Source organism: Biomphalaria glabrata, chromosome 10, assembly GCF_947242115.1.
Source record: "Biomphalaria glabrata chromosome 10, xgBioGlab47.1, whole genome shotgun sequence".
Lineage (NCBI taxonomy): Eukaryota > Metazoa > Mollusca > Gastropoda > Planorbidae > Biomphalaria > Biomphalaria glabrata.
This window is the reverse complement of record NC_074720.1, coordinates 40,830,026-40,957,447: the sequence shown is the minus strand read 5'-3', so window position 1 is coordinate 40,957,447 and position 127,422 is coordinate 40,830,026. Positions and strand designations below refer to the sequence as shown.

Below are 127,422 nucleotides of genomic sequence, written 5' to 3'. Positions count from 1 at the left end.
TTTATGAAAATAGAAGATTTAATAGTTATCTTTTGTTTGTTTCAGACGTACGTTTACACGTAAACCTATACAGTTGACTAATTCAGCTGATACCACCACCTCCGTCTCCTGGAGCATGTCGTCAGTCGGACAAACAATACAATAGTATTGGCAGCACTTTCGAAACTTACATGTCTCTTCTTTTTGTATTGGCGGAGATTGTGTTCTGGTTGTTGATAGTTTGCAGTTCATAGTTTCTGATATTCTTGCTGAAAATATTAAAACCCGCCCTTTTACCTGCCTGAGTGGATCACTCCAGAGGCCGATTTTGAGTTTGTGCTTCCACACAAACTGTCTTTGTAACCTTGTTAACGTTGCCATTGCTTTTTTTTTTTTTTTAAACTGTATTCAGCAATAGAAGAATATTATCCCGTAATATACACAAAATAAAAAAATAAAATTCCCGTTTTCATTACAAAATTGATGTATAAAATGTTTTCACGCGTCTCTTGCAGAGTTATCCTCATTAAGGAATCGCCTTTGATAATTGAGTCCAATCCAAATAAACACGATCTTTCTGTACTAGACCCACGCCCTATAAACTAGTCCCTTGAGGGGAGATAAACTGTTTGTGATGATTCTTAAGGGGAAATAAGTCAAGAAGAACTGTATGTATATAGGTCTGGAATGGAGGGGCTAAGTAGAACTAGTTTTAATGATCTTTTCTTTTTGGTGTGGGAAGGCAACGGATAACAAGAGAGAGTGGGGGAGAGAGAAGGAATGAAATAGAAAAAGATTGAGAGAGAGATAGAAACCAATAGAGAAAAAGGGAGAGAGAGAGAAAGAAAGAGAGAAAGAAAGAGAGACAGAAATAAAGAGAGAGAAATAAAGAGAGAGCGAAATAAAGAGAGAGAGAGAGAAAGAGAGAGAAGAAGAAAGAGAGAAAGAAAGAGAGAAATAAAGAAAGAGAGAAATAAAGAGAGAGAAATAAAGAGAGAGAGAAATAAAGAGAGAGAGAAAGAGAGAGAAGAAGAAAGAGAGAGAGAAAGAACGAGAGAAAAAAAGAGAGAGAGAAATAAAGAGAGAGAGAGAGAAAGAGAGAGAGAGAAAGAACGAGAGAAAGAAAGAGAGAGAGAAATAAAGAGAGAGAGAAATAAAGAGAGAGAGAGAAAGAGAGAGAAGAAGAAAGAGAGAGAGAAAGAATGAGAGAAAGAAAGAGAGAGAGAAAGAGAGAGAAGAAGAAAGAGAGAGAGAAAGAATGAGAGAAAGAAAGAGAGAGAGAAAGAGAGAGAAGAAGAAAGAGAGAGAGAGAAAGAGAGAGAAGAAGAAAGAGAGAGAGAGAAAGAGAGAGAAGAAGAAAGAAAGAGAGAGAGAAAGAGAGAGAAGAAGAAAGAGAGAGAGAGAAAGAATGAGAGAAAGAAAGAGAGAAAGACGGGGGAAGAGAGAGATAGAAAAAAAGAAGAAAAAATATTTTTTAAAAGTGAAAAAAGAGATGAAAAGGAATACAAAAAAAACAAAAGAGAGACAGGGGAGAGAGAGAGAAAGAAAGAGTGAGTAAACGAAGGAGCGTGCAGGAAGACAGGAGCGTGTTAGGTGGGAGATAATTTCGTGAACATGTCAGCACCTCTGAGAGACAAAGGTGATGTTTTGTTGGAGTGAAAAGGGAGGGGGGGGGTGTAGGGTGTACATTACAAGAGATTCAACCCGTTTTCAGAGGGGGGGGGGTTGTACTTGTAGAGGGTTGAATCTAAACGGGGGGTGCTGTAGAGATGGAGCTCTGTAGTTGAGAGTTTTATCAGAGCAAACATTAAAAAAAAAACAACCCACACATTAAAGGAAAAAAGATTTAAAAACAAAGTTCTAAGAAAGCAGATAAGGAGAAATCTAAAGGTGGGAGGGGGGTGGTGGGTCATGTCTGGGAGTCAGAGGATGAGAGCAGAGAACAGAATGGAAAGAAAGTTCACAGCATTGTTGCCCATCTCGCGCTCAAACTTTGACTCGTTTTAGTTTCAACTTGCTCCCCGCTTCATGCCCCCCCCCCCACCAGCCTTCCGATCTCGCCCACTGTGTCTCTGGAATTATATCTCTCCTTCAGGCCCCCACTGATTTACAGTCGCTCTTTAAAGATTCATCTTCTTCTAGAGAAGGTAAAAATATATATATATATGTTCTGTTGTTATCTGCCCGTGATTGTGAATAAAGGGCAGCAACTTTATCTTATTCAGGTCTCACTTTGTCCTGAATCGGATGATTTTGACTGGGCGAGTTTAGTATATAATATATTACATTTATTTAACTATTTTCAATCCCTTTAAGTACAAGAAGAACAAACCAACATTAAGACCACTAGTTCACACATTTATAATGCACGTCAGAGCATTCAGGTCCAGTGGTGGAACTGTAGGCCCTACATCTGTTACTGTCGTTACGATAGTCGCATGTTCCATCCCAGCCTTCCTTCCCACCCACCCCCTATTTGCTGGATTGTGTCTTATCTTATCTTATATGATACAGACGTTGCTTCAAAAAAGAAGATGATTACGTCCTACGCGTCATGCATTTAGTCATGCATGTTAACCAATGACTTAAATTCTGCCAAGTTTTCCTGGCTGGCTCAGGCAACCCATTCCCTGCTCTAATAGCGCTAGGGAAGAAAGAGCACGTGTACAAATTTGTCCTAGCATATTGAGCTAGAAAGAAAGGCTCTTCAGTTTTGAAGTAACGTGGCTACATGAAGTAACGTAGCTACATAAAGTAACGAAGCTACATAAAGTAACGTAGCTACATGAAGTAACGTAGCTACATAAAGTAACGTAGCTACATAAAGTAACGTAGCTACATAAAGTAACGTAGCTACATGAAGTAACGTAGCTACATAAAGTAACATAGCTACATAAAGTAACGTAGCTACAATTTCTGAAAGTGATTCGCGAACAACAGGGACCTTTGAACTTAGAGACACTGTTCCTTTGGGCTTACGAATGTTCACAGGTCAAAGAATTAAAATGGTTAATTGTAATATAGTCTAACGTTGTTGTTTTTGTTACAATGTCTGAAACAAAGGATATGTGGCTGAGGGGATGTAAACCACTATAAAATGGGGCTTAAGATCGAAACCCGACTCAAGCTGAGTTGTGTTTGTTGAGCGCCTAAAGACAGTACGGAAACCTTCTCCGAGATACACCCCCCCACCCCCCCCACCCCGCCCAAAAAAAAGTATAAGCTGTATAAAAGTAAATAATTGGCTGAAATGTTATTATTGATATAGAAATCTTGATTTTGTTAATATCAAATGAATCTTATAAATCAGTACCTCGAATATATATTTATAGTTTATCAGCTATAATAATAATAATAATCTTTATTATCCATAAGGAAATTTGTCTTACAATTTGTGCATTATACCAAACAAAACATTATAGCTATAGAAAACCAAAATGTAAATTCACACCACACTCACTCATAATTTACATGCGAAAAGTTCAAATCAGTTTCTATTTAATGATTTGATAGTCAGGTGGATGGAACTCTCTAATAAATTGAAACAAAAAAAAAACAAACAAGAAAAGTAAACGATTAAAGATAAATATTCTATTAGATGGCTGAATGGTTGTATATTTGTAATATCAGTCTGTATTTACTTTTGATCAGAAACAATGAGCTGGTCTGTAGATATCGAGGATACGCAAGACACGCAAGACATTAAAAAAAAAGGGCGGGTGCAGATAAATTAGCACCCCCTTGAGACTATCCGCTTCTGCCAAGCATCTGTCTATCTCCAGGCCAGAGAGTAATTACACTGGGCTAAACAGTAGGAGTTCCCCCCCCCCCCCCCAGCAATATGTTTACAATATCTAGACCCGTGTTGTAGATAAACACAACACAAATTGCTCCCAGCCCCAATACAAGGAAGAGCATCCACTTTGTCTTCTCTGCCTCTTGAACAGCACTGTATATATCAGTTTTAGTGTGTGCTCCAGGGGTTCTCAACCTACTACTTGTTACGCCCTCCTTCTGACAGAAAAAAAAATCGTTTGTCTGTCAGTGTGTATTCCAGTGGTTCTCAAGCTACCACTTGTTACGCCCTCCTTCTGACAGAAAAAAAAAATCGTTTGTCTGTCAGTGTGTATTCCAGGGGTTCTGAACCTACTACTTGTTACGCCCTCCTTCTGACAGAAAAAAAAATCGTTTGTCTGTCAGTGTGTATTCCAGGGGTTCTCAAGCTACTACTTGTTACGCCCTCCTTCTGACAGAAAAAAAAAATCGTTTGTCTGTCAGTGTGTATTCCAGGGGTTCTCAACCTACTACTTGTTACGCCCTCCTTCTGACAGAAAAAAAATATCGTTTGTCTGTCAGTGTGTATTCCAGTGGTTCTCAAGCTACTACTTGTTACGCCCTCCTTCTGACAGAAAAAAAAATCGTTTGTCTGTCAGTGTGTATTCCAGGGGTTCTCAAGCTACTACTTGTTACGCCCTCCTTCTGACAGAAAAAAAATATCGTTTGTCTGTCAGTGTGTATTCCAGTGGTTCTCAACCTACTACTTGTTACGCCCTCCTTCTGACAGAAAAAAAAATCGTTTGTCTGTCAGTGTGTATTCCAGTGGTTCTCAAGCTACTACTTGTTACGCCCTCCTTCTGACAGAAAAAAAAAATCGTTTGTCTGTCACGTTAGCCAACTAGGGAGTCTATAGTTCATCCAACGTGGTTCGATGATGACCACTTTTGTCACCCAGGGGCACTAGCGGATCCAGAACTTTGGAGTGGGGGGGGGGGCGATTTTTTTTCAAACCCTAACCCTAACACCCAGTAAACCCTAACCCTATGCATAAACGTGTGTACAGAACACACACACACACACACACACACACACACACACACATATATATATATATATAAAAGCAGCATTTCTCAACCTTCGGCGAAAAAGTGGGGCAACGCTATAAGGTTCCCTAGTGGGGTTTGGGGCAAAGCCCCGACGACAAAAGCATATTCTTGTATTCTACACTGCAGAAACGCATTCTCCTGACATCTAAAGCTTATTATTCATCAATGAATTTCGGTGCGAAGCCCCGACGACAAAAGCATTTTCTTCTATTCTTCACTACAGAAACGCATTTTCCTGACATCTACAGCTTATTATCCATCAATGAAGTTCGGGGCGAAGCCCCGACGCTAAAAGCATTTTCTTGTATTCTTTACTGCAGAAACGCATTCTCCTGACATCTACAGCTCATCATTCATCAATGGAGTTCGGAGCGAAGCCCCGACGACAAAAGAGTTTTCTTGCATTCTTCACTGCAGAAATGCATTCTCCTGACCTAAAGCTCATTATTCATAATATTTAAAAAAAAGGACCTTTTGAATAATATTGTACTTGAAAGATATTCTAATATGAATTTATAGGCCCTTAAAACATTGCAAATAAAACCGATTTGTTCCTTGAAAAGATAAGATACCCCACATATTTAGATTTTGTCTTTGAGGATCGCCGCCGAAAAAAAAATTATTCGATAAATAATATTCAATAACATTGTAGTATAAGTTGTGAGTTATAGTCCCAAATTTATTTAGCTAGAAAAATATCCGATTGAGTAAAGGTTAGGAAAAGGCGACTATAAATGTATTTTTTTCGGTTTAGAACTCATCTCAATCATGATTCTTATACTGAAAAATAAATTTCGTTTGAATTCTAACTTTTCCAATGCAAAGTCTTTCTTAAAATAATTATGATAAATTCATGTGAAATTACATAAACTCTGGAAATGGGAGGGGCGGTAGAATGAAAACGATTAATCCTCGCTCCTTTAATAATTTCTGCTAAAGATTGCATTTGGCATTAAAGAATAAAAAAAAAAAAAAGTAGGGCGACTCGATATAAGAATTTAATTTATAGTATATATAAATTATATTAGTGGCAGATTTTTTACATTTTGAAATTTCCAAACTATAATACTAAAAGAAAAAGTATTGGTTTGTCCGATGGGGGAAATGCAATTGCATATATTGCCCTTCCCACCTATTGCAACCTTTTTTCATTTAAATTTACTAATGATAAAATTTGAGATTAGAGTATGGTACGACATAATATACAATGGGTTCACATATCAATACGTAGTTTATATTATATAGATATTCAACTAATTTTGTTCACAAACTATGATTCTCCATAAAAATAGGACCGCCCCCCCCCCACTCAGAGGGCTAGAGTGGGAATGGCAGTACTTGCAATCGCCCTCCCCCCAACACCACCGAATCGACCAAGATACCAGAAAGGGAGCGACATAATATAAAATTTATAGATTAATTCAACTAATTTTGTTCTCAAACTATGATTTCTCCATAAAATTAGGACCGCCCCCCCCACTCAAATGGTTTAGGTGGGAAGGGCAGTAGAGGTATTCGCCCCCCCCCCCCAAATGGTAAACAGGGAACGACATAATATAAAGATCGGTTAAAATATCAATAACAAGTTTTAATCATATAGATATTTAATTGATTCTGTTAGCAAGCTGTGATTTCTACAAATAAATTGGACCGCTCCCCCCCACTCGAAAGTGTATGGGGGGGGGGCGGGATTGATACCATTGCCCCCTCCCGACCCCACCAAATCGGTCAACATACTAGAGGAGCGGGCGAAATAATAAAAAAAATAGGTTGAAATATAAATAATTAGTATATATTATTAACATAAGTAATAAATTTGTATACCAATTGTGTGAATTCTATACTAAAATTCGTCCGCCCCCCCCTTCGGGGGGGGGGGTCGGCCGAGTGGGGGGGGGGCGATCGCCCCTACCGCCCCCCCCCCTGGATCCGCCAGTGCCCAGGGGGGCTGAGGGCCTTGCACTGGAACTTTTTGCCGCGTCATGTGGCTGGTGAGACATATGTGAGCTCGGAATGTTCGGCTGCACACTGGGGCAAGTTATTCCAGCTGGAGCTAGTGTCATTGGCCTTGCTTTTCTTATGCCAGCTCTGTTCTCTTTTCTCAGGAAATTATCCATGTTACGCTTATCAACTTTCAGTTTGCCAAAAAAATGTTGCCTTTGGCGCACGTTCGTCCCCATACGGGATATACACCCTTCCTAGCGTAACTGTCGAACTATCGGCATCTTCCTACACTGACAACGAGAGAATGCAAACTTGAAGCTTTTCTAAGCATATCTTATGAACGTCTGTCTTAAACTGGGTTCAAAATTTAAGATAAAGCAAATTATTGTCAAGTCTACATAATTGTTTCACCTGCTAACCAAATATGTTGAAATGGCATATATAGAGAAACATGGAAGTACGAAGCGCCTGTCATGCTGTTGTTGAAAGTATATATTCTTATAATTGTTCAGTCATTTCATTCAGTTCTGCATTGAAGGGATTTATTTACAACTAGTCGACCCACGGCGTAGCATACGCCGCTATTTTGCAGGGCCGCTCTAAGGCCACAGCAACCTATGCTACCGCAATGGGAACCGCACTTTCATAGGACCCGCACTAATTCTATGTGTAAATGATTAAATTAACTCTTTTTCTCCGTAATTATTTACCACATTCTGATGGAATCAACGTTGGTATCGTTAGTTATGAGAAAAAGAGTTAAACCATTTTATAACTTATAACAGATTCTCCGTGGCCGCGTGATTTACCAGGAGCTCCTGGAAATCTCCTGAAATTGCAAAATCTCCGAAATTATTAAAATCTTTTGAAAACTCATACAAATATGCTGTATTTCAATATGTACTATGTGTCCTCCTTTTTTTTTTAGGACGTGTACTACCTGTCCTCTTTTCAGGTCATGTACTACGTGTCTTCCTTTTTAGGTTGTGTACTACGTGTCCTCCTTTTTTAAAGGTTATGTACTACGTGTCCTCCTTTTTTAAAGGTTATGTACTACGTGTCCTCCTTTTTTAAAGGTTATGTACTACGTGTCCTCCTTTTTTAAAGGTTATGTACTACGTGTCCTCCTTTTTTTTTAAAGGTTATGTACTACGTGTCCTCCTTTTTTAAAGGTTATGTACTACGTGTCCTCCTTTTTTAAAGGTTATGTACTACGTGTCCTCCTTTTTTAAAGGTTATGTACTACGTGTCCTCCTTTTTTTAAAGGTTATGTACTACGTGTCATCCTTTTTTAAAGGTTATGTACTACGTGTCCTCCTTTTTAAAAGGTTATGTACTACGTGTCCTCCTTTTTTAAAGGTTATGTACTACGTGTCCTCCTTTTTAAAGGTTATGTACTACGTGTCCTCCTTTTTTTAAAGGTTATGTACTACGTGCCCTCCTTTTTTAAAGGTTATGTACTACGTGTCCTCCTTTTTAGGTCATGTACTATGTGCCCTCCTTTTTTAAAGGTTATGTACTCGTACGTGTCCTCCTTTTTTAAAGGTTATGTACTACGTGTCCTCCTTTTTAGGTCATGTACTATGTGCCCTCCTTTTTGAGCTCGTGTACTACGTGTCCTCCCTTTTTTAAAAGGCTTTGTACTACGTGTCCTCCTTTTTTGAGGTCGTGTACTACGTCCGGCAAGCATTGATTGGCCTAAAGGTTGAAAATGTCCAATATTCTGTGTGCTTACTGCAACGGCATATTATCTGACAATCGAGTTAAGTATTTTATACATTTTGGTTTAAACGCTCAATACAATATCTAAATACAATACCTATAGGGATGGGGGTATTGATGCATATAATGTTAATTTGTTTCACCTCAACTGCAACTTGAATAGAAAGAATATAGATTTTTGACATCTCCATAAAGCCTCTAGCAGAGTAAATATTGATTGTGTCTTCAAGACAGTTCAAATGAAACCTGTTTCTCAAAGATGATCAAGCCATACAGTATAGTTTGCCTTTTATGACTGTGAAGCAGGTCATTGTGATACTGTTCCTCATTTGCTATGCCGTCTTTTTAGGTGATAACTGGTATTTTTTTTTATCTATAGCAATTGCTAGAATACTCCTCTTCTGTGGCGTCACTGGGGGGGGGGGGGGGTCCGCACCTGGTGACACCCGTTAGGGGGGATGGGGACACCCAAGTGAAAAAAAAAAAAGTGCACTTTTGGAATAACTGACAATTTTTTTAAAATATTAAGTGTCATTGGCTAAGTATTGGAACATGTTATTCACATATGATAAATAGATCTATAAATATAATTTTAAAAAATATTTCGGCTAAACATATTTAATTTTTTTAAATAAAATTTTTCAAATAGTCTATAACGTTACATCATACTTTATATCAAAGCAGACGTGAAACCTTTACTTTCAGCTGTATGTTAGCTGCGTGTATATAAACAATGGCTTTGATTGTGTAGCAACGTTTTTATCGAATCTATTGAACTAGTAGCTTGCAGACTTAGCAGAGTAATATCAGGATGCCAACCAGATAGTCATTGTTCAACTAATGACGACATTCTTCAGGCCTATGTCAATTTGGTAGAATCAGAAAGTAAATAAGCGACAATTGAGATTTCTGATGATGATGTAATTTCAGATATTGAATGTAAAAGAAACTCTAGCCTAGAGGGAGGAAATGTTACAATGAATCAGTTGAATGATATAGATTTCAATAGTTTAGGGGATAGTTTCTTTTTGTCGTCTGCCCATTTCCCGCACTTTTCCGCAGAAAATTATCCCGAGCAAAAGAAAAGTACACCAGTTGTTAAAATAATGGTACTAATGCGTCCTGTTGAGGATGATTTAGTCACTTAATAGTAAGAAATTGTATGGTTTTTGTTGTCAACTATTTTCAACTAATTCTCTAGAAATGAAATACAAATTAGTTACTTCATAAGTGGTGGGTATAAAGTCCGAAATTGGAATATCAAAAGACATAAAGAATAGTCATCAGGATTGGAAAATTGTAAAACAAGAGCATCCGGCATTCCGGCTACAAATACATTTGACAAGGAAGTCGTTGCTATGATTGATGTAAAGAAGAAAAACAATGGAAGGATAAATTGCACAGACTGTTTCTATAAAAGCAAAATATTTGACATTTGGTAACCATATTAACAACAAGTTTTTATTGAATATAGAATTTCCATAAGATGATGTAACTGTTATGCAGACAATACCATAACTGAAAGTGTATCTATAACGTTTAAAATTGTTTTAATTTTTTAGAAAACCACGTAAAAGATATACTTATGAGAGTCAGAATTGTATTTTGTATTGTGTTTGAGAGTATACCAGACATAGTACACTGATCAGATTCATAAGTTATATGATTTTAAGGGAGGAAAAAACTGATATACTTGATATAGATATACTTGCTATAGATATACTTGCTATAGATATACTTGCTATAGATATACTTGATATAGATATACTTGCTATAGATATACTTGCTATAGATATACTTGCTATAGATATACTTGCTATAGATATACTTGCTATAGATATACTTGATATAGATATACTTGATATAGATATACTTGCTATAGATATACTTGCTATAGATATACTTGATATAGATATACTTGATATAGATATACTTGCTATAGATATACTTGCTATAGATATACTTGCTATAGATATACTTGATATAGATATACTTGATATAGATATACTTGATATAGATATACTTGATATAGATATACTTGATATAGATATACTTGATATAGATATACTTGATATAGATATACTTGATATAGATATACTTGATATAGATATACTTGATATCTTAAAATGTCTAGAAAGAAGTTTGCTTAAATGTATGACATGTCGAGATCAGTAATATAAACAAAGCAGCTTCGGTGTATGGAGCCATAAAGGAGTACAGGAAATTTTAATTAATACATATGTATAAAAGTTCCTCTTTCAGACCGTGTGGTCTATAGGGCAGACCAGCACAACGACCAAGCGCCTTTACTTTTCTCCAACTAATGTCAGGTACCCATTAAAGCTGGGTGGACTCAGAGGTGCCCAAAGATCCCGAAATTAAAAACCCCAGTCTTCACCAGGATTCGAACCTGGGACCCACGGTTCGGAAGCCAAGCGCTTTACCGCTCAGCCACCGTGCTTACATTAGATGTGTATAACATTCACTTAATCTATGTGGTCAACATTCTTTTTCAGAAAATGCTTCTTGCCTTAAATTTTCGGTACTTTTTTCGTTCTGAAATTAGAGCCTTTAGAGGTGCAGCATAAGATCTATTGCCAGATGTCTTTTATTTTACCTATCTTTGCTTCATTTTTTTTTAGGGAAAGATATACTAGAAGGTCAAAGATACATAATAGTAGATCTACCTTTAAAATATTGACAAAGTGGGGGCTAATTAAACTTTTTCTGTATATGTTCAACTAAGGAGCAGACGACACCTTCATAACGGAGCAGACGACACCTTCATAACGGAGCAGACGACGCCTTCATAACGGAGCAGACGACACCTTCATAACCGGCAAATTTATTAAAAATAAAATCTTTAAAGAAATTGATTTTTAATGATTGATACGTTTTCAAGTTTGAAATCCAGAAAAAAAAAACATTGTAATTTACTTAAGGTTGGATTGTTGCACAATTGAACTATAGATAAATTGAGCAAATTGAATTTTAAAATTTAATTCACACTCATTTTATAGTTGTTTAACAATCAATTCATGTAGTTAATATTAAAGTATATGTATTATGGCTCAACAAACAAAACAATCAAAAAACACGAAATTTTTCCCTGGGGGGGGGGGGGGAGCGGGGGGGGGGGTTTGACACCCACCCTAGTGACGCCACTGCTCCTCTTCTTAAAAAAAAAACCCCAGCCCCTCAGCAAGTCTATGTTTATTACGGAAATGAAACTATTTAACTTTAACATCTCTCTCTCACACACACAAAGAGGGTCAGTAAGTAAAGCGAAAGAGAATTGAAATTAAGGTTCGTAATGTACAGAGTTGCATCTGAGTTCAATGAATGCACAAGTAGGCCTGTAGTAAAGGGAGTGTTTGTTGTAATGAGAATAATCTAGCAAGACTGCGACTGCTTTATTGATGTTTACGGAAATACGCTGTGATTACAAGGACTCTTTTCTCAATAAAAACAACAAAACAGAAACATCCACATAAATAGAACATGACACAACTTGAAGAGTTCATTGACTGACTACACACAGACATCTTGATCCTTTTCATGTTTCCTATATATGCAAATAGTCCCGTTAGTATTGTATATGGAATGTTTATTGTAAAAACATACTATCCAAAACAAGTAATAGAGTCAAGGATGTTTACATTTTATTTAGAAACTAGCACACATGAAAACAATGAGTTCCATGTAAGGCCTGGGGCGATGTACCATGAAACACATCAGACAAAGCTGGCTTTTCTAATTAATTACAAACATAACTTTTTATTTGGTCACTAGTTGAAAGCAGTCGAATGTCTTAATGTACTTAAATATAAAGGATGATGTTTGGTACTAGGATATAAACATTTACACAAGTTTGAGCTTGGCCTCATTAGGTTACGTACTCATCACAATTCTGCTAAGTAGTACTTTACAAGTGGATGTTCCACTAAAACTACTTCAATACTAAAGAGTACTTCAATACTAAAGAGTACTTCAATACTAAAGAGTACTTCAATACTAAAGAGTACTTCAATACTAAAGAGTACTTCCCATTACTTCATACTCCATTGACAATTATTCAACAACTGGCAGTTATCTCACAGAATTATCACATTTTAATTTTTAAAAAATATTAAAACGTAGGACATTTCACAAAGTGAAACAAAAAACCAAGACATTCACATTGAAAAAAACACAAGGAAACATGCAGTCTAGTCTTGCAGTTAATGCAATGTTCTGAGCATGCTGTAACATTTTTACTAAATAGTCCGTAAAATTTATTTAGCTCTAGAATTCAAAACAGATCAAAATAGTTCAATAAAGTGTCAAAGCATAGTTCTGCTGCAGAAGCGATAAAAAAAGAAAGAGCATAAAGGGAGACAATGAACATTTCTTGAATCAAAAATTTCACCTAACAAACTATAATTCTAGATTTATATTTTATAACAATTAAAAAAAAATTGCTAGTCATCAAAGGTTACCAGTGCCTAGAAATCAGAAATAAAATTGGCCTATACTTACAATTTGAAAAGTTAGATTTGAATGGCTGTTACAATAATAATAAGGCTTATCTTCGAGTCCGAAGATTTAATGAGGATTGCAATACCCAGACCCAGCCCAAACCTACATATTTTGCCACCAGGTAAAACCATTGTCCACCGGTGGTCATTCTATATTTTCTTTTCGCCATCTACATCTGTCCTAAGCAGCGGATTTTCTTTTGGTCTAAAATGTGTATCCTGCGGCTTTTATAAGTGATCTCCATCTCTCTTTTTCTGAAGCCTCCTGCAATCAGGTGCTCTCTTTTATGTTAGTTAAAGCAAACTGGCGCCTAAGCTGGTCTTTAAAGCATTTCCGTAGGGGATCTCTGTTACATTGACCACTTTTCAGCTCACCAAAAAAAGACTGCTTTTGGCAAATATTTGTCTTCCCATGTGACAATTAGCGGAATGTAATAACTATCCATGAGCAGGTTCTAGATCACATGATTCAAGAGACTCCAATAGTAATTAATTTACATTGTCAGACACTTAGCTGTAAAGTATTTGCACAGTAAAGATAAGAATGATTACTTGCAGCCAAGATTCAGGCATTTATAAATACAATATTGCCTAACTTCACAGTCCCTTAGAGACTGAACTATATACTAAAAATAAAAAACAATAAGTTCTGTTTCTGTGGCTCACAGTTAACAAGGATGTCATGTGGCCAGCACAATGGCCAAACACCTTTATTTCCCCCAACTAATGTCAGGTACTCATTCGAGCTCGGTGGACTTGGAGGAACCCTAAAGATCCAGGATTCAAACCCAGAAGCAAGATAGATGTCCCTCAGCCAAAGCACCTCCTTAAACTATATACTATCAGAATGATAATTTTTTAAAAAGGTGAAGGGAGATTTGCATAACTAAAATAAGAAAGAAAAATATGTTTTTGAAGATGGCACTTGTGCTCCAGACACAGACGAATGTATTATAGAAGTTGATAGTGAGGAAAATGATTCAGAATTGAAGCAGACTATTAAAAAAAACAAAAAAAACAAGCAAACAAAAAGCATTCATTACTTCACAACTAATAACACAGCCGCATGAAATCAATACTTTAAACATCAGAGCATTTAAAAAAACAATTATGAGCATATTAGATGAACTAGTGGTCAATATGATGGCAGCAATGTTTTCTTATAACTTCTGTCCTCTCTTTTTGCCACCTCCCCAGCCGACACTCTTGTCCACGGGGCTGTCCCTAAATGAGATTCTGTCCTGCTTGTGAATGGGCGGGAGAAGTGGACTGCGGTCAACTGTGGAAAGGAGAAAAAAACAACATACAATTGAACAGATTTAGGACAAGAAATTTGAAAAGAAATTAATCCTCACTGAATTACTTATATTACATTATATTATATATCTTCACTTCCTTTGCTGTTAGGTTTCAAGTCTTGAATGAAGGTATAACATAAAAGTGTATGAGTGTCTAGAAATATGATTTATGGAACTGGTAACACTTTAGCCAACACCTCTAGCTGAACCAGATTGCTGAATAAGCATCAGTTGGGTTTTGAGCACTTAAATAGGTTTTTACAAGAAAATGAAAGCCCAAAAGGAAAATTGAATAAAGTTTAGGATTATTCTTTGAAACAAATATTTTAATATTCTAAGTGAACATCTCGAAAGATGAACAGTAGTAGTCATTTCTTTTCATCAACAAATGAACTTTAATCAAACCTCGTCTCTCTAATGTATAGCACATAAGTAATGTCAGGTCACTGAGTTTCCTGCCACATTGGCTTGACTTATAGTATCAACAGAATTAAATGTCAGGAACAATAGTAAAGAAGACAGTGCCAGATTTAAGGGAGGCAATTGAAACAAATATGAAACAAATACAAAATATGAAGTAACCCCCGGGAACTACACCAGAAGGAGGCCTACACAGAAGAGAAAAATATATCCAAATTTTTACAGGTCAGAAATGTAATTTTTTTTTCTAACATTTTTTCATATTATAACAGCTGGCAAAAATGTTGTGATTAATAAGTGTATGCTTGTATGCATGCTCAAAATAAGTGTACGCTTGTACGCATGCTCAAAATAAGTGTACGCTTGTACGCATACTCAAAATATGTAAATACAGCTCCGGATTTACAGCAGTTTGTCTACCAAGGGCCTTACCCTCCACATATTATTAAATATTTTTTTTAAAGGAAAGAGAGATTAAATTTACAAGAAATCTATTTATTTCTTCTAAAAATAGCATGCTTTTAGATATAAGTATTTTTATTCATAAGGGGCTCTTTATTTAAACTTTTGAAAGCTGATAAAGGCCAGCACGTACTTAAATCACTGAAATAAGGTACAAAATGTTTCTGATTTATGACATAGTTTTCTCCCTTTTGATTATTCTGCCTGTAGTGAAAATAATTAATACAAAGAATACTTACTATTCTCATCTCCAAAAGAAAATCTCCGCCCAACTTTTTCACTTCCTCTACCAACAGATGGCGCCTTATGATCAGACATTGGACTAGTCTAAACAAAAAAATTATAAATATAATATATATATATAAATGAAAAATTTAATTCTACACGCCAAATGTTATTGTAGTAATTATGATAAATAATACATTTTCTGATCTAAAAACAAATGTGCTGATTTAAAAGTATTCTGACCATAATGTTGCCTTATCTGTACTAGAACAATCCCACCAAGGGGCTGCACTAACATGACCAACAAAGAAATTATCAAGTTGTGTCCCTTGTTTAATCTTTTAAACAGTCTCACATTTTTACAGTGAATATCTATTTAGAATGTAACGTAAAAAAAGTATAAAGTTCCCCTTTCAGACCTTGCGATCTATGGAGCAGATAATGTAAAGGTCATCTGTTTTTGTGGCCCACGGTTAACGAGGGTGTCATGTTACCAGCACAATGACCAACCGCCTTTACTTTTCCTCAACTAATGTCAGGTACCCATCAGAGCTGAGTGGACTCAGAGGCGCTCAAAGATCCCAAAATTAAAAATCCCAGTCTTCACCATGATTCAAACCTGAGACTTCTGGTTCAGAAGCCAAGCGCTTTCCCGTGCTTTTTACCCAGCACTTTTGTGATGTCACCTGATATTATGTACAGATGACCTTTTACTGGTCAGTTGACTACTCTGTCAAGTGTGAGATTATACACACTTATAATCAGCCTGATCCCTCTCCCTTATTTTACACACTGGAGTGTTAGACTAACACACTAAATAGGCTGTTCTATATAGCTTATACAAATTAGACCTGTTAATCTTTGTTGCAGTTGCTGCTTACCTTTCTATAATCAAATTTGTCTATTTTATCTTGTACAATTTCATTATTGGCATGGCTATGGTTCCATGATGGGAATAGAAGTAAAATAAATTGAAATTAATATAATTATACCAAAAAGGTTAAAAATTTTAATATAACATTTCCATATTTTAAACATTTAAAAAAAAAAGAATCTTAAATATTTGTCTTTTGAGGTACTATGCAATAATCACAGTTCTAAAGTAAACGTGGGAAAATATAGACATAGTTTTAAAAATAATTTGATAACGAGTCCTAAAAATGTTTATAGACAAGATCATCCATCATGTGTAAACAGTGAATTTATCATCCAAACAATTGTTTTTTAAATAGAAAGAAAAACTTAACTATACAAACTACTTTTAATGTAATCTACCCTTACTAAATGCAGCTCCCAAACACAGAGACGTAAAAATACAACAACAAAAACTAACATGCGACTAATAAAGAAACAGAAAATAAAAAAAATATTTCTTTCAACCTTTCTCTAAACATGAGTGAAAATGTAAACAGTACAGTTAACAAAGACTTGCCTTCAAAATACCTTCCAAACATAAAATTATTAACAAATATGCTACAAAGAATGCACTTTATTTCTATTTGAGGCAGTTTTCAGCCAAAGTTTTTCTTCTAATTATGTTTTCATTCAAAATTGTTTTTATGCTACCAATCAGAAAGGGGGTAGAAAAAAGAAAAAACCCAAACTTCAGCTCTGCTTTAAACTTCTATTTATCCAGAAGTGACGTAAAATACACTTAGCTCATCTTAATTTATATTGTAATGAATGCATGAGTTTAAAAGTCTTTAAAAACATTAACGAAAAAAACCCAAACTTCAGCTCTGCTTTAAACTTCTATTTATCCAGAAGTGACGTAAAATACACTTAGCTCATCTTAATTTATATTGTAATGAATGCATGAGTTTAAAAGTCTTTAAAAACATTAACATCAGGACTTGACACAATTTTATAGAAAATTTGGATGTAATGTGTTTAATCAACTAATTTTACATTTTTCAGACATTTCCATTTTTGCTCTATCAACTTATGGATCTGCACAAGACTTCTTTCTTTAAAAGATAAGCCTGTAACTTGTGAGTAATTTCTGTCAGCAACTAACCCTGGATTGATGCGTGAACTTGAGATTGGATAGTCACCCACTTGTGTATGTATCCACTCATATGTTCGGTTGATACGAGAGTTATCCTCTCTTTGACGAAGAAGTTCTTGCTGGATTACTTCCTCTTCCCTTGCTAAATTCAATGGAGAAAAAAAAAAGTTAGATGAATATAAGGGTGTCCCAAAAAAATAATTTACTGAAAATAGAATGACTGCAATATAGCATATAGTTACATCTATAGTAGTTGAGGACCAAGGCCATTGATTTAAAATTGACATCTTCATATGAGCTACAAAAAGAAAATATGGGAAAAAAATAAATGGATGGAAAGTCCTGTCAATGAAAACGAAGCTAATCCTGGCAAAAAAAAAAGGAATGGAAAAAGACAGTCAACAGAGTAACTTGTGGTGTCCCAAATGATTTAACTCTTTCTCTCCGTAATTATTTACACATTCCGATGGAATCAACATTTGTATCATCGGTTAGGAGAGAAAGAGTTAACAGACAAAGGAAAAAGGGTAAGTAGAGATTAGTTACTATCATATTGTTTTTTTTTAATGTAACATTGTTTGAACAATAGCAAGAGACTACATTTCAAGAAAAGATCACTCTGTTTCTCTAGACAACCAAAACTCACCTTGAAAGTATTCCTTTCTTGGTAAAGTTTTAACATTGGGAGGTCGCACTGAAGTAATTTTCCCAGACTCTTCTAGCTTTCTGAACAGCAACAGTCTTTGTTTTGGATCTGAGAGTACAACACAAGGAATTGAACTTTAAACTGTGGACTAAGGCCATTTTCTATTTATGTATGTATTACAAAGAGCAGGGTGCCAGGACATCCGCTCTGTTATCAGCAGCAGACGCCTTGGCTGGCTTGGCCACATTCGTAGAATGCCAGTAGGTCGACTTCCACAGGACATCCTGTATGGCGATCTAATAGAAGGCAGGAGAGCCGCTGGTCGCCCACTTTTACGTTATACGGATGAATGCAAACGCGACATGAAGCTCTTTAAAATCGACACTGGCAACTGGGAAGAGGTGGCACTGGACAGATCCACATGGAGAGAGAGCCTAAAGGAAGGGTCACAGATTGCAGATGTCATACACAACAGAAGCAGAAACAAGGGTGAAAATGCAACGGCGCCTGGTGATTATATATGCCTAACCTGATATCGCAGCTATGTATCAAGGATTGGCCTCTTTAGTCACACAAGAAGTTGCAAAGGGAAAAGATTGTCTCTCGAGATGTAAAATGCCACAGAGATATATTGCTTTAATACATAACTCACACTTGTAAAAATAAATATTAAAGTACTAATCATTATAAAACTAGAAATGTGTTTTCTGGTACATATTGATGTAAAACAAAATTCTCAAAATAAATTCTTTTTTAAATTATAATGTAAATAAGTAGAAGTCACATTATTATCTTCTTCCATCACCATATATACAATTAATTAATACTAAACTAGATTTTACTTGATGACCAAGACTTTGAAATATTGCACCAACCAAAGAAATCAGTTACATCTCAAGCATGTACATTGTTAGCATGAAGTTTGTCCAGACAGAAACAGCCGTCAGCAAGGATATGTTTTGTTTTGTTTAAGATGTTTTGGATGTTCAGAAAGATTATTATACCCATCCCAAACCTCCCACAGGACGAGATGGGATAGCAGTGAACAGAGTTTAGTTCGGAACCATCCAGATGAAAGTCCAGAGTGCCATATTACCAGGTTAATAACCGAATAGTCCCTAATGTAGTGGTCCACTCCCAGCAACAAGTGTTCAACCTTCCTCGACTGGAAACAAAGACCCCACTGACTAACACACTCTCACTCACAAACAAGGAAGACTAAAACATTCAGTTCACATCAGGTGCAGACTGTTCACATTCAAATTTTGGGAGTACAGAAACCAAGGGATAAAACTCTTTCATACCAAAGTTACAACAAATAAACAATACATTCAATCCCTCCATGCATGCCCCTGACAGTGTGCATTGATATTGTAAAATTAGTATATTTTCCATAGTAAATGGTGTATTTAAAATGTGTAGTACAATTGCATTATGTATCTTAAAATAAAAATATTTCTATTTCTGAACACCAAAAATTATGAATATGAAATTCAACCAGTGAATGTCATCTTCTGAATTAAATTAGTAAAACCTAAAAATTGTAGAGAAGTTTTTATAAATGTTTTACGTAGTCATTTAAATGTGTAAAACAATTAAGCGGAAAAAAAAGAGAGAAAGAGACATAGGTTGAAGACTTAAGAACAATGAACAGATCTATATGATCCTGTTTTTTTTAAAGCCAGGTAAGAAATGTTTTTTTTTCAGTACAGAAATAGAGAAAAGTGAAATCTATAAAAAAAAACTAACCAAGTTTGCTCAGTTTGCGTTTCCTCTCGGCATTGTATTTCATCTTTTTGGCTCTGGCCATCATTAGCTCCGCAGTGTGAGAATCTTTAAAACCCCTGAAAACCAACATTTATTGTTTCATTAACAGAATAATAATAAAATTCTGGGGGTGCAACAAAGCATTCATCACTAAGACAGAATCCTAGAGCATTTCAAAATGTGTTATATATATATGTATATGAGTTATAACAATGGTTATGCTTTTCCTGTATGTTGTAAAATATGTAGTTCACAGCTGGGCTGCCTAGCCAGGGGAAATACTGCATTCCTCATTAATCTCAGACTCGAAGACAAGCCTTTTATTATCTTTAGTTAGTTGGCCTCTTAAGTCATAGAATGCCTAAGGTTCATGTGACTGTAGAGCCCCAGACATTTCCTCCACATACATTATATAATATTGCCCATGATATTGGGCAATCTTTACTTACCATGTTACAGAGCTATTCGTAGTTCATTTTGTTATCAATACATATCATCAAAGGATAGAGTTTTCTTATTTTTTTAGTGGTAAAGCGCTTGGGTTCCAAACCGGGTGTCCTAGGTTTGAATCCTGGAGAAGACTGGGATTTCTAATTTTGGGATCTTTGGGCGCCTCTGAGTCCACCCAGCTCTAATAAGTAGCTGACATTAGTTGGGGAAAAGTAAAGTCTGTTGGTCGTTGTGCCGACCACATGATACCCTTGTTAATCATAGGTCACAGAAACAGATGACCTTTACATCATCAGCCCTATAGACCACAAGGTCTAAAAGGGGAACTTTACCAACTTGATATGTCATATTGGATAATATTTTTAATGAACACTTGACTTTCCTTAGAAATTATAATGAATTTCCAGGAATATAGCCAAACTTTTTAAAATTTATACTTAGACTTGACACTTTTTACTACCCCATTTACTATGGAAAATATACTAATTGACAGAATATCAATGAACACTGTGAGGGGCATGCATGGAGGGATTGAATGTATTGTTTATTTGTTGTAACTTTGGTATGAAAGAGTTATATCCCTTGGTTTCTGTACTCCCGGGTAATGAATGTGAACAGTCTGCACGTGATGTGAACTGAATGTTTTAGTCCTCCTTGTATGTGAGAGAGAGTGTGTTAGTCAGTGGGGTCTTTGTTTCTAGTCCAGGAAAGTTGGACACTTGTTGCTGGGACTTGACCCGTACACCAGAGACTAATCGGTTATTAACTAAGTTATTCTGACAGTTACTTTTAGAGTTTAGTAATGAGATGTAAATGAGATTGTACTTTGAGACTAAAAGTGTCTTACATGGATATATTCAGGGATAACTATTTGTATGGCCAGCTACATTTGGCTGGATAGTATTATTATTCTTAATTCTTTATGTTCATTAAACTACATGTCTGCTCATATCGGGCTTTGTTGGTGTGTCGTAATCTACACCTAGATGGACCCACGCTAATGTCAACCAGTGAGACACTGCATTATTACAAGCAAAAGGACGTTACATTATAGTATCTACAAGAGTCGACCAAGTTATAGTTTTCCTAAGTACCCCTTGAGCCAAGTAAAAAAAGAACCTCAAAAAACCCTTAAGCCCATCTCTTTAAATAAAAAAACAAACAAATATAGTTAAAACATTTTACCAGTCTTGTAAAATTTCATCCATTTTGGATCTGGCTCGACTGCTTTCAACAGTTTCTGCAGCACTCGCTACTGTCGAAGGCACAGGGGATGGGTGAGACAAAGGGGGAATGACTTCATGACTATTTAGTTGCTGTGAATTCCTTCCCTTGCTTTCTGTTATTAAATTACTCTCTCTCCAGGCCTGCACTGGTTCACTGGGAGGAAATGGCTTGATAACCCTAGACATGTCATTGTTTGATTGAATCTTGCGCAGCACTGGGTATGAACTGAAATATCAAGCAGATATTTATGATACAAGCATTCAAGATGTTTAATCAAAAGGTTAATCAAAAGGTTGTATTTAGAACGAAATTGATTGAAAGGCTATTTTCATTATTTTGCAAGAATAGAGCTGATGTGGTGGGTGAGTGGGGTCCTGGGTTTGAATCTCGGTGAAGACCAGGATTTTAAATTCCAGGATTTTTAGTGTGCCCTGGAGTCAACCCAACTCTAATGGGTACCTGACTTAAGTTGTGGAAAGTAAAGGCAGTTGGTCATTGTGCTGGCCACATTACATCCTGCTCGTTAACCATTGGCGTAAGAAACAGATGACCTTAACATCATCTGCAATATAGATAGCAAGGTCTGAAAGGGGAACTTTTTTTTTTTGTACTAGCAAGAATAGGCCTAGATGAAAGTTCCCCTCATGCCCCTATTTGATGTACTATTACACAAAAAAGGCTAGTCAATAAGTTCTGCAACAAAGTCAATTTATCCATTAGATCACATTCAGGTCATTAATATTACTCTATGCATATTATTGTGTTAAACCAACTTCAAGATAAATCATCCTCATTTAACAACTGAATGTTTTTTTGTGTAAATAATTTTCAAATTGGCTGTAGCTGTATCATTGTTTGTATGAATAGAATTTTTTATACTTGGATTTTATCTACAGCACAATGTGCCAATGCTTTCAATGGACTTATCATTAAAGTCTACATAATAAAAAATAAAAACCAACTAACTCTACCTGTGTGGTACTTGCGGTTCATCTGTTGGTCTCCAGCCTAAATCTAGGAACTAAACAAAAACAACATTGCAATAATTAAATTGAATAATTAATTAAATAGTTTCTCATAATTAAATTGTCTAAACTTTTATAAACCATCAAAAAGATCAAAGTTAGAATTTTCTTTCTTAAAATGAGCTGCAACTAACTCTCAAATTGTTATATTTACGAAACAGATCAAAATGTTATTGTATTGAGGCCTGTGGTTTGCGGCATAAGCTGTCAAACTCAGAGCCTCATGTATAAATTCCAAAAAAGCTAAAAAATTTTTTCTTTTTAAATCTTGAGCATCTAAAAACTTTCATCAAAATGTCGTGATACCACCTTCCTTAATCGATGTACATAAATCTCAGAAAATGTAAGAATTATTGATTTCTTTTACAACAAATTAAAACACAAAAAAATACTAAAAAATAAATCTGAATTCTTCACAGTTTTATTTTTCCTTGGCCTCAACCTTCTTTGAATATTATTATTTTTAAATTCAGTATTTCCATGCACGTTATTTGTCTAGGACAAATGTGCATTCTTTATTTGATTAAACTATTCCAAAGTAAAGCCACTAGGATGTAGCAGTTGGACATACATTTTTTGTTTGTACTTAAAACTAATTTAACTAGCATGTCTCCTCATTCAGATTTGTTCCATTCTTTTATGTCAGGCAGAATCAATATTTAAAAAAAAAAGTATTAATTCAACTTAAAATATCTTTCTTCTTCATCAGATAAGTGCTATCCTATCATAGTGATTTAAATTGTACAAAATGTCTTCATTATGGTACACTAGAGGCAATGTACAAACAAAACTTTATTATTAATCATTATTACTTCATCCAGCTCAAAGTCCATTTCCAGATATTTGTCAATATCAAAGGAAGTTCCCTCCATGTCGACAAGCTGATCTAAATCAATCTCATTCAACCTGTGGAGATGCATATAATTATTATTGTTATTGTTAATGTCAATAAACAATTAGTAAATAAACTCGGACATTGTAACAACATGAAATCAGAGAGGGCAGATTCTAATAATTTCTCATTAGCATTAAAAGTTTAAAAAACTTGACACAAAATAAATAGGTTTGCTTAATATAATTAAAAAATACACAGCCAGGTACTGAATTCAATTATCTAACTTAACTCCAAAGATCATGGCCAGGAACAGAATTCAATTATCTAACTAAACTCCAAAGATCAAGGCCAGGAACAGAATTAAATTATCTAACTAAGCTCAATATGTCATGTCCAGGTAAAAAAAAAATTAAGTAACTAAGCTTCATAAGTTGCAGCCACGAAAAAATTAAATTGTCTGACTAAGCTCCATAGGTCAAATATTTTAATAATGCATGTTAAACTAAATCTCAAATGTTCTCAAAATGTTGTGTCAATTAAAGCTATCGGAAGATTACTTCTACCACAATAAGACAAAAACTAGAAGTTTAACATACATGAAGATGGTAATAATTACCAGTTACTCTTTTCTGCCTGTTTGATGTTCTCCCTTACAGCATTTGATTTCAATCCAGGAAGTTGATTGTTGTTATCAGAAGCATTCTGGACACTGCCTTTAGATACAGCATCAAACCTTTCCTCTTTTAAACTATGTGCCCCACCATTAGCCAAGTTCTGTTTCTCTAGAGCCATTTCAAACAGGTTTTTCTTGCTAACAAAGTTGGTGGACGATGTGTTTGGCTGAAGACCAGATGATGCTGAAGTCAGTGATGGGATGCTTACAGCTTCATTTTCAGAATAGCTATTGTTTACATTTTGCACATGTGCATTGCCTTGAGTGTGATGAACCACTTTTCCTGCTAGTGCTAAATTAAACTTATCTTTCTCATTGATGTAAGCCGTGATTGATGGCGGGGGTAGCTGGGAAAACCCAACAGACCCTGCAGGGACATCAAAATTTTCATCACAACTGTCACTATCTGAAAAAATAGAACTGTTATTATTGGGCTGGGAATCTAATTTTTTCCCTGATCTCAAATGACTTTTTGTTCCACTTGCAAATTTCTTTAGAGCCTGATTTTGTTTTTTCCCAATGTTGTCAGACATGACAGCATTGGATTCAGAAAAAGTTTTCTTATAGGAACCATTAGTAACTGTGGCAGTAGAATGTTTGTTTAGGGATGTGTCAGAATCTCTGTTACTCAAAAATGTCACATCAGCTCCATGGGCATCTGTGTTGTTGGACTTGCTTGCGGGGACAAATGTATCTGTGCAACCATATTCATGGGCACTGCGATGCTCAGTAGCCATTCTGAATGATGTTTCACAGTAAGAAAAATGTATCTGGCAAACCAGTTCACTGCTGACTTTTGATGCTGCCAGGTAAGCTCTGCAAACAGAAGAAAACAAATTGAGGTCTCATTATTGAGGTCACTGTGTTCTATAGGAATACTAAACAAGGAAAGTTTCCATAGTATTTTTAAAAATATAGTCTTATAAACATTAATTAACATACATGTAATTTTATGGGTTTGTAAAAAGTCTGACCTATTGGTTAAATGTATGTTACCCAAATTAGTCCATCCACTCTTTGACTAAATAGGAATAGAAATCTTAATATTAAGTTTAACTTATTTAAAAAAATATATAATTTTTTCAGCAAAGTATGATCAACCACAAAATTCCTGTGGAAGGGCAGGGAGCTTGTGCTAAAATAGTTTCAAATTGAAGATTTTCAAGATGACAACTCCAAGTGCATATCTTAAAGACAATTTTTGCTTTAATGAAGTTAAAAAAAGAATTATTAGAATCAGGAATAAGAGGCAACAGGAAGCAAGTATTAAAGACTAAACAGGTTTTACAATGGATGAGGCAATAAGAATATCATAAAACAAAAAATGGCCAGCAATTTCCTTGTGTTCCTCAGAGTGTCTGATGAGCTATGGAAGGAAGAGTTTTGATTCAATTTTAAGCTTTTGGATCCAGTAAAATGAAGTAAACTATTGTCAAAATATAAGCAAAGTTCCCCTTTCCGAACTTGCGATCTATAGGGCAGATAATGTAAGGGCCATCAGTCTCTGTGGTCATTGGTTAATGAGGGTGTCATGTGGCCAGCTCAATAACCAACCACTTTTAGTTTTCCCCATCTAATTTCAGGTACTCATTAGAGCTGGGTGGATTCAGAAGTACCCTAAAGATCCAGAAATTCAAAATCCAAGTCTTCACCAAGGCTTAAACTCGGGACCCCAGGTTCGGAAGCCATGCACCTAATCACTCCACCAGCATACCCCGTGTTGTCAATATATACTATTGAAATTACACAAATTTCAGATGACATTAAATAGGCACCACTCCTGATTTTCCCCTTTAAATTGAACAAAAAGAAAATCTTCAGATAGAGTACAGTACTTGATCTGGTTCTCCACAATAACCAACCACTTTTACTTTTCCCCAACTAATTTCAGGTACTCATAAGAGATTTAATCTTCAGATAGAGTACAGATAGAGTAGAAATAGAGTACAGATAGAGTTACAGTACTTGATCTGGTTCTCCAATTCTGTTCTAAGAGTGGTGTGAAGAGTAATCTGGGCTGAACACATCTTGTGGAGCTCTTGGTTACTGTCAACATCCTTCCTGGCAACTGCAGAGATCTCTTCTCCATTGAAACATCGCAAATAACTCAACTGGCTTGTTAGTAGACTATAGAAGAATGTATGATAACAAATATTAAAAATCTGTTATTTTAACTATAGGTTTTTGTTACATTGGAATAAATTTAAAAAAAAATCAAGTTTACATTTTTTTTATTCAATCGCAAATGAATATGTAATTTTAACTGAAAAAAATAAAATTTAATAATATAAAAAAATGTCAGTATTATTATAGTTCAGGTTTGAATAAAAGAAAAAAAAAGCAGTTAAAAATAAAGATATAAAGGATGTTAAATTATAAATCTATTATTATTTTTATTAACAATTACAACAAGCTAAAAGTAATCGTTTGGCTGAAATTGGGATGGAAACAAAAGCCAAGACTTAATGTGGAATCCAACTAGAAAGCACAGCTCACCTAGTACCACTCTTGTCCACTTCACTCACTGGATTTCCTTCCAAGTCCAATGACTCTAGCTGCTTGGTGCATTTCAAAACTTGAATCAAATTGTCTGACTCTGTATAAGTTACAAATAAAATGCCTATTTGAAACTTTAAGTTATATTTAAGTTAAATATTTTACAATTCTGTAATAACGTTTTAAAAAAATGATTAAATATCATGTGTCCTAATCATGAAAACTAGGTCTTATGCTAGCTACAGAGATAACCTTGCATGTTTACATTAGCTGTTGTTAAGCTTTTGGCATTCAAGAACAACTATACATTTTCAACCTTAATATCAGACCACCAATGAAAATATTGTCCATAGCAACATTAAAGTGATAGAAATTGAATTTAAGAAATATCTGAAGGGATTATATAATGACAACACAGAATTGTTTATTTGGGAAACTCTTAGGAAAATATGTTACACATTCAAATAGCTGTAGATCTAGTTTGTCTTATTCCTAATCTTATATCAAAAGACAATTTTCTTTCAAATAGCATCTGTAGATATCTAGATATTTAGAATAAGTTAAACCCACATTAATAATTTTCAAATATGGAATTAGTTATATATTAAGTGCATACTTCATAACTCATGTCAATGAAATAGTCTGCTCTAGAGATAAGGAAATGCAGGTGATCCATCACTAGCTGATGTTTCTCTAGTAACATGCATGCTGTTAAAAGTGAGAAAAAAATAATAGTGTTATGAAATTTAAGAGCCTGTATCAATTTACCTGTAATTTGGTTCCCACTGACATCTAGATGTTTCAACATAATAAGATGATTTAATCCATCAATGCTCTCTAGCCTGCAAAGTAAGTAAAACCATAAGTCAAGTTGATGTGTTGATGACAGAGAGAATATTGAGACAAAGTAAAACCATAAGTCAAGTCTGAGTTGATGACATGATGACAGAAAGCTTATTGAGACAAAGTAAAACCATAAGTCAAGTCTGAGTTGATGACAGAGAGCTTATTGAAACAAAGTAAAACCATAAGTCAAGTCTGAGTTGATGACAGAAAGCTTATTGAAACAAAGTAAAACCATAAGTCAAGTCTGAGTTGATGACAGAAAGCTTATTGAGACAAAGTAAAACCATAAGTCAAGACAAAGTAAAACCATAAGTCAAGTCTGAGTTGATGACAGAGAGCTTATTGAGACAAAGTAAAACCATAAGTCAAATCTGAGTTGATGAAATAGAGCTTATTGAGACAAAGTAAAACCATAACTCAAATCTGAGTTGATGACAGAGAGCTTATTAAAACAAAGTGAAATGTCTACTAGTAGAATATAAAAAAAATTATTTATGTTAAATTGAATTTAGCTCAAACTACAAAAATAAAACAATGCTAAACAAAATTAACAAATAATGTAGCCTTGTAATTAAACTCAATACTAGACTGCTTGGAATATATCATTAATTGTTTCTTTTAATACACTATGTTTCAAGACTCGATAAACTCGAATGATTATGAACATTATAATGACTTACATATTCTCACTACAGTTTACTGTGTGCAACAACGGAAGCCAAAACTTGCTCAAATTCTCTAAAGACTTGATACTGTTTTTTTGTAAGAGGAGAATTTGAAGCAGGACTTGGTTTTTCAGTTCAGGGACCTATATCGTTTAGAGATAACCAGAAATACTTATAATAGGTCTACACTTTTTTAAAACCACAAGCTTCTAAATTAATTGGATTAAAACAGAATTTTGATGTAACAAAAGAATTCCATCCATCTTTTTATTATCTTTATCTTCTCATTTCATACCGTTTTCTTAAAGTTCCATTACATTTTCCCAGCATTTATCTAAATCACTTTCTTGTCTTTTTCTCAATGCTGTTATTCTTAAAAATATGCCTTTTCAGTGGGAATCACATCTTCAAAACAGTGGCATAGCCAGGGAGGAGGGAGAGGAGGTGAAAATGTGAAAATTCCCCAAATGAGTGTCCGAAATGTGTTTCTAAATTAAATATTATGCCATTATTTCATGTCATCATGTTGAATGTCAAAACCCCTAAAGAGGTCCGGTCTGCCGGGCCCCCAAATTCCTTGCTACGCCACTGTTTAAAAATCATAATGTAAGCAAATATTAGATTGTGATTTACTTAAAATTATGGCAACTCCTTATAGTAGGCTTATAGGTATCATAAGTACATTTAGTTTAGTACATCCATTGGAGTTGTAATTGGTAACTCTATTATATTAAGTTATTTATCACACTTTACCCTTTAAAGTAGGAGGCATGGTGGCTGAGGAGTAAAGCGCTTGGCTTCTGAACTGGGAGTCCCAAGTTCGAATCATGGTGAAGACTGATTTTTAATTTTGGGATATTTGGGCACTGCTGAGTCCACCCTGCTATAATGGGTACCTTACAATGGTTGGGGAAAAGTAAAGGTTGTTGGTCATCGTTAACTGTAGGCCACAGAAACATGATCTTTACATCATCTGCCCTACAGACCACAAGGTCTGAAAGGGGAACTTTACTTTTTTTTTCTTTACACTTTAAAGTTCCCTTCCAGTCCTTTAGGGCAGATGATGTAAAAAGGTTTTCACAACTTATGATTTATTTTCAACTGGTAAAGTACCTCTAACAGATTGTTTGATGACAGATCTAGTCTAGTCAGCAAGCAGAGTTTCTGGACATCTGAAATTTGTTGCAGAAAGTTATGAGACAGGTCCAATTCCTGCAATGTGACAACCTTCTCCAGACTTTCAGTGCTGATGACCTGATTGTAGGATACATTGAGGGTATGGAGCCTGCGCAGTGAAGCCAGACCACCTGAAAAATAGAAAAGAAGACCATCTGATATAACTGGTTTTAGGATTTCCACTTTTGCTATTACTGTGAACAGTTAAGTTAAGATTTAATCTACGGCCACTTCAATGGCATTTTAATAATTTGCAACAAAAACAAGAAAAACATTTAAAAATGTATTTTTTTAAAAAGACAATACCTCCATCATTAAACTTCAAATATAATAAAATAATTAAAAAATAATAACTTAAAATTATTTAATCAATTCTGGTATCAAACCTGTAACAACGCTCAGATGTATTAGATTTAGGTACAAAAATATAAGCTATGCTTATAAACTTAAAAAAAAATTGAAGCAGCTTTAAATTTACAGTTATCTTATAATTACAGTAATACAGCGGACTATGCCATGTCAGTTCATATAAATCTCTAGCCAAATTTTCATTTACTTATTTTTTACTTTGAACAATTATAACAGTCAAACTAGAGTTTTCCCCAAGTTGTCAACAAGCTATTAATTCTTTTCTCAGTGATATCATGAACTGTTAAATTTGTAGGAAAATTGTTCGAGCTGTTTTTGAGATCAGCTGTCCCCCCAGCCTCCATAAAGGAATGATTTGAATAGAGGTGTTGTAAAACAGTAAAAGAAAATTATAGAGATATTAAAAATGTGTCTTTTTAAAAACAAATTAATGAGAAAGAGTCAACTAATAAGCTAGGATTCTGGTTTTAAGGCAAAGTGCATATATTTTGATTTTTTACTAGACATAAAGGGGATGCCCTAAACTCTAATGGGTATCTGAAGATTGCCAGGAAATGAGTCCAAAAAAAGTGTGTTTAAACTAACTATACTTCAGATGCTCTACATACTTTTAAATCTCAAGTTTTAAAATTAATTAGAATGAAATTATAAATAGATGCTAACAATGCATTACTTTTATATGAATCAGTTCTTAATGATGTGAACACACAAATGTAGTGCTACAAAACTAAACTTATTTCACAACCTTATACAAAATAATGAATATATAGTTGTTTTTTTTAAATCTCAGAATTCAGTGATAGCAACAGTTACCAAGCTTTGTGATGTTGTTGCTGCTGAGGTCAAGCCAGCGAAGGTTGATGCAGCCATCCAGACCATGAATAGCGCTAAGTTTGTTGTGTGCAAGTTTGACGACTTGAAGACTTCCCAGATCTTTCAGGTCCACATACTCTATATCATTGTACTGGAGATGAGGATTAGAAACATTAGAAAATGTAATCTAAATAGCTGTGAGAAGTTTTCTAAGCCAGAACAGCCTATTTTAAAATAAATAGCTTATACAATATATATATATATATATATATATATATATATATATATATATATATATATATACAGATAAGATAGACCTTTAAATTATTTCAACCTATTGATTCATTAAAAAGAATTTTGTTTTTTAATTTTTTATATCATGCTCTACATCACTGCCCTTGTCAATTTTTATTTAAAACATGACTTCCAGACATCTTAGGTGATAAAAAGGAACACAAATAGTGATGCCAATGTAATTCCAGCCCCCATGTGGCCTCTTTGTGGAAATATCTCCTGGTGGAAGCAGATAGGGAAACCTGGACCCTTTTACCCTTTCAGGTTACTTCTGTGAGCCTTTAATCTTTTTTTTTTTTTCGCGCGCCCGTGTGTGTGTGTGTGTGTGTGTGCATGCGTGCGTGTGCATGTGGGAAAGACCTGAAAACCCATGGCTGGAGTGGCACTTCTTACAGGGCATTGTGGCACAGAATAGGAATAAGAAGAAATTCCCTGTGGTTAGGCAGCAACAAATTCTACTGCTTGTAATGAGCCAGCATATCAATCATAGTAATGTTTGTCGATATCATGGAACCTTCGAACAGGATTTAAGGTGAAGAGCTCCCGGTCCACACCTGTTAATAAGGAGAAATCCTTCCTAACAGTCAACAGGATTCTCTAATGGATTTTGTTTTAAGCTTCAACTGAAAACTTAAAAAAAAAAACAGCCAGTTATTCAGTGACATAACAATAGGCTCACCTCAGCGTTAACATAAACTAAATGTTTGCAGTTGGACACACTGTCCAGACAAACCAGATTGCAGTGTGTGATGGTCAGGTACTTGAGGGACCAACACTGGCTAAGGGTCGACAGGGAGCATCCTGGAAGGTCACACAGTGCCACAGATGAAACCTGAAGATGGGTAAATATAAAAAGTATGTCACCAAACTCAAGATTAACAAAAATTAACAAAACCTACAAACAGAAAAATAAGAAACAAAAGTAATACATAAATATGTTAAATCATGCTCACAATTTGAATAAAAAAATAAAAATGTCTATAATTTTCTAAAACTATGTTTTGAAATATTTAAAATAAAATGTATTTTTTTTTTCTTTGCCATTTTTTTTATACCCATGGTATCTTAATATCAGGATGTAGTAATTTTCTTTTCCATTAATTTTAAATATCTGTGTGAATTAGTATTTTCAAATAAATGAAAAAAAAATTAAAAAGCAAAATAATAAATACACATACACAACAAAAGATTTATTGAAGAAATATTTAAACTAATTTTTTCTTGTTAGTATGCTTTACAAGTTTCAGGCTTTCATTTTTTTTAAGTGACCACACCTCTTGCAAGACAGCAGGATTCAAACTTGGAATCATTTATTACTTGTAAGAAAAGTTCAAAGTGCAACCTGGCCATGCAGCCATCTAGCCTTAAATGGTGATAGCTGTTAGACACCTTATTTATATAGGTTAGTTATTTTAGTTATTTAGCGACGCACCATAGTAGACGCATATTGAACGGGACTAGTGACGTTTGGGATATGTTGGGTTAGAGACCGGAAAATCAGTTAGCGATAGAACACTCCAGGGTAACGACGTGTTTAGTGACAGAGACTTCTACTGTGGCCTTTTATCATAATAAATATATATTAACTTGTTCATCATCGTTGACTACATCTCTTCACCTGTTACAATTGATGTGCCAGTTCTTGTTTGTGTTGTTGGTCAACTACACGTAATACACCCGAACAATTACACCCAAACGATTGCAGAGTAATTGGTTGACTTCAAGACAGCCTGAACTAGCAACATCACAGTGGCGACCCCGAACCTCGAAGCCGGACCCCTGTTGAAGCCGAACATCGAACCGGACCTCGAAGCAGAACGTTTACTCAGGTGAGGGTCGTGCACTCGAAGATATAAGATTTCATCGGAGTACGGCTGAACACAGCAGTATCACAGAGTGACTTTGTTCTAGATCTACAAGCAGTCGTCGCCTGTTTGATCGCACGTTCAACGAGCCGTTAACTCAGGGTGACCTTCGTCAGGACCGTAATCATCGCAACGTCTGGTCTGCTTAACCAGTATATTATCAAAGCCTGATCTTCATATGCTGAATCGACCTACAACCAGAGAAACCGTTCATTCATAACGGGTGAGAGATCGTTAGTGAACCTGTTGGACATATTTTTTTCTTCGTCATAGGAGCCACATTGAGTATCAAGTTTTACCTCGTCAGTTTCGAGAAGGACAGTTTGCCCGCTGTCAGAAGTATTGTGAGTACTACAAGTTTGGTAGCTAACTAAATCGAAATCGCTCTGTCGTCTTACCCTTGGAGAGATTCTTGTGGAGCAGTTTGCTCATTGAACCGGTTGCTTGCCACGTTTATAACGGTCACTGTGTTTAACCTTTGGAAGGTTAGTGAAGTAATCTTTATCAGTACTGAACATTGATCTATCTAGTATTCGTCGGTCTAGACCATACCTAGACTTGTTAGCAGTGAAGTTGTGGAAACAGCTACATCCACTTAATTTCGTTGAAAACCGTTAGTCGTATAACGGAACGTCGTCGGAGGTGACCTTGGTCTCACCTAGTCTACATTGGACAGTTTGGTCTAGTGAAGCAGAGTACAACAGCAAACTTCGTCGTACTACCAGAGTAGCAGCAGAAGCAGTGAACTATTTTAGAGAACCGTTATTCGTCAGCCCAGATCAAGTCATCGTCGAGAAAGTCGTTATTCGTCAGCCCAGATCAAGTCATCGTCAAGAAAGCCGTTATTCGTCAGCCCAGATCAAGTCATCGTCAAGAAATTCGTTATTCGTCAGTCGTCCAGATCAAGTTGCCGTCAAGAGACTGTTATTTGTCAGTAGTCATCTACACAAGTCAAGTCATCGCCAGAAGAACCGTTAACCTATTCGTCAGTAACTGTGTACACAAAGTCGTCGGAACTACACATACGGTCATCAACAGTCGTCGAAGAAACTGGAACATTTTGCTGTGGCATATCAGGACATCTGTGGCATTACGTGGGATACTGGTAGCACCGGAGAACAGAGTCAGAACTGGAAGAGAGGCAGTGGAATTTGTTGTGATCTAACATATTCGGGAGTCCGAACAAAGGGATCTTTCTTATCAAAAGCTAAGTGCCATTTTTCTTATTAGTATATGTTTAGATTGCCCTTAGAAATAGATTTTGTCTAAATTTGGTACGTTAGCCTGAGTAAAATCAGGTGGTGCGCCTTAAAACCCGTCGGGGTAGAAGACGTAATTTAGATGAAAAGCTATATTATACGTTTAGGGTTGTAATTTGTTTTGTTTGTGTAAACGTCATATCCGTTGTTGCCTGGTTACTTCGTGACGTTATCATTGTGTGCCATATTGTCACATCCCAACCCATAGTGATAGTCTCATTTAATTATTTCATTTGTTTATATTATTTTAAATTATTTATTTTTATTAATTTAATTAGATCTGTAATTTTTTTCACTTAATGATAGAAAGTGCGGGTAGGATTCTTTTACTGTGAATCAGACTAAAATAATTTTAGTTTGAGCGGTTAAAATCAAATATGATTTTGCCATGAGAATAATGCCGAAACTGGCTATGTAGTCAAACACTATCGTCTGGCTAAATTTAGATCTGCAAATTGTTGTACATCTCTTTGGTACAATTTAATCATCTAGACTCTAATTTGAAATATTATTAATTGAAAAATGAATGAAGGTAGTACATTCTAGATATATGTATCTTGTTGAAGATATATTTGACATTGTATACACATATTTGTTTCGTATGGTTAAATAGAACCATAATCTAATCTAGATCTAGACTCTAGACAGTCTTTGAATTTACTCTAAACACTTCACTGTGACTTCAGTCATACCAGATTTTAAAATTGATCATAGTTATTCATACTAGATCTAAAAGTCATAGTGCTCTTGATAACTATAGATCTAAATAGTATTATTATACATACTATAATATACTAGATTTAAATTTGTGTGTAATACTGGACCTAATATACAGATTTGAATATAACCATAATAACTCAGACTAGATTTACACATTTACTAAATCTATAGATAGAGACATAACACTTAAAACTGGTATAAAAGTGTGTAAAAACTTTTAAAGTATAGCCATAACCAATATAGGCTAAGTAAAAATATATATAAAATATAAAACACAATGGCTACATCATCATATGTGGACCTTAAGGAGGTTAAGGAAACAGCTATGCAGGATGGAAAGGCCATGGAGTTAAAAGGAAAAGACTTAGCCGCTTATGTACAGCAAGTTGTGAGGGAAGAAATGGAACGTCAAGATAAAATAAGAAGGGAAAAAGAAGAGATAGAAAGACAAGAAGAACATCAAAGACAAGAGATAGAGAGGCAAGAAAGGATCAGAAAGGAAGAATATGAAAAGCAAAAAGAAGACCAAGAAAGGCAGAGAGAGCATGAAGCTAAAATGGAGAAGATGAGATTGGACGCAGCACAAGCCAGAGCCCAAACTGAACAAAGAAATAACACAAATAACTCAAATAATTATACCACTCAAAGAGACAACCCTAATTCACAGACATGGCTAAAGAGAAAGATACAAAGTTTTGATGAACAGAAGGATGACATTGGTGATTTCCTGAAAAGATATGAGGCAAAAATGTCTACATTTAATATGCCTGAAGAAGAATGGTCTGAAATACTGATAGACTTTGTTCATGGTCAAGCTCTAACAATATGCCAAAATCATGACCATCATATTGATGATAGCTATCAAGTTTTAAAAAGAGAATTATTGAATGCATATGGTCATAATGCTACAACTTTTAGAAAGAAATATTTTGACAATATACCATCATTAGGAATAGAACCCCAAACTACCATTAATATGGAAAAGGATTTTTTCAATAAGTGGGTAAAATTAGAAAAAGTGAATAACTCTTATGAAGGATTAAAAAATTTTATTCTAGTGGACAACTTTGTAAATAAATGTGATCCTCAGTTACAATCTTTTATTAGAGAAAGAAACCCAAAAACTATAGATGAAATAACAGAAATAATGAGAGTATACAAAAATGCCTATCCAAATAAACCATTTTCTGATAGGGATAAGAGCAAAGTAGATTTAATAGGATACACCAAAGAAAATGTTGATAGAAGTAGAAATAGAAACAGATCAAATAGTGGAAATAGAAAATATAGTGAAATAACCTGTTTTAAATGTCAAGGAAAAGGTCATATAGCAGCTAACTGTAGAAGAGGGAATAGTAGGTCTGGAAGTAGAAATAGATACAATGAACAAAATAACAGTAGATATAGGAGTAGAGATAGAAATGACAGGGAAAATTACAGAAATAGGAGTTACAGTAGGGAATACAAAAATAAAGGTACAGATAGGGTATATTTCATGGAAGGAAATAGGAACAATTTTGCAGTGTACCCAGGGTTTGTAGATAGAATTCCAGTGGAATTAATCAGAGATTCAGGTTGTAACACTTTGGCAGTAAAAACTAAATTTGTCAAACCTCATTGGTATAAAGGGTTTACTAAGAAAGTAGAATTAGCAGATGGCACTGTAAGGGAATTTAAAGCTATAAGGGTATACATTGAAACTCCATTTTTCACTGGTTATTGTGATGGCATTGCAATACCAGAAATGAGATATGATATGTTAGTAGGAAACATAAAAGGAGTTAAAGAATGTTCAAGAAAAGAATTAGAAGACTGGCAAAACAAATACAAAAACATAAGACAAAATCATGAAAACATAGAAACACAAAATATAACAAGTATGGTAATAACAAGATCAATGAATAAACAAGATGAGAAACAGGAAAATACAATAAATGTAATAAGTAATGATAAAGAAGAAGAAACCAGTAATGTAATACAAATAGAAAATACAGATGTTAAGGAAAGAGAGATAGAAAATGAAACACAAAATAGTCTTGAAACACAAATATCTCAAAGTGAAAAAGAAACAACACCCACATTTGCATTAGAACAAATGAATGACAATATTATTGGGAAAATTTATTCAAGAATATTAGATAAAAACAATAATAATCCAATGGAGAAATTTTGTATAGAGAATAAAATATTATTTAGACAAACAAGTAAGGATAACAAGAAAATAAAACAACTTGTCTTACCACAGAAATATTGGAAAGATGTTTTAATCATGACACATGATAATAATTTAGCAGCACATAGGGGAGTAAAGAAATGTTATAGGAATTTGTCAAAACAAGTATTTTGGCCCAAAATGAAAGCAACAATCAACAAATACATAAACTCATGTGACATATGTCAAAAGAGATCTAACAAAAGCCTAGTGAATAAAGCACCTATTCAAGAAATGGATGAACCTACAGCACCATTTCAGAAAGTATCTATTGATTTAATAGGTCCTTTAATTCAAACTGAAAATAATAACAAATACATTTTAACAGTAATAGACATGTTTAGTAGATATCCAGAGGCAATCCCATTATCAAATACAAGTGCAGAAAATATCATTAATGCCATAACTCAAAAAGTAATTACAAGACATGGTATACCTAAAATTATATTGAGTGATCAGGGATCTCAGTTTAAGTCAGAACAATTTAAGAAATGGACTAAACAATACAATATACAACACATATACTCTTCGGTTTACCACCCGGAGAGTAACGGTTTATGTGAACGATATGGTGGATCATTAAAAAGATCACTAACAAAAATAATTCAGAATAATCAGAACAAGTGGGATCATTACATTAACTATGTACTATTTGCTCATAGAAACAACATCCATGAAGCAACACAATTTTCACCATATGAAATAATACATGGAAGAAAACCCAGAGATGAATTAGATGTTTTTAAAGAAAATCTAATAGGCAATGAGAATAAATTAAATAATGACAGTGAAACAACAATCACAACAGAATTGAAAGAAATATGGACTCAAGCATATAACAACAATAAGAAGTACAAACAAAGTGCTCATGAGAATATAAATAAGAAAAGACAATTGATAACACTAGAAGTAGGAAACAATGTATTAATATTGATAAATGACCTGAAAAATAAAATTGGTAAACAATGGAAAGGTCCATTTAAGGTGATAAAACAAATTAGTGATGTGAATTATCAAATTGAAATAAATGGGAAAATTAAAACATATCACATAAATAATTTGAAACTGTATCATGATAGAGAAGATGAGTTGATACAAAACATTCAGGAGGAAATAGAAAATAAATTTTCAGAAAGAGAAGAATGCTTGATGATAATAACAAATGAAAATCATAATGAAAATGATATTAAGGAAATACCTGTAATAGAAACAAAAGAGAATCAAACTTGGCAAAAGATTAATCTTAATAATCTAACTAAGGAAAAGTCAAAAGATATAACTAAAATAATACAGGAATACAAAGAAATTTTTTCCAGCATACCAGGAAAAACTAATATTATTAAACATGACATTAAAGTAACAGACTCAAAACCTATCAAGCTTAAGCCATATAGAATACCGCTACATTTACAAGACAAAGTAAAGAAAGAAATAGACAATTTACTAGAATCAGGTATAATTGAACCATCAACATCTCCTTATGCTTCACCAATTGTGATAGCCAAAAAGAAGAATGGAGATATAAGGTTATGTATTGATTATAGGAAACTTAACAACATCACAGAATTTGACCCATATCCAATGCCAAATATAGAGGATATTTTACATAAATTAAATGGAGCAAAATTTTTTACTAAATTAGATTTAACTAAAGGTTATTGGCAAATACCTTTAACAGAAAATGCAAAACCTTACACAGCATTTGTAACACCATATGGTATTTTTCAATGGAATTATATGAGTTTTGGATTAGTAAATGCACCTGCCACATTTAATAGAATGATGAACATGATAATTGGAAACAAAGAAAATGTTATTTGCTATTTGGATGACATATGTATTTTTAATAATAGTTGGGAGGAACATTTGGTAGATGTAAAAGAAGTATTCAAAATAATAAAAGAAAGTGGACTTACAATTCAAGCAGAAAAAGTAGAAATAGGATTGGAGGAAATAATTTTCTTAGGACATAAAGTAAATAACAACATGATTAGCCCTATTGAAGATAACATAAAGAAAGTACTTAATATTGAAATACCTACAACAAAAAGACAAATTAAAAGCATATTAGGAATAGTAAATTATTACAGAAAGTTTATAAAAAACTTAGCAGAAATAGTGAATCCACTAAATGACTTACTTAAAAAAGGAAAACCTCAAAAAGTAGTTTGTAATGAGGAATGTGTGAAAGCTATTGACAGAATTAAAGATGTTTTTAGTCATGAACTAATATTAAGACTACCTGATAAAGACAAAATATTTTATGTCACAACTGATGCATCTGGTAATGCTATTGGTGGTTGTTTAATGCAGAACTATGATAACTTACATCCTATATTATATGTAAGTAGAAAATTGTCAGAGGCAGAGAAAAAATATAGTGTCATTGAAAGAGAAGCCTTAGCTGTAATATGGGTAATTACTAAGCTAGAGAGTTATTTAATAGGAAGGAAATTCATATTATTAACTGATCATAAACCTATTCAATATATACAGCAAAAGAGCATGAAAAACAGTCGTGTTTATAGATGGTTCTTAGCACTACAGGAGTATAAATTTGAAGTGAAAGCTATTAGTGGATCTGTGAATATTGTAGCTGATTTATTGTCTAGAATGACATTGAAGTGAAACAATTTTGTAAATAAACTATGATTATATTGAGTATGTAATATATATTAATATATTGACACCATTTATATGTTATGGAAAAGGGAGATAAGTAAAGTTGATGTTAAGCATTTAAAAGTAAGTATGGATATTTTTTTTTTGTGTGAATCATTTCATATATCATTGACGAAAGTTAGTTCTATGGAAAAGGGTGAGTATAAAAGAAAAATGGACAAAAGCGTATAAAAGGGTGGTAAGAAAAAATGTATTGAATGTGTAAATAAAGTCTGTAATTGTTTTTTGAAATATTGTATTTTATCAGATTACTGCCAGTAAAGAACATTTGAGATGTGTAGGACATGCCCATAAGATGCCACATTTTCCTCCATGATGAACTGTGTACCAATGAAGATGATTCTGGAATGTTATGAACTGTTATGAACATTGACATGAATATGAGGAACTGTCAAGATGAAGATGTCAAGATGAAGAGATCAAGATTTTATGTTTGTGGTCTTCCCCTTAAATTGAAAATGCCCTTGTAAGACTTGACAGTAGTGGAAAAATATTGACATATTTTTTTTTCAAGGGGGGGAGGAATCTGTTAGACACCTTATTTATATAGGTTAGTTATTTTAGTTATTTAGCGACGCACCATAGTAGACGCATATTGAACGGGACTAGTGACGTTTGGGATATGTTGGGTTAGAGACCGGAAAATCAGTTAGCGATAGAACACTCCAGGGTAACGACGTGTTTAGTGACAGAGACTTCTACTGTGGCCTTTTATCATAATAAATATATATTAACTTGTTCATCATCGTTGACTACATCTCTTCACCTGTTACAATTGATGTGCCAGTTCTTGTTTGTGTTGTTGGTCAACTACACGTAATACACCCGAACAATTACACCCAAACGATTGCAGAGTAATTGGTTGACTTCAAGACAGCCTGAACTAGCAACATCACATAGCTTACAAAGTTAACTTTTTTGTTCATCTATGTTCACTTGAAATCTTTTTCAAAAACCTCTTAGAAATAGTGAATCATTTAATGTCATAACAACCTTCACTCCTTCAGAAGTATAAATCAAATACTCCATGAGAAATGTGTAACAGCATGACATGGAACTGACCTGTCTCAGGGTCTCAGCATGGGCAGCAGACAAGACTACAGCCTCTGCAACTGGTGGGAACTTTTTCTTAGCTGAGGCAGGTCTCTTCTGCACTTTCTGTGTGGACTGTACAAGCTTCCATGGCTCATTGCTCACTTTACTGTAGAGAATAGAAAGAGATTCAATAATGCAATGATTTCTGAGGGTTATTTAGATCAAGCCAGTTGTTGTTTTTTTTTTTTGGCAACTTTTTACTTACTCAAACCAACAATTTACAAAAATTGTAAATAGATTAAAAGTATTTACTAAAAGAAAAGTATTACTATTTTCTTTAAATATCTTATCTCATTTTGAATGCTGTCTACAGCCTTAAGATTTAGATAATGAAATTCAAGACACTATAGAAATTCATGTTCCACAGTAGACTTACTTTTGTAGACTTACTTTTGTAGACTTACTTTTGTAGACTTACTTTTGTAGACTTACTTTTGTAGACTTACAATCAATACATGGGGGAAGGAGAGTGGTGGCCAAGTGGTAAAGCACTTACCTTTTAAACTGAGAGTTCTTGAATTTAAATCCCAGCGAATACCTATTATTAGTATGCCCAATTCTACCCGACGTTGAGGAAATAAAGGCAGTTAAGTTGTGCTAGACACATGGCACCTTCGTTGACCCTTAGCAATAGTAACAGATGAGCTTTACAACAGCTGAGTTCATAGATAGCAAAGTTTATAAAGGGGTAACTTTACCTACTTTTAAATGGGGGGGGGGGGGGGGTTTCCACCAAAATTAAAGAGCATAACCGGGGACCTGTATGGGTGGACTATAACTTATTATAACATATTAAATAAAACAACTCATTTCTCATTTAAATATGTTCTACCTTTGAGGCACCCCATGTTGTGTGCAGCAAATAAAACTAAGTTCTATGTATTAGATGTGAAGAATTTACCTCCATGGGATACAAGATTTCATCCATGACACTCTCAGAGTTTCAATAGGGTCTGGCTGAGACGGTACAAAAGCTACGGTTGGTACAAGCACATCTGAAGGAGCAAGGGACTTAATTGTAGCTGACTGCACTGGATCTGGGGCAGGTGACCAAGAAGCGGCAGGGGCATTTGGAGGTGGACATGAAGGTGGATGAGGTCTCAGGTTTGTAGTCACTGTAATTCTAGGAGACACATCCTCTCCTGTATTTGACAGACTATTGTTGTTATTTGAATTCAGATTTAGGTCAATAGAAGCTTCGATCTCTTTTGATTTTATCATTTCATCTTCAGCAGCTATACTGCCATTGTTAATCTCAATTTCCAAACTTTCTTTTTCTTCTTCCATTGTTCTCTTCTCTTCTTCTTGTAGTTTTCTTTGTTCTTCTTCTAGTTTAATTTTCTCTTCTTTTCTCTGCCTTTCAGCTTCTTCTTTCAATTTCTTTTCTTCCTCTTTCTTCTTCTTTTCCTCTTCTTTCTTTCTTTTCTCTTCCTCTTTCCTTATTCTCTCTTCTTCTTTCAAACGTCTCTTCTCTTCCTCTTGCTTCTTTTTCTCTTCCAGCTTCCTCTGCTTTTCTTCTTCCTTGCGCAGCCTCTCTTCTTCCTTCTTTTTCTCTTCTTCCCTTTTCTTTCTTTCCTCTTCAAGCTTCTCCTGCTCCTTTATTCTTTCTGCCTCTTTTCTTTCCTCCTCTGCGACCCTCTTTTCCTCTTCCAGCCTTTTCAGTTCTAGCTGCTTCTGTTGCTCTAGTTCCTCTTTCCTTTTCTTTTCTTCTATTTCTTCTGCTTCTTTCTTCCTGATAATAAAATTAAAAAAAAAAGTTAAGCTGTTAGCAAAAAGTAGTAAATATGAAGTCAAACTGTTCATGAAACAGGAAATTGTAGAGATTGTCAAATTCAACATAAATTTCAAATGGCTTGAATCCAATCACTTAAAACTCAATGTGTTATGATGACATACAGATTTCTTGATTGATGGGACCTAGATAACTGTGAAGATTGCTCACCTGATGTTTGGTACAAGAAAATATATAGTTCAGTATGTCCTTTTAAAGAGATTTCACTGACCTATATCTACAAAATTAGAACTCATTTAAAATAAAATAATTAGGTAAATGTTTTCTGGCTCTAAATTTAGAGCACGTGTTGGAAAGTAAGTTGTAATAAGAATGATTTCAAACAGTTTTATTGAGAAATCGTGCGGTTTCCGCGCTGGACTGTCGTTCTGACTTATCGACTGATGAGGGTTCAAACCCTGCCCACTCCCATCCCCCATCGTCCTGCGGGAGGTTTGGACTAGGAAGTAAACTATCTTCAACTCTGAAGAAACATCCGAAACATGTAAAACATTTTACAAACAACAAACAAAGTAAAATATTTGGCAAAAAATGTCAACAAATAAAGGAAACAGCTCAGAAAAAAACATCACACATTTCACATCATCTTGCTTACAAGTAAAAAGAATTTCACTCTCTTCGAAGCCAATCAGTAGAACGCTGTCACACTTCTTCTTCATAAAACTAAGATTCAACTTTTAAAAGCTGTTTTTTAAGAAATGCTGATGTTAATATTCTAATTTTAAATATAGTTCATTTAGAATTTGTTCCCAATATTGTTTTCCTGGTGGTCCAGAAACAAATGTTGCCCTAGGCAGCAAAGCAGAAGAAGTGTTCTAAAAATACTTTTTTTTTAAATATCCACTTTTAAATTTGCATAAACATTTCTTAATTGAATTAATATGTAAAGGAATGAAACATTGGGTGAGGTTTTTTCTACCGACTCTAGATGATGAGATAAAAAAGGCAGTTTTAGAAGAAAAAAGTTTATATAAAAAAAAACAATTTAATTAGCTCATACAAGCTTGCAATTTTAAAATTATATGTAATATCAATCTAACTCTCCTAAATGTAAATGAATAGTTTCCGTTATTTTGCTGGTAGATGGTTATGATTATTGAGATCATAATTTAAATTGTTATCATGTTATCATTCTTCTTCTAGCCAGCTTTTGCTGTTGAGCTGTGTGCTCTTTTGCAGACTGTGCCAAGGAAAAATAGTATCATAAGTTGGACAATAATGTGTGTACTTGATGACCAATCGATGATCATGAAGCAACAATTTATACATCTGGTTATAATAATAATAATAATAATAATAATCTTTATTATCCGTATAGAAATTTGTCTTACATTTTGTGCAATACACCAAACATTCTTCCAGATTGAAGTGATTATGAGGTGTGATTGAAATATAAATTTATTGACAAAACAGATAAGCTGAAATGTGTTTTTACAAAAGTCTGTATTAGAAGCTTTCAATGATTTTTAGAATGAAAATTTAACATTACATTATAAAACATGAGCTTGTATACATTAAAGTGAAAATGTAAATATATGTAAATATATATTATAGGTGAAGTAAAATTTGAAATAAAAAGGTTTTTATAGGAAGCTGGTAATGTTACTTACTTCCTAGCTTGCTCAGCTTGATACTTTCTCTCATACTCGACTTCCATCACTCGGATGTTAAATCTTTCCTGTTTTCTTACAGCTTTCAGCTCTTCATATTTGTGTATTGTCTCGGAGTTCAATTTCCTGGCTCTATAAAACAAGTAGAGAAATAAATATTTTTACATTTGTAAATAAATATTTATACATTTTTAAATAAATATTTATACATTTGTAAAGGGAAGGAAATATGTTCATGTGATCACCTAGATCAGTGTTTCCCAAACATTTCCTTAATGGAACACTTCGCACATTCTGATTATTTAGTGGAACAATCTTATTATTTTTAAGAGAGATTAAGATATGCAATGGCCTACTATGTTAATTTTTCCAGTAGTTTGTGGAACACCTATTTAGGCCTTGTGGAATACTAGGGTTCCGCGGAACACAGTTTGAGAAACACTGAGCTAGATCAACATTATATAGCCATTAGAAAAAAAATAATCAGAAAAAACTAACCGGAAGCAACCTTCTTTAGCTATATGTTAAACAGGTATAAAAACATGAGAAAAATATTCTTGAAGGTTAGGTAGATGATAGATAAGATGAGAGTAGAATAATATTGATATCAAGGCTTGATTTACAGTGCAGGCAAACAGAGAACAGCAAAAAGTTTCCAAACAGATGGTGTTACTTTGTAAAAGAGTTATCAGTGAGACTGAAAGAAATTATGGGATTCAAAACATTTTTTCATAATGGTGTTATCAGTCCTAAATGTTTTCAAATGTTTGGCTTGGCACTTTATTTTATTTTTTTTCGGACCGCCTTTAAAAAACAAATACAACAGCACTAACCTATATCCTCGATACATTTTCTGTATATGCATAGCTGCCTTTCTCTTTGTTTCCTCAAGGGAAAGCATCCAGTGAGTTCGAATAGCTTCATAATGAGTCCTCTCCGTCTCCAAGTCATTTGTTAACTGTTCTATTTGAGTCTAAAATTGCAAGACACATGCAAGTATAAATGTATACTTAGAACAAAACATCAGAAGAAAATAATAACATGATATTATCGCTATTGCTGTCAATCAAAACAAGAACGGAGCGGTACAAAAACTTGTTCGTACCTCATTCGGTCAGACTCTATCACCGCCACTCATTGATCAGGAAACATGAAAAGGACCAAGATATCTGTGTGTAGTCACTGAATGAACTCTTTATGTTGTGTCTGTTGTATGTATGTGTATTTTTCTGTTGTGTTGTCTTTATATGAGAAAAGAGTCCTTGTAATCACAACAAATTTCCATAAGGATCAATAAAGCAGTCTTAGTCTTATTATTTCCCAACATAGAAGAATCAGAATATAAAACACTTTCAAATGTGAATATATAGTTGAAAAATATGAAAGTTTATTTTATTGTAGAGAGCCATATAAACAATTGAAAGATATAATAATGGCCTTCATAACACTGTTATAAATTACAACATTTAAAACAAAATTTAATGTTGAACAGATCCAGTGGTTCATTTAAAAAAAAAATGTACAGTAATTGGAGCCCATAGTTTTTTGTCTAAATTATACTTTTGGTGATCAATGTGAATAGTTGTGTTGTTAGAGAGAAGCTTTAGAGAAGATCATCGAAACTGCTTTCATACAGTGAGGTAGAATTTCTAAACATACAAAATTGACTACATTTCTAACAATTTTTAAATTATTTTGGTTTAACATAAAACATAGACTAAATCTGTCACCTGGTGATGGAGGAGCTCTTCTTTGAATTTGTTGTCCAAAAGTTTAAGTTCTTCCTCAAGTGCTTCATCCCTCTCTTTATTTCTCTCCAACAAAACTGTTTGCTCCAAGTCAATCTTCTGCTGCAATATTTTCTTCCTCTCCTCTTCCTCCATGAGTTGCCTCTCTTCTTGAAGCCTGTGGTTCTCAATGGACTGAATAAAAATTTTAACTTGTTAAATCACAAAACTAAAGTCTACATGCCTAAAAGAAGGTTATAACCATCAACAACAACAATAATAGAGAAAACTAAAAAGAGCTGAGTAGTTCGTCATCATTTAAAAGTGATTTTATGGGTAAATTGATAGTTAGATTGAAATGTTAGCAAATGTTTTTAAAATAATTGCAATGTAAACTAGTAAATTGAACAGCTCCTAAAGATCAAGGATGTTCCACTGTTTATGTTCCAACCAATTAATGAGGGTGGCAAGCAGTTTTCACAATCACCATTATATACCTCCATTAGAGCTGTGAGGACTCAAGGAGTCTAAAAAGTCTGGATTAAAACTAGAGATTCTCATCTTGATAGCCAAATACTAAATTACTTGGCCTGTATACCCCTAATCTAAATGAATGTTAACTTGTATTGTCATTTATTCAATGCAAAACAAAAATCATAAAAACACGACATTTAACTTCATGTCAATTCCAGCTATTTGTCCTCGGTGATTCCCATCACAAAACCTGCTAAGAATTCTGGATGATTTTTTGGTATGATTATCAAAATGTAAAAAGAAAATAAAACAGTAAAAACAAAGTAAAAAAGGAATCAACTTACATGTAAAAGTATCCGTTGTCTGGAGTGGAAAGATTCTTCTGTTTTTCTGAGTTGATCTTGTATAAATTCTTTCATACATGACAGTGCATTCATTGAAACAAGCTGACCACCTGTAAAAATTACATTGTTCACTAGTAAACCCTGACTTTTGGTTATAAAGTTAGTGACTAAAATCTCCTTAAAGACTTAAAGATTAATTGGGAAATAAAGTTTAGTTTTGTAACGGTATTTTAGGTAGCTGTGTTCATTTTCTTCTTTCTTCAAGTTTTGAAGACTTTGAAATATTCTCAAATATAAAACCTGGCATACATTTTTTTTTAAATTGGTTTTGTATAGTGCATTATTCATGTTAAAGCATGCTTAGTAAGCCATTGTCTGTTTTGGTCAAATTACTTTTGTGAACATTATATATTTTTATTTTTTTTATTTTCCAAAAACAATTAAGAAATTAAGAAACTGTGAGATTAAAGTATCATTATGATATCAAAATTTTACAAACCTCTTTGATCACTTGACACAAAGCCATATTTATTTTGATAGTTAGTGACAGCATCCGTGCTTGCCAATGGAATCAAGCCAGTGTCACTGTTCGACTGATTGACCCCTGTTTCATCTTTAGATGCCTGCAACATATTTTGAAGATGAATATATTAGTATTCTGCTTTAAATAAAAGCATTACTTCTAATATAATACAAAACATACAACTACATTACTAATCAGATAAAAAAAATATAATAATAATAAGTTTTTAAACATATACAATTTTTTTCATTTACATATGAATTTTATAATACATATTTGAAGATATTAGTTAGTCTTCTTATAAGTTAGTCTTTGACCCCAATTATTACCCCATACTGAGAGTGAACTTTTTTTTTTATGAGTTAACTATCAATTTGTTATTTTAATGTCTTTGATGTGCTTTTTCATGTATTTTTATGGACACACTTACTTCTATTGCAAGAAGTGAATCCATGTCATGAGTTACACACAGGGTGTCTTCTATCCCAGCTCGTAGGTCTTCCATTTCTTTCTGAAACCTAATAAACTCATCATATTCTTGTATCAGCTTGTCCTCTGTAAATTCTTCTTCTGAAACTTCTTTTAGTACCTGTTGTCCAAAGATAGAGATCATTATGAGATGAATTAAGTGCAATGAAGAAGTGGGAAAAATACCTAAATATATTACAAGTTTTTTTTCTCCAGATATAAAATTCATAAAGATAGACTAACTGAAACTATCCCACTTATGTTATGGAAAAGAAAAGTATTCTGGGGTTTTGCACTTTCCCAAACCAATAAGTTATGCTTCCATTATCTTAGCATATCATAACATTGTCTCATTGAGTATTAAGTATCATTTAGGAGACCAGCTGGGGGAAATAGAAAATTATTCGGGTAGTGGTAAACTCTTATTCTAAAGGGAAGAAAAAAGCTTATAAATAAAAAGCTACTGCAAAGGTTAATTGAAAAAAAGCTAAATTTAAGAAGCACTGATCTGACAAAAATAATTATTACACTTCCATGATTCTTTTCTATCTTATATAACAATCTTGTTTGTTCAAAAATGTTGATATACAATATCTACACCCTTCATAAGCATTACAACTAATCTTGCAAAAACCACTACGAAAAGCCATAAAGAGATAGAGTTAGAAAAACACTTCAATCCAATCTCGCACATAACAAAAGAACATTTGCTTACCCTAACTAGTAAAAGCATAAGGATAAAATAAATAAGATAAACTGATCTAAAGATTTAAGAGAGAAAATATAGAGCTAGTTCCAGAAATCAGCTTGTTCTAGGATATGATATGATATTTTGGATTTTTGGCAGACCTTTTGAGTGAATTCTTCCACAGTCATTCCTGCCTCGGCAGCTGCATCTTGTAACATTTTCATATCATCATACGCAACAATAGCATTGCTTTTGTCACCTGTAAAAATATAAAATGTCATTTTGTAAATGAGCAAGCTTCTTTAACTAATGGACTTCCAATGGATAATTGGTTGGTAGTGCTGTATGCTTTTTTAGATTGCTGACATAAATCAGCATTGTTTATGTTCTAATTTTGGCGACGCAGTATACCAGAGGAAGCCGACTGGACCGGAAAGAGCTGGGAAGCCATCACAAAACTAGCAAGAGACCCTAGACAGTGGTCTGTTTTTTGCTGAGGCCCTATGTTCCATGAGGAACTCAAAGGAAAGATGATGATGAATGTTCTACTTTTGACTTCTCATTACATCCTGCAGGCAGTTTGGGAGCATAATGAAGTAATCTTTATAACTAGATAGATTGTCTCTCACATCAGTCTAAACACTTTCTCATTACACCCAGCAGGCAGTTTGGGAGTACTAGACAGAGAGTCTATCACATTAGTGTAAACACTTTATCATTGGCCATTGATTACCTGATATTAACATAACTTCAATTGTATTTAGTTTTGTACATATTTATAGTAAGAGGGAGATCTGTAGCATGCTTTTAAAGCTCTTAGAGAAAGACCTTGTGGAATGTTTACTCAGGAGATAACTGTCCACTCACAAAAATTCTTTTGTGGACAATAGTATAGACAGCCACATAGTATATTTACAAATGACTTCTACTTCAGCAGTCCTATAAACTAAATGGATTGTAACATTTTATAAAGCTTATACCCATTCACTTTGTCTGTCTGTCTGGTACAATTTTTTGTACATGTTATTTCTCCCACAGCCATTCTTGGATCAAGATGAATCTTTACACAATTATTTGTTGTACCTAGCAAAACATGAAAAATAAAAAAAAAAGTAATTACTTAATTAATTATTGGTAATTAATTATTTTGTTTGGTATCGAACAAGAAAAATAAAAGCTAATTAAAAATAAAATTATTTTTTTTGGCTGTATATATGAATATGTATGAACATGTAGTTATTCCTTTATTAAGTTTTCTACGTGTTATTTCTCCACTTCCTATTCTCTGATCAAGTTAAAAGTTTGGATTATTATTCATAGTCAATAGTAATACATGAATCAATAAAAATTAAATTAAACAATTAGTTAATCATTATGTTTTGGAAACTAAAAGTCCAGACTAGCTAATTTGCCCTTTTGCAGCATCCCCAGAGAATGCTGACCATGTCCTTTACAACCACATACTTTATCAAGAGACATTAAGAAGACACTGGCCCCAAAAACCCTCCTTTAGAAGAAAAACTATACAGAGAAATGCCTGATTTGGAAATAACTGTGCAATTCATCTCAAATTACTGATCCGAGCCCTCTGACATGAAAACTGAGAACAATGAAGAAGAAGAACCAATTAGTGGTTATTAATTAATTTTGTTTTATATAGAAAAAGGAACCTATTTCATGCAGTATTGAGCTACAGAACAGAGAATTTTGTGTTTCTTCCCTTAGATAAGCATTGTTTTTTTTTTTCAAACAATTTTCTGTTTGTCTTTTTAATTCAACTATCTTCCTACCTGTTGGTTTACTCTCCGATTCTTTCAGTACTTCATCACACAGCAACAGTTCCTTCTCCAGCTGATTTGTTTGCTCTTCTAATTGATCAAGATAATCATTCAGCTCTGGTGGTATTTCCTGGATCAGAGATACATTTCTATATTTCTTATATTAGTGTTTCAAAATATAACATTTTTGACCTTATGTTAAAAAAAAAAAAAAAAAGCTTTGGAAATAAGATTGCAGTAGCATGATGAGTCAGTTTGAGCTTTGTCAAATAATTTGAAGCTAAAAAAGAAAAGATCAACTTTCTATAAAACCACTAGAAAAAGTGTATAAAAATAAAACAGCAGTTTAAATTGAAAATATAAAAATAATTTAAAGTATCTTCTAGCTTACACTTTTAGAGAGCACTGTTAACAAATAAAATGTAGGCTTGAGGCACTGTGATAACATTACAAACATAAACACAAGAGCTAAAATGACAAACTAATCTAAAAAAGTTTTAAACAGGAAGGTCTATATAATATTCCACAATATAAATAAATTAATTTCTTTCAAGAAAACTTGGTTGACTTCATAGCTATTTTATTAACACCTTCACATCATGGCTTTAATACCACTGATTCTGATAATCTCAAAGACATGAACACATCCTTTAAACATGTGGAACAGAGTTAATAAAAAAAATTATTATACAATAGTAATTTGTTGAAACCTACAAAATCAGCAGACGGATCCAAATCCTTTAAAATATCCATGTTTTGCAAAAGAATGTCAGGATTATCATCTGCATAATCATCAAAAGCATCATTCAAGTCAATGGCATGCAGCTCCTCTTCAAGACAAGCCTCTATAGAGGAATCAGCGCCAGCAGAGGAATGGATCATTTTGTCATGCAATGACATCTGTGAAATATTTTTTACAAATTAACTGTGATTAAAATATCAATCTAGTTGTTTAGACATCCCATTTTAGGAGATCATGGCCCTAACAAGTAGTGAAAAATTACTGATGTTTGAGTATAAAGATTTAGTATTTCTACGTTAGGTCCTGGAGTGTTTTGCGCGATTGACAGATTTCTAGTATAATAAAGTAGAATAACCAGGAAAAGTGGAGGTATTAGGTTATGCAAACTCTTACAGCACCCCTACAACGAAAGTTAAGGAACAGATGACAATGATGAAAGTAAAATACCCCTTTTAGACCTTGCGATCTATGTGGGAAGATGATGTAAAAATCATCTTGTTTCTATAGCCAATGATTGACGAGAGTGTCATGCACAATGCCAGCACAATGATCAACCAACTTTACTTTCCCAACTAATCTCAGGGTACCTGTTCAAGTATAGATCTAACTAAATAAATTTTATGTGTCCTTATAATTGGATTCGTAATTTTGTTAAAAAATGAACAAATCACTTGATTTTTAATTATTATAAAATATGATTATGTCTGTTAAATCTGGTCAACAATTAACTGAAGTGCTTTGAACTATCTTTTTATTTATTACTCATTCTATGAGGAAAGATGATCTAAAAATTATCTATTTAGGGGCCCATGCCAAGGGTCTATTTTTATGGCTGACAGTTTATGGATGTCAACTTCCACAACTTATGTTTAGCATACATTAGATCTAGAGCTAGTGCTCCTTCTCCCCTAGTCTAGTGCTATTAGAGAATGGAATGGGCATGGGTATTGCCTGAATGAATCAACAAGGACAAGCAAAGACTTAGCAGAGTTTTATTCATTGATTATGTGTACATGCATATAACTAGATCGGCACACAAAATGTGTAGGACTAATTTCTTTTCCTAAGTAACATCAATAATATATCTTATTATCAAACAGTGAAACATTAACATAAGACTAACTTGACCAACTTCAAGATAAATCATAAAGAAGACTCGTACTAATTTAAAATTAGATTAATTCTTTAACTTTTTTTTCACTTTAGTTTAGTCTTTAGTAAGTGCCATGTAGTCTAAATCATACTAAAAATGGTATCTGAACTAAGTTCAACTATTGTCTATCATATTCATATAATTCAATGTATTCATACTATCTCACATAGGCGTCATAGGGGGTAGTATCTGAAGACAGTGAATTGAGTGAAGTTTAATCATCTTATTTATACTTTATTAACTTTAAAGAGTCTATATCTAATCTAGATTAAAAAAAAAACTTACTAATTATAAAATCTAGATCTAAATCTTTTTATATAAACCCCAAAAATGTTATAATTAAATTTAAAGATACTACTTTAGACTATATATATTCTATCTAAATATTATGTGAACATTCTTTTCATGTGATTACATTGTTTACACTGTTGGTATGTAAAATGTTAAAACGTATAACCGGATCACAGAAGATAAAAAACACGAATTTTATAGAGATGCTAGACGAAACATAATATATTCGTATTTACAAATAGTTTTAAAAAAATAAAGTTTATAAAATATAATTAAAGATAGATATATAGACCTATCAGCATTAAAATATAGATCTAGACTAGATTTAGCAAATAGATTATTATTTTAAAATTTACTCTAAATTATGGATAGATTCATAGATCTAATTTATGGGTTTTATTCTTGAAAATGAAACATCCAAAATTAGACTCCATAGTCGGCATAGTATCGTATGGTCTTGTATCATGTGATACGAAGTGTGTATTGTCACATGACTAGAACTTGAGCTACCAATTTACCTAATTTAAAAATTCACCAACTTTAAGTTGCAGATAAAATCATAATTTAGAACATATTATGACAACGTTCTCTATAATATTATGTTTTTATGTCTTTCAGCTATATAGATCTACTAATATTATTTGCTAACAAAATTCAATATATGTAAACATCTTTATTGAATGATTGTAAACAATTTACCATTTTATAAAGGTTTTTCTTTTGTTTCAAGTTGGCAGTATAAATAAAATCAAAACAAAAAGAATGGCAACAGTTTTGTTAATGTCGATGTTTGTAATTTTTGCTAATATTGTTGTTGGAGCGATAGCTGTGAAACCACCAAATATAGTTCTCATTTTAACAGACGATCAAGATGTTGCACTATTTGGACAGGTAATAACAAAAGAAAAGAAGATCTAGAATTGTGGTGTCTTTAGGCTAGTTTAGCCGGTGTCAGTGTCAGGTCACTCAGCCTCAGCTCAGGTGTGCCAATGCCACCAATAATTATAATAATAGTAATAATACTATTAGATCTAGATTTTAGATTTTACTGGCAATACTAAGTGATGTCGACTAAGATAGCCTATAGGACTATACTATAGGCCTACATTACAATAATGATACAATGTAAAAATTAAAATTTTAATCAATTTACAAATGATACATAATGATCCATGTTGATATTGACTATTGATACACATGTATATACTATAAGAGTATAAGTATACTATAGTCTATACTAAATAATACTAATACTATATAATAGCTGTATATACATATTTACATACAATCACTGAGACTTGAGACAAATTACATTGAATTTGAAAGTAAAGTAGCAATTATTATACTTTATAAAACGCTGAACCATAATGTCCATAATCTTCAAATGCAAAAACAAAATTTAATAAAATACTCAGAAAGGCACAAAGATAAAGGCACATTCCTCACACTCCTGCTAGGACAAATTTGTACAAATGCCCCTTCTACACTATTGCTATTAGAGCATGGAATGGGTTGCCTGAGCTAGCTAGGAAAACCAGTGACTTGGCAGAATTTAGGTCATTGGTTGATATGCATGACTAAATGAATGACGCGAAGGACGTAATCATCTTCCTTTTTGAAGTGGCATCTGTATACAATAAGATAAGACTGTCAGTCTCAATTAAAAGTGTGACAATAACGTAAAATAGACTGTAGAGAAGACCTAAATGATTAGATCTAGATTAATCTACTTCTGTAGATATCTGACTAGTCACTGAAGTGAGTATACCACAGTAGTGATTAACTCTGTCAGTAAAGTGGTTGCTTGCACTGAATGTACATAAACTCTATATCTACTGATATTTACGTCAGATTGTAAGATGTGTGTTACCTAATTAACCTACTAGACTACATGACATAGTCCTAGGAGAACAGGGTTTTAACTCGGGTCCAACTAGACAACAGACCATACAATCAGGCAGCCACTCAAGGGATCTAATTACGTTCACTGTTCCCAGTCACGCAAAAATGATATGAAATCAGAGTTGATCATTTGCAAATCTATCTTCTATACTGCTTCTAATTGTACTTTTTTTTTTCAGTATCCCATGCCAAAGACAAAGCAGCTTATTGCTGATGCTGGAATGACCTTTACAAACATGGTAAATAAATGTTATTTGTTTTTTGATGGACATATAGTTGTCCTTAAATTTAATTAAAAATAGATGATGCTATAATTTCTTTATTCAAAATGCACAGTAATTAAGATTTATTTAACACACAACATCTAGTTACTTTTATTTTACTTTACAGCCAGTTGGATCTTTTCTTGAAATATTTTGTACCATTGTCATTTGATTTATTTATAGTCTTAAATAATATTTATTCTAAATTTTATATTTCTAATGTTCATCTTGTTATATTTATTTCTTGTGTACTAGTTTGTGTCCAGTCCACTTTGTTGTCCTAGTCGGTCAAGCATTTTGACTGGTCAGTTTGTCCACAATCACATGGTGACCAATAATAGTCAGAGTGGCAACTGCAGCAGTACATCCTGGCAGAGCTCAGCAGAGAAAAAAACATTCCCAGTGTACCTCCAGGCCAATGGCTATAAAACTTTTTTTGCTGGGAAATATCTCAATGAGGTATTGAAAATATTGTTTTTCCATTCCCATGTTACAGTCTTTTTCTTATCTTATCTTATATAATACAGACGTTACTTCAAAAAAGAAGATGATTACATCCTATGCGTCATGCATATTAACCAATGACTTAAATCTTTTTAATTGTATTCAGAATATCATAGATTATAGAGTTAGGGTAGAAAACTTAAATATACTGGGCTTAATATTCATAGTTAATTTTATACTGGGGGCACAGTGGCTGAGTGGTTAAGCACTTGGCTTCCGAATCTGGAGTCCTGGGTTTGAAGACTGGGATTTTGAATTTCTAAATCTTTAGAGCTCCCCTGAGTCCACCCAACTTTAATGAATGCCTGACTGTAGTTGGAGAAAAATAAAGGCGGTTGGTTGTTGTGCTGGCCACATGACACCCTGCTAGTTAACCATTGGCCATAGAAACAGATGACCTTAACATCATCTGCCCCATAGATCACAAGGTCTGAAAGGGAAACTTTTTTTTTTACTTTACTAACTTTAGACTCATCCTTTGGTGACTCACATTGATTTTTTTTTTTTTAGATTTAAATTAATATACTTGTGTAAAGGAATGGGAAAGTAAGATTTCCTTTAATAGTCAACTTGTCATGTGGAGTTGGATTCTAAAATAAAGTGTTACTGGTAAAACAATGCATCAGTATTTGCACTATTTAATATGCCTGACAAGAAGAACTATTGATTGTGTTAAATATTTAGGGCTAAATATTTATAGCTAACTTTAGACTCATCTGTGTAACTTAATAATGCCTGACAAATTGAACTATTGTGTTGAATCAGCTTTTCTTTAAAACATGTCTAAAGAAGCATCAAATGAGTTGATTTGTTTTTTTTAATGAATTGTTTAATATCAAAAGCATTTGGTAAATACTTTTATAATGCATAAAGCAAATACAATTCTATATAACAAGGAATTCAAAGCTTCATTATTACATTACCACTATTACATAAGATCTGAATGAAGAGGTCGTCTCCTTTCCATTAGAACTAAAACAGAAAGATTTAAATACTCCTTCATCCCACCCTCAGTCAGAGTGTTACAAGATCATTTGTCATCATCTAGAAGTTCATAGAAGTCTAATTCATAAAGCGCTGGTTATGAGTGTGTATGTGTTTCGTGTGTGAATTGTTGTTCGTATTTGCATCTATAATCTTATTGTTACAGTAGTTACACTGATGTTGTCCATTGTAGTCAAACTGAATTTCCATTTGATTGGATCAATAAAAATTAACTTATCTTATTATGTAAAGCCATATCGTGCCGTGTAAACACATGTGCTTTGAACCTACATGCAAATCACAGTTATCTTAGAAAACTATCAGCCTTGTAAATGTGAATAATAGTAAAGTTATTGTGTTTTTGTCCAATGTTTTATATATATCCGTTATATCTCGGCGTGCCTTGTGCTTTCAGTATGGTTCACCTCAAGCTGGAGGAGTAGCTCATGTGCCCCCTGGCTGGGATGACTGGAATGGATTGGTCAGTGACATTAAAGCTTTTATTTTATTTTGTAATTAAATATTGCAAGAGTGTAACAACTTCCATTTCCTATATCAATGTCCTTTAGAACAGAGGTTCTCAACCTGTGGGTCGTGACCCCCTTGGGGGTCGATTGACGCGATTTGCCAGGGGTCGTTTAAGACCATCGAAACTATGGATTGTTTTTGTCTATTCTTCTATTTCTGTATGTGTGTGTGTGTGGGGGGGGGGGGGGGGCGGGGTCGCGGCAGAATGGGGGATTCTAAAATGGGTCGCCAAGCTTAAAAGGTTGAGAACTGCTGCTTTAGAATGAACAATTAAAATTTCCTGTTGATTAAAGTTAATACCAACTACTGGTGTTTTCATTTTTTATCCTAACAGATATACATTGTGCTTTTAGAGAAGGGATGGCTGGAGGCATTTGAATATCTAAATTTATTTTTATAGCTTTGACTTGAATAAACATAATTTGACCATGATATTATTTGCATATATGTAAATCAACCTGTGTGTAAATTTTGTTTTAAGGTGGGCAACTCAGTCTACTACAACTACACCCTGTCTGTACAAGGTCAAGCCGAGAGTCATGGAGACAACTATCAGCAGGACTATCTCACTGACGTCATTGTAAGTTTTCATTGAAATCATAGTATGGGATAAACACATTTTTAACCCCCCTTTTGTACATTTTTTAATATAATTCTCACTTTTAGACTTTGTGAACAGTCAATGGGACAAATAAGTGTTCAGTTCATTTTTTCTGTGTTCCATAGTTGTTAACATGTCAAGCCAACGTATAATCAACCTCTTCAACTGGCCAAGTATCCATAAAAGCTTAACGGACTTGCCTCTTTAAATTCTGTATACAAATATTCTTGCATTGTCTAGGATTTGGACTTGAGACTCTCTGCGCTTTACTAAGTGTTCACTGTCTCAGCTGCAGGTCTCATGATCAAGGTAGCTAAACTTAAGACTCTCTGCGCTTTACTAATTGGTCACTGTCTCAGCTGCAGGTCTCATGATCAAGGTAGCTAAACTTAAGACTCTCTGCACTTTACTAATTGGTCACTGTCTCAGCTGCAGGTCTCATGATCAAGGTAGCTAAACTTAAGACTCTCTGCACTTTACTAATTGGTCACTGTCTCAGCTGCAGGTCTCATGATCAAGGTAGCTAAACTTAAGACTCTCTGCGCTTTACTAATTGGTCACTGTCTCAGCTGCAGGTCTCATGATCAAGGTAGCTAAACTTAGACTCTCTGCGCTTTACTAATTGGTCACTGTCTCAGCTGCAGGTCTCATGTTCAAGGTAGCTAAACTTAAGACTCTCTGCACTTTACTAATTGGTCACTGTCTCAGCTGCAGGTCTCATGATCAAGGTAGCTAAACTTAAGACTCTCTGCACTTTACTAATTGGACACTGTCTCAGCTGCAGGTCTCATGGTCAAGGTAGCTAAACTTGATACTCTCTGCACTATACTAATTGGTCACTGTCTCAGCTGCAGGTCTCATGGCCAAGGTAGCTAAACTGAATGAATCAGTAATGCATGTTGTTAATTCAAAAGGTGAAGCTTTGAACTCGACCTGGATGATTCAAATGCTCTTAATGGGTAGACTTAGACTTACTTAGACTTAGGTCCTCCTGCGCCGTTCGGCGCATTGGGTGGCAAGCTGTCTCCATAAAGATCTGTCATTGGCAATGTCTGAAGCCTCCTTCCACCTGGTGCCCACTCTTCTGAGGTCCTCCATGAAGGTGTGTCACCAAGTAATATGAGGACGTCCCTGTTTGCGCTTTCCTCGTATTGGCTTCCATGTTATCGCAACTCTTGGTGTGCGTAATTCATTTTGACATAGAACATGTCCCGCAAACTTCATGCGACGCTCTGTCACAACCTCACTAAGTGTTCGACTCTCAGTTCGGCATAGGATTTCCCTGTTTGAGACCCAATCTGTATAAATGACTCCCAAAATCTGTCTCAGTCATTTTTGTTGAGCCACATTTAGTCTTTTCTCAATTTTGACAGATGACTTCCATGTCTCACATGCATAAGTAGCAGTTAGAATGACGATTGTGTCTTTATGTGTCAAGTTTGCCGTTTCTGTAGTAATAGTGATTTTACAGGGTGGGGGGTCACAAGCGCCACGCCAAACCCTCCTCCTTTCCCACCCGGGCTTGGGACTGGCAGATGGCGGAGTACTTAATGAGTAGTAAAGTATTTAGTTGTGTCACCCAAGGGATGTTTTTGAGGGTACCTCTCTAGATTTTTGTTATTGTGGTGTGGCCCTGTTTAAAAAAACAACAACCTGAAATTCAAATCTTAGTTTTATTTTGAAACCAAGCCCTTGACTACTCCTACCTGAATGTCACCCGACAAAGACGAGTCTTGTTATTTTATCCAGATAGGTTTTGTAACTTACAGCTTCAATAGATGATAGGCATAACGGTAGTGTAGTACTAAACAGGTTACAAACCTCAATCAGGAAAAACTATTGTTGTGTCCGTCAAATTTCGACATCTAAAACTAAATTGCTAACCTTGGTCATCATCTTGATTATAATTGTGCGTTGGCTATTTTTGTCATTTGAAAGTGGAATCGGTGCAGGGTAAAAGCTATTCTTTTTTTTTACAAACCTCAATCAGGAAAAACTATTGTTGTGTCCGTCAAATTTCGACATCTAAAACTAAATTGCTAACCTTGGTCATCATCTTGATTATAATTGTGCGTTGGCTATTTTTGTCATTTGAAAGTGGAATCGGTGCAGGGTAAAAGCTATTCTTTTTTTTTTTTACCCATCATTCATTAGTTATTTAGATCGAAGTAATGGCTCTTGCAGAAAGTTGTCAGCTTCATAAAGGAGGAATAGTCTTTTAAAAACAAAAATGTGTATGTTACTTGTTCGCACTTTAAACTACTTCGAGTGTTTTGTCTTATCCAATAGATTTATTTAAACTCAAGATTGTCTCATGGGATTGTTACTGTTTTTCAGCTCTTACAATTATCATTCTGTAGCTTTCTTTTGGCTTTAAAGGGGGTGCGGTGGCTGAGTGGCTAAGCGCTTGGCTTCTGAACCTGGGGTCCTGGGTTTAATTTTTTGAATTTTTAGGGCACCCCTGAGTCCAACTCTAAAGGGTACCCGCCTTTATTTGGGGAAAGAAAAGGTGGTTGGTCGTTGTGCTGGCCACATGACACCCTGCTCGATAACTGTTGGTCACAGAAACAGATGACCATAACATCATCTGCCCTATAAATAGCAAGTTCTGAAAGGGAATCTTTATTTTTTTTTTTTTTTTTTTTTTTTTTACATTTGGCTTTGAAGACTAGAAGTTTGATCATTTTTATTATTTCATTTCAATTTTTCCAGTGCATCAACACATATTATATTGTTGTTGTTTTAATCATGCCAAGTCTGTTAGTGTTTATATAGTCTCATTTTATATAGTCTCATATCAGTCAATTTAGGATCACTTTTTTGTAACTAAATTTGCAAATAAAACTGACCCACTGCAGCTGCCTATGAGTTTAACACAAAGTTCCTTTTTCATGCTGTTTTCCTTGGATCAATTTCAATGTATCCATCTTAGATTTGTTTATGACATCAGTTAGGAACATTTACATTACCGTACCCTCATAATCAATGACATTATCTTACCCAAGTAATTTTGTGTTAAAAGTTGGCAACTTGTTTTTGTACACTTTTGGTTCATGAACTTAAGAACGTCAATAAAATGTTAACAAATGTTCTCTTTCTTTCACAGCACAGAAAAGCTGTCAACTTTTTAAACTCTGTCAGCAGCAGGAAGCCATTTTTCATGATGTTGTCTACACCAGCGTGCCACCAACCCTTTACTTCTGCTCCTCAATACTTGCAGAATTTCACTGATAGAAGAGCTCCACGTACCAAACATTTCAATATCCACGGGAAGGTTTGTAGCCACACATGTTTAAAAAATGTGCATTGATTTCATTTTAATAATAATGTTCTGCTATCAAGAAGTCTTTTACTTTAACCACATTCTTCACCTTTTCCTGTGTCTGTTTGACCCTTGGGGCACCATTCCACATTCTAGTTATTACATCATCATCTCATCACATTTCACCCCTTGATTTTTGTCTTATGGCTGCTGTGTTTTGCATAATCAAATCCCTCCATTTTTCCGGGTCAGCGATTATTCTTAACAGGATATCAAGAGAGAGGTCAGTCCATTCTTTTATGTTATTCAGCCAGCTTGTCTTCGGACGACCCTTTCTTCATGCTCCCGCCACTGTACCTTGAAGAATGACTTTTGATAATGAGTCATGTTGTACAATGTGACCAAACTAGTTCAGCTTTCTTCTCTTCACAATATTGCAAAAACTCTCCCTTTGCCAGCCAGAGTGCTGACTTCTAAAAGTACAAACTCGTTTGTCTTCTTTTTCTGGTATCTGACATACAGAATATTTTAATATTTTATTATTATAGAACAGTTTAAAACAGATCAATGTGTATGTTCTCAAAAGTTTATTATTTCCATTTGGATTATTCCTCAGGATAAACACTGGCTTGTAGAAAAGACTATAACCCCCATGCCCAATGACACAATTGAACTGATTGATGATTTCTTCAGAAATAGGTGTTTAGATTTTTTTTTTTTCACTTCTTTTTTTTATTTTAATCGTTTATAGAAATTTTAAAGAGTTTTGTTTTTCATATTTGTTTTAAAATGATTGTTTTACAATCACCTCCATTTTGATTTATAGTAAAGTTTTCTATCTTTTCTGGATTTCTACTTGATGGATTAACTCTTTCTCTCCTAATTGACGATACCATCGTTTATTTGACCTCATTAAATTTAATTAATTTTTCATTTATATAAACTTTACGTTGTTTTATATAATAAAAAGCATGTATTACCCTATAATTCTAGACCAAATAAAACATTTTCTGATAACAAACTAAAACGTTATAGAAGCTTTATCCTAACAGTGGAGTGAAATACAATTGAGCAAAATGAATAATTCTGTCTGAAGTGGAAAATAATTACGAAAGAAAGAGTTAAATTAATCTATTTTGTAAACAGGAAACTCTGTTGTTTTTTAACCTTATACAAGGATCTCTGACATACAGTTTGATATTAGGTCATCAGGTTTAACTTCTGGAAAAACTAAGTATATTTACCACCCGTGACCATTGTAAATGGGTGCGATAAATTGTCCATTTGTGTTAATAGCCTTTTACTTGTTGGACTCTTGTGAAGTGGAATATGGGAGATTAAAGTGGGAACACATATGCTGAAAACTTAAGTTTTAAAAATATGGCGCAACAGTTAATAATGTTTTTAATGCACCATTCTGTTATATTTTCTCTTGTAGTAGTTAAGCAGTTACCATCCTGCTTCTTTGTTAACTCGCTCTCAGTATATTCTCAAATACCAATTCTAGTCAATAGTCTCCTTTAATTTAAGTGGATACAGAGATTATAAAGATCCCTTTACAGATTACCTTGTTAGAGCTTTTGCCAATGGAAGCAAAAGAAGCCAGAATATGTATAAAATTTAACTGAAGTTCCACTTTCAGACTTTGTCATCTATAAGGGAGATGATGTGAAAGTCACCTGTTTCTATGTCCATTGGTTAACAAGGATGTCATGTGGCCAGCATAACAGCCAACTTCCTTTCTTTTCCCCAACTAAAGTCAGGTACCCATTTAGTTATAGGTGGACTCAGGGGCATCATAAAAACCCAAAATTTAGAATTCTTATCTTCACAGAGATTCAATCCCAAGGCTTGCCAGTTTGTAAGCCAAGCGCTTTACCATTCAGCTACAATGCCCCCAGAATATGTATATGCAATTATTCCTACTGTTTTTATTTCAGGTGGAGAACTCTTCTGTCTGTGGATGACATGGTGGAGGGAGTCGTGAATAAACTAAAGGCTATAGGAGAACTCAATAACACATACATTTTCTTCACGTCTGACAATGGATATCATTTAGGTCAGTCAAACTGGCGATAGCTTACTGAATGAAAGCAAATGGTGTTCTTAACTTCCTTTTGTAAGGCATATCTTTCATACTATAGTCTGTCATTTCCACATATATATATATATATATATATATATATATATATATATATATATATATATATATATATATATATATATATATATATATACATATTTATACTATTTGAGAGGCGTGCCATTGTAAGCATTTTACAGACCAATCTACAGACCAAACACTATCATAAATGAAAAACGAACATTCTTCTAGATACAGTAGCGATCATGCACAGATAATGGAGATTACTGGGCCACTTACTCAGGATGAGAAAAAGACTTAAGACAGCTTTACAAGATGGACAACTTTAAGTACAAGAAAGAAATGGAGGCCAAATGAACTAGGAAGATCATTCAAGGGAGAGAAGAGGTGGGGGAGCCTAACATTTCAACATACAGAATGAAATGGCGTTTACCTGAGACCATAAATGATGCAAGTGCATGATAATGAATTGTTTTTATTATTTAAGGTGAACCTGAGTGTTATTGTCATGAGGCATTTACCACAAATGTTTAAAATAAATAAATCTTATCAATGCCATTATTACTTGAAATTAGTTTTGGATCATTTCGAAAATGCAAAAAAAAAAAAAAAAAACAATGTTCCAATGGCACGCATCTCAAATAGCTTCTCACAACCAGTCCAACTCCTGGACTTCACGCGTGGTTCAGACACTGAGCCCAGCAGAACTGTTATCACTAACAGAAGAAGAGGCTAAGGCAAGCAACTGGTGCCTAAACCAGTAAGCTTCAGGCAGGAGGGGCCTATCTAGGAGAAGGAAAACTCTGAATCCAAACCTCCGCTGCCTTGCGGCTATACCCGGACACGGTAAAGGCTTCGGTAGACAACCCAGAGGAAAAAGCAGGAGATGGAGACCCTTAGGCAGGTTGCTGCACACTGTGCTACAGCCTGGAAGAGCCTGCGGTGCTACTGATCCCAAACTGTATCGGATATTCAACTCATCAGCTGCGATGAGAGGGAAACTGCTGTGTGGGCGACATCGTTCCGACCATAGACAATGCCCATGCTTTCATCTCGCTTGTTCAAGATGAACCATAGGCTTTCTACAACTAAAGGAGGCCAATATATATATTTATTTATTTATTTATATATATATTATTCATTGATTTATTTCATTTCATAGCAAATATTTGGTTACATGTAAATTTTGATCTATAGGAAAGGCCCATCAGCGAAATGGCATATAAAGCGAACACCTCCCCGTAATTTTTAACCATTCTTATTTATTTCAAAAGTAACTGCAGAACTAATAGAATGGTATAACAAAGACTCCATTTTTCTACATTTCCCACATATTCACTTTCGTTTTCCCTCATAAAATAAAGCATAGCTGAAGGTCAAAGTTGACATGTATGGAAATTTCATTCTCAAAACGTTTCCGGATAAACGAGAATAGGTCCGAACTTAAGGCGATTTTAAAGCACCAATGGACATCGGCCGAAAAAAAATTGCATATTGTACTTCTAAATAGATGTGGAAATAGTTAGCTATAATAGCTAAGGCTATTAATTCCGTTGAAAAATATATATTATGGGGTGTTCGCTCAAAATTACCTTTTTAACTGAAAACCTATTCAGCGAAAGCCCCTATAATAAGCTTAAAAGGCCATTTAATGATAATTTAGTGACTGATTTAATCTGTTTTTCTTTTTGTCTTATCTATTGTTATTGTTTGTAAACTGAAATATTAAAATAATAGGCATACTTTTAACCTTAACCCATGTCTTCAATTTCGAAGATTAAGGATGAGTGCATCACTACGTGTTTCACATGACTACGCCCAGTTACGACCAGCATATTTTCCCGCATTTTCTTTCCGTCTAAAATGTTTGACTCGCAGCTCTCCAACAGTCTCTCAGAGGTCATATGCTGGCAGTTACTTTCCTCTGTGCCAGTGAGGGTGAAGGGGGGGGGGGGCATGAGGGGGAACTCTGTTTTGCCTTTTTTTAACTAGCTGGTTAACCTCTTGATTAATTATATTAATATGTGTATAAATGTTTAAAAGAAGTGCAGAATTCATTTTCATAGGGTTCCCCCACCATTCTGAGATTAGGATTTCGGGAGATTTCCAAGAGTTTTCCAGGAGAAAATATTCAATTTCAGGATGGGAAAAAACGCGAACTATATATTTAGTAATAAATATAAGAATTACCATATACTATACATGTATAAAATTACAAGATCTCTCCTGAGCCTTTCGTCTCCATGCCCGAAACCCAAGCTGTTGTAGATCTGTCTCCGTACATCATCAATCCATCGCATTCGGGATCTGCCTTTGGGTCAATCAGCGTGTGTGAGGGGGGGAGGGGGGAGATCGAGCTGATGGTGATTAAGTGCACTGAACATAAGTTCTTAAAAAAAAAATAGTTGCAGTAACGAGAGTTTATGAAATGGAGAGTAGTACGACGTGGACTAGCCTATAGGAAGGTGGCGATATAGAATTTTGTAGTTTCTTTCTTTCTTTAAAAAAAATAATTGATCGCAAGTTTCGTAGGCTATATATAGACATCAGTTACAAGCATAGAAAGATGTGGAGCACAAGAAAAGTGAAAAAAATTTTAGGCCTATTGCCACAAGGAGAACAATAGTTATACTGCTTCATGGAAGAAGTTAGATGATAGAACTAATTGAAGCATAATTTCCTATATTTTAACATGCTATTTCGCTATTTTTTACGGCCTTTCGCTCATTATGACTCCCGCGAAAATTGTGTTCGCTGATTAGGTCAGACCCCTACCGCAAGTTCACTTGAATTATAAAATTAATAGCTGATATGGAAAAAAGAGTCAAATTTAGTTTCATCGCCCAATAGCTGAGGAGTCCGCAGATGTTTCATTTTTTAAATTAGTTTAACCATTGCGGAGTTATAAATTCTAAACTAAAAACTGGCACAAAAGCGTTCGCTGTTGGTCCTTTCCCATACTTGTTAAAATGATTCTATGACTTAGTGAGTATTTAATATCTGTATGCATAGACTTTCACTTTTTACTTCTTTATATAGGTCAGTTCTCACTGCCCTATGACAAGAGACAGTTTTACGACTTTGACATTCAAGTGCCTCTGATGGTGAGAGGTCCAGGTGTGAAGACCAACTCCACTTGCCAGGTAGGTTGCATTAAGATTGATAGGAATAATTAGTATGTTCTTAGACATATAGAGAAAAGACATTATATTTGCCTATTAGATATGAATTAAATATATGGACTAGATATAGAAGAGATTCTGTTCAAAGGTTAAACTAAGATTAATTAATAATCTTGAAAAATTAAAGTGAAAAGTGAAAGCTTTTCATGCTTTCATTTTTAGAAAAAAAAAAGGCTATTCATACCTATATTTAAGTCACTAGCAGGAGCTACAAACTTGGAATATGCAAGAAAAGAAAATTTATTTAATGTTTGTCTATAAATTTTATTTCAACTAATTCTACAGCTAACGTTACTCTGCGCAAACCATAATGTTTGCATTTGTTTGGGGGACACATAGTTTTTATTATGTTTTAAAAGGTGGAAAATCTAGGGACAATTTATTATTATTTTCTTTTAGCTAAAGATGGGTTGTGGTCCCTTTTAAAATTAATGTCCTCTGTCTGATAAATAATTTTTAATAGTACTACAACTAGTTGTCGTTTGTTTTGTTTATTTCTATGAGCTCAACATTTTGTTTAAGGAACTAGTTATGTCTGTAGATCTAGCACCAACATTTCTCAACATTGGAAAGATAGGACAGTCCACACTTGACAACTTTGATGGCATGACGTTTCTTAACTTACTGACAACCAGTCATTTTCCTTATTCGGACGTAAAAGAAATCAAGTCAACGTCAAACAATAGTAGTCCTGATGTTACAGATTCTTACTTCATAGATGATCAGGGATTTGTCAAAGAGTGCTCATCTTGGGACGCAGCCAGAGCTTTGTGTGTCTCCTGGCATGCGGCAAAGAGAACAGTTAGACATACTATTGGTTTCAGAGAAAGTGTTCTTATAGAGTATTTTGGAGAACATGTAAATGATATCCCAGGATGCCCAAGTTATGAGAACCAAGGGCTATCAGTGAGTGTGGACTTAAAAGCCAAATGTATCTCTGCTTGCTTATTTTCTTTTCCATTATCTTGCTGGCATTAAAACCCAACCCATTGCAACCACCTTTGCTTTGAAACAAAAATTCAATAAATACTTTTTTTGGCTTTTATAACCTTGATTTATTTATCACATTATGCAACTAATGAAGTTTCTTGTTTAGAAGGAAATATTACAATTTTTTAAATCCCGGTTTTCAAGTCAATTTCTTTTTTTAATGTAATTTTAATATTTTCTTACATGCAAAGCATTTCAAAGCGCAAATGATTTCACATCTAGTCTTAAATTGAAATTTGTCTCAACACTTTCATTTGGAAGCCAAGGGAATTTCACACTCGTTCCTTTAAAATCAAATCGGAAAAAAAAGGAGCTAATAAGGTGTGAAGAAAATTGGTTAAAGTAGAGGTCTCCTGATTGTGATTGGGTTAGCAAGTGGTCAGGTTCTTATGATTCCAATACATCTTGAGTAAGTGATGAACCAAGGCTTTTTCAGTAAGCAATAGTCTTAATATCACAACATCACAAACAAAGAGATTAGTGACAGGGTTACTACAGCGATTGGACCCCATGATGACCTGTTAACTATCGTAAAAAAAAAAAGGCAAGCTAAAAATCGATGGCCATATTACATGCTCTTCGAGGTTAGCAAAGATCTTCCTTCACGGAACAGTACCAGGAAAAAGAAGAAGAGGCAGACAGAAAAAGCTATGGGAAGACAACATACAAGAATTGACGGGCCTGCCTTTTAAAAAGGTTAAATCTAAGGCAAAAGACAGAGAGGAATGGAGAAAGATGGTTTACAAATCTTGCATGGTCCCTCAATGGTCCAACAGACTAAGGGATAGGTAAAGGTAAAAGCTGGTCTCAATACTGCTTCAATAAGTGATGCCCTTATTGCAAGACCAAAATCTTGAATCGTGGAAATTTGTATTTTACCAATTACCACTAAATGTCAAAGATTATTAAAAAATGATTTATATTTTTTTTAACAAATTCGCTTTTGCTTACACAACTTTTATACATACATTTTTTTTAAACTGCTGCTTTGCTTGCTTTTTCTACCTCTTTCAACAGGAGAGTGTTATGAGTGTTGACCTGGCACCCACCATCCTTGACCTTGCCAACTTGCCCCCTCCCTCAGTGTTTGATGGGTCGACCTTTAAGCCCATCCTCCATGGCCAGCCCCACACTTATCGAGCCACTGTACTGGTGGAGTATCATGGAGAACAGGTTGACCTGATCAACAACTGCCCCAAATACAATGGCCAGGGTCTTGCAGTAAGTTTCCCTCTGCCACTCTTGAAATGTTTATAGATTTTAATTGGTCACTTCTGCTGAGCCAGCAACGGTCTAGACATTTTAAAAATATATTTCAGCAGTCAGTATATTTGTAAAAATGATAAACACTAAAAGGGTAATCATTGTATGGGTTTTTAAAGTGTTTTTTTTTTTTATGTTCAAAATAATTAATAATTGCAATAAAATATTTTCTAATGTTTTAAAATGAATTAAATTGTAACTTGGAAAAGCAAAATTAACCCTTTTTATAAATATTTTATATGTATTTTTTATCACATTAACAAAAAAAAAATATATAAATAACTCAAATTGATTATATTCCAGCATTAACCTTTTAAAAATAAAAAATTCACACAAAGAAAACTTGCTTTGATGAAAATAATATATACTTTATTTCTGAAATGTCTATAGAACCAATACTTATTTTAATAGAACCTTTCTGTATTATTATTCTTGAAAATTATTTTCAAATTAATTATAAAACTTTCTATGTTGTCTATGCTGACCAGCAAAACATGTTTCACGAAGATCATATTGTATTTTTAGACTCCTCATGACAAGAGAATAACTTCCCCTGTCCTTATGATGTTAAACCTTTGATATACATAAATGCTTCAAAAAGAATTGAATTAAACATTGCATAAAGTCACCTCATTGCATGATGCTATACATTGCTCGACACCCAACTGAAATGTTAATAATGATCTATAATCATACCCATTTTTATCACTATAACATGTATGTTAATACAAATCTCATTATTATCCTTCAAAAAAGAAAATAATTACTTTGCTAAACCAATTATTCTAGCCTAGATCTGTTTACATAATTTTTCCAGTTAATAAAATTGCTTTAAGTAATCATATTTTCACTAATCATCATCTACACTTCTATTTCATTCATAGTCTTTTTGTAAACGATTAACTTTGTGTGTGTGTGTTTTGTCTTAATTTGTGTATGTGACTTTGTTTCACGATTGTTTTTTCTTTTTGTCAGTATTTGCTTTAAATCACCAAATTATTTAAATTCTCATCAATTAAATAACTACCAGTACTTAGGAACTTTGAATTACATTTTAGGAATTCGTAGCATTTAATAAAAGTTTAGTTCACTCTCTGTTCATTGCTCTGCTTCCCTTTTCATTCTTTGTTTTTAAGCTTTTAATTTTTTTTAAAACCCACACAAAGCAGTTGTTTAGTTACCAGTATTTAAAAGCTTATACCTGTACTCATTTAGCGGTTGTTTTATTTTTCTATTGTTAAATGCATTAACACAGTGGTGCCCAAACAAAGGCCCAGAGTCTGCATCTGGTCTGTGACACATTGCAATCAGGCCCTTCTAAACTTCTACCCACAGTGTCTCCCCAAAACAGAGCTCCACAGTCACATGAACAAAGTGTTCTATCAGGCCCTTCTAAACTTCTACCCATAGTGTATCCCCAAAACAGAGCTCCACAGTCTATCAGGCCCTTCTAAACTTCTACCCACAGTGTCTCCCCAAAACAGAGCTCCACAGTCACATGAACAAAGTGTTCTATCAGGCCCTTCTAAACTTCTACCCATAGTGTATCCCCAAAACAGAGCTCCACAGTCTATCAGGCCCTTCTAAACTTCTACCCACAGTGTCTCCCCAAAACAGAGCTCCACAGTCACATGAACAAAGTGTTCTATCAGGCCCTTCTAAACTTCTACCCATAGTGTATCCCCAAAACAGAGCTCCACAGTCTATCAGGCCCTTCTAAACTTCTACCCACAGTGTCTCCCCAAAACAGAGCTCCACAGTCACATGAACAAAGTGTCCTAGGAGTTGAACCACAGTCGTTATGAGGCCTGCATGGGCATAAAGAAGCCACAGTGGATTGGTTCCATTAGATTTGGTGATTTCATGCATTAAAAAATAAAGTAAAGTTACCCTTGTGGTCTATAGGGCCGATGATGTTAAGGTCATCTGATTCTGTAGCCTACGGTTAACGAGGGTGTCATGCGGCCAGCACAATGAACAACCGCCTTTACTTTTCCCCAACTAATATCAGGTACCCATTAGAGCTGGGTGGGCTCAGAAGCACTCGAAATTAAAATTCCAGTCTTGACCAGGATTCGAACCCTGGACCCCGGTTAGGAAGTCAAGCGCTTTACCGCTCAGCCACCGCGCCTCCTATTTCATGCATTAACCCATGATATATGTTTTGGAAATTTATATAGCTTCCAGGCTGAAAACTGTTTTAGGCATCACTGAGTTAACATTCTGTGAAATATATAAGTCTCTTGATTCATAGTTTCTTTCATATCCTTACACTGTTGCTAGGAGACAGTTATATTATGTCAGCTCTTTAATTTTTGGACCTTTTTTTTTTGCTCACCCCTGACATATTCATTTTCATACATTGAGCCCTTTGAGATAGCAATGTATTGACATCAATCAATCCGATTATTATTTTATTCAAACAATTTTTACGTTAATGAGAATCAAAGTAACAACTTTCTGTATAAATGTAAGAAAAGAAAAATTAACTTTGAAGTATTTTCCTATCAAAATAATTTATATGACAAACTAAAATGTCTTGTGATGATACTTATGTTGAAATTAGCTCTAGACTAGTAATACAGTCTCAATTCTGATTTGTTTTGCATTTAAATGAAAAAAAAGTGATATCAAAGTAACTTTTAATTTAATTATGAGTAATCCATATATTTGTCTGTCTTTCAGCAATGTGACACCCACTGTGTATGTCGAGACAGCTGGAACAACACGTATGGCTGCATTCGTTACGAGACACAGCAAAACAGCTACAAGTATTGTGCCTTACAAGATACAGATGTAATTATAGTATATTTTGTTTTTGTTTTATTTAAAATACGTATTTTATAGTTCAAATAAAGGATTTTGTTATCTAGAAATAGATACATTGATACAAAAAACATATTCTTTAAAGGGAAATAAAATATTGTGCTTTATCATTTAGCATTTGGCAATACCTTTTGGAGTTGAGGCTATTAGCATTTGAATAATTTCATTTTGAGTTGAGGCTATTAGCATTTGGGGGTGAGGCTATTTCAAGCATAAGTTTCAGTCTCTTGTTAAAGTTCCCTGTCTGTTTTACTTCTAGTGGCTTTTTATTTGCAGTCTCCTAGGGTAGATAGTTGAAAGATAGAACCATACCTTTTTGCTAATTTGCTGCTTCAAAGAATAATTTCTGTGCAGGTCAATCCCAAAATTATTGATTGAAATTCCCAAATCAAATGTGAGCACCTGATTGTTGAATATTTAGGAAACACCCTGTTCTGTATGGAAGCAGGGTGGCTGAACAGTAATGCACTTTGCATTTGAACCAGGGATCCCGGTTAGAATCCTGGTGAAGTCAGGGATTTTTAATTTCAGGATCCTCGTGCATTTCTAAGTCCACCCAGCTCAAATGGGTACCAGACATTAGTTGGGGGAAAGTAAAGGCGTTTAACAGTGGGCCACAGAAACAGATGTCCTTTACATCATCTGCCCCATAGATCTCAAGATCTGAGAGGGGGAACTTTACTTTTTTCTTTCTGTTCCCTATGGTATAGTAAACACTGGTGAACCAGAAGTGTAATCCTCTTGATCTACAGAGATAGCTATTTGATGACTGGAAGTTTGTTTGGTTAAATTTAATATTCTCATAATCTGTTGGTTTAAAAAATAGCTAAACACTAAGAAATGAACGCTGGAGGTACCGTGGCGGAGTGGTTAAGTGCTTGGCTTCAGAAAGGGGTCCCAGATTAGAATCCTTATGAAAACTGGAATCTTTAATTTGGGATCCTTAGGGTGCCTCTGAGTCCAGCCAGCTCTAGTGGGTACCTGAGATAAGTTGGAAAAAAGTAAAGGCAGTTTTTCATTGTGCTGGCCATATGACATTCTCATTAACCATGAGCCACAGAAACATAAACTTAACATCATCTGCCCCATAGGTTGCAACCATAGGTTGCAAGGTCTGAAAGGGGGACTTTGTTAAAAAAATGAAGTCTATAACCTAAAATGGTTCATTCAATCAATAATAACTTTTAATATTATTAGTATTAATTCTTTCTCTCCTAACTGACGTACTAGCGTTGATTCCACCAGAATGTGGTAAATAATTACGAAGAGAAAGAGTTAACACATTTCAGAACTTTGTGGAGGTCTATGACCTAAACATTATTTGTATGAACACATTTCAGAATTTTGTGGAGGTCTATGACCTACGGGCAGATCCCTATGAATTAATCAACATTGCCAAGACTGCCTCCCCTGACCTACTGACCAAGTTAAGTCAAGATCTTGCTGACCTTTCTATGTGTGCTGGTGAGACCTGTCACAAGAAGAGTTCCAGTTCTTTCAACATCAACTAATTCTCTCCATTAACATTGGTAATATCTCATTCCACAGACTGGGACATAGGTCCAACTGCTATGTTCAATATCTTGTGTATATAAACCTGTTTGCATTTAATTTTTGACACAGTTGTTATGTAATATTTATTGATGTTACACTATGACATCTGCGCCCCTCCCCCCATCTCACCATTATTTTTATCGCACCAAAATCAAAAGTTGAGTTAGTAAAATTTAAAGAAACAAAACTGTATCCTTTTTTTTTTATGTGTAAGCATTTGCGTGATGTAATTATAATTTCTCATCTAGGTTGCTATGATAATTGGTAATATTATGGCAAATGTAGGTTTTATATTAAAAATTAATAAAACAATGTCATACTGCAATAATGTTAATGTTATTACTGTATGGTAGCACACTTGGGCTTCTACTGACTTTACTTTACTAGAATAACATTGGAACATAACAATTGCCTATATTGATAGCCTTTAGGGAGTCTTTGATAAGGAAAAAAAAATATGATGGAAATCTAGACTTGCCAGTGATAACGATTGACAGCTACCCTGGTACATCTAATCTTACTCCCAACATGAACTAAATAAATGGACAGTTTTCTTTTTTTCCTTTTTAAAGATTCTGCAGCTATCAGACAATTAAATACATGTTAAGCTTTTTGAGTAGAACATTTGTCATTTGATCCTGTAGTCCAGTGCTTTTTACTTGGTAAACAAGAGAAATGCATCTTAAGAAAGTTGGCCTTATTGACAGTCTGTTTGTGATAATGCTGGGTACCTGAGATACTTAGAACTATTTTCTTTTAAATTTTTTGTTTTGTTAATGTGATTTCTCATATTTTATATATGGCAAGCAAGCCTGTAATTATTAAAACTTAGATTTAACTAGGCAATGGTCACATTAATCAAGGCTATAATATTTGCTTTGATAAAAAATGAAAACATACTCAAAAGTGATAACTAAGAATCATATCTAAAATATTTACTTACAATATTCTACAGTGAAATTTAAATTCACTTCAGAAACTGCTTTTCCACTGTCTTCCTTCTTGCAATTTAAATGTGATAGTTCTTGCTGTGCATACATTTTTTATAGGATTGTTTTTATGTTGTTTTTTTTTATATTATTTCCAGAACAAACTCCATATTAGAAAAAAAAACAGTTGGGGAAAAAATATAGACAGCAAAATTAAGAAGTCAGATCTTTCTATGTTCTTTGAGTTACTTATCTTCATATTTGTGTCCACTATGAATTTCTATCCCAAGGGATTATAAACAATAAGCAAATTGAACCATCAAATTCTGAATGTCCACTCTGTTTATGAGCCATGAAATATTAGATGACTATTGCCACACATCCTAGCATGCCTGAATGTCCACTCTATTTATGAGCCATGAAATATTAGATGACTATTGCCAGACATCCTAGCATGCCTGAATGTCCACTCTATTTATGAGCCATGAAATATTAGATGACTATTGCCAGACATCCTAGCATGCCTGAATGTCCACTCTGTTTATGAGCCATGAAATAGTGCTAGATGTCCTAGCATGCTCAGTCCTTGCTAATGTGTTTGCTTTGTTCTAACCTACACTGTTGATGGAACTGTTGCATTGCAAACGATTTTGTCTTTCAACGTTTACTAAGATATTGTCATGTCTTAATCTGTATTATATCAACACACTTTTTTTTCCTCTATCAAACTGTTATAAAATTTGAGAAAAAATTTATTTGTGATGATGAATTTGTATTTTGATGTATGGTACTCAGCCGTTAGTAAATATCTGATCACAAGTTCTTCTCACTGTCTGTTTGCCTAGCACTGAATTTCCTTAAGGCTGATTGTATTCAATTGAAACAACAAAAAGTATTGGTTTCTGATTTGAAAAGATTCATAGATCTATGAAATCTAGCATTTCTCCTTGCACTGACTGCTATTATTTTTTTTTACTCATATTATTTATATTTAAAATAAAATAATATTTTAAAATGTGTTGGGTTTTTTTATTAATACATGATTCATTTTATTACTTTTTTTGTTTCAATTTTTTGTGTGCTTTAGAAGAAAATAATGTTGTCAGCAGCATTTTAAAAAATTCCATGATCTTTGATTTTTTTGGAATAATGAAATCAACAGTTTCTTCCTATCACCAGTCTTTTTTTTTTGTTTTATGCATATACTTTTGATAGTGATAGTAATGATTTGTTTATTTAAATTAAAATAATTATAATTAAATATTTGTTTTGTTCATTTTGTGTTTTTGTTCCATTTATTTTATTTCAAGAGATTCAACAGGGGCAGATTTTTTGTGTAGGCCCCCCTACACTTTTTAAAAAGCTTCAATAAAAATCCACTTATTAATAAAAAAAAACACTTATATCTAAAAGCATGTCATATTATAAGAGAGAGAGCAAGAGTATTTAAATATTTGTTAAGTTAAATTTAATTTTCCTTCGTTTAAAAAAACATTATTTAATATACATATTTTGGTAAGATGTAGTAAATTCGGAATATATTATGGTAATATGTGCACACTGTAAGCGGACAGTTTATAACTGACCATGTTACTAACTGCAAAATTTCAAGTGATGTTGGTAAAAAGGTGCAAAGTTGCTGACCAGTGAATTTTTTTTTTTCTATTGTCGAGGCCCCTGGGCTGTAGCCCTGCCTGCCCTCCCTAAAATACGACCCTGAAGAGTACCTATTCCACTACTCATTAGCAGTTGAAAGTATCACAAGTCAAAACATTAAATCACTAATCAATTAGCGGCTTACTAGCCTACTCTTTAGGAGGATCGTTGGGGCACCATTACTCATTCTTCCAACTCCTTGAACAAGGGAAAAGAAAATATAATTCTTTTAAAAAATAACAAATCTAACGATCAGTGAGAAATTGTTTACAAATCATTTCATGGCCTATTATTGTTTTGAAGTATAAACGGTTTTTAAGGGACATAATCAGTAATTTTTAAATTACGTTTGACCAGTTACTTCCCTTTCTAAATGCTTTCACCAAAAAACATGAAATATTAAAAATTCTAGCGTTTGGACTAAGACTCAACTGTGGTTTGGATTGCTCCAGATTTTTTTTAAACTCAATCTTTTATTCAGATGTATCTGCAACTAACTCTATGTCCTGCATTAAAAATTATGGAAAGTTATATTCGAACTTTTTTGAACTGACAACTGATTTCTAGGCATCTGTCTCTTGCAACATTGCAATGTCTATGACTTGACCATAAGGGACGCCCAGGATAGTGGCACACTTATTTCACATCGCATCATTGTACAAGCTTCTTTTGCTAATGAATGGAGCTGTCTTAAATAGCTTGATCTATGAGAATAACATGGCTCCGAACTCAAGCAATAGCAAGAAAATTTTTTTAAAAATATATTTAAAAAACAAAGACAAATAATAGATATAAATGTTAGATTTTATTTATAAAAAATGTAACATTTCTTTTTGCGAGTCCTGAGGACCTGGTGATATTAGCATAGAGTTTAAGTTTGCGTTTTTTTTTGTTTTTTTTACAGTAGGTAGTAGATCATCGTGGGGTCAGATTACTGAACAAATCTTATCTCTAATCTCTTTGTTTGAGATGTGATATTTGTATGTGTTACCTAGGATCTTTCTGTAGCATCTCAATTCCATTGCTAGGATCATCTTTTCGAGATCTGCAGTCAGCGCCCAATCTATAAGAAAATGGCAATGACCAGGGGGCGCATATTAAATTTAAATCTGAGGCCCAAGGAACGTAAAAACTTATTATTGATGTGACAACTTTTTTAAAACCTTAGACCGATAGATGCAACATTAAGACAGAAGTAATATATTTCAAATTACAGTTTTAAACTTCTCTGTTTCATAACTGGAGAAGTTTTTTCTTTAATTGGTCATACTTGGCTAGTCGGACTTGAAGATAAAATGGTCAACATTCAAGCACCTGCCATGTTCCCACTTTACCAAAAGCCAACCCAGTCTCTTAATTTCCCCTCACCCCTACCCCATTCCATCGCTCTTTCTTTTTTGTCAGGAGTCTTCTTTTTTTTTTTCTCTTCAGATTCTTTTCTTGCTATGCGAATCCAAACAGAGTAGGAATCCACTTCCGATGGCCATATTGTAATGGATAGCCGTAATTTTTTTTTTTTCGTCTTCTACGCATTGAAAGCTGGCCACTTCTGGTGCACGGAATCGATGCGTTCTGCCAGAAAGAAAATAAAAAGGAAACAAAACATACGGAAAGCAGCTAAGTCTCATTTAGGACGTCAAGAATAGCGCTGAAACAATTCAATATTTATTTATGGTGTGGCCAGCTTGACGGGGAAAGAAACAAAAAAAAACCTGGCAATTTGTTTCCTCTAAAATTTTCTTGGATGTAAATCCAGTGTAGATCTGTGTAAGCTGTGGGCAATTCAAAACTGTTGCAGGAATAAATGGCTTAATATAAACTAATTTTGAACTCAATATACGAACAACAACAAAAAGGGTGGAGGTGGGTGATACGGAAGAAAATTTGTGGCTAACATCAAATGTTTACAGACTGAGTAATTCACATCAATTCATTAAATAAAATTTTAGAAAGAAACTTTTTTTCCAGCTAGACGTCCATTCCTCTTTCTCCCTCGTCTGCTCCAATTTCAACATTCGCACTTTTAAGAACCCATCCTTGAAGACACCTAGACTAATTTCACATTTATTAAATGAAAATATAGGATTTGTTGGTATCTATAACACCCATACGAAAGCATGCGTTCTTATTGACATAGTTCTGTGGGACTATCCAAAGCTTTTGTTTTCAGACCGGATGCACCAAAAAGCTACCTATTTTAGATTTATCCGCCATGTGTGTAACTCTCCGATAATGGGAATGAAAGCCGAATCAGCAAGAAAATATGGCTGAGTGGTCGTACGTGCTGGACTGTCGTTCGGTGGTCTCGATGGTCCTGGGCTTATATTCTCTGCTATCCCCCATCGTTTTGTGTTAATGAACTCTTCTATCCCCCATCGTTCTGTGTTAATGAACTCTGCTATCCCCCCATCGTTCTGTGTTAATGAACTCTGCTATCCCCCATCGTTTTGTGTTAATGAACTCTGCTATCCCCCATCGTTCTGTGTTAATGAACTCTGCTATCCCCCATCGTTCTGTGTTAATGAACTCTGCTATCCCCCATCGTTCTGTGTTAATGAACTCTGCTACCCCCCATCGTTCTGTGTTAATGAACTCTGCTATCCCCCATCGTTCTGTGTTAATGAACTCTGCTATCCCCCCATCGTTCTGTGTTAATGAACTCTGCTATCCCCCCATAGTTCTGTGTTAATGAACTCTGCTATCCCCCCCATCGTTCTGTGTTAATGAACTCTGCTATCCCCCCCCCCATCGTTCTGTGTTAATGAACTCTGCTACCCCCCATCGTTCTGTGTTAATGAAGTGGCTAGTCTTAAACTCTGAAGTAACATCCGAAACTTGTAAAACACACAAAAACAAACAAATGGGCGTCTGCGTTGCTACACTCAGTATGTCTGGACCGGTTCAAAACAAAAATTTAATTGATGGTTCCTTTCATATGTGGCCTCTCGTCTGTCCCTTGACTTTCTTCGTAGACGTGCTGTGACAGTTCGTAGGGGATGGTGTGACAGTTCGTAGGGGATGGTGTGACAGTTCGTAGGGGATGGTGTGACAGTTCGTAGGGGTGCTGTGACAGTTCGTAGGGATGCTGTGATAGTTCGTAGGGGATGGTGTGACAGTTCGTAGGGGATGGTGTGACAGTTCGTAGGGGATGGTGTGACAGTTCGTAGGGGTGCTGTGATAGTTCGTAGGGTTGCTGTGACAGTTCGTAGGGATGCTGTGATAGTTCTTAGGGATGCTGTGACAGTTCCTAGGGATGCTGCGACAGTTCGTATGGGATGCTGTGACAGTTCGTAGGGTTGCTGTGACAGTTCGTAGGGATGCTGTGACAGTTCTTAGGGATGCTGTGACAGTTCCTAGGGATGCTGCGACAGTTCGTATGGGATGCTGTGACAGTTCGCGTTACTAAATCCCGCATTTTTTCCCGGTAACCAGCTGTTCTTAGCAGGACATCAAGAGAGAGGCCTGTCCATTCTTTTACGTTGTCCAGCCAGCTTTTCTTCGGACAGCTCTTTCTTCTATTTATACTTTATACCTTGAAGAATGACTTTTGACAATGAATAATGTCTTACAATACGACTAAACCAGCACAGCATTCGTCTCTTCACAGTGTTTAGTATTGCCTCTACCTTGCCAGCCACAGTGCTGACTTGTTAAAGTACAAACTCATTTGCCTTCTTTTCTTGGTATCTGATACCCTGCATTTTTCTGTAGCATTTACTCTCAAAAGCTTGAATTCTTCACTCAGCCTCAGCGTTCAGAGTCCAACTTTGACAAATATAAAGAGTGGTAGTCAGCAGAAGTCTATATACTGTTTGTGTATTTCTTCTGAAGACCCTCGCTTTCAAGTTTGAATCAAGATTAACCTTTTCTCTCCTAATTTGACGATACAATCGTTAATTTGACCTCATTCAATTAAATTAATGTTTGTTTAAACTTTACTTTCTGTTCTTTGACAAGAGCCTGCATTCCCCTTTCATTCATGACCAAATAAAACACTTTCAACTTTCATCCATGTGACCAAATACAACACTTTCAACTTTCATCCATGTGACCAAATAAAACACTTTCAACTTTCATCCATGTGACCAAATAAAACACTTACAACTTTCATTCATGACCAAATAAAACACTTTCAACTTTCATCCATGTGACCAAATAAAACACTTACAACTTTCATTCATGACCAAATAAAACACTTTCAACTTTCATCCATGTGACCAAATAAAACACAACTTTCATTCATGACCAAATAAAACACTTTCAACTTTCATCCATGTGACCAAATAAAACACTTTCAACTTTCATTCATGAGACCAAATAAAACACTTTCAACTTTCATTCATGACCAAATAAAACACTTACAACTTTCATTCATGACCAAATAAAACACTTTCAACTTTCATTCATGACCAAATAAAACACTTTCAACTTTCATTCATGACCAAATACAACACTTTCAACTTTCATTCATGACCAAATAAAACACTTTCAACTTTCATTCATGACCAAATAAAACACTTTCTAATAACAAACAAAAAAAGTTACTGAAGCTTAATCATAACAGGGTAGAAAAAAAAATACTAATGAGCAAAATGAAGAATTCCGTCGTAACATGGAAAATAATTGCGGAGAGAAAGAGTTAACTCTCCACTCCTGTTTTGTGTATTATTTTGAAAGGTATTTGTTAATTGTTGTGCACTGCACTATTTTTTGTTTAAATTATTGTGTTTGTAGCATAAAATAATATTATAATGGAAGGCGTATTTGTGGTTCTCAAAATGGCGCAAATGAAAAACACATTTTTTTTTTAAATAGTAAGCTAAATAGCGGTAATAAAGCAGAGTTGATACGAAGATCAACTGGTACCCTAGAAATATGTACTTGGCAAAAGCGATCTTTCAATTAAGCTTCCTAGATACTGATTATCTTCTTCAAAATATCTCCCAATTTTAATATTTTCATTTTATTTACATATTTGTTAGGTTCTCCTATTACCACCCCCTTAGGGACGTCTTTAGCCATAGGCAAACTAGGGAGCCGCCTAATGCCTCCGATTGGTGTGGGCCTCGCGCAAAAATTCTACTATGATTCAAATTTTATACATAAATGTTTAGATCTACATGTAAGGCTACACATATGTTAGAAGACCTTTGTCTCTTCCTTTTAGATTGTACGGAAAAATCGCTTTATGACATCTGGACGAATATGTTTAAAAAGTTTACGGAAAGCGAATAAAGCGCTTACGGAAATTGCGCTATATAAATTTAACTTACTTGTTGGTTGAGATACATACAGGAAGGTTATTAATTTATTGCGTATTTTTCTTCTTAATTGGTTTTGTTTTTCTATTTCATTTGGTGCTACAAATTCACCAAATTCACTTCACCGAGGACCTCCAATTGCCTAAGGCCGACCCTCCCCCCCACCCCCCACCAAGTTCTTCATATCTCTTTCTCTTCTTTTCTATGTTGTTAAGTGTTACGTTTTAGTTTCCAGTATTCTATGTCCATAAAATAGGAAAACTATCCTTGATGCTTGCAATAGACCTCATTCACCAATTGTAAATAAACATACTTAGCCACGTCATAATATTGATAAAACAATGAAAAATACGTATCACGTGATACGTGGCTAAATGTTGTTTGTTTACGATTGGTGAATGAGGTCCATTACTTCGAGTCTGATGTTAGTCTTACGAATTTCCCGCAGTTTACTCATGTTGGACGAAATTAAATGTTTTTTTTAAATAGTTTTCTTAACTCTTTCTCTCCGTAATTATTTTTCTCGTTCCGATAGAATTATTCGTTTTGCTCATTTGTATTTCACTCTCCTGTTAGGGTTAAACTTCAATAACTTTTTTTGCTTGTTATCAGAAAATGTTACATTTGGTATCGAATAGCAGGAAAATGTGTGCTCCTCTTACACAACACAAACTAAAAAGTTTAAAGCTCCAAAAATCAATTTACTTCAATGGGATCAAATCAACATTGGCATCGTAAATTAGGAGAGAAAGAGTTAACTTTTAGATATTAAATAATAAGGCTTGTCTTCGAGTCCGAAGATTAATGAGGCATGCAGTATTTCTCGTGGCTGCGCAATCCCAGCTGTGACCTACATATTCTGCCACATCCAGGGCAAACATAACTATTGTCCACCGGTGGTCGATTTAGTTTTTCTTTTCGCCGTCTGCGCTGTCCTCGACAGCGAATTTCCTTTTGGTCTTAAATGTGTATCCCGCGGCCTTTGTAAGTGACCTCCAACTGTCTCGTTCTGAGGCCGCATGCCACCAGGTGCTCTCTTCTAAATCAGCTAAGGCAAGTTGGCGCCTAAGCTGGTCTTTAAAGCCTTTCTGTGGGGCACCTCTGTTACGTCGACCACATTTTAGCTAACTTTCAGACAGCTTTACTATATTTAACTCTTGGCGCTGAAAATACCGGGAACATCCAATAGATTGTCATGTAAGATTTAAACGCAGAAACATTACTTTTCCCTTACTTTGATGACTGTAATGGTGACCTTGTCAGTGTTCACTCTTCGGCGTTACCGTTTCCATTGGTTTATGTTCTTATTCTTGATTCGTTTCTATTTTAGTGAACAGTAACTTTTTATTTTTATTTTTATGGCTGCTCCGATTTCCGTTAACGGCAACAATTATAACACATTGTACACCAGCTCTCACAACTATTCGCTTTTTTTTGTTTCCCCGTCTTTTCCGTTTTCGTTAACTAAAACTAGAATACTTACAAATATCGTTATAGTTTTTAAATACAAATCTTTCTTATCACGCCTTATTATTATTTTTTTAATTCGGCCTTTACCTTCGACTGATAGTCCACCTCGCCTCTCCCTTTCCACGTCATTATTATTATGACCCAAAACTATGTTATTGTCACACTGAGCAATTCGATAACATGGGTTTCTCCCAATTCAAATTTCCGCTTGATAAATCTGGAGTACTTCCTTGTTAGGATTCCCTTCTCGTAAAAAAAAAACACCCAATTTGGTTAAAATGCTCGGCTTTTCTTGTTTGGTAGCTGGCAAAAGTGTTACACAAACTTACTTTCGGTACAGTGAATGTAGAGTTCTTGGAAGACGTTTAAATGTTTTGATATAACTGAAGAAACACACTATCAATTGCATTAACTCTTTATCTCCGTAATTATTTTCCATGTTCTGAGAGAATTGTTCATTTTTCCACATTTGTACCTTCTACCCTGTTATGATTAAACTTCAATAACATTTTTGTTTGTTATCAGAAAACATTACTTTTGGTCTAGAATTATAGGATAATGCATGCTCTTTTTATATAACACAAATTATATTTAAAAAAACAGAAATTAATTAAATTTAATGAGGTCAAATCAACGATAGTATCGTTAATTAGTAGAGAAAGAGTTAATTCCAATGTTATAATTTTACTTGATTTGGTTTATATTGGCCAAAGATGGGAGAAAGTCTACACAATAAATAACACTCTATACCCAGAAGAAATAAATAAAAAAATAAACAAATGGAGAGTAGAATATTTGAGAAATGGACCAGCTATCACCCATAGTTAAAGAAAAAAAAGATATTTTTTTACTTGCTGTCCCGGGCTGACCAACATACAATGTTTCTTCTCAGAACCACACACAACAGAATGAGACAACACATGTTACGGAAGCTAAATATAGAGACTAGTGAGATTTGCTGTTGTGGAGCATCACCAGAGAATGCTGACCATGTCCTTAAAAGCTGCTTATTCTATCTAGAGGCCCGAACAAGACACTGGCCCCAAAACCCCCTTATAGAACAAAAACTATATGTAGAGCTGCCAAATCTGGAAACCACTGCGCTCCACTGCTGTATGGGCGACATCGTTCCAACCATAGCTAATTCCTTGCAACACATTTCTTTGAGATAATACTCGCTTTGCGACTGAAGGAGGCCATAGATACTTTGTAGATTAACAATTATTATTATCAGAATATTATTTCAATTTTTGTTTAAATTAGGTCACATCACAAATTAATTATCATTAATATTTGCTATGTGGATTTGTAAATCTTGCTAGGATTTCCCCATAAACTATATATATACATATATATATATATATATATATACATATATATATATATATATATATATATATATATATATATATATATATATATATATATATATTATGGATTTTCCCAATAAACTATATATATACATATATATATATATTTTATGGATTTTCCCAATAAACCAGATCTGTTATCTACAAAGTTACTCTCCGATGCCAGATTTTTGCTATAGCTACTGATTGTAGTTTGCTATATCTGGGCAGATTTATATGCCTCTAATACTCAGTTTGCCCCAATCATCCTCGAAATTCTCTTGGAAATTTTAACATTGAATAAAACATGTCGGTACCTTTTATTTACTTTCAATTGTTTGACACGTTCTAGATCATAAAAAAAACAACACATCCCTTTGATACAAATGGTTGATGTAAATTTACGGTACGTGACGTTTTGGCGCCGCCGTTTTGGCCCCGCCGTTCTGGCGACGGGACGTTTTGGCGCGAGCCGTTTTGGCGACGGGACGTTTTGGCGCGAGATATCATTTGACGATAATTTAATAAGCACTTAGCTTTTTTTAATGAACCCTTGAATTCCAGCGACTTAGGCAAATAACCCTGGTGTCTATGTATACTTAAAATATTTTGAGAAACAAGGTACATGTATATGATGTATTATATTTTTACTTATTATTAGCAAGTGTTATGTATAGCTGGAGATACCTTACAGTCATTAAATAAACCAATGTTAATGTAAACAAATAATTGCATCAATTTTTAGTCTATCATCGTTTTATTTTGTTTTTTTATTTTAAAGTAATATCTTAAAAAATAAAAGTGTGCCTCTTAATAAACACACATACACAAGCCAAAATGTTTATTAAAGAAAATGATGTGAAAAACAAACACACATTTACATTTAGTACGTGAAAAATATGTCTTAACACAAACACTCATGCAAAACATAGATATGAATAATTCTTTTAAAAGAAATAATACAATAGACGTACATAATGTATTTCGCGCCAAAGCGTCCCGTCGCCAAAACGGCTCGCGCCAAAACGTCCTTCGCGCCAAAACGGCGGGGCCAAAACGGCGGCGCCAAAATGTCCTGCTTCGGTAAATTTATAACTAAGAAAAAGACTTGTATGTTCATATTTTGGTAAGAATTCATAGAATTACGAAAAATTTTAACGTAGATCTAGTGTAAATCGCGTAGGCTATGATTACGCTAAGATAGATAGATAGCTTGAAAAGAAAGAAACTAAGATTGTATGGACTCCTAGGTGAACATTGAAGCCAACTACATTTATTGGATATCAATTTCTTATTACATCTAGATGCCAAATTAATTATCGCTTACCATCAATTTTCTGTTTCTTGTTGCCATTTATTTATTACTTTATAACTTGCAACAAAAATATTTGGCTATAAATTTCAATCTGGCAAGTTTTTCGATTGGGTAGTCAGCTGCCAGTAGGGAGTTATGACTCAATTCTTAGTACTGGCAGGTTATAATTTTGGTTGCCTGTCGTCCTGCTGTGTTTATACACCAGTCTCTCGTCCATTCTCCCCCCCCCCTTTTTTTTTTCCCCTTTTATTTTACCCTAAAAATAATTGATGTTGGTCGTTCGATTTTTTTTAGGCGTTGATTTATGTACGGCGAAGTTTTTAGTGTGAACAGTATGTTGAGGGGACTGATTAACTTGTATTCGGAGTATTGTTGAGTACCTTGACAATAAGGGGAGGTTATAAGGTCACAAAGCTGCTTACAGCAGATATTTCATGCTGAAAGAAAAAAAAATCGCAACAAACACTCTCCAGGGCGGGAAGGGGGGGGGGATCAAATGTGCAATGAGGTCGGGATAATAATTAAAGGGTGCAGCCTTGTTATCACACGCCCAATTTCTAGCCTAAACAGGTGGTCTGGTCGTGCGCTATGCTTTCTGGACTGACGTCTCCCTGGTCCCAGGTTCAAATCTTGTCCACCGCCACTCCCTCCCCCAGACGTTAAAAGCTAAGGGATGAGCTCCGATTGGTTCTACTCTTGGCTTGCACGTAGGGATGAGAGACCATAAAAATTACAACCGATGTAATAACGATTTCTTTTATACGGAGTTTTGAATTTTAAAGTCGCCCGTAAGATCCGGCACTCCGACATCTGTATTGAAGTTGAGAACATTCACGGATCAAGTTGAAACTTCAAAGCATAGCTATTCATAGACAAGACATGAATCAATAGAGTAAAAAGTAACCAATCCGTCAAGTCATTACTGGTAATTAATTAATTATTATATTTGATACCAGCAAGGGAAACTAATCCTCCAGTATTCACATATATGACAAAATTTGTTGGGTTTAGTCCCTTTAAATAATTGTTAACGCTTCCCCCCCCCCTCACGCATTGTCCGATCAAGTTGATACTTTAAACAATTATTTTTTTTTTTTGTATTTAGTTTGATATCGAATAAGGGAACTAGCTTGTAAATTGTTGATAGATGTAGCTTTAAGGGCGGAGTTGTTGTTTTTTTTACCTATATGACAAAGAAGAAAAACATAAAAATACTTTTTAAAAAACAAAGCTTACACGAAGTGTAACCGTATCAATTGTTTTGGATCATTCGTGTAATTAAATGTGTAATAGATCTAAAGTAACACTATTAAAGCTGTGCGATTATAAATATTTTATTATCGATTTTATTTAGAGCTAGTTTCATTCTATCAAAGACAAAATGACAGAGAAGAATGGAGAAAGAAGGTTGACAGATCTTATGTGGTGCGCCAAGGTTCAGCAGACCAAATGATAGGTGAAAGTGAATGTGGCGTTAGATGTGAACCTGGCCTAACTGATGTCTTATAATGAATATCTTATTGATCTAATTGTTTTGTAAAGGGGTCAAAAAAATAAAAAAATTCCTTTAGTTTAGTGATTAATAGTCGTGTAATGGTGTTGCAGTTCACGCTATAATATGAAAAACTACTTATTAATTGTTGTTTTAAATTATGTCCAACTTATATGCATGCTAAACAGATTTTTTCTCATAAAAAAAAAGTTAAATATTTTTGTGTGTAAATGAAGTAGTTAGTATAACAGAACTTATTTAACTTAGCAATACAAATGTAAAAAAAATAATTCTAAAACCATGTTAAAAATATGGCAAATTGTCACCTCCCCTACTAAAGAGCCTCCCATGTTTGTCACTATTAATAGTGAATAGTTGTAAAAATGGTGTATTTTTATTAAAAAAAAAAAACTGCTTACATAATTGATTTTAAAGATCATTCCATTTAGTAAGCGTACACATTTTAAAGGTCATGGTACCAATTAACTAAAGAAAAATTAAAGGCCCTAACATAGGTAAAGATGCATTAGAAAACATTTTTTTTTGGATGTGGAATTTTCTACACTTTATAACAACATTTCTGCGGGCCGGATGGAACCACGTCGCCGGCAGGATCTGGCCCGCGGGCCGTATTTTGTGCATCACTGGTCTAAAATATTATGATGTCGGATTTTCACTATCTTTTCTAGTTTACGACATCTAAACGGGACGGACGGACGGACAGACAGACATTCCACACAAAACTAATAGCGTCATTTTTTCCCTTTTCGGGGGCCGCTACAAATGAACCACTTTTTATTGAATTAATTACTGGTAATTAATAATTTTATTTTAAGACCAACAAGGGAATTAATCCTTCAATATTCACGGATACGATAATGGAACACGTTATTTTTCCCCATACTCATTCTCGAATCAAGTTGAAACTTAAAACAATGATTTATCGTACCTAACAGAACACGAATCAATAACAAAAAGTAGCTGATATTTGTACTTAATTATTCTGTTTGATGTCGAATAAGGGAAATAACTTCTACATTTTTAGATATTTAACAGTAAGAGCGGAGCTCTTTCCCTTTGGAGAGCTTTGTTTTTTTTTTTTTATTAAAAGCCTTTTTATATTTTGCTTGTTATGTCATATTTTGGTATTTAATAATAATAATAAAATTGCTAAAACATGTGATACTTTTTATCTCAAATAACTACAAATTTACTAATTATAAATTTATTGATAGCAACTTTTAGAATAAAAAATGTCCTCAAACTCAATTTAACAATTTATTATAAGGAACTCTTCATATCCTTCAATGGCTCCCTCTAGGCCCCAAGTAATAAGTAGCCCGGACAAAAATTAACCCTTTTGCGCCATGGTGGTACGCCACTGATTGTGCAGAATGCAGAACATTCGTGTGTTATTCTTGTCGTGTATGTTAATTCGAGACTTGAACTCTGCTAAGTCATTGGTTTTGCCATGTCTGATTCAGGCAGCTCGTTCCGTGCTCTATAGCACAAAAGAAAGACGAAGCAAATGTACATATTTTTTTCTAGCAGAAACTCGTCCCTGGCAACGATGTCGATAATGGTAGCGTTTTTTTTTCTTTTTTATCAACGAACAGAAGATCCGGGCGATTGAAATCTACCGTTTTGTCGGTCAGAATAGGCCTATCCCAGTACAGCAGATGTTCAGTAGTCACAGATAATAAAGATTATTATTATTATTATGTTAGAAACGAGTGAGTAGACATTCTCTGACACTGCCAGGGTCGAGTTTCGCTAAAGAGAAACAAAATTCATCGTAGTCCCTTTATCAGTTTCCACCGAGGAATTTTTAGGTGATGTGGCAGGTCTGCAGTAGTACCGCCCTCTGACAGGCAATTATTATTATTATTATTATCTTGAGACTTCATCATCATCATTATCAAACTCCATTAGAGTGAGGGCTTGAGAGGCTCAAATCCTCGCTTGCAAAAGCCCTGGGCAGAAACCCTGCTGTCTTGCGTAGTGCATAAATGTCGCCATACAGGTCGAGAATTTTGGGTTTCCCAGACCTGTCGAGAAGGAGATCAGCAAGTCTGGGGCAGTCAAACAGAATATGAGGCACGGTTTCCTCTTCTTCCCCGCAGCGGGGGCACCGTGAATCAAAATTTGGCCATAGCCGCGAGAAATATGAGCAAACAGGACAGTGGCCTGTCCTGCACTGTGCTATAATAGCTTGCTCAGGCCTGGACAGCCTCCACCACGGGGAAGTGCGGTCAGGGCGCCTCATGCGCTCCCAGACTCCACGGGCTTTTTGGGACTTGTCCCAGCACTCAAACCACTTTTCCATTTCTGTTTTTTTTTTCTTGAGACTTAAACGCTTTCACCTTATTATGATGCATATGCTCGTAGGGTGGGGAGATGGAGGGCTGATTGGGAAACTAGCTTGACATTATTTTGTTTTAGTTCTTTAGTTCTTTTAGATCAGAGAATCACGTGATAATCTTATGTTTGAAATGTAATATGCTCGTATAGTGGACGCCATATGCTTTATGTAGGCAGGGACAAGGCTGCAGACGTCTCCGCTGACAGATCTCTATGGAGACAGCTTACCGCCCAATGCGCCTTACGGCAAGGGTGATCTAAGTAAAAGTCAAGTTCCCCTTTCAGACCTGCGATCTGTTTGGGGCAGATGATGTCAAGGTCATCGGAAGCCAAGCTCTATACTGCTCAGCCACCTCGCCTCGAGTATCTAATTAACGTGAATTTTTTTTTTTTTTTTGTATAAGCGTCAAGCTTTTTTTTTGTTTCTATAGGTGTCGTTATATCCGTGTTTCTAGAGGTGTCGTTATATCCGTGTTTCTATAGGTGTCGTTATATCCGTGTTTCTATAGGTGTCGTTATATCCGTGTTTCTAGAGGTGTCGTTATATCCGTGTTTCTATAGGTGTCGTTATATCCGTGTTTCTATAGGTGTCGTTATATCCGTGTTTCTATAGGTGACGTCATACGTGTTTCTAAAGGTGACGTCATAATTGTCTCTATATGTGACATCATACGTGTTTCTGTAGATGACGTCATACGTGGTTCTGTAGGTGACGTCATACGTGTTTCTATAGGTTATATTAAATGTGTTTTGTATGTATGACGTCGTATGTACTTGTATGCTTGTCATCCTGGTCAGCAGCACAATCTGGCGTGATTCGTTCACGCTGTTGTGGCGGATCTGGTAACCCTTTTATGGTTTGTAGTAACTTTTGTACAACTAATAACAAATTCTCAAAGCATTAGCATTTAACTTTATTTGGACATTTTCATGTTGAGGGTCAATCACAGTGTCTCTTCGTTTCCACTTTGACTTTTAGGTTCCAGTTTACTCTATTTAGTAAAAATAAAGTAAAACATTAAAAGGAGAGGGAAAAATAGAGAGAAATGTGGTGGCGATATAATTACAGAAGTTAGAAACTGAAAAGAAGAGTGGGAGAGATTGTGAACAAAAAAAAACAACACAATGTCAAGGACGCCAAATTGGAAGATCACTGATGCCAACTCAAAATTATTTTGCGTTAAAAGTAAATTTGACTTGAAATTTGATTCCACAATGCTAAAAAGTGTACCAAAACTATTAATTGATTTTAAAAATGTATAGATTATCAATATTTCCCTATTCTGCACACCGGAGACACCCAAAAGCTTTTTATTTATGGATTAGCCTCCATTTATGAAAATTACCCATACACATTCAGCAACAACACCACCACCCCCTTTCCCCCCAAAAAAGATAAACAAAAATGTAAAAAGTGAACGTATAAAATTAAATGAATAACGAAACAAAGTTTATCTTGTATTTTATCATGTCACAGTTCAAACTCTTTATTGCTTGTCAGTTTGTTTAGAGCAGTGCGAGCAGAAGTGAAAACAAAAAAAGTTTGTGGATCTTGAGATCACGTGACCACAAGTACAACGACGTGAAGTCCAAAATATATTACATATTTTCTTGGTTTGTTTTATGTAGCATTTAGTGTACCTTGGACTGATACATTGTTAGTATTTGTTTAACATGTATTAATATTGAGCCACTTTCTGTTAGAACTCGTGCTTCTCATAGAGAAATCCTGTCGTACACATAGGTCTAAAACATGTCCATTAAATCTCGCTCTATTTCCCTCTCGTTTTTTTTAACGGAAATTTCCGTTTACAGAAAGGACGGAAATACAGTCTACTTTCATTTTAATTACGATTATTTTTGTAGAATTATTCTTTATCACATTTGAGTGTGAATATTTATAGATTTTAAACATATATTTAACTCGCAATTGTTCACATAATAAATATTTTTAATTTTTAATGTAATCTATCATTATATATCACAAAAAAGAGAAAAAAAAAGAGTTATTGACCTTAAATTTACATAATGCAAATTGTCCTAAAACAAAGTGGGTCGAATTCTTCCTTTGTTATAAAGTTGCAGAGATATGACTTGAAGACGCTCAAAGAAAGTTGAAAAGGAAAAAACAAACAAGGAACTTGAAATGAGATTTTAAAACATATTTATATTTTAAAATAATTGTATTAATGGGCGGACCGCTTTCCTAATCTCAACATTTTCATGGATCTTTTCTCGTCCTCAGCAGCATCTGTCAAATCAGCTGGGCGTTTTCCGAGACGCAGCATATTCATTGGGCGTTTTCCAAGACGCAGCATATTCATTGGGCGTTTTCCTAGGCGTAGCATGCTCATTGGGCGTTTTCCAAGACGGAGCATGTTCATTGGGCGTTTTCCGAGACGCAGCATATTCATTGGGCGTTTTCCTAGACGCAGCATATTCATTGGACGTTTTCCAAGACGAAGCATATTCATTGGGCGTTTTCCGAGACGAAGCATATTCATTGGACGCTTGCCAAGACGAAGCATTTTGAGTGACCTTTTGTCCATTTCATCATCGAATTCCTCGTCGAAACTGGCGTCTCCTCTTTTGCCTAGCCTTAACATTTTGAGTTGCCTTTTATCGTTGGTGAAAATATCATCATCAGTAGCGCTTCTACCCAGTCTGAGCATTTTCATCGACCGCTTTTCCAATTCATCGAAATTGTCAGCATCTTCCCCGCCTTCGCTTGGCTCTAGCTCTTCGGAGCCGTCAGGGAAGACATAAAAGTAGGAATCGTCCACAAGCCGAGGCTCGTGTTCCACAAACTCTTCAACGTTCGAGGAGTTTTCCAAGACCTCGTGGTGAGGGTTTTCCGTTGGGCTCTGTGCGGATCGTCTAACGCGTGGGTGCTGAGCAGGCACTTCAAGTTCTTCTACCTCCTCGGGGTCTTCCCCTTCCGAGCCGGCGCCCAGTTCTTCACTCTCTCGCATCTGGTACAACAGTTCGGCTAGATTGTCAATGTCCGCACTGTCTCGTTTGCCCAGCCGCAACATTGCCAGACCCCTTTTTAATCTAGGGTGGTCAGCCGCGTCATTCGTCTGATCACTGTGGACGCTTTGTACTTTGGCTTCCTCTGATTGACCTGTAAATAGGGAAAAAAAATTATATTAGTAATAATAATAATAATAGTATTATTTATAGAGCGCTGTTAACAAACAAAATGTAGGCTCAATGTGCTGTGATAACATTACAATCATAAACACGAAGGCTAAAATGACAAACTAATCTAAAAAATCATAATCCAGTATTTTTGCTTTGAGTTATGTTAGAAATACAGGTTCTAGCATATTGCGGTTCCCTGGAGGGTACACGTTGAGGGAAGGGAGAGGGGCGTATTGTCATCTTTACGTTTAATGCGTATTCCGAATCGTGGAGGCCTAAATGCCAGAGCCAACTGCACCCCTAATCACTGTTTGTTGTAAGAAATATCTTATTCAATTTCTGAAAACCATTTAAATAAACAAAAGTTGTATAGATATAACACATTAATTTTAAGTTTGCTGTATTAATATATATTTTTTAAGATTATCAGACTGGTAGAAATGCATATTACCGAGTGCGTCTTTAATAAGTGATTTTTTTTTAAATAACTTGATGCAGTAAGTCAGGCTGTATTGCTTTCAAGAACCCAGTATTAGGATTAATGCATGACTATCTCTAATGATCAACATCTTTATTTGAAATGAAATTACTTATGTAAAACAGAAGAAACTAAGTGACATTCTATCTCTGTCGGGTCTCAAGTTCATATTAAAATTATTCTGTTTTAATCAAATTTAGATTTTCCTTTCATTTCAGTCCTTCGTAATGGTTGCACGAAGATAGTCACATAACCGTTTTGCTAAAAATGGGCAATAAGTTTACTCGGTGTCTGCTTCACAGGAAGATTAATTTTACTTACACGTATCATCATCAGTGGCGTATCTAGGGTGGAGGGAGGGGGGGGGGAGAATTTGAAAATCCCCTCGGGCAGCCACTTGAGGGGGGCCCCAAGTGAGTGTTTTTTTTACATTAAACATTACGCAAAATAAAGGGGCACCCAAAGAGATCAAGCTTCCGGGCCCCCAAACGATTGAAAATTCCTAGCCACGCCAGTGAGCCTCATTAACCCCAAACTGACTATAAAAGTTTTTGTTAGAACTAGAAGGACATACATGAATAAATTCACAAAACCCAAGGACATTAATGGGTTGTTGTTTTTTAAGTTTTTTTAAAGAATTTCAAACTCACTGACCTATATTTTACTCAAACTGTTTAAAATCCCTTTTCTGTATTGAAATGTAAAATATTGACGTTGTTTTAAAAACATTCGCCTGGCCTAGAAATCTGGCCACTTGTAGTCGCCAGAAGTATTTGCATCACATTCGGATAATATTTAGAAAGTGAAAGCTCAACAGATGGGAGACGCTTTCAGATCAATCTTATTTAGATGCCGCAGAGGTCGATGGAAAATGATGTGAAATAGCCGTACCTGTCACTAGATAACTAGATCTAAGTATTCTTCCGAGTGTCTTAACCCCCAGGCACTGCGAGTTACAGAAATCTTGAGTTTCAAATGCAATTATAAAACAAGTAAACATTATTTTGTACTTTTAACCTTTTTTTTTTACGCCAACTAAACTGTTTGAGTTCGTGTGCTTCGAAAAATATGTGCAATTGGCAGTCACTTTAATTTAAACTCGCCCCGAATAGATCTTTCTTTTCTGTGTATAGAATTTTTTTAAAAAGCTAGACTGGAAGGGAAAGGGGCAGATAAGTATCGAGGTTAAGGAAAAGTGTCAGACGTCATGCTTTTGACCTCGAAGGGTCAGCTATTAGAGATGGTTTAAAGTTAAAGTTCAACATTTGAAACGTTAAACAAGGATACCATTCTTAAGCTTACTACTTGAAACATAAATATCATTTGAGTTATTTCCCCTCACGTCCAAATATCTGCTTAAAAAAAAAAAAAATCACATTCGTACATTTGCCTCACTAGCTGAGTATATTAATAACAACACCATATCTTTTGTTTGAAAAACTGTATATCTATTTTTTTTTAAAGTTACAGACATACTCGTGGGCGGCCCCAGCGGGCCCGTCTTACTCTCCTTCGCTACTAACAGACATAGAAACGATTTCCGCATAGACGTCTGCGTGGTGCAGAAGTTAAAACAAGTTTGATTATTTCCCTTTGTCCGTGGCATACCGCGTTATGGAGTGTGAGTGTTGGTTTCTATTGGCTGATGTATTCCTATGCAACGTTTGTTATTGGTATGATACAAACGAATTTATAATTTATAACCAGCAAAATATTTTTTTAAATTTTTTTTTTAAAAAAAGCTTATTTAACGGAAAAAAAAACAAAAAAAATAAATGACATATATCTCAATACTGCAGGAATAAGCAACCTTTTATAGAAAAAAAATGTTCTTTATTACCACTAATTGATTTAACAATTAGTTTTGTTTTTTTTTTAATTCGAGTATAGGATTACTGAGACTTTGAATAAGTAGGTACAATTTCAAATTGATCCGAGAATGAGAAAAATTGGAGTGGGAAAATCTTGAACAAAACATCTCTTTATAAGTAGTATTTCTTTTCTTTTTTTATACTAAGCAAAAAAAAAAAAGCAATTATTATTAAACTAATCAGTTTTTATTGATCTACGTTTTGTTAGGTACAACAAATAATTTTGTAAAGTATCAACTGGATCCAAAAATGGGTTCGGGAGAAATAACCAAACAGACGAAGTGAATTGATATAAAAAATTATCGCTTCCAGAAGACAAAAAGTAGCACATACTTTTGCCGCATCTACAAAAATTGATAGTCATATTTTAAATTACGTTTTTTAAAATCTAGAAGTGATAAACGGACTGAAAGACGGACAGACAGAAAGCATAAAACCAAATAACGCTTTTTTCCTTGGAAGGCCTCTAAAATTTTTAACAAATAAAAAAAAAATTTAATAACTTGTTATCATGACTTTCTAAGAGTCTTACAATTGATTTAGAAGCAATTATTTTGGAATTTATTTTAATGATCTGAGATTTAAATTCTGATTGGCTAATGGAGTCGTTCTATGAGACGAGAAAATACACCAGCTGTGTGTGTGTGTGTACACGTGTGTGCGTGTGTACGTGTGAGAGAGCGTGTACACGTCTGCTGATTTTTTAAATTCGTGTATTTTGTACATTTTGAAATTGATATAACAAAAAAAAGAGGTCAAGGGTCAAGGCTAAAACATGTCTCTGCATAGAAGGCGTAAAGTGTCAAATTTTGGCGGGAACTTTATACGTTGTTTTTTTTTTTAATTTATTTTTGGATCTATCCATTTGCTCTCTTGTCCACGACAATTACGGCTTGTCGCAAGTGAGAATACTTGATACGGGAGGTTTGAATAAAAAAAAAAAAGAAGTTCCGCCTCGGCATTAGACAAAATGAAAATCATTTGGAACAAATGCTGAAGGAGAAAATAACACAGTGGGTTTATTTTTTTGTGGGTGTAATAATCGTGTTTTTGTGTGAGTGATGAGGTTTAGGACTGCCCCGTGCTCATGACAAAAAAATAATAAAATTAAACAATTTGTTTAATCAGTCAAAATCCTCTTTAAAGATAATGATAGAATTACATTAATTAACCCCCAAAATCAACATTTTTTATTTTAAAAATCTGGCTACCGGTTGTTAACGTTTTTTTTTAAAAATATTTAATTAATTCTATTCATTCCCACAATCCTAATTTCTTAAATTCCCACCAATTGGAAATGGACCGTCATCATTTTCTAGATTTTTAACAAGGTTTGACCTACTTTTTATTTGTGTCATCACATATCTAATCTTATAAATCACAGACGTTGCTTCAAAAAAAGAGGATAATTACGTCCTACGTATTTCATTAGTTAATCTAGACATGCATGTTAATCAGCGACTTAACTCTGCTAAGTCATTGGCTTTCCTGGCTGATTCAGGCAACCCGTTCCCACAAAGATTTCGCTTAGTTTAGAATAACGTTAAGTATTTTATTGTCATTATGTAAGACATGTGATGGTCACTTTAGAAAGACATTGTTATAAAAAAATCTAAAGTCTTTTTGGATTTCAATTCTAACTGAATGTATTTTATATGGAAGTTATAGCTAACCCTTTTTCTTTTTCTCACTCTCTCCTCTCTCTCTCTATCTCTCTATTTCTCACACTTTCTTTATCTCTCTCTCTCTCTCTCTCTCTATTTCTCTCTTTCTCACTCTTTCTCTCTCTCTATTTCTCTCTTTCTCACTCTTTCTCTCTCTCTCTCTTTCTCTCTTTCTCACTCTTTCTCTCTCTCTCTCTTTCTCTTTTTCTCACTCTCTCTCTATTTCTCTCTTTCTCTTTCTCTCTCTCTCTATTTCTCTCTTTCTCACTCTTTCTCTCTCTATCTTTCTCTTTTTCTCACTCTCTCTCTCTATTTCTCTCTTTCTCACTCTTTCTCTCTCTCTCTATTTCTCTCTTTCTCACTCTTTCTCTCTCTCTCTCTCTCTCTATTTTTCTCTTTCTCACTCTCTCTATTTCTCTTTTTGTCACTCTTTTTCTCCCTCTCTCTCTCTCTATTTCTCTCTCTTTCTCTCTCTCTCTTTCTCTCTTTCTTTCTCTTTCCTCCCCCCTTCATTTTTTTCTCTCTTACTCTTTCCTTCACTCTATGTTTCTCTCTACCTATCTCTTTATTTTTCTTAGACTATTTTTGTGTTCATATTCAAGTGTACATTTATTTGTCTAATCTTGATTTTTCCATGAATTCTAACACACACACACACACACACACACAAACATACACACACACACACATATATATATATATATCAGACAGACAGACAGACTGACTCACTGACAGTAGCGCAGACATATAGATAGATAGATAGATAGATAGATAGATAGATAGATAGATAGATAGATAGATAGATAGATAGATAGATAGATAGATAGATAGATAGATAGATAGATAGATAGATAGATAGATAGATAGATAGATAGATAGATAGATAGATAGATAGATAGATAGATAGATAGATAGATAGATAGATAGATAGATAGATAGATAGATAGACAGACAGACAGACAGACAGACAGACAGACAGACAGACAGACAGACAGACAGACAGACAGACAGACAGACAGACAGACAGACAGATAGATAGATAGATAGATAGATAGACAGACAGACCGACGGACAGACAGACAGACCGACGGACAGACAGACAGACCGACGGACAGACAGACAGACAGGCGGGTGAAGGGATCTGGATGGATGGATAAGTCAAACTTAATACAACAAAGACATCTACCATAGTCACAGTGGCTTTATACCAAAATGTTTTTTGGAGACAAAGCCACACACACACACAAACACTAATAAAAAAAAAAAAAGATGCTAGATGCACTTACAAATGCAAATATGAACAAAATCTCCATTCCCAAAATGTGATTTTATAACTTTAAGAAATAAACTTTTTTTCTTTCTTTACGTAGATCTCTCGACTCTCAGAAGCACACAAACTATTACATTCGTAGGCCTACGTATGGCATGCATACTCTCAACCCCAACCATTGTCACTACTTCCTACCTCGTTCTTATCTCAAAACTCGCATAATCTCGCTAGGTTAATGAGAACAAAACGTCTGCTAGAGTTTTGTTACAAACACATTATGAGAAAGTGTTGAGTTACTGAATATGAATGAATGGGATTCTGGGGGGAAAGGTTAAAGGCCAAGGTTTTAAGACGGATTGGTATCACGTGTCAGGCGGAGAAATTAAGAGGCATAAAAACACTGGCTGGAAAATTGGAAGTGATGTCACTACTCAAATGTCACTTGTCATTCTTCGGCTCGTTCATGGAAAAGTAAAAACTTGTTTTTATGAAACAAAACAAATTATATAACACTAGACAGCATGGTAACAGCTGTTCTCATGCTATTGTATTATGAGTAGTTTTTCTTCTATTTTAAACGATTTTAGTCGCCAAAAAAGTGTGTGTTTTTTTATTTGCATATATTATCATCATCATCATCAAACTCCATTTGAGTGAGGGCTTGAGAGGCTCAAATCTTCTCTTGCAAAAGCCCTGGACAGGAACCCTGCTGTCTTGCGTAGTGCATAAATGTCGCCATTCAGGTCGAGAATTTTTGGCTTCCCAGACCTGTCGAGATGGAGATCAGCAAGTCTGGGGCAGTCAAACAGAATATGAGGTATGGTTTCCTCTTCTTCCCCGCAGCGGGGGCACCGTGAATCGAAATTTGGCCATAGCCGTGAGAAATATGAGCCAACAGGGAAGCGGCCTGTCCTGCACTTTGCTATAATAGCTTGCTAAGGCCTGGACAGCCTCCACCACGGGGAAATGCGGTGAGGGCGCCTCATGCGCTCCCAGAGTCCACAGGCTTTTCGGGACTTGTCCCAGCACTCAAACCACTTTTCCATTTCTGTTTTTTTGTATTATAGCCAGGGCTTGATGAAAGCTTACAGCCTGATCAGTGGGTGGAATTTGCCCACCTGGTGGGCCAAGGAGTCTGCAATAGTGTTGCCAGCTACACCTATGTGACTCGGTACCCACTGCATTATTACAGGGGTGCCATAGCGTTGTTTTATGTTGTATTTGCATATATTAAGGAAATGTGTTTTTCTCTTATTAGTACATAATTTCATAAATTTTAGATCCTCGGATCTAATGTATGGACTGACTATTGAACATGCTGAACGGAATTTTTTTCGCTTTTTTGTTGTTCTAATTTTGAAGCTTTTCTCCATTTGAATACAGTGCTTCCTTGACTTTCGAAGTTTTGACTTTCAGAGAAGAGTTATAGCTCGTGTTTTCAAAAATAGTAATGGAAAAAATACACCGCAGTTTTTTGTTTCAACACCTGGAATTTCCCGCGCCCACCGGATTTTTTTTATTTTTAAATAAATATTGCATTTAAAAAATTATAAAAAATTGCATTTAAAAATCATAACTTTTAAAAAAATACTACAAATATTAACCCTAACACTAAAATGTTGTATGACAGACTATAGTAGCAGTATACTGTACGTACCGGTTCCTTTTTAACTCTTTGCAATTCGATAAACATTGCAGTACTGTAACTGACTGAACATTGAGGGAGTGTTTTAAAAGAAAACAGCATGTTAGAGTTAATGAAGGAATGGGGAATTGGGCTATAAAGTGGTAGATAATGTCCTGCTGTTCATATCGAAAAATTGTGTACGTATATGAAATTAAATGCCTCGTCTTCTATTTGCGGAAATATAAAGTTTGTGGACGGACTTCGAACGTATTCCGTCCGCGAATGTCAAGGGAACACTGTAAGGGAACACTGTAAGGGAACGCTGTAAAGCATTTTATTTCGATTTTTTAAAAATAATTGATGGTGTCTTTTATAATGACTCAGTTTATTTTAGAACACATCTGATTTATACACATGTGATTTATACACATGTGATTTATACACATGTGATTTATACACATCTTATTTATACACAACTGATTTATACACATCTGATTTATACACATCTTATTTATACACATCTTATTTATACACATCTGATTTATACACATCTGATTTATACACATCTGATTTAATACACATCTGATTTATACACTGCTCTGTTTCTACAGATAAATAAATGAACGTAGGCTTCTAACGGCAAGAATGACTTTATGGAGACTTCATTGTTAGTAAGAGTAGACATTAAAGCTCCCATTTGATAATGTCAGGTACTTTCAAGGGGTTGTCCAAAAAAAAACAAAACAATGACGCAATATGTCCAATACAGATTGGCGATCATGTAGTTGCGCAATTTAAAAACTGGTAGAAACTGGACGAAAGGATATGAAGCTATCCCACGTCTGCGACCAAGTGTCAATAAGAATGTTATGGGTTTAGCACAACGATCTTTCTTTGATATAGATGCCAAGTGCCAAAAAGAGCCGGGTACTACTAATGCACTATTTCATTTAAAAAACAACAACTGTAAGTCTAAGCTCTCATTAAGATTAAAACTTGAGACCATAGGTAAATCGGTTTTAGGGTTAACTGCTAGACCACCACATCATGGGTTAATATTCTTGAGTGTTGCCAACTTTTTTTTTTCATCCACTGAAATGAATTATCTGAGGCGACATTATGTACCGTGGGCAGAAGTACTGAAGGGCCGCAAAGCATAGCATCACGGCCCAGTAGTTTGGGCGTCACTGATATCAATCATCGAGTTTTTAACTTCAGAAAATGTAAGCTTTAGGAAGAAATACCACCGGGCTATTAAAGAATAATAATTCTTAATGTTTGTCTACTAGGTTGAATGAGTCGACTTTGTATTGGAGAAGTTATTTTATCTTAGTGTTATAAGCAAAATATAAAAATACATTTTATTTACTAAACATAGCTTATTTGTCTTCCTCGTCTTTTATTTCCTGGTACTGTTCCATGAAGGAAGGTCTTTGCAAGCCCGAAATACCTTGTAATATGTCATAGAGTTTTAGTTTTCGTTTTGTGTTTACAATAGTTAGTAGGTCATCGTGGGGTCCAATCGGTGTAGAAACCTTCTCTAATCTCTTCGTTTGTGATGCGGTCTTTAAAGTCTTGAAAGACTAAATATTAAGAACCTCTAATTGTCTACAAAGACATCTGTTTGAGAATCTTCGAATGGAGGAAGAGGTGGGTAAGTGTGGACAACAGTTCGACACGTATTGACATGGGAAGGGGGTCACGTCGGATTGAAATCATTTGCCGAGGGCAGCAGAGATCAACGAGTTAGTGGTAGTGGGGGGGAAAACATTTCCTCGTTTCCCCTCCCCGCCTTGCTGGCGTCGAATGACATAACAGGGCGCCCCCAGGGGGACAAGTGTCACTCTGTTCAAATGCCAGGGCGAGCAGATCTTGACGGAGAAAGTGGTGGACACTGGGTCCGATTTGTGGACACTGTCCGAAGTTGTCCAGTTAATAGAATGAGACGAGGGCTACAAGAAGGTAGACTCAGACAGCATTCACCCCGGGTAGAATGGGGAATACTTACTCAGTGAGAATCGAATGTTTGAAATTCTCTTCACATTGAAATGGATCGATACTCAACTAAATTGCACGCCACCTAGAAACAGAGTTAATCCCCTTACATTTACTAATATAATATATACATTCCGACGTACTGACTGACCGAGTCCTGTAGTCCAGATTGCAGACAAAAAGTTTTTTTTCCTCTTTTCTTTTTTTTGTTTTTTTAATTTGCTTTTTTTAAACTGCTATGCAACTTTTGCCAGTTCTTGTGCATACCACGACGGTGAAATCTTATCTTATAAAGTACAGACGTTACTTTAAAAAAGATGATGATTACGTCCTACGCGTCATGCATCTAGTCATGCATATTAACAAATGACCTAAATTCATTGATTTTCCTGGCTAGTTCAGACAACCCATTCCATGCTCTAATAGCACTAGGGAAGAAGGAGCACTTGTACAAATTTGTCCTAGAATATGGAACGAGGAATGGGCCTTTATCTTTGTATCTTTGAGCATATACTGATTTGACATTCAAGAAAAAACTTAGTTTGTCTGTCTGTCTGTCTGGGTAGAATCTTTTACTCTTTTTCTCTCTCACTATCCATTTTTGGATCAAGTTGAAAATGTGGATATGAAACTTCATTATGACAGCGCTCTCTTCACTCAATGTAAGCTTTAAAAAAATATATTTTGTATGTTTCGCTTATTTTGAATAATATATCCGTAATCTATGTTCAAACCCATTCCCCGGGACTGTTATCTTCTGGAGTCCAGTAAGAGGTTTAAAATAGGATATTAAAATCTTCTTCTTTCTTAGTGACAAAGCCACAAAATAAAACCAAGTGCTAGACTATGTGCTATCGGAGACTTCCGATTTCGCACTGGACACAGTCCGATAGGAGCCTACTTCGCTCAAATCCGTGAGAACCACGATCCCAGATGTCGACACTGCAACACAGAAGATGAGACAGTAGACCACATCCTCTACGACTGCAGGGTGCTCAGAAACACATTCGAAGATACGACGAGTCTTGAAACAGAACTGGTGCTTGTGGAGGTCTCGCTCTGTACGGAGACAGAACTGGTGCATGCGGGGGTCTCGCTCTGTACGGAGACAGAACTGGTGCATGCGGGGGTCTCGCTCTGTACGGAGACAGAACTGGTGCATGCGGGGGTCTCTCTATGTACGGAGACAGAACTGGTGCATGCGGGGGTCTCGCTCAGTACGGAGACAGGCAAGCCCTACAGAACACTGCCAGATACCTGGACCGTACTGTAAGGGATTAATCCCAGTTCGGAGCCTTAGTGCATGGAGGCTTACAAATCGGAGACTTCTGCTATTAGAAGTATTGTTGAGACAGTGGCCACAGTGGGACTTTTTTTTCCAAAAATACTCAGTGAAGCTTTAATTCTGTAAAAAGTAAAAACGACACTGTTTCTCTCCACGTGAACAGACAGAAAGTAAAAAAAAAATTAAAAAAAAAAAAAAAAAAAAAAAAAAAAAAAGAATACAATGGATTTTTTTCGTAAACGACAAAAATATAAAATATTATACAAGTAAAGTCTTTCCAAATCTGCAAGTTTCTTTTTTTTTTAATATATACAAATCTTTTTTGTCCCATTTTTAAAAAAATCCTTTTTTTGTTTCTTCTCAGACCTCAATTTTCTTCTTTAATTCTTCTGTACATTGCACATGACTCTCTCTCTCTCTCTCTCTTTACCCGTCTGTTCTATTAATATTCTCTCTGTCTCTCAATTTAAAATATAAATCCTCTTCCATTCTCTCCCTGTGTTCATGTCTGCTACTGAATATATTGGACATCATCAGCTCTTGGAGACTAAGGACAAAGGACACTGACCTATGAAAACTCAACACGTCACTGTTTTCAATACTCAAAATTAATTATTTTTTTGGCGCGAACAAAAAAAAAAGAAGGGATAGGCATAAGCCTAAAAATTAAAAAGAGATCACGTGGGATATTCTTAAAATATAGAGCTATGTTGTACATAGGTTGAAAAGGGTTTGGTTGGGTGGAACTAGTATTGTAGACGGATAGAAATACAGTATACCATTGAAAAGGAATATTTTAATTTGTTTCGTAAACTTGTACAGAGTAACAGAGCTAGAAATTCACTTCTAAATACAAGGTAGAATTCACTTTTAAACACAAGCTAGAAATTCACTTTTAAACACAAGCTAGAAATTCACTTTTAAACACAAGCTAGAAATTCACTTTTAAATAAAAGGTAGAAATTCTCTTTTAAACGCAAGCTAGAAATTCTCTTTTAAACACAAGCTAGAAATTCACTTTTAAACACAAGCTAGGAATTCACTTTTAAATAAAAGGTAGAAATTCTCTTTTAAACACTAGCTAGAAATTCACTTTTAAATAAAAGGTAGAAATTCTCTTTTAAACACAAGCTAGAAATTCACTTTTAAATACAAGGTAGAAATTCTCTTTTAAACACAAGCTAGAAATTCACTTTTAAATAAAAGGTAGAAATTCTCTTTTAAACACAAGCTAGAAATTCTCTTTTAAACACAAGCTAGAAATTCACTTTTAAACACAAGCTAGAAATTCACTTTTAAACACAAGCTAGAAATTCACTTTTAACTACAAGATACAAATTCTCTTTTAAACATAGTGTAGAAATTCACGTTTAGGCCTAAATACAAGGCCCAAACGAAAATAGGATTACTGTTGCTAAAGCATTATTGGAAGTTAACTGTAACCCTGCTTTTGGTCAGCCTTGCATACTTGACTATTATCTCATATTATGCTAGTAACAATATGTATACGTACATATATATATATATGGGGGAGCGGTGGCTTAGTGGTTTAGCGCTTGGCTTCCGAACTTGGGTACCTGGGTTCGATGCTCGGTAAAGACTGGCATGTTGAATTTTGGGATTTTTAGGGTGCCCTTGAGTCCAGCCAACTCTGGGTAACTGACTTTAGTTGGGGAAAGGCGGTTCGTGGTTCTACTGGTCACATGACACCCTGCTCGTTAACCGCGGGCCAAAGAAACAGATGACATCATATGCCCTAAAGATCGCAATTTCTGAAAGGGGCAATATATATATATATATATATATATATATATATTCGAAATTAGACCATCAAGATAGCCATCACTTCTCACCTTGACCTGGTCACGCAACGGATCAACTCTAACACTAAATTTTCCTGGTCTAATTGATATCTCAAGTGACTTACTTCTAGGCTAGTTACATTTACCATATACTACGATGACCATGAATATGACCTATTTCTAGGTCAGCACCAACGCTTACAACACAGTACCGGTACTTTTGACCTAAAACGTTGTCCGTAATAACTGCTGCAGCCCGCTAGTGTGACCAATAACCCTGAGCGCTAAACAATTGCCTTGTCATGGAACTAACAACGCTAGAGTGCTGCCCCACAAAACTGCCATGCCACCTGGACTGATGTATATGGCCCACTAATCAAACACTTAGCTCCGGCACCGTGCATGAAATCTGCTATTTCTGATAGTGTGAGTACTAGCATGGACTAGGAGAAGGGGGGGAGAGTGAGTGGGCTAGAAGTGATTTATAGACAGATGAGAGTGGGGAGGGGGGGGGACAGAGAGAAGGGGGGCAAAGAGAGAGGGGAACAGAGAGAGAGAGAGGGGGGGGCAGAGAGAGAGAGAGAGAAAGTAAGAAATTAAAGATTGAGGAAGTGGAAGGAAGAAGAGAAAAAATATAAAAATTTCAAGAGAGAGATTGAGAGAGAGAGAAAGAGCGAATGAATAGGCTCGATAAGAGAGAAAGAGAGAGAGAAAGAGCGAATGAAATAGGCTCGATAAGAGAGAAAGAGAGAGAGAAAGAGAGAGAGAAAGAAAGAGCTTAAGAAAAGGGCTCGATAAGAGAGAAAGAGAGAGAGAAAGAGCTAAAGAAAAGGGCTCGATAAGAGAGAGAGAGAGAGCTAATGAAATAGGTTCGATGAGAGAGAAAAAAGGAGAGAGAGAAAGAGAGAGAGAGAAAAAGAGAGAGAGAGAGAGAAAGAGCTAAAGAAAAAGCTCGATAAGAGATAAAGAGAGAGAGAGAGAGCTAATGAAATAGGTTCGATGAGAGAGAAAGAAAGAAGAGAGAGAGAGAGAGAGAGAGATCTAATGAAATACGCACCATGGGAAAGAAAGAGAGTGAGAGACCTTATGGACTCACGCGAAGAGAAAAAGAAAACATCTGAGCTAGAGAAACCTAGACAAGGAGAGAACGAAAAAAAAAAGACTCATTTTAAAGCTCATAAAAGAGAGAAAGAAAATGACAGAGACAGAAAAAGAGATACCACAATAAAAAATAATTTAAAAATAAATGGAAATAAAAAAAGAGATGTCGTGAAGTGACCTAGAAAGAAAGAGCTTAATAGAGAGAGAAGAAAGAAAGAAAGAAAGAGAAGTAGAGAGAAAGTGAGAAAGCAAAGAAAAAGATAAGAACCTCCTTAAGATAGCGGAAGACAAGAGAAAGTTCTTCAGAGAGAAAGAGAATTAAAGAGTACATTAACAGTGCGCTATGCAAGATGGAATATAGGAAAATAGAAAAACAAACGTAGCTCTATAGAAGATATATTTATATATAGTTCGTCCATCGTGGTTCGATGATGACCACTTTATCATCCAGGGGGCTGAGGGCTTTGCACTGGGGTTTTATGCCTCCTCATGTGGCTGGTGAGACCTATGTAAGCCCGGAATGTTCGGCTGCACACTGGGCAGGTTATTCCAGCAGGAGCTAGTGTCATTGGCCTTTTTTTTCTCCTCTGGCGTTTTTCTTCTGCCAGCGTTGTTCTCTTTTCCTCAGCAATAAAGCATTTTCGGTGAGATAGTCGCAAGTAATTATACTAAAGATATTTTTAAAAAATCTCTTTCCTAAATAAACAAAGTGTAACTCTAAATTCTGACTTCGTTTTGATCAACTTTCTTAACTAGAACTAAAGTACACTTTTTCTAAAGAAACTAGAGCTAAAGTACACTTTTTCTAAAGAAACTAGAACTAAAGTACACTTTTTCTAAAGAAACTAGAACTAAAGTACACTTTTTCTAAAGAAACTAGAACTAAAGTACACTTTTTCTAAAGAAACCCCTCATCACTAATTTCTTGACATCTCTTGTCTAGCTTAACATGCTTCATTAATCTGCCCTAAATTCACCTATCCAAGTTTATCTCCTATTAATATCCTCATCTGATTCTTTAATCCTATAAATCCTCAGGTTCTAGAAGTCGGACCTCTAAATATTTCTTTCAATATTCATGTAAATCGAGAGTAAGCCATTTTATGAAATCTCTGGCGGACGTTCTAATTACCCACCAAGAAGAAACAAGAAACAACTTCCGGTTAGCCATGGGAAGTGCATCGTAAAAAAAAAAAATCAACAGCAAAAAAATCAATGTCCCGCGCTAAACTACTGTGGGGCCACTTATTGACACCCTTTTAAGCCTTGAAAATTGTGGTCAAGGAGAATCGAGTGTCCAGTTGTCCACTACTTGAAGCAGACGTGACATTCATGTAAAACAGCCTTCAGACCCTCGCTTCTCCTTTTGTGACTTCCTCAATCTCCTGGTGATGTCGGTTAAGAGAGGATAACTCTAGCATGTGAAGTTTGTGAGGCTCATTTTTTCTCATGCTGTTTGTCATAGCATTGCGTTGGGAAAAGGGCATAAAGGGCGTGAAAGGGAGAGGGTGAGGGAGTGTAAGCTAGGGGCTACAATTGACGCGTTAAAAAAAAAAATAATAAAAATTTTAATTTGTTGAACTTTGTAGTTTTTGACATAGCTGTCATCACGAACTAGAGTGGGTATCCAAATAATTACCTACTCATAGTATTATATGTAGTGTTAGATTTTTTTTATCTGTACATGGATACGCCTCTGGAGCGCAAGATGTGAAGCGCCAAGAGCCTCATCTTTAAAAGGTGTCTTAGCATTTCAAAAATATATAATATAAACAAAATATTCATGTTAAATATGAGAAAACTAGCAAAATACAAAAAAATCCTTTTTGAAAAAAAAAATGTATCTAAGGGGAAGAACTCCGAACTTACAAACTATATGTCTCAATAATGTAGAAGTTGTTTCCCTTATTCAACATTAAACAAAACAATTAATTACCAATAGTTTATTTACTATTTGGTTAATTCTTTCTTTTATTTATTCATGTTTTGTTAGGTACAATAGATACGTTTTTTTTTTACAGTTTCAGCTTGATCCGAGAATAGGTGTGAGAGAAATAATGTGTTCAATTAGCCAAAGCGACAAAAAACCATACATATTTAGCTTTATCTGTGATAACCGAAGAAGTAGTGTCCCTTGCTGGTATGAAAAAGAAATCTGTAATTAATTGCCTAATTGGTTAATTTTGTTTCATTGATTTATGTCTCGCCTATGAATAATTGGGCATGGGTTAAACTTGATCCGTGAATTGGGGTAGGATAAGTAACATGTATAAACTTTTTACCAGACAGACAGACAGAGTGAATATTACAAGCTTGTAGGGTTATTAATAGTATTCAGAGCATTGAAGCTTGAGGAGGGTAGGTGTCTTCTTCCTGTCATTCCTTCCATTAGCTTCTCCCTTCTCTGCTTCGATCTGTGTCAAATATTTGCTTTAAGTAACATCAGAGTTTAACTTCCATTAACGCTGGACTCTCAGTATATCTCGGATGTTCCTTCAGGATGGAAGATTATTACATCCTAGCCCAAACCTCCTGCGGTATGGTGTGGGATGGCGGGGGATGGTGACCTGTCCATAGCACATACCACACGACCAGAAGATTCATAAAAATAGCGAATGATTAATACACACTCGCCTCTTGCACAAACAAGCACTTATTCATAAATCTTTAAACTAAGGCGAATTTTTAGAACTTCTATCCTGGCACCGCAAGTTCAAAATAATAGCGCGAACACACACGCATACACAAAATGACTAATCACTTTTGCGACATCTACCACAAAGCCATCTTCTTTCAAATCTTCTACAAGTACTTTTTTGCTCAAACTTGGCTAAAAATAGCTTCTCAATTGTTCCTTGCACGGTCTGTAAAATGGCGCCACTTCCGGTTGTTAAGATGGCCAGAAAAGTTTTATTTTTGGTGACTTCCAAGTGGATACTCCGATTCCGGTTCTTTCATCACGTTACTGCGGTTCATTGACCACGGTGGTCAGTTTAATTTGATTAGACAGCGTACTATAAAGAGAACTGACATTATTGCTCTCAGAGCGAAAAGAGTTCTTGGAATAAACAAAAGAGAGAAAGCTGTTTAAATGATGGTCAGTGATAGAGCTATTCGGATGAAAGTCAGTGACAGATCAATTTGGATGAGTTTGTTTGGCAGAGCTTTATGAACTTTTAGGATGAAGGTGTCAGAGCCATTCGGACGAAGGTCAGTGTCAGAGCTATTCGGACGAAGGTCAGTGTCAGAGCTATTCGGATGAAGGTCAGTGTCAGAATTGCTTAAATGAAGGTCGGTGTCAGAACTATTTGGAGGAAGGATGGCTACCTGGTCGTGCGGTATGCACGCTGGACTGTCGTTCAGACTTCTCAATGGTGACGGGCTCAAACCCTACCCGTTGCCATTTCCCGTCGTCCTGCGGGATGTTTGGACTAGGAAGTAAATCATATTATACTCTGAAGGCTGCCTGGTCGTGCGGTTTGCGCGCTGGACTGTCGTTCGGATTTATCGACGGTCGAGGGTTCAAACCCTGCCCGCTCTCATCCCCTGTCGTCCTGCGGGAGGTTTGGACTAGGAAGTAAACTATCTTCAACTCTGAAGGAACATCCGAATTATATAAAACATTTTACAAGGAACATCCGAAACATGTAAAAACCTTTTACAAACATTAACAAAGTCTGGAACAAAGCTATTTGGGTGAAATTCAGTGACAGCTTACTTTAGATGAAGCGTAGTGACATAGGTCACATAGTATGAAGGTCAGTAACAAAGCTATTTCATATTAAGGTCGGCACAGAACTTTTCGGGTTTAGGTACCTTTAAAACAACAAGTTGATGTAAGAATGTAATGCTAGTATTAAAAAGAAAAAAAGTATTACTTCCAAAGACGAATCAAAATGAAAAAAGAGTCCATTAAAAAGCTCGCGTATGAATCCAAATAATTTCAAGCACTACGCTTCCCCTTGCTTCATGTTTAAAAAACAGGCTTTACAAATAGACTGCATAGAACAATGTGCAGTAATAGAACCAAATGAACTTCAATTTCGGACCATTGTTGTCGAAGAACTTGAAAATGATTTCACTTGGAATTAAAGGAAGGGACGAGAGGGGAGACAAACGAATCTTGTCCGTGGGTTCTCCGCCATTGAAATTTCCCAAAGTGCTCCGGAAATTGTCAGGTACAAAAGATGACAAGGAAGAAAGAAGCGAACACTTCCGGGGTCGTTGGTTTTTTTTTTTTTAAAAAGAATACTGGTAATGACTCTGAAACGACTTTATAATTGCACTGACCAAAGTTTATCGAAACAGCAACTGAAACTCAGCAGAGAGAATTTTTTTTTTTTTTTTCAGAAGTAGAAACATCAGGGGAGTGGAAAATTAAGGTCGGATGGACACAGTTTTAAGAAGGCTACATAAAAAAGGTATGAGAGAATCTCTATAAGGACATGTGGATGGATGAATACTGGGGACAAATAACATTGAGAGGAAAAAATTCATAAAAAATTTCAGGATGGAAGAAAATTTTATTCCGGGAAAACAAGAAAACATTCTAGATACTTTTTTGAAAAAAAAGACAATACCTCCTTTATACCTCCTTTATACATCCTTTATACCTCCTTTATACCTCCTTTATACCTCCTTTATACCTCCTTTATACCTCCTTTATACCTCCTTTATACCTCCTTTATACCTCCTTTATACCTCCTTTATACCTCCTTTATACCTCCTTTATACGACTTATTGAGCGATTGTTTTTCTCTTAAAAATCAATGAATTTTAGATTTAAAAACATTTGTTTTACCCCACCTCCTAGCCCCCCCCCTTCTCCCCGAGAAAGAATCCAGGTTAAGCGAATATCTAGATTAAGTACACCTTTCAATAGTCCAATGATAAGCGTTTAGATCTAGACTTAGAAGACGAGGCGCTAATTGTTTCTGAAAATTAATTGATTCAACTCTTGAATCAATAAAGCCTTACATTCGGCAACTCACAAACACGATAGTCTTTTCCAAACGGATGTAGGATCTAGACAAAAAATACTCAATCAGTATATTCATTATTGGTAATTAATTATTTTGTTTGATATCGAATAAGGGAAATAACTTGTACATTATTGGTAGATATAAGTTTAAGGACGGAGTTCTTCCCCTTTAGATAAGCTTTGTTTTTGTTTTTATGATTTTTTTTTATTTTACTGGTTTCTTTTGGATACCTTATATCTCCCTCACGTTTCTTCATATAGATTTCTCTTCTTTTACTATGGGACTGTAATTTATTGCTTCAAGACTTTATTGCAAATAAAATTTAAAAATTTCCAGGTTTAAAATGTATCATCAAACCTTCTCAATGTAACCCGAGTCAAAAGTTAGACGTTTTTGGTATTTGCCTCTATTTAATATATAAAACTGAAACTATTGTTCCTTCTCTTTATTTCTTATCAAGGTTGAAACAGTTTTAGATAAATTAGAAGATAATCTCTGCTGTCCAGTCCATGTGTCAATGTCATAGAGCCTAGGAGGGTTCTCACTCAGCATGATGACAAGGCACTCCCCTTTTCCGGTAATCAATTTTAATTAAACTGTATTTGGCTGTGGGATATTTTCATTTCATCTTACATTTTTTTTCCACCTCTTTCGAAAAAAAAAACTGGCCAACATTTTTTTTGTAAGCGTCTTCGACGAGTTGTGACCAAATAGGACAACCTGCTGCCAGTTTGTTTTTTTGTTAAGAGAAAATATTTTTTAATGCCTTGTAATTAACGGAATAAAAATGACATCAAATATTTTTTTTGTATCTAAAAGAGCGTCTTTATAGGCCTAATTAAAATATGGGTTAATCAAAAAGTTGTTCTTGAGTTTATGGTGTCTTTTTTTTTCTTGTTAAAATTATTTTTAAAGCGATGGATTTTGAATATTTTATGAGCGAATTATTTACTTTATCAAAAGCCATACTGAATTATTCCTAATTATCATATTTAACCGTCTTAAGTCTGACTGCCTCGGCTTCACATTCAGTATATTTATTATCAAATGGTCTTACTCTAGAGCAGCGGTTCTCAACCTTTTAGGCTCGGCGACCCCTTTTTACACCCCCCCCCCAACTCTGCCGTGACCCCCCCCCCCTCCGCATACACACACAGCAATGGAAGAATGGACAAAAACAATTCATTTTTTTTCGATGGTCTTAGTCGAACCCTGGCAAATTGTCAATCGACCCCCAAAGGGGTCGCGACCCACAGGTTGAGAACCCCTGCTCTAGAGCAATCGAGCATTAATATTTAGCCATTAAATGAACAATTAGTAAAATCACTAAATTTAGAGACATGTCAGGATAGAAGACAAAAAAGTAAAATAGATAACTGGTTCTTGCGTTGGGTAGCAGTACCTTCGGCGATCTGATGAATATGGTGGGCCAGTGTTGTGGGAGACAGTGGATATTGGAATGGACTATGTTTGCACTATGATTGGCTTGTGAAACTGAAAGATGCGGATTGGTTGATTAGAATATTTGTTCATATTATCAACATGTGTTTTGTTCTGTTATACCATCCGTAACTGTGGCAGTTATTCATATCCCCAAAGCTAACTTCATTGAACTTTACCACCATGACCACCCTCTCAGTAGGCCTACACAGTAAATAATCATAGCATTAAATAGTTGGCATGTACTTCAAAGCGATATTCAATCATGTAGTCAATAGTTACTTGTTACTTTATTAGAATGTCAGGGGGCCCTGGCAAACGGGCTAAGGCTTTAAAATCCACCTCCACAGTTTTCATACAAAAAAGCGCTTATTAGTGTAATTTTCCAACTCCTTATGTATGATCAAGACAACTCATATGTATATTTTAAATATAAAGAAAATATGAAGATATATCGGTGGCGGGCTATGAAAACATCTCAAAACATATTATTTATGTTCATTTATTATAACATAATCCCAGCTATTGTGTCTTCGCATAAGTAGCTCTGAGATAAAATGTTTTGTGAATCAGTTACTGTTACAAAGGGATCGGTTGGTTAAGTTTTGGGAGGTTCTTTCAATCAAGAAGAAAAGCTTTTGTTCTAATTAATGCTTATGGTTAGATGGAATGGAGTTGTTTCCCGTTTGTGTTCACTCTCGAGTACTGTAGACAAGATTTAGAATAAACCCATAATATTAAATATTCAGTTAAGTTAATCTGTTGAAAAGAAAAATTGCCACACTTCAAAGTTAATCACAATCTTACACAATTAAGTTACCTGGATTTAACTATTTATAAATGGCGGCATTTATGTAGCACAGCAATTAGTCAACACAGCATTTAGCTATCACATCATTTAGACAAAACAGCATTTAGACAAAACATCATTTTGACAACACAGCATTTAGACAACACAGCATTTAGACAACACATCATTTAGACAACACAGCATTTAGACAACATAGCATTTAGACAACACAGCATTTAGACAACACATCATTTAGACAACACAGCATTTAGACTACATAGCATTTAACAACACTTCATTAAGCCTATAACTCATTCTTCCTATTTGAACTAATGTTGGTACAAATGTAGTCCGTGTTAATTCACCAAATGTCACTGGATTTAATCTCCACTTAAAGTTTGACGTTGACGTGTGGAATTTATAATTGGAAAGAAAAACACTGAAGATTTCTTTGTACTATAGGGCGGGGGGCTCCCTCAGCCTCTCTCAGCAGTCCCACTTCGCACACATAACTCTCTCTCTCTCTCTCTCTCTCTTTCTTTCTCTCTCTGAGACTACCACAAGATGTCGTCATCCTTTTCTGAGTTTAAACCTAAGCCAATATGACAAAAAATGTATTGTCTCTTTTTTTAAACTGACCTAATTATATTCATCTATGACCTACTTTTGTTATGTAGGTCGGTCACGATGTTTTTGTTGACTGCTGAGTACATGCTAAAGACGCCAGTTCGAGTTTTGTTTAGATTCCATGTTATTTCTGTCCAAAAGACATCTAGGAGGGTTGACCATTTAAATCATTACGAAATTAGCTATTTGCTACCAAGCTTTTATCACAGGGGTTCTCAGCCTGTGGGTCGCGACCCCTTTAGGGGTCGCTTGACGATTTGCCAGGGGTTGCCTAAGACCATCGAAAATATGGATTGTTTTTTGTCTATTCTTCTATTGCTGTGTGGATGGGGGTCGCCGCAGAGTGGGGATTGTAAAAAGGGGTCGCCGAGTTTAAAAGGTTGAGAACCGATGTTTATCAACTCACTCTGCCTGTCTGTCTGTCTGGTAAAAAGTCTGTATACGTTATTTCTCACACACCCATTCTCGGATTTAAGTCAAACTTTGCACAGTTATTCATTGGCGTAGACAAGACATGAATCAATGAATAAAAATTAAACCAATTAGTCAATTAATCATTGGATATAATTTTTTTTTATTTCATACCAACAAGGGAAATTAATCCTTCAGTTTTCACAGATAAATCTAAATATGTAGGGTTTCGTCCCCTTTGATAATTGAATACGTTATTCCTCCCACACCCATTCTAGGATCAAGTTAAAACTTGAACCAATATTATATTGTACATAACAAAACACGAATTAATTCAACAATTAACAAATCGTTGAATAAAATATTGGTAATGGATTATTTTGTTTGATGTCGAATAAGGGAAATACCTTCTACATTATTGAGAGATATTTTGTAAGTGCGGAGCTCTTCCCCTTAGATATGCTTTGGTTTTTAGAAAGGATTTTTTTTTGTATTTTAGTTGTTGTTATGTTTTCGCTTGCTTGAAGGCGACACAAGTTCAAAAGAACATCAAACGACACACAAGCCTTACAATAGTAGAAGCTGCTCTAATTGCAATGACACCAATTAATAATCGTGTGTACAACTGGATGTTTCAATTCAAACCATGGTCACTGACTCAAATTCCCTTCCATTTTTTATAATCTTCCAGTCACGTATTTGCTTTAAAATAAATTTTTCTGACCAATCGTAACTTGACACTGCTATTTTCAAATAGAAGAGTTGATACCATGGTTACATTTTGTATCTCACTGAACGCGCCGACTGTGTCGCTTTGCTTTTTGGCACACAGAATGAAGACAGGAACGCAATAAAAAAATAACAGAGGCTAAGTATCCAGACATGCGGTGTGCGTCTAAGAAAAAATGTATACTATTATCTCCATCGCCGACGTAGGACATCAGTTAATCCTGAACCCACCGGGGCCTGGCAACAACAGCCCCACCTACTTTCTCTACATCGTGTGGTGTCTTTAATGCCGCACCAAATCTCTCGTTGTATAAGTATTTACATATCTAAAGGGGGGAAGTGGGGACAGAGGGACGGGACAGAAATCTCCACCCCCCCACAACCCACTACATTCACTACTCAGGAGCACACACACTCACTCTAACACTCACGCGATGAAATTGACTTTCTCCTATGTCCACTCTTAAAAGTGTGTGGCGGAAGAGGGGGGGGGCGATATTTAGTACTGCGATGGGACGGTGGGGTTTGGAAGATTTTTTTTTTTGGGGGGGGGGGGAGGGGTTGGGAGGTTTATCTGGGGACGGGGAAGAAGAAATCATCGAGAAAGATCGATAGCTTAAGGAAAGCTAAGTAAAGAAATCCTCGGTTCAGATCGACTTTAGTACGTATTTGGGCTTTCAGTCCAGCTAATTCAATGAGCCGCCTACAGATAATCAACCCTAAGAAACACGGGTCCGTCTACTAGACTAGTACTTCAGCCAACATGGCTTTATTGAAATATCCAAGGAATTAACGTTTATTAGAAACCTTAGGCCGTTCTGTCTCTCTGTGTCTGTCTTGTCTCTCTCTCATATATATATATATATATATATATATATTTATATATTACATCTCTGTGCTACCTTAGCATGAGTTCAATGTCCTCTTATTAAATCACTCTTGTGGACATTCTGGATGGGAGGTATCTGGGCAATAATCACAAGTCAGTTCTAACTAAATATTGAGTTACAAAGTCCAAGTTTCCAGCGGAGAACCCCCTAAAACAAACAGACAAACGATTTGTGGCACAAAGGAGGGTATGTCACATCTAACACTTTGTAAACATAGACTCCCTTGTTTCATGTGTTAAAAATAGCCTGTCGACTAAAGACACTACTACTGAAGACACTATTACTAAAGACACTATTACTAAAGACACAGAATTACATGCCTGGTATTTAAAACGGAAAATTTCAAAGCAAAATATCTCATTTAAGAAATGTTTGGTTCCATCTTATCAAACATAAGTCATTTATTTCTGTGCTCAGTAAAGTTAAACAGAAATATTGAAGCCTTAAAATTGTGGCCTTTTTTTTTTTTATTCTTTGTTACATATTTGGGTCTTCAGTTTATCTTTCTATTTAACTTATAGACATATATTCCTCTTTTAAAGTACTTTATATCACTTTACATTGTAAATGAAATTATGATTCTATATTGTTTACTGACATTCACCTTTTTTTTTAGAGCACACCCTAGTATTGAAACGTTTACATAAATTGAATCTACAAAATAAGACAGACATAGATAGATAGATAGATAGATAGGTGGGTGGATGGGTGGATGGGTGGGTGGGTGGATGGATGGATGGATAGATAGATAGATAGATAGATAGATAGATAGATAGATAGATAGATAGAGATAGATAGATAGATAGATAGATAGATAGATAGATAGATAGATAGATAGATAGATGGGTGGATGGATGGATAGATAGATAGATAGATAGATAGATAGATAGATAGATAGATAGATAGATAGATAGATAGATAGATAGATAGATAGATAGATAGATAGATAGATAGATAGATAGATAGATAGATAGATAGATAGATAGATAGATAGATAGAAGCAGTGACATGTTCGCAGTGGAAATAGCAAGCAATCGTATCGCTATCTCCGCCCCACTTCAAATACACACACACACACACACACAAACCCTTCTAATGACAAAGTGATGGACAGTGGCTGTCGTCTGCACATGTCCACACCGCTGCTAATTCATTTACCTCCGTGGGGTGAGTGCCGGGCCAGAGAAACGGGGTCGGAGGAAGACAGATAGCCATCGGGTTGGCAAGGATCGGACAAGTGCTACAGCCCCAAGAATCGCGAGTCATTTTATTACGTCAAAATACAAGTAAGTCATGACTTAAGTCATCAAGTCAAATAGTCTTCCTTAGGAGAACAATAAAGTCTGTCAAGCTGTTTTTACAAAGCTTGTATCACCTCATTCTGTCTGCCTGTTTGTCTGTCTGTTTGTGACGTTATTTCTCCCACGCCCATTCTCGGATCAAAATGAAACTTTACACAATTATTCACTTGCGAAGACAATACACGAATAATACAAAAATTAACCAATCGATCAATTAATTATAGGTAATTCATTTTTATATATCAACAAGTGAAATTAATTCTTTAGTGTACAGAGATATGCCTCAATCGACACGCCCTAAGACCGCCTCTGCTCCTAGCCCTAATCAAATTCAGGAACTGCACGGATGGCAAAGGGCAGAAGGGGTATTCAGGAATCATAGTGACTACAGTCCAAGCAATTCAGGAATCATAGTGACTACAGTCCAAGCAATTCAGGAATCATAGTGACTACAGTCCAAGCAATTCAGGAATCATAGTGACTACAGTCCAAGCAATTCAGGAATCATAGTGACTACAGTCCAAGCAATTCAGGAATCATAGTAACTACAGTCCAAGCAATTCAGGAATCATAGTAACTAGAGTGCAAGCAATTCAGGAATCATAGTGACTACAGTGCAAGCAATTCAGGAATCATAGTGACTACAGTGCAAGCAATTCAGGAATCATAGTAACTACAGTCCAAGCAATTCAGGAATCGTAGTAACTACAGTCCAAGCAATTCAGGAATCATAGTAACTACAGTGCAAGCAATTCAGGAATCATAGTGACTACAGTCCAAGCAATTCGCAATTCAGGAATCATAGTGACTACAGTCCAAGCAATTCAGGAATCATAGTGACTACAGTCCAGGCAATTCAGGAATCATAGTGACTACATTCCAAGCAATTCAGGAATCATAGTGACATCAGTCCAAGCAATTCAGGAATCATAGTAACTACAGTCCAAGCAATTCAGGAATCATAGTAACTACAATGCAAGCAATTCAGGAATCATAGTGACTACAGTGCAAGCAATTCAGGAATCATAGTAACTACAGTCCAAGCAATTCAGGAATCATAGTTACTACAGTCCAAGTAATTCAGGAATCATAGTGACTACAGTCCAAGCAATTCATGAATCATAGTGACTACAGTCCAAGCAATTCAGGAATCATAGTGACTACAGTCCAAGCATGACCTGGCGGGGTGCGTAATTGTGTAGTAAAGAAATAAATTAGAAACTGGAAGAAAACACTAGAGTATACGATAATTCACAAGGAAATAATCTTGGGACAAAATAAATTCAACAGAAATAAGCGGGAACAGAAAAAGCAGAAAAACGCCTATGGACAGATGGACAAACAAAAGAATGTGAAATCTAAAAGAATATTGACACCGAATAAACAATAATAAAACTATAACTACCTACACTACTGGTTGTACTATCAGACAGTAGAATTCCAAAAACGTAAAAACAAGAAACGAAAAAGAAACGAGAACAAAATATGAAAACCTTAGCACCGAGACAAAGTGGCCGTGGAAGTTAACAAAAAGTCCATAATATTTCCAATTTAGGCCGAATGGGTGGTGACTAATGACCCCGCAGACATCTTCATGACCAGGAACATTCCTAGGAAAATTTTCTTTACTTGTCAGAGGGCGGTTCTGTGGCTGTGTCGTCGAAACGTTACTAAGTGGACTACAATGAATTCTGTTTCTCGCTTGATGAATTTCGACCCTGGCAGTGCCAGAGAATTGGAAACACATTTTATAATAATGTTAGAATGTAAAAGGCGAAAAGAAAAAAGGAAGAGGTTTAGGAAAATTATTCCATGTAAAGAGAGGCTGGAGAGAGATAAGTTTAGACAACTTTTTGAAATGTATGAGAGAAAGAGAGAAGAGATAGAGAGAGATAGAGAGAGGGGGACAGAACGAGCTTCTATCAATATGTATACCATGTTTATTATGAAGTGGACAGAATAATCCTCCCACTTTGTGACCCCTGGTCCTGCCAGCCTTTCTCTATGCGATTGTGAAACTGGGTAGCGAAGATGTGGCGAACATGTCAAGAGCTAGATCTGATGTCCCCAAGGGCGCTCGCAGAGATCGGTTCAAAAGAGGGGGGGATAGAGCTATCACTGTCAGGACATTGTTTGGATAAAGAAAAAACGTAGAATGGAAAAGTTTCAAGTGGGTGTGGGGTGATCTTTGGGGGAGGGGTGTTTAAGGAAGTGTGTACAGAGGGTGTTTGGGGGGCTCCAGGAAGTGAGAAGGCGCCAGAAGTTGTTGACGAATTTGATTGGGAGTCTGCACGAACCACTAGTAGACCACAAACTTGTAGACCTGTGAGTGGACCTCATTGACGATGCGAAGATAGGATCACATGTCGAATTGAAAGAGAGACCATGCGAAGACCACATACTTATGTGTCCACTATGAAGCAAAGATTAGATCTCTAGGAGGACCACATTATGAAGCAAAGATGTCTAAGAAAACCACACTATGAAGCAAAGATGTCTAAGAGGACCATATTATGAAGCAAAGATGTCTAACAGGACCACATTATGAAGCAAAGATGTCTAAGAGGACCACATTATATGAAGCAAAGATTAGATCTCTAAGAGGACCACATTATAAAGAAAAAGTAGATTTCTAAGAGGGCCAACTTATGAAGCAAAGATTAGATCTCTAGGAGGACCACATTATGAAGCAAAGATGTCTAACAGGACCACATTATGAAGCAAAGATGTCTAAGAGGACCACATTATATGAAGCAAAGATTAGATCTCTAAGAGGACCACATTATAAAGAAAAAGTAGATTTCTAAGAGGGCCAACTTATGAAGCAAAGATTAGATCTCTAGGAGGACCACATTATGAAGCAAAGATGTCTAACAGGACCACATTATGAAGCAAAGATGTCTAAGAGGACCACATTATATGAAGCAAAGATTAGATCTCTAAGAGGACCACATTATAAAGAAAAAGTAGATTTCTAAGAGGGCCAACTTATGAAGCAAAGATTAGATCTCTAGGAGGACCACAATATGAAGCAAAGATGTCTAACAGGACCACATTATGAAGCAAAGATGTCTAAGAGGACCACATTATATGAAGCAAAGATTAGATCTCTAAGAGGACCACATTATAAAGAAAAAGTAGATTTCTAAGAGGGCCAACTTATGAAGCAAAGATTAGATCTCTAGGAGGACCACATTATGAAGCAAAGATGTCTAACAGGACCACATTATGAAGCAAAGATGTCTAAGAGGACCACATTATATGAAGCAAAGATTAGATCTCTAAGAGGACCACATTATAAAGAAAAAGTAGATTTCTAAGAGGGCCAACTTATGAAGCAAAGATTAGATCTCTAGGAGGACCACATTATGAAGCAAAGATGTCTAAGAGGACCACATTATGAAGCAAAGATGTCTAAGAGGGCCACATTATGAAGCAAAGATGTCTAAGAGGGCCACATTATGAAGCAAAGATGTCTAAGAAAACCACATTATGAAGCAAAGATTAGATCTCTAAGAGGACCACACTACGAAGCGAAGATTAGATCTCTAAGAGGACCACATTATGAAGCAAAATGTATATCTTTCGCAGGATCGCAAACTAGGACCAAAGGCTAGAAATTTTAGTCGGCCACTTTGTGAAATGAAGAATAGATCTATGAGATGACCACAATATCAATCATGTCCGCCCAACTATGTTATCGATGACTAAGCGTACCATTTCGAGTTTATGATCATTCATTGCAGTGCCATCCCTAATGTAAAAGAGGTCAGTGAATTAAACATATATTTATAGTCTTATATACACATAAAGAGATAGATAGATAGATAGATAGATAGATAGAGATAGAGATAGAGATAAAGATATAGCTACAGATATAGATATAGATACATAGATATAGACAAAGATATAGATAGATATATATATATATACAGATACAGATATAATAAAGCTAGTCTTCGAGTCCGAAGATAAGTAAGAAATGCAGTATTTCCCGTGGTTGCGCAGTCCCAGATGTGACCTACATATTTTGCCACATACAGCGCAAGCACATTCATTGTCCGCAGGTGATCGATTTAGATTTTCTTTTCGCCGTCTGCGTTTGTCCTCGGCAGCAGATATAGATATAGATAAAGATATAAAGATATAGATAGATATGGATATAAACAAAGATGTAGATATTGCAATATATTAACATAATTGCCTTCTCCCCAAAAACAGACGGGGATGAAATGCCTACTCCTTGGGTTAGTAACATTTAACCCCCATTTGCATGCACTTAGCCCTGATAGCAACAGAGTGAAGAAACAGAACCTCTCCATAATTTGATCTGTGAATATGTGCTTGGAATAGAGCAAGTAGCGATGCGAAACTACGCCCGCGATCTTTAGCCAGCTCTTGACGCGGTGCATTCTGGGGCATACAAAAGAAGGAAAAAAACATTGTGCATGATGACTCTAGTCATATACACATAAGTCATGACTTAAGTCAGCAAGTCAAATAGTCTTACTTAGGAGAACAACAAGGTATGTCAAGCTGTTTTTTACACAGCCTGTATCAACTTTGTCTGTCTGTCTGATTGTCTGTCTGATAAAAAAGTTTGAACACGTTATTTCTCCCACGCCCATTCTCGGGTCAAATTTAAAATTTGCACAATTATTCATTGGCAAAGACAATACAGGAAACAATTTTTTTAAAAATAACCAATTAGTGATTAGTCGATTAATTAGTGGTATTTTTTTTTAGCGGTACATACAAGGCAAATTAATCCTTCAGTATTCAGCTATATAAATATATATAGGGTTTGTCCCCCTAAGATAATTGTACACGTTATTTTATCAGGCTTCATATGACTCAAATAAATGTTTTCCTTTTGTCTTCAATGCTTGTATAATCTGCGCATATTAAGGAGACAGGAGCATCTTACATAGCGCTGAAGGAATGGTGGCCGAGGAACCAATATCCAGGATTCTGAACAGATGGTCTCTAGTTTAAATCCATGCTACTGCTGTAAAGAACGCCATCGAACCTAGTTTAAATATACCCGCACAATTGCATTGTTTACATTTAATATTCTTTAAATGTACGTTTGTTTAGACACTTTTCATTACCATCTTAAAATGTTTACACATAAAAACCCAATTTAACACAAACTTGTTGCTGTTTTTCTTTTTGCTGTAAATGTGTAAAGGAACAAGCGATTTGATCATTTCAATCTGTAGAAGAAACAAACAATGAAACATCACAGGCACAAAGAAAGGAAACAAAAAAATTCTTTGTATTTTATCCCTGTGAAGATGTTCCAGAAATCGATCAAACATTACTCCACAGCACCCTCCCCCTCCATAAAAACGCCCCTGCTCCAAAAAAAAAAAAAAGAAACGGTAAAGTAATCAAATAGCATTTATACACAACATCAACAACAACAACAAAAAGCATTCTCTCGGTCCGGACAAAGGAGAGCGTATCAAGAAAAAAAGCAACAAGATTGTTTCGTCTTTCAAGGGTGAGAACTCTAGATAAGATGATCACAGGGACGAAATTATCTCCCTTGTACACATGCTAGGATATATATAAAAAAACAACAACACAGTCAGACGAAAGCTCAAACTGCAAGTCTGAAGGAGCCATCTTTGTTAGGTGCATGCTGCGTCAACATTACGGATGTTTCACATTTGAACACTGCAAACATTTTTAAAATTCATCTGAGGTGGCTGAAAGAGTTTAAAGATTTGGCTTTACTCATTTTAATCTTGTGTTGATAGGACGAAGTTCGAACAATTAACCGGTTATCTTGTTTAAATGCCAAATGGCCAAAATGACCAGTGTCCAGCCCTGTTCTACCTCAGCGGCAAACACATTTTCACGTTTTTGACGGTATGCATCAAGGTCGATTCATTTAGAGTCTATGTGGGTTCATTACGCAGTGAGGGGCAGAAGTCTTGAATGGTCGAATTACATCACGTCTCGGGACGGATTTAGCCCGCGGGTCTTAGTTTGGGCATCATTGCTATAAACTACTTGCAATACAAAAAAGTGGGGGGGGGAGTGAGTTGATGAGCTAAATTAAAAATAATACTACGACTGACACTTAGCGATAAATCGCCTGCTACATTTCCCCGCGACGACTCCGTTATAAAAACTTCTGGATTAAATAACACACGCCTTCATGAGTTACGGATGATCACTTCTGACCAATGTTTATTTTGGTAGTTACGGATGATCTCTTCTGACCATTGTTTTATTTTGTTGTCAAAACGTCACCATTACCCCATTAACAATCTGTAATGCCTAATGTGATCATTCCACATTCCAGAATGACCCCTGGTCAAGAAAACAGAAACGGATGGTCTCCCGACATAGATCTCTAAACCTCTAATAGGAAACAGTCTCTGAAGTTATGATCTCAACCAAATACAACGGTTCCTGTTCTTCGAGCCTTCGTATGACTTATGAGACAGCTAACTCTATCTGTCACTGGGCGTTTTTTCAAACAGCGACAATAAAAAATAGAACCCATTGACCAGAGTGATAAGGAGGCATCGGCCACAATACAAAGTGACATATGGATCAGACACAATTCCCTGATTTCGTCCGGGACGCTGGACGACACATAATCCATAATTTCCCCAGTCCGAGCAGCAAACAGAATCAGACGCGATGGTAGCAGAAGAAAAGGCAAAACAAGATCTATGACATTTAACCCGGATACAAAACCAACGGAAGGAAAAGAAAGTTGACAGACAAAAAAAAATGTACGCCTGTTAGCTCCCTCCCATGCAGTTCTCCCCTGGCGCCCAGATTTTGGCCACATTTAATCTGGTGACCTGAAAAGAGCCCTTATTATTTTCTCACATTTCAATAACGGGGTTTCTTTTCGACATGTTGGGGGTGGCTTTAGGGTGGAATTGCTTTTCATAAGCAATGGCTTACGGATGGCTGCCTGGTCGTGCGGTTTGCGCGCTGGACTGTCGTTCGGATTAATCGACGGTCGAGGGTTCAAACCCTGCCCGCTCCCATCCCCCGTCGTCCTGCGGGAGGTTTGGACTAGGAAGTAAACTATCTTCAACTCTGAAGGAACATCCGAAACATGTAAAACAAACAAACAAACATAAGAAAAGTTTGCAAAAAAACAAAAATCTATATTTTTTATTGGTCCATTTACGAAATGGACAGTGGTCAGGATTTAACAACAAGAACAAAAATACTTTAAAAAAAAAACAAGCTTGTATTATGTGTAATTGTTTCAATTAGTTTAGATCAGTCATGTAATTAAGCTTATAATAGATCTAGATTAACAATAATAAATAATAAATATGTGCGATTATAAATATTTGTACCAATTGTTTTGATTAGCGCAATGTCATGCTTTAAGCTTTCTCAATGCGCAATGATCCTATTACTGGTCCTATCATTTGTCCTGTCATTTGTCATATCACTTGGCCTATCACTTGCCCTATAACTTGTCCTATCACTTGTCCTATCACTTTTCTGAACCAGTTGGGAAAGGGGGGAGAGAAAAGAAGGGGGATCTTTGACAGCTTTTAAAATGTATTTAAAGTTGTATCACGTGACTTTCGAACTCAAGAGCTGAAGCCTCCTAAAGTCAACACGCTAACCAATGTGCTTACGAAGTGCTTATGAAAATAGAAGGTTTCATAGCTATGTAGAGCACTTTTATAGGCCCCTCGCTAATTCTAGGTGTAAATTTTAAAATTAAACCATTTAACTAATTAACTTATTTAACTTATTATTCGAGGGTTACCGTGGACTCCTGATTTTCCAGGAGCTCCTGGAAATCAGAAATTGCAAAATATACGAAAAAGTCATGAAAATCACCTGACATTATTTAAACCTTCTGAAAAACTCATACAAATCTCCTGAAAAGTAGACAAAATTGTCATTTCGGGGTGTCATTCAATATGGATAAAAGGCAATTAAAAAAAAAAAGGTTTTGTTATGTGTAATAATAAGGTTAGTTACAACCATGGTTTAAACCAAGACAGGAAGTTCAAATATTTTGTTTACTTTAATAGTCACTGGCATATAAATATCTAAATCTATCTCGACCTTTTAAAAAAAAAACTAAACTTTTAAGCCACGACCTAATTTCTCTGCACAAAGTATAAAAGGGGAACTAATTCAAATTATACCGCCACATCTGTTAAATACGATTTTTTTGCCCATGTGTAATATCAAACAAAATAATTAATTTTTATTGTTATTTTTTTAACAAATTAAAATGAGTGAATAAATAATTTCTTAGTCTGTATGCAAAGGCCGTGTATTAGTCACAATTGTCCTGAAAATACACACAAAAAAAAGTGTTTTTTTTTTTGTTTTTTTTTTTAAAGACAATACCTCTTTTATGAAGCTCATAACATATTGTCACGGCCATTGCTCTCTACCCATTTTGAATAATAGATTTAAAAATAAAAAAAAAAATTTACCCTCTCTCAATCTAATGCAGACATAATTATCAACCAACAAAATTATAACGGTCTAACCAGACATTTTCACATGTGGTCAATCTGCCAGTAAATGCTTTCCTAAAGATATACATAAACTGTCAAATTTTTGGGGGAAAATCGTTAGAGCCGTTTTCGAGATCAGTGCCCTGGTTTTTTTTACTTCATCCTTGTTTCTTCCGATGAAGGATTTGCAAGTCGATAAGATGATTCGTAATAATCCAGCGTATGTTCAAAACACTATTGAAATAGATTATTCCTTTTTTTTTTTTTTACCGAAACTGTAAATCTAGATACATTTTTGTTTGTGACATTCAGTGTACTTTCATTTCACAAACCAGTTATACGGCTACTCTCTCCGAGTGACCAGAGGTCAGTCTTTATGCTGTAATATTGCCCAGCAAAATCAACTGACCCCGAGTGTGTTTTGGCCACGCGGCAGTGGACGAACAAATTTAATCACTTCCGCCCAGAGATTCCCAGAAAGCCTACAACGTTGATGACAGGAAATTGCACCAAGCGGGCGGTAACTATGGAATCAAACAAGGGGAGACTACTACCATCTAGTTTTCTTTATATGGCGACAAATGAAATGAGCCCCCCCCCCCCCCCCCAAAAAAAAAAAGGGGGGGGGGAGAGAAAAAATAAATTACAAGTAATAATCAAACATCGAAATCATTTTAAACATCAGGCAATTTTTTTTTACCTGATTGAGAAAATATAATTATTAAAGCGTTGTTTTTGTTTTGACTTTAAAATATAAATATATTTTCTAATAAATTACAGACGTTACCTCAAAGAGAAGTTAATTTCCAAATATGAATCATTCTACTTATAGACGCATTTATATTCCGCAGTGATTGGCTTATTAGTAATGGTTCTAATTCAAATCTGTTTCATAGGTTAATCCGAATGTTTTACTAGAATTCTATTGAAAAAGCATAGTTTGATTAGAATATTTCTCTAGACTTCTATTCCACTTATCAATGTTTAATTAGATAATTCAATAGTCTCTTCCTATGCATTATATAAAGTTTGATCAGAATCTCCGACTGGACTCCTATGCCTTCAGCAACGTTTGCTATACATTTTATTTACTAGAAATAAATGCGCTAAACTAAGTTTGATTACAATTTTTCACTAGATTTCTTTGTGAAGAGTGTAAAAAGTTCTTCTTTCAGACCATACGATCTAAGGAGGAGATGGTGACCGGTCACTTCATCCCCGGTCACTTCATCCCCGGTCATTTCATCCCCGGTCACTTCATCCCCGGTCACTTCATCCCCGGTCATTTCATCCCCTGGTCACTTCATCCCCCGGTCACTTCATCCCCCGGTCACTTCATCCCCCGGTCATTTCATCCCCTGGTCACTTCATCCCCCGGTCATTTCATCCCCTGATATTTTCATCATCTGTTCATTTTATCTAACAAATTGTAATTTTAAAAAGCATTAAATGAGCAATATTTAATGTATTCCTTTTTTATTTAAATGACAAAATGTTGGCTATTTGAAATAGAGAACTGCTGATCACTTATAAAACCAAAAAACGATACTGTGGAGTGGGAAAAAATACATCAGATCGACGCCTACTGGCAGAGAGAGAGAGAAAGAGATAGAGAGAGAGAGTCACACCCTAAATATACATGCAAGATTATTTCCAATAAGCACTCAAACAATTAATTTTAAGGACATAGGAAACTGATCATGATGGGCATTTATGTTCACATAAATATAGGCCCACCAGTTTCGATATCTAAAATGAATATCAATAAACAAAATACATACTTACATTTACTTGTAGAAATGAAATATCGATAGAAATAGTCCTATAACACAATTTGTAACTTTAATGTTTAAAAGTAAGTCCGCCTTTATTAGAAAAAAATAAAACCTTATTTCAAGGCTAAAAATGACTCGCCCATTTTCAGGAAAGAGCGACTGAAAAATAAAATAAAGTGAAACATGGTCGTACTTTCACCACACCTTGGCCTTTGATGGTTAGTTATCAGCGGCACGGTCATAATTATTGTAATCGCACTTCTACCTCTCAAAAGATTTCCACTACTTGCACCACACCTTGGCCTTTGATGATAAGTTATCAGCGGCACGGTCATAATTATTCTAATCGCACTTCTATCTCTCAAAAGATTTCCACTACTTACACTACACCTTGGCCTTTGATCATTACGCTATAGATAAGTACACATCCAGATTTACCATATAATATTAGATTTCTCATTAGGAATACAAAGTGGAAGAGGAAACACTATAAACGCATTAATAATATGTCATAAAATGTCAAAAAGAAAGCATTCTACATAATCATATTTATATATAAAATATTTAATTGGGGATGAAATGACCGGGGGATGAAGTGACCGGGGGATGAAGTGACCAGGGGATGAAATGACCAGGGGATGAAATGACCGGGGATGAAGTGACCGGGGATGAAGTGACCGGGGATGAAATGACCGGGGATGAAGTGACCGGGGATGAAGTGACCGGGGATGAAGTGACCGGGAACCGGAGGAGATGATGTAACGGTTATCTGTTTCAGTGGCCCAAGAATAATTAGGGTGCCATGTGGCCAGCACAACGACCAACCGCCTTTACTTTTCCCCAACTAATGTCAGGTACCCATTAAAGCTGGGTGGACTCAGAGGCGCCACAAAGATCCCGAAATTAAAAATCCCAGTCTACACCAGGATTCGAGCCCGGGACACCAAGTTCAGAAGCCAAACGCTTTACCGCTCAGCCACCGCATAGCTTGATTATAATGTTTTACTGTGTTTAATGATCAATTTTACGTTTAGTCAGAATGTGTCATTAGACATCTATGAGCTTTAAATAATAAATAGATGCTATTTATATCGATTCCCTCAAGAGTTTTGTGTTTAACTAAAGAATAAATTGAATTACAAATATCCACTTACATCCTTCTATTCAAATCTCTTCAGAACACTTACATAAAACTTGGGGCTGTTGTACATTTAATGCAACATTACCGAGACATTCTTGGTCAGCCGCATCAGTGACTCGTGACTCATAGTGTTTAGTATTTCTTTAAAATTCTCTTTAATTAATTAGCTATTCCAAAGGGATGACACTAAAAGATTTTTGGAGACTTTCATGCATGGAGCCAAAACCATAAATAGAACTTTTTTTATAAGTATATATGCTTTAAGGAAATTAATAATAAATATGGGAAGAATTAAAAGAGGAAACGATATTTCAAGTCCTTTAGCTTATAGCACAAAGTATTTTTTTTTTTAAAACTCTAAAAGAGTTCCTTAAACATGACGTCCTTGACCTAGGTTATTTTGTTAATTCATTATTACATTTTTTTGCGTTTTTCATAAGTACACACTACACAGTCACTTAATTCTTCGTATCGCTTTCTCTTCTTTTTCTCTCTTACTGTATTTTATTGCTTTCAGAACGGGATCGAAACATTTAAACGGTAAGCGAAGAGCTGATTACTCTCAAATTGTAGTAGGAAAATATTTTTCTTAAAATCTAGTGAGATGGTTTGTTTTGCCCATAGACTATGATTTTGCCTTACAAATAATTTGCATCAAACAGAAGT

At 35.3% G+C, this 127,422-nt stretch overlaps 3 protein-coding genes and 1 long non-coding RNA gene across 7 annotated transcripts in view; 2 read left to right on the top strand and 2 right to left on the bottom strand.

The window, feature by feature from the left end:
* Positions 1-14,147: 14,147 nt before the first annotated feature.
* On the bottom strand, positions 14,148-52,634 carry LOC106054324 (leucine-rich repeat and IQ domain-containing protein 1-like). 3 transcript variants are annotated; one of them, XM_056043529.1, is made up of 29 exons: positions 52,520-52,634; positions 50,692-50,877; positions 49,990-50,107; positions 48,361-48,458; positions 47,474-47,632; positions 47,020-47,143; positions 46,521-46,630; positions 45,706-45,897; positions 44,809-44,948; positions 43,976-44,107; positions 41,475-42,305; positions 40,541-40,679; positions 31,420-31,572; positions 30,447-30,597; positions 29,202-29,395; positions 28,104-28,231; positions 27,346-27,419; positions 26,578-26,677; positions 26,047-26,208; positions 24,025-24,897; positions 23,386-23,479; positions 22,520-22,569; positions 21,507-21,773; positions 19,854-19,948; positions 18,105-18,212; positions 17,468-17,600; positions 16,332-16,386; positions 15,465-15,552; positions 14,148-14,324 (listed from the first exon to the last, which is right to left on the bottom strand). In XM_056043529.1, the coding sequence occupies exons 2-29, from the start codon at positions 50,875-50,877 to the stop codon at positions 14,206-14,208; spliced, it is 5,073 nt and encodes a 1,690-aa protein (XP_055899504.1). In that variant the 5' UTR covers positions 52,520-52,634; the 3' UTR covers positions 14,148-14,205. The 3 variants fall into 3 exon arrangements, with proteins under 3 accessions (XP_055899504.1, XP_055899506.1, XP_055899505.1); XM_056043531.1 differs by lacking the exon at positions 52,520-52,634 and adding an exon at positions 52,288-52,325; XM_056043530.1 differs by lacking the exon at positions 52,520-52,634 and adding an exon at positions 52,158-52,298.
* Positions 32,123-40,218, top strand: LOC129928631 (uncharacterized). Its single transcript, XR_008780083.1, has 2 exons — positions 32,123-34,396; positions 39,726-40,218. It is a non-coding gene; the product is annotated as an uncharacterized LOC129928631 (long non-coding RNA).
* Positions 52,635-52,871: 237 nt separating the features above from the next.
* On the top strand, positions 52,872-73,479 carry LOC106054326 (N-acetylglucosamine-6-sulfatase-like). 2 transcript variants are annotated; one of them, XM_056043538.1, is made up of 12 exons: positions 52,872-53,054; positions 54,245-54,304; positions 54,584-54,787; positions 56,232-56,297; positions 56,826-56,924; positions 60,052-60,219; positions 60,824-60,906; positions 62,148-62,266; positions 65,351-65,454; positions 66,016-66,399; positions 70,432-70,542; positions 71,913-73,479. In XM_056043538.1, the coding sequence occupies exons 1-12, from the start codon at positions 52,926-52,928 to the stop codon at positions 72,081-72,083; spliced, it is 1,698 nt and encodes a 565-aa protein (XP_055899513.1). In that variant the 5' UTR covers positions 52,872-52,925; the 3' UTR covers positions 72,084-73,479. The 2 variants fall into 2 exon arrangements, with proteins under 2 accessions (XP_055899513.1, XP_055899514.1); XM_056043539.1 differs by lacking the exon at positions 66,016-66,399 and adding an exon at positions 67,501-67,704 and having other exon boundaries at positions 52,876-53,054.
* A 16,410-nt stretch (positions 73,480-89,889) lies between these two features.
* Positions 89,890-127,422, bottom strand: part of LOC106054018 (myomodulin neuropeptides-like) — a 123,031-nt gene continuing 85,498 nt past the window's right edge. Inside the window, exon 2 of the mRNA XM_056043541.1 lies at positions 89,890-91,083. Coding sequence (XP_055899516.1) covers positions 90,146-91,083 — 938 coding nt within the window. The 3' untranslated portion in view covers positions 89,890-90,145. The remainder of the gene's footprint in view (positions 91,084-127,422) is intronic.

What these genes read in the sequence shown, in the direction of transcription:
- LOC106054326 (XM_056043538.1), top strand. Translation starts at nt 52,926, where the DNA reads ATGGCAACAGTTTTGTTAATGTCGATGTTTGTAATTTTTGCTAATATT. An exon ending in ATGTTGCACTATTTGGACAG is followed by an intron (nt 53,055 to 54,244) that starts GTAATAACAAAA and finishes TTTTTTTTTCAG; the next exon opens with TATCCCATGCCAAAGACAAA. An exon ending in ACTATCTCACTGACGTCATT is followed by an intron (nt 56,925 to 60,051) that starts GTAAGTTTTCAT and finishes TTTCTTTCACAG; the next exon opens with CACAGAAAAGCTGTCAACTT.
- LOC106054324 (XM_056043529.1), bottom strand. Translation starts at nt 50,877, where the DNA reads ATGTCATTGCATGACAAAATGATCCATTCCTCTGCTGGCGCTGATTCC. An exon ending in TGTGTCAAGTGATCAAAGAG is followed by an intron (nt 46,631 to 47,019) that starts GTTTGTAAAATT and finishes TAATTTTTACAG; the next exon opens with GTGGTCAGCTTGTTTCAATG. An exon ending in AGTTCACGCATCAATCCAGG is followed by an intron (nt 16,387 to 17,467) that starts GTTAGTTGCTGA and finishes ATGGAACCATAG; the next exon opens with CCATGCCAATAATGAAATTG.